The sequence below is a fragment of the Oncorhynchus kisutch genome, linkage group LG14 (assembly GCF_002021735.2).
Source record: "Oncorhynchus kisutch isolate 150728-3 linkage group LG14, Okis_V2, whole genome shotgun sequence".
Lineage (NCBI taxonomy): Eukaryota > Metazoa > Chordata > Actinopteri > Salmoniformes > Salmonidae > Oncorhynchus > Oncorhynchus kisutch.
In genome coordinates, this window is record NC_034187.2 from 51,601,488 (window position 1) to 51,714,329 (window position 112,842).

Consider the following 112,842-nt stretch of genomic DNA (forward strand, 5'->3'; position numbering starts at 1 on the left):
TGTGTGACTTGCTTCAGCTTTTTGAAAGTACTGTTGTGGTAATGTAAGACGTTTAAAACGTTTCACTTAATTGAAGCGGTGAAATATAGTCAAAGTAAAAAAATATGAAAATATCTGTCTGGTCTGATTACTTCGACAGACTACTATATCAACCTTATTACTTTGGAGTGTGGAGCAGTTGGATCGCATATTTCAACACAAATAAGACTACTACACTTTTATACACTCTTCTACTAGACTACCGTAATATATATAATATTTACTCATAAGGAATTAGAAAAGTTTTAGGCTATCATTTGGAGAGAAATATGATGGTGCCTCTAGTGGAAGAAGTTTGGAAGGTTGTTTTACAGTAGCTACAGTAACCTACCCTCAACCATACATTGACAGTGCATTCGGAAAGTATTCAGACCCCTTCCCTTTTTCCACATTTTGTTACATTACAGCCTTATTCTAAAATGGGATTGAATATTTTTTCCCCTCATCAATCTACACACAATACCTCATAGTGACAAAGCAAAAACAGTTTTTTATACATTTATTCTAATGTATAAATAAACAAAAACAGAAATACCTTATTTACATAACTATTCAGACCCCTTGCTATGAGACTCGAAATTGAGCTCAGGTGCATCCTGTTTCCATTGATCATTCTTGAGATGTTTTTACAACTTGACTGGAGTCCACCTGTGGTAAATTCAATTGATTGGACATGATTTGGAAAGGCACACACCTGTCTATATAAGGTCCCACAGTTGATAGTGCATGTCAGAGCAAAAACAAAACCAGGAGGTCGAAGGAATTGTCCGTAGAGCTCCAAGACAGGATCGTGTGCAGGCACAGATCTGGGGAAGGATACAGTATCTACTGTAGATATTTGATTGGACTGATCATGTCAACATCATACTTTCAAAATCTTAGCTAGCAGTCATCATCATGAATCAAGTCGACAATCTACGGGCAAATCCTTTTCTATCCTTGTCATGTGAAGAGAAATGACGAAGAGAAATTAGAAATAAAACGTATCGGTGCTCATCGACCATTGGACATGAACATTACACAACAAGTTGGAAATCGCAAATTCAACAATGAGTGGTTTGGAAGGAATCAGTGGCTAACAGCAAGCATTGCAAAGCAATCACCAGCCTGCTATTCAATGGAGTGGGAGTGTGGTCCAAGTCTGGGTTTAAGGGTCTCTTTCCAAGCTTAAAAGGATAGACATTCAATTATGGCCATGCTGTCAATCCACGTACAAAACAACTGGAAACTCGTAACTGGGAAATCTCAGACCTCAGTGAGTTCAAGACAATAGGGAACAACCTACGACTGGGAAAATATGTTTTGAACGGTTATCCAACTAGGAATTCCAAGTCGGGAACTCGGGCCTAAAGATCACTGATGTCATGATTCAACCTTGTTTTTTTCCGATATCCCAGTTGTTTTGAAAGCACTATAAATCCAGAGAATGACCGAATTTAATGACAATGTTTGATGACAAGATTCACCCATGAAGGACTGCCGAGCCACCTTCCTGTTCAAGTGAGCACAGCACAATAAGATGTGTCCAAAAATGCATTGTATGCTGCTGTATAAATGATGTAATATGCCAGGGAGATATGTATACCGTAGCTAAGAAAGTAATACTGAGTGTGCGTTGTGTAGTAAGCTGTTAGTAGTGTAGTAAGCTGTGCCTCAACTTAATAATTTGGTCCCTTTTCACCTCATAACTTAACATACTGTTCTGACTTGGTGGTGCACATTTATCCTATAGCCTGTTTTAGAGAAATATCATCATTGAATATTGTAAGAGCTTTCATTGTCTCCTCATACGCCCCCTATTTATCCTATGGTTATGACTTGGTGTACAGGGAGAATACTGTAAGAACGGCCCATGTTCTGAACTCTGTCGCAGTACATTTAAAAATTGCTGGACAAATATTAATATTGACTTTGTCTGTCCTAGCTCGCTCATTAATTTCTTAATTGAAATTACAGATTACAGCCTCTTATCCTCTTGTCATCCCCTTATGCCATAGTTTGTACATCTCAATTATCAGTAGAAACCACATTTGCTTTAAGCAAGTCAGCCATATCAGCTATGTTTTTTTAAAGCATTAAATGAGGCTGAATGAACTGTTTCGATGCCAGGCAAGGCTCCGCTGATAGCAAGGTGTAGCAGTGGTTGGGACTGTTGAGACTGCTGTAGGCCCTAACAGTTTGTGGGCACCATTTGTCATCGTTATAGTGCAATTAATGTATTGTGTAGTGTTGTGTTGTGTAGTGGCTTTGCTGGCATGCATCTACAAAAAAGGGTTCACTTTGCCCCACCAAGATTTACAAGCTAAAATAGGCACTGGTTGCTTCACAATACTAACCTAAATGACAGAGTGAAAAGAAAGTAGCTTGTACAGAATACAAATATTCCAAAGCATGCATCCTGTTTGCAATAAGGCACTAAAGTAAAACTGCAAAACATTTGGCAAAGAAATTAACTTTAACAACTGAATACAAAGCATTATGTTTGGGGCAAATCCAACACCATACATCACTGAGTACCACTCTTCACATTTCCAAACATGGTCGTGGCTGCATCATGTTATGGATGTGCTTGTCATCAGCAAGGACTAGGGAGTTATTTAGGATAAAAAGACTCGGAATAGAGCTAAATCCTAGAGGAAAACCTGGTTCAGTCTGCTTCCAACAGACATTGGGAGACAAATGCATCTTTCAACATAAGTCCAAACATACACTGGAGTTGCTTACCATGACATTGAATGTTCCTGAGTTGCCTAGTTACAGTTTTGGCTTAAATTGGCATGAAAATCAATGACAAGACTTCAAAATGGCTGTCTAGCAATGATCAACAACCAACTTGACAGGGCTTGAATAATTTTTCAAAGAATAATGTGTAAATATTGTACAATCCAGGTGTGCAAAGCTCTTGTAGATGTACTCTCCCACTTTATTTGGAATGGAAAGACCGAGTCAAATTGAATGTTTTACACTTACCTTATAAAGCTGGAGGTGTCGGACAACCTCATATGAAAATGTCTTTCTGGGCCACACAACCTTGTTCACTTAAACAATGGACAGCAGACTATCCTTGTGCTTGGAGTAGTATTGAAGACATAAATGTGATGCCCTATGATTTCAAAATATATTCACTACTTTGGGTCCAAGGCTGTAAAGAAAACAAAATGACAATAAAATGGATTTTCAATTCAATTTGTACTTGGAAAAATGTACTTCAATTCATGAAATGGAAGAAACCCATAACGCCAGGCACCCTTGTGTGGAACAACCCCACATTACCTCCAGGATTTAATGACAACACCTAAGTCCTGGTTCTTAAGTGGCATTGTGAATTTTGAACATTATATACTATGAAGACTCTGTACTGTCATTCAATAAATTCAAAGAAGAAATTGGGTTAAGTTCTTACAACTAAGAAATCTTATTCAATCGCTTCAACAGAATCTGGATGAACCTAAAGCTTTTAAAAAGCACTGAATGAAGATGCAATGCCAAAGAAGTTGATTGCAAAGGTATATCAAGGGTTGATTTAATTTCTACCTGATAGCTCAGAACCTATAAGGAAAAAATGGTAAACAGATAGGTAGACAGGTATGATCTCATAGATATTCAGTAATTGGTTTAGGCCTATTGTTGATTTACAGAGCATAAACATGCATATGTTTCCCAAATGGTATCTGATTCACTATATCATGCACTACTTTTGACCAGAGCCCCATGGCCCTGGTCAAAAGTAGTGCACTATATAGGGAATAGGGTTCCATTTGGAACGTAGTTCCAGTCTCCCTGTGGAAGATGCAGTGGCATGCTGGCCTTCATACCTTTGATTTAGCATGGGTTCTTGACACAAGAGGACTGGGTACATTAATTGCTCAGTCTTTCTGTTCATCCCCTGCATTCATAAAACCCTTCATTCCTCTGCTAGCAGTCGTAATGTATAGTCATGGTTCCACCCTTCACCCGTATAGGCAAGCATACACAAATGCATACACACCTTGTCAGTATGCAGGGTCAGTACCCCCTCTAGTCCATTGAGTACTTACTGTGGACTGTGGTGGGCTTTGTGAATAATGCATGTGTAGAGCAAACATCCACAATCTTCGGCAGGCCTCACATGACCAGATGTCATGTCTTTCAGGGGGCTGCATGACCCAGAGAATAACAAAATGACACTTACCATCCATTTGCTACATTAAAATGAAAGTGATTATGACTACGTAAAGATTAAATCCCAATATTACGCAAATTGTTGTCTGGATTTCATGTTCTACTCCCCCAAAGATAGGAGAGAGAGAGAGAGTGTAACATAGACGCAGGGAGTCAGGAAGCAGGTGCAGTTAGTGAGTTTAATGATAACGAACATGGAACGATACAAAACAAGAGAAGCGTCTGACATGGAAACACAAACAATACTACCTGATGACTGACAAAACAGAGTGCTAGATAAATGGTAAGTAATGAAGGTAGTAAGGAAGTCCTGGTGTGACTGATGATAGGGCGCAGGTGTGCGTAATGATGGTTGCCAGGTGTGCGTAATGATGGTTGCCAGGACCGGTGGTTAGTAGACCGGTGACGTCGCACGTCGGAGCTGGATAGAGGGAGTAGACGTAAGAGAGAGAGAGATGAACCTGGAGAAGAGTCCCCTAAGCAAGCTGATCCTGGGGCTCTGTTCACAGACACAAACATACCCCACAGAGCCTCAGGACAGCAACACAATTAAACCCAAGCAAAATCATGAGAAAACAAAAAGATAATTCCCTGACACATTGGAAAGAATTAACAAAAGAACTCAGAGCAAACTCTAATTCTATTTGGCCCTAAACAGAGAGTACACAGTGGCAGAATACTTGACCACTGTGACTGACCCAAACTTAAGGAAAGCTTTGACTATGTACAGACTCAGTGAGCATAGCATTGCTATTGAAAAAGCCACCGTAGGCAGACCTGGCTCTCAAGAGAAGACAGGCTATATGCACACTGCCCACAAAATGAGGTGGAAACTGAGCTGCACTTCCTAAATTCCTGCCAAATATATGACCATATTAGAGATAAATACTTCCCTCAGAATACACAGACCCACAAAGAACTTGAAAACAAATCCAACATTTGATAAACACACCTATCTATTTGTGAAATAGCACAGTGTGCAGTCAGCAGCAAGATTTGTGACCTGTTGCCACAAGAAAAGGGCACCCAATGAAGAACAAGCACCATTGTAAATACAACCCATATTTATGTTGATTTATTTTCCCTTTTGTACTTTAACTATTTGCACATCGTTACAACACTATATATACACATAATATGACATTTGAAATGACTCTATTCCATTGGAGTGTAATGTTTACAGTTCATTTTTATTGTTAATTTCACTTTTGTTTATTATCTATTTCACTTGCTTTGACAATGTAAACACATGCTTCCCATGCCAATGAATTGAATTGAGAGAGAGAGATTCCTCAAGTCGCCAGACAAGGACAGGGATAGCATCAGACAAGGTGTCTGAAATGGGATCACGTTGACTGGGATTCTGTTCAATTTCAGCCACCTTCCTGGATATGTACGTAACTCTTACTGAGCCTTATATGCATGTTATCCTTGTTCCTTTTCTATTTGGCTGTTGTGTACAGAACATACATTGATGCTTGTAAGAAATGACTGTACAATGAAGAGTACTTACACGGCACTTCGGTTATCACTGCAGGTTTGCAAACCAACAGAGACCTTGAGGTTGTCTCAGTTGCTGCCCGTGTCAGGCACCATATAACTCCTTTACGAGCACAGACCTTGCCAACTTTGAGAACTGGCAGTCCCTGAAATGGAACATTCAGACAGTAGATGCTACTCTAGAATGGCCCATATAGTCCATGGCTAGAGGGCCAAATATCCCATATTTTTCCACTTTGGTGTGGTAAAGTCTATTAAGATTTTCATGAAGGTCCATGTCTGTGGGTTATATTTTGGTACGATAACCACTTATCGGAGGTAGCTGGCTAAATGTGGTTATCCCTGGCGTTAATGTTATGACCAATACGTGGTTAGTTGGGCCAACAGGAATGAGGGTATGACATTTTATTACCAGGGGACAATCTTTGAAAACGAAGGACGTTTAATAAGGTATAAACAAATGAAGGTATGAAACGATAGGAATGGTAATGCTATCTTCAAGGGCCCATCCTGGGAGGTCAAAGGTTATACATGGGGGTATATTTTTGGGGGTATATCAAGACAGAATGGGCAGTATTGGGATGTACTCTATTATCACATGGTACTCTAGATCACGGTTTCCCAAAGTCAGTTTGTGGATTTGGCTATTTCAGCCACAACCGTTGCTAACAGGTATATAAAATAGAGCACACATCCATCAAATCCCCATAGACAAACATTGGCAGTAGAATGGCCTTACTGAAGAGCTCAGTGACTTTCAACATGGCACCAACAAGTAATTTGGTCAAATTTCGGCCCTGCTATAGCTCCGGTCAACTGTAAGTACTATTATGGTGAGGTGGAAAACACTAGGACTCAGGCGCGAAGTGGTAGACCACACAAGCTTACAGAACAGGACCGCTGTGTGCTGAAACACGTAGCACATAAAAATTGTTTGTCCTCGGTTGCCACACTCACTACCGAAACACAACCCTGCCAAGGGGTCTACCGGTCGCGGTCGGCTGCGACAGCCTGGGATTGAACCCGGGTCTATAGTAATGCCTCTAGCACTGCGATGCAGTGCCTTAGACCGCTGCGCCACTCGGGAGACCCGCTCTGTCTTTGTATGGTCTCTTTGGCAGAGATAACTCACATCTGGAGAAAATTAGAATACATGTAAAAAAAAATGTAGAAGGCATTTTCAACTGAATCTCTACTCACCTTAAGTCTGCCTCTTTTTCACCGTATCAAATTATCTCATCTTTTAAGATCGCCCCATTTAGATTGGAAATTAGACAGACAATTACATTGACTAGTCAATTTAAATAATGCCTCTTTAATAATGTTTACATATCTTACATTACTCATCTCATATGTGTATACTGTATCTTATACCATCTATTGTATCTTGCCTATGCCACTCGGTCATCACTCATCCATATATTTATATGTACATATTATTATATATATATATTTTTTCACCTTTATTTAACAAGGTAGGCCAGTTGAGAACAAGTTCTCATTTACAACTGCGACCTGGCCAAGATAAAGCAAATCAGTGCGACAAAAATAACAACACAGAGTTACACATGGGATAAACAAATGTACAGTCAATAACACAATAGAAAAATCTGTATACAATGTGTGCAAATGAAGTAAGGAGGTAAGGCAATAAATAGGCCAATAGTGGCGAAGTAATTACAATTGAGCAATTTACACTGGAGTGATAGATGTGCAGATGCAGATGTGCAAGTAGAAATACTGGTGTGCAAAAGAGCAGAAAAACAAAAACAAATATGGGGATGAGGTAGGTAGTTGGTTGGATGGGCTATTTACAGATGGGCTGTGTAACGTTGTAGCGATCGGTAAGCTGCTCTGACAGCTAACGCTTAAAGTTAGTGAGGGAGATGTAAGTCTCCAACTTCATTCCAGTCATTGGCAGCAGAGAACTGGAAGGAAAGGCAGCCAAAGGAGGTATTGGCTTTGGGGATGACCAGTGAAATATACCTGCTGGAGCGCGTGCTACAGGTGGGTGTTGCTATGGTGACCAGTGAGCTGAGATAAGACGGAGCTTTACCTAGAAAAGACTTATAGATGACCTGGAGCCATGGGTTTGGCGACGAATATGTAGCGAGGACCAGCCAACGAGAGCATACAGGTCGCAGTGGTGGGTAGTATATGGTGCTTTGGTGACAAAACGGATGGCACTGTGATAGACTGCATCCAATTTGCTGAGTAGAGTATTGGAGGTTATTTTGTAAATGACATCGCCGAAGTCAAGGATCGTAGGATAGTCAGTTTTACGATGGTATGTTTGGCAGCATGAGTTTTGCTTTGTGGCGAAATAGGAAGCAGATTGTAGATTTACATTTGGATTGGAGATGCTCAATGTTAGTCTGGATAGAGAGTTTACAGTCTAGCCAGACACCGAGGTATTTATAGTCCACATATTCTAAGTCAGAACCGTCCAGAGTAGTGATGCTAGTCGGGCTGGCGGGTGCAGGCAGCGATTGTTTGAAGAGCATGCACTTCATTTTACTAGCATTTAAGAGCAGTTGGAGGCCACGGAAGGAGTGTTGTATGGCATTGAAGCTCGTTTGGAGGTTTGTTAACACAGCGTCCAAAGAAGGGCCAGATGTATACAGAATGGTGTCGTCTGTGTAGAGGTGGATCAAAGAATCACCCGCAGCAAGAGCGACATCATTGATATATACAGAGAAAAGAGTCGGCCTGAGAATTGAACCCTGTGAAACCCCCATAGAGACTGCCAGAGGTCCGGACAACAGGCCCTCCGATTTGACACACTGAACTCTATCTGAGTAGTTAATGAACCAGGCGAGGCAGTTATTAGAGAAACCAAGGCTGTTGAGTCTGCTGATAAGAATACAATGATTGACAGAGTCGAAAGCCTTGGCCAGGTCAATGAAGAAGGCTGCACAGTACTGTCTTTTATCAATGGTGGTTATGATATCGTTTAGGACCTTGAGCATGGCTGCTCGGAAACCAGATTACATTGCGAAGAAGGTACGGTGGGATTTGAAATGGTCAGTGATCTGTTTGTTTACTTTGCTTTCGAAGACTTTTGAAAGGCAGGGCAGGATGAATATAGGTCTGTAACAGTTTGACCCCCCCCATCTCCCCTTTCCAATCTTAAGGAATCTCAGACTATATGAAAGAGAGGTTGAACAGACTAGTAATAGGGGTTGCAACAATGGCGGTGGATAATTTTAGGAAGAGAGGGTCCAAATTGTCAGCCCAGCTGATTTGTAGGGCTCCAGATTTTGTAGCTCTTTCAGAACATCAGCTGTCTGGATTTAGGTGAAGGAGAAACCGGGGAGGGGGGGGGGGGTCTTGGGCCAGTTGCTGCGGGGGGTGCAGAGCTGTTGGGGTAGCCAGGTTGAAAGCATGGCCAGCCGTAGAGAAATGCTTATTGAAATTCTCTATTATCATGGATTTATCAGTGGTGACAGTGTTTCCTATTCTCAGAGCAGTGGGCAGCTGGGAGGGGGCACTCTTATTCTCCATGGACTTTACAGTGTCCCAAAACTTTTTGGAATTAGTGCTGCAGGATGCAACTTTTTGTTTGAAAAAGCTAGCCTTTGCTTTCCTAACTGACTGTGTGTATTGGTTCCTGACTTCCCTGAAAAGTTGCATTCCCATCCCTTATTATTCCATCCCTTTATATTTGTGTGTATTAAGTAGTTGTTGTGGAATTGTTTGATTACTTGTTAGATATTACTGCACTGTCGGAACTAGAAGCACAAGCATTTCGCTACACTCGCATAACATCTGCTAACCATGTGTATGTGACAAATAAAATTTGATTTGAAGAAAGCTACAATCTATCTGTAATATTAAAGCTGATCTACCCCCCTCTCCCAAAAATACAAAAATAAAAGATTGCCTCATTTATTATGTAATTTAAATTGGCCCCATATACTGAGGCAAAGGTTAAGGTCAAAGTTGTAGTTTACGAATGATCTTGGTCCCTTCACCTTGAAGTCAGTCTAGTTAGCCCGTCCTGTAAAGTTAGGATTGTAAAATGGAAAACATGGCTGCCTTTTCAGCTAATGGATATCGATAGGAAGCTCCATGACAGGTCCTCAGTTGTGAGTGTTAGTTTGTTCTCTGTGGACTCTTATCTCCCAATGAACAAGAACAGGTTCCCAATTAGAGCTTCCTCTCCACACCTCACTGAGTCATAATCTGTGTCCAAAATGGCACCCTATAACCTATACACTGAGTGTACAAAATATTAGGACCACGTTCCTAATATTGAGTTAAACTCCCTTTTGCCTTCAGAACAAGGACTCTACAAGTTGTCGAAAGCGTTCCACAGGGATGATGGCCCATGTTGACTCCAATGCTTCCCACAGTTGTGTCAAGTTGTCTGGATGTCCTTTGGGTGGTGGACCATTCTTGAGACACACAGAAAACTGTTGCAGTTCTTGACACGCTCAAACCGGTGCACCTGGCACCTACTACCATACCATGTTCAAAGGCACTTCAATATTTTGTCTTGCCCATTCACCCTCTGAATGGCACACAATCCATGTCTCAATTGTCTCGAGGCTTAAAAATCCTTCTTTAACCTATCTCCTCCACCTTTATCTACACTGATTGAAGTGGATTTAGCAGGTGAGATCAACAAGGGATCATACCTTTCACCTGGATTCCACTGGTCATGGAACGAGCAGGTGTTCCTAATGTTTTGTACACTCAGTGTATAGTCCACTACATTTGAACAGGGTCCATATATAGGGAATAAGGTGCCATTTGGTACACAGCCGTACACTCTCCACAAGCATGCACCTTCAAATGTGAAGATGACATTTAATTGGCCCCTTGATTTAAAATGTATTATTTTCTGAGGGTGGCGATGATGACCTGCTAATGACTGGCTGGTGAGACTTGTCTCTGTCAAGAGGCCCCAGTAAGTCATGATAATGGAGAATGAACGGTAGACAAATGGCCTAATGAGAGGAGAGCTTTGACGTGACTAGTTACGAATCACATAATGGTGAGATAATAGACATTACAGGTAAAATAGGGAAATATTTGAGGTAAAATACCTGAAGTAATCAAACCACCAGTAGTTTATAATCACATTTATTTGAGGTCATATTTTTAATGATACATGACTGACAATAACAACAGTCCATTTTATAATGGTTCCAGAAATATTTTCTGCGTGTTTTTCAGTTTATCCAAGCAGTCACTTTTGAAGTGCATCACATATTGGTTTACATGCTTACTTGTATACATTCGAGGAAGATGTCTGCATTCAACTTTTCTGCTCTTCTGCACACCAATATCTCTACCTGTACATGACCATCTGATCTTTTATCACTCCAGTGTTAATCTGCAAAATTGTAATTATTTGCCTACCTCCTCATGCCTTTTGCACACATTGTATATAGACCCCCCCTTCGTTTTCTACTGTGTTATTGACTTGTTAATTGTTTACTCCATGTGTAACTCTTTGTTGTATGCTCACACTGCTATGCTTTATCTTGGCCAGGTCGCAGTTGCAAATGAGAACTTGTTCTCAACTAGCCTACCTGGTTAAATAAAGGTGAAATAAAAAATTAAAAAATTAAAAACTCATTAACTGCTTGATTTCTGTAGACATGCTGTTGCTTGAAGAACATTAGAGACATCTACTGGCCAGAGGTAGGATCAGTTGAATAATGGGAATGGATGGATAAGGTTTGTTTCAGCTTGAGTCTTTAACAATTTGTGACCTTAGAATTATTAATTAAATAGGCACTGTGCAAAAATCCACATTAAAAGTAAACTACTTGACACAGCTGAGAAAAACAGTGGCCCAGTGTTACTCTGATGGTACTTGGAACGCATTTATAGTATTGTTAGGTTCATGTTTGGGCTCCCAAGTGGCGCAGAGGTCAAAGGCACTGCATCTCAGTGCTTGAGGCGTCACTACAGACACCCTGGTTCGATTCCAGGCTGTATCACATCCGGCCGTGATTGGGAGTCCCATAGGGCGGCGCAAAATTGGCCCACCGTTGTCCGGGTTTGGCCGGGGTAGGTCGTCAATGTAAATAAGAATTTGTTCTTATCTGACTTGTCTAGTTAAATAAAAAATAAAAAAATCAATGTTTCAGATGGGGTATCTTAGATCGATCTCATACAGTCTCAAGTCTGTAATACAGATAAGATTCTTCTTTGATAAGAAATGGGAGGAGCGGACACTTTATTCCCTTTCTGTCTGCACATAATGAGGATTTCATGTCTTGTCCCAGTTCCATCTGTGACAGCTCCATCAATCTGAAGGGCAGAGATGTGGCTGAACTAAGTGGCGACACTCTCCCCTCCACTTGTTGAGTCCTAAACGGCACCCTATTCCTATGGGGTGCACTTATTTTGACCAGAGCCTATAAGGATCTGGTAAAAAGAAGTGCACTATATTAGGAATAGGGTGCCATTTGGGACGGAATCAGGTGGAGTTTTTAGGTAATGAACCTCTATGATCCATGTCATCAGTATGCTGAAGGGGACATTTATTCTGAGGGCCCCACTGTCTGGATCAGGATTGGGCTGTGTGAGTGAGTGAGTGAGTGAGTGAGTGAGTGAGTGAGTGAGTGAGTGAGTGCATGCAATATAGGCTACTGGGCTGATTTACTGAGAGTAGCCCTGCCTTGCCCCACTCAAAGACATTACATTAGAATTGATCCTCCACTCTACCCAACATTAAAATCGAGTAGATTAAGAAAGTAGTAGGCTGTAAGGCTAACCTGCCTATTGCCTAATGCAGGGGTGGGCAATTCCAGTCCTCGAGGGCAGTGGCGGTTCTAGCTTGTAGGGCTCCCTGGGCGAACCCCACCTTCAGCGCCCCCCCATCATTCTGCACTAACTGTAATTTTTATTCAGACATTTGGAACAACACAAATAAATAATCATAACATTTAAAACGATATAAATATACAAATATATACAAAAATAAGACTCATAAATATCAAAAAGAAGTAACAAAGACAAATAGAAACAAATTTGGGTTGATTTGTCACTCGAGCATCAATACATTACCCATCCCCAAACACTGTCAACCAAGAGTCAAGACTAAACCAATTCACCTCGGTGGTGTAGCAGACTGGTTTTATATTATTCTTAACGATTTCGCACAAACCAGAAAAAAATTCAACAATATGTCTGTGAAACTATATATTCACAGTATTATGAATGAATTGTTTATTCAGTAGCATTTTATAGTGTGACTGACTTTAATAATTGCATTAATATTGTACAAAGTTACAGGTGAACTATTTGATAGGTTCCCCTGCTCCCACAACCTCGGGCTTCCAGTGGGGAGACCTGAGATCAACCTACCCCCGCTCCCCTCCCCATCTCGTACTTCTGAGTGGGAGACCTTCCCAGGCAGTGACCTGCCCAGCTCACAAACTAGAATCAGGGTGCCCACTCCGACAAGGTTAATTGACCCACAGTCCCACACGGTGACATGATATCATTGACGTGACGTGCAAATGAGCGATAGAAAACCGATCGCGCAAATGTCCCCATTCTGATTTTTTGGGTGTGGGTGCCCCGTGCCGCCCTGGGCGGCTGCCCATGTCACCTATACGTAAATCCGCCACTGCTCGACAGCCAGTGTGGTGTCACAGTTATGCCCCAGCCCCAGCTAACACACCTGACTCCTATAATCAACTAATCATGATCTTCAGTTTAGAATGCAATTTGATGAATCAGCTGTGTTTGCTAGGGATGGAGAAAAAGTGTGACACCAATCAGGCTCTGGAGGACTGGAGTTGCCCACCCCTGGCCTAATGTATGATTATTTTTGTGATTAAAATAGAATGTCTGCCTTTTAATTTGATTTAATATTCTGAATATTAATCACACTAATTAAAGGTATATTAAACGCCTCGGATGCTCACCGTTCAACAACATAGTGCCTTCAAAGCTCATCAATAAGCTAAGGACCCTGGGACTAAACACCTCCCTCTGCAACTGGATCCTGGACTTTCTGACGGGCCACCCCCAGGTGGTAAGGGTAGGTGACAACACATCCGCAACGCTGATCCTCAACACAGGGGCCCTTCATGGGTGCGTGCTCAGTCCCCTCCTGTACTCCCTGTTCACTCATGACTGCGCGGCCAGGGACGACTCCAACACCATCATTAAGTTTGTCGATGACACAACAGTGGCAGGCCTGATCACCGACAAAACAGTCTATAGGGAGGAGGTCAGAGACCTGGCTGTGTGGTGCCAGGACAACAACCTCCCCTCAACGTGATCAAGACAAAGGAGATGATTGTGGAAAAAGAGGACCGAGCATACCCCCATTCTCATCGACGGGGCTCTAGTGGAGCAGGTTGAGAGCTTCAAGTTCCTTGGTGTCCACATCACCAACAAACGAACATGGTCCAAGCACACCAAGACAGTCGTGAAGAGGGCACGACAAAACCTCTTCCCCCTCAAGAGACTGAAAAGATTTGGCATGGGTCCTCAGATCCTCAAAATGTTCTACAGCTGTACCACCGAGAGCATGGTTGCATCACTGCCTGGTATGGCAACTGCTCAGCCTCCGACCACAAGGCATTACAGAGGGTAGTGCGAACGGCCCAGTACATCACTGGGGCCAAGCTTCCAGCCATCCAGGACCTCTATACCAGGTGGTATCAGAGGAAGGCCCTAAAAATTGTCAAAGACTCCAGCTACCCTTTTATTTCTTATTCTTATCCATATTTTTTTAAACTGCATTATTGGTTATAGGCTCGTAAGTAAGCATTTCACTGTAAGGTGCATGTGACTAATACAATTTGATTTATATTATGATTAATTGGGGGGCATTTGATGGATGAGACCTCACTCACAGACCTAAAGAGTCCTAAAAGAAATACATTCTTATCCAATATCAACAGAATTCCCAAACACGTGATGCCGCTGAATAAACTACTCATCCCACAATGCTACACAGCTGTGGAGTTATTTTGTCCAACCACGTCGTGCACCTACCCGCTGACAAAGTATTTTGATTGGTGTGGCTGCCTCGGGACGGTTGTTGGTAGGAAGTAGCCTACAGATTCTGCCCGCACTCTCACTCAGCTCAATATCGCTGTAGAAATGTGATGGATTAGAGAAATATGTGCCTCGGTTGTCAATATGTTGTTCCCCGGCGTTTTCTATGCGCTTCTGGCGGGGTTTCTCGGGGCTGTCGCATCTTCATCTGCAAAGCTGTCACTTGGAGCCGATTACCTAAAAGGTGTATGTGAAACGGGGCTACGAACATGGGGAGAGCAGCGGAAATTTAGACAACCTGACGAAACTACCGCTTGTGACTGGGTGAGGAATCGCCGCCGTTTAAGTGCCTGAATTATTAACGCGATGGGATTTGGGTGGCTTCTGAATAATGTAGATGTCAATTTGTTAGCAAAGCAATTCGTCCGCGAGTAGGGAAGTTTGGGTTTTCCAGTGATGAGTTTAGGGGTCCAGATTCCAGCTCTTGCGCTCAGCATCTGCATCTCTCTCTGCTGGACAGGCGCGTGCTGTGTGTCAAGCTCGTGTCGTATACGCGTGATTGAACGACATACCTAGTGCAGTATTACGTCATATATGTTTGTTAAAGGAAGATATTTTCATATGTGTAGTCTATCATTTTATTTATTGCGGCCAAATGCGAGTCTGGTTTAACATATGGGCAATTTTCCATTCAATGTCAATATCATATTGTTATTTGGGCTGCTTGAAATGACCTTCATGACGTTGGGTACGTGGTGACATGATTTTAAGGTTGATTTATTAGCCATATTATTTATTTGTATAGCCGTTAGGTAAATGAATGTACAAAAAAAGATATATATATATATATATCTCAAGACAAATAACTAAAATAGGCCCCAAATCCATGGAATGCAGCTCAACTATTTGATGTGACTCTAGTCCCAAAAAACTTTGTTTTCATTCGTTGTTTGTGTGTGTTTGCTTCAGCTACACATCCCACTGAGGCTGATTTGTGGGGGGCTGCTCTTCACCTGTAATGCTGTGATGTGGACGTTCCTCGCTAAGGCGCTCCGGTACTCTTCCTCCTCCACCCGAACCACTGTGACCACTACCGCTTCCAACTTCGTATCATCCGTAAGTACATGTTTCCCTGTGGAAAAGACACTTAGAATTACTTGAAAATTAATGTATAATAGCCTACAAGTGTATGGTTTGAATTAATAAACGTAACACAGATTTTCCTTTTTAAGTGTTGTCAGAGAAGTGTAATGTATGAGAAGTAAGTGTAATGTATGGTGCACTAAATTGAAATGCCTGTATTGTGCCACAGGCCTTTTTGGGGCAGCTTATCTTTGGGGAGACCCAGATTGCGTTGTGGTGGGTGGGAATCTCCCTCACGTTCTCTGGCCTCCTGGTGCTTCAGAGGGCGGCCCCCAACGACCGAGCCAGGAAGGACGAATGACAACCTGTCGGAAGGCACAACTCATTAAGTGATCTAGAAAGAAACCAGTAATGCAACCTATAGCCTACTATCTGTGACAAACAATGGCATTTCTCGGGTGAACGGCAGCCAGGGCAACTTTGGAAGGGAAAGCACTGTCAAAACATACCATGTAAGGAACATAGAGGGATTTATCGTTTGAAACACTTTGACATCCTCAGCAATGTGTGCTTGCCATCGATTCTTCACCATGCTTACACTCTCTGCTTCAGATCACAAAAGCTTTCATTTTGCTCACCTATCCTAAGATGACACGCGCTGTGTAGACTTCCACAACAACATTGCGTCATCGCATGCTCAAGGTGATGCGTGAACCCGAAGTGATTTTAAGTCTCACAAATGCTGCTACTGCTAGACATGCGCAAATACAGCAAACACATAGATATTCTCATCGCTTACTACAGTATCACACATGACGTGGCTCAGAGAATACACTTCATGGCCTTGATAGGAACTTCTGTTGTGTCCTGTTTATAGCCGAATATATTGAGGGCTTGACCCTCACACATGTTTTGTGGATTCTGAGGAGGTTTGGCCTTGCCTGCCTTTTTTATAGCAAATGTCTAAAAGAAAGTTCCTAACAAGGTCTAAACCCAAGTAATTCGAACCAAAGTACACAAATATGTTGATCCTGCCTGGTATCCACTGTAACCACAGCCAGGCTCTGTCAATGCAATGTGAAGTCAAACTGCTAAAGTGGCCCGAAAAAATCCTAGTGACCTTCTCAGCTGCCTGTAAAGTGAAACGGTTTAGTTCACTCCAAAATCAAAATATGTAAGACATTTTCAAACCTCAAAAGTGGTCTAATGTTGAGATGAGACCAACTCCAATGAATGGAAAGGATAGGCACCGTCTAACTTAATAATGTTTAGAGGGTGCCTGTCTTTCCAATTCATTTGGAGTTGAGGTACAGAGCTGGATCTACACAGTAGACGGCCTGGACTTCTTGACATTAGCCCACGTCTGACCTCAACTTAAATGTTGGAGTGAACTATCACTTATTTCCTTTGGCAGAAGGGAATTAATTTGACTTAATTCTGACTTAATAGGGTGTCCAAACAACAGTTACTCCAATGTCTGGCCTTTTAATTGAGTGCCACCAGCTTTTGTGTTTCAGCTGTAGACCTGTGTCACGTATAATGTCCATCCTAGTTTTCCATTGCAATTAAACCCAGTTTGAGGTTATCCTCGGGGTAAGGGAACCATCCCGTAGCACAGTCCCTCCCTCTGCATCTTCCTAGACTTCCAAAAGGTCAAACGTTGCTGTGGGGTTTTCGAACCAAACTACAGAAAGTGGCGTTCTATAACTAGCATGTTTGTACTCCAACAGTGTACTTCCCTGACATTCCTTAACACTGTGATGTGCTATTGTGGAAATGGGATTTGTGCGTAATACCGACAACAAACGTTTACTGTAGACAGGAGTTTGACTTTACAACTTTACTATATGATCGAACTTTGCTGTTTTTTTTATACATATCAAATGCATGCAACAACTAATAGTAGCTACCTGTATTCTGACTGTATCTATTAGACGATGATGATGATGTGTCTGTATAAATGCAGAAGAACGCACACTATGAAATCGGTTCTCCTTCCAGTTGCAGTACATTACAGACTGCAGGTTGTGTGTGTAATGTAATCTACTTCCCTGGCAATGTGACTATCTATGCTGTTGAATCAGGACGGGAGAAATTGGTGCCGAACATTTCTCCTGTGTTCTCAAGTCAGATAAACATTTACCTGTGACGCCACCGTCACCGAGGGCAAGAGGAATCAAATGCATTAGAATAGTGGTTACATGAAACTTATTTTGTTCGCCCGCCCTTGAATGGGTCACATTTGTTTGAACGAGTATACTGTATTATAAACTGTAGAGATTAGTTTGGGAGGTGCATATGACTGACCTGATAAACTCTGTGTTCCTGATTAGTGCAGCACGGGGGCCCTACAGGAGGAATAAAGAAAGGGAATGTATTATAAATGAAAATGTATTATTAAGAATCCTTGAAATGGTTACTTGGACAAGCCACCTCCCCATCCTGAATATGTTGCTCTTAGGAAATTGTGTATGATAAGTGAGGAAGTCTCAGAAAATGGCTGTTAGCCAATAGAATTAGATTGCACATACTGCTGCTGTGTCTGTGTGTGACAAACTGTCATAATTTCTTGGACAACAGATGCAGAGAGAAACAGGTGTTTGGGCAGACCGAAATCTTTTTTTTATTTTATAAACCATATCTAGTCTAACAACCTATTTTAAACTAACATTTGTAAGTGTCAATATTTTCTATTTGATGGTGCACAATGTTGAATAAACCTCATCTAGGAAAGTGAACTTATGTTGATCTAAAATTAAACAACCATCAATGGAAAGAGATCCACATCCAGGCAGCATTTTTAAGATTACAGTCCAGTAAACTTCTCAGATTAGCTAATAAATTGACTCTGACAAAGGCCAAGTAAAGCATACAATAAATTGAAACTGTACAGAGAAAATAGACCTATGAAAACATAAAAGGTCATTCAGAATGCAACACTACACTCCCGATTCCACAGATACAGTATAGTCTCTACCTGGATACAGTTTTAAAGGGGATAGTTCAAACTCTCACCTTATCTACTAAAAAACATTGAGTGAACAATCCCTTTAAGCCAAATTAATGTTGACAGACGGACAACCATTTTTGAAAAAACAATACATTTATTGTAAATAATTTCCATATGAAAGTAACTTCAACTTTTGCATTCAGATAAACATTTCAAAGAGATGCACATTGGGAATCATCTATTTACAGCAAGTGTGTGTGTTTAAAAAGTGTATAAATAGAGACATGAGAGAATACCAGTCCCTTTGTCAGAATAGGATAGATTTGACAACTTCCCAGCATATCCTGTGTTAATGAGTAGGACGCAGTCTTAGCGCTTCTGATCTGATTGATAGTAATTAAAAAGGTAGACTGAGCAAATTGACATTGCCACAAGCAGCACCACAGATATTGAGATGAGTGAGATGCAAAACTTCACTCTCACACAGTACCTGTGCATGGGTTCGCAGCAGTATGGAGTTTAGCCTCGCTCTTCCAACGAGCTTAGTTGCAGAAATTGACCCACCATGCGGTTTACTTTGTGCATCTGTGTGAAAGGGGCTAGGGTAACATGAGCTTTATAAACCAGCCTCTTCCTAAGGAACCTCGTATACCCTTATTACACCCGGCCCTCCTCAAAGAGACTCTGGCACAGACGGACATGAATCAGATTCAAGAACTTCCCACTCCAGTACACAGATCTACAAATTATTAATACATGCCTGTGATGCATACTGATATTGTACATGATCAGCTGATAATTAGTTGGAAAGGCAAACTGGAATGAGCTGAAAAAGCACATTTTAAATATAAAATAAATCAGTCTGGTTGGAGAAGCATTCATTCTGATAAGATAGTCAACTTTTAAAAACCACAGTATTTGATATTCACTACATAGAGATAATAAGGGTTCATCAGTTCAAGCAGGAGATGGCAGTATTGAGATGTAGTTTAGAGTGTACCACTTTAAAAGAACAAATGGGCATCAAATCAGAAAGAGACAGTAGTAGATTTGATTGAAGCATCTTAAACTTTAAAAAGTCACCCATTCGGTAAAAAAGAAACTACTTAGAAAAGTTGACTTTCACAATACAAGTCACTAAAAGTAGCATTACATTCAATCTTAATTGATTCTTTATAATATAGCACAAATCTCCAAACGTGGTCCATACACACTTCAAATGGCATCCATGCCTTGCCAATGCACTCTGTATTCTAAATTTAATTAGCAAACAATTTAGTTTGATGAATACATAACCATTGTGTTCATACAGTGTGGGTCGTAAAACCAGAGAATATGTCAGCAAATATATTCCACATAAATTAAGCTGTGTCTCAAATGGCACGCTATTCCCTACACAGTACATTACTTTTGACTACAGCCCTGTGGGCCTGGTCAAAAGTAGTGCACTATATTAGGGAACAGAGTGCCATTTGGGACACAACCCATAGCCGTTCTATTCGTCACCAACAGCCCATGTTCTTTCTACAGTAAGGCTCGTGAACACAATTGATTGTTATAATTTTCTCTTGATTGTTTGCAATCGATGCCTAATTGCCCCGAGGCAATCTACTTCGACTGCTATGTATCTAGGAGACCGGTCTGTGTCTAAGTTTGAATTAGCTAGCATTGTACACAATAGTGACTTTTAAAAAAAAGTCTCCTTCCAGGCGGTATGGTCTTTCAGTCTTCAATGCACATGTTCCACTGGCCTAAATTGCATCACCAATGTTTGCTCCACAAAGCTTAACTGTGCCAGATTCATAAACAGAATGTCAAGCCGATAACCTGTTTTTTTGACATGACATTTAAAAATTCCATTCAGTGAACACAGGGAATTACACTTAAGTGCATGCTTCTGTTAAAAAAATATGTACATTTCATTGACCAGTTTTCTAGTTATTGGGTGACCAATTTAAAAATCTCAGAAGGCATCGTGATCATTTTTCTATAGAAACGGTTGTCACATACACCAAACAGTAAGACATCATGCCACACAGTGAAACAACAGAACCATCCACGGCCACCAGCCGGTTCCACGGTTGGACTTTCAATCCATTGTTGTTCCCAATCTCATCTTCAGCCTGTCCTTTTGGAGGGGACCCGTCCTGCACATAGACATGACTGATAGCCAGTGACAGGAAGCAAATACCCTATTCAACTTAAACTTAAGGTTACAAAAATCTCTTTACCCAATTGCAATTGTCTTATAAGGCAAAGAATCTGCAGCTTGCAGGAAAAGATTTGGCTGTTCTAAACCGCAAACGTAATGCCTTGTGGGCCGTTAGTACTCCCAACAGTGTGGCGCTGGCACCAAAGCTATAGCTTACACCATTTAGGCTACATTATGGAAAGGCAGAGGTACGGCTACATTGGAAGACAAAATCTGCCTTTCGGAACTGATTGGCTTTTCAGCGGACGAAAACAATATGAATTCAGCTCATGCGTTTGCTTTGTTTAGGCCTAGTCCTTAAACAGGAAATGACAAAATACAGGAAATACTTGGGTTTAAGAGCATTTCCATTTCCGTTTCTATCCCAAAGGCAAAGCCCAGTTTTTAGCCAGCTCAGATACAGGCTCTGGCCAGGTTACATCAGTAAGTGCTTTCTTCAATGGTAAGACGTGAGAAAAGCAGAGGGGCATTTTTACAGTTCATGGTTTTGTAGGGCTTGGCAGTGATCGTAAACAGAAGGGAAATAGATATTACAGATATCCAAAAGTGTGGCAGGTATTCAAAACAAGCAGAAAAAAAACATTTCACAAAGAAGAAAAATGACCAAAAACAGAAAAGAAGAGAAAGGGTCATAAGAGTTCGTGCTCAGTGAAGCCAGGCGGTGGGAAGACTATCGCCCCGTACGCGTCATCAGTCCGCACCCTGAAAGACAAGCTGGTAGCACGGGTGCTGGAGCATGGCTTCCCGTCTCAGACAACGTACTGGTAATAGTCTGCCTTCCCGTGGTCAGGTGTTGCAAAGGGACTTAGCCAGGCTATAGAGAACGGATGGCCAAATACCACCCTCATGTTCATCCACTTTGTCCTTTTAGCCCATCTCCTCTCCTCCTTTTTCAACTGCTCTATGCCCTGTAGATAAGATCCAAAAACATGCAAAACGTCAGCAACATAATCCTGGCTATTTACCGTGTACTTCTTCGGGACAGTTGTCTTAAGACCCTCAAATAAATCCACAGGCAATATGAATCTAAGCACTAAGCAGCAGGGTTGGGGTCAATTCCATTTAAACTCAGGAAGTCAACTGAAATTCTAATTCCAGTTTACTTCCTGAATTGAAATTGACCCCCAACCCTGCTAAACAGCGACAGTTAAGAAGGTAGAGAGGAGCACTGAGTGAGGGAGTGAATGGGAGCAAAGGGATGCTGGTGGTGGTGTTCAGTTCACTTACTGTCTCATCGGCACAGATGGAATGGACCTGGGTCCCAAACATCACTGAGGTAAAAATGAGGAAGAGGAGTCCCTCAAAGCAGAGGAGGATGAGGAGGATGACGGTCGCTGGAGGAGAGAATGTACTGCACTCTTGGGAGGGCCGAGGGAGGGAGGAGAAGAGAAGGAAGAGAAAGGTTTAGGAGGACACTGATGGTCTGGAAGCTGAGGACAGGTGGGCTGGATTCCCTCTCATCAGGTAAGTATTATCTTAGGACTCGGGGGGGCAGGAAAGGTCAGCCAAAAGTTGAAATCTTGTATGTATCAGGTAAATTGACCAATTAAGTCATGCTCTAACAAAGTGAGCCAATCAAAGGATGTGAAAGGAGAACAACCTGGGTACTGGAGAGGAAGACAACATGACACTTGAAGAAATGGACATAAATAGTTACAAATGGAAACCACAACACCAAATCCATTAAATGTGTTTCTCTGTTGCATACTTGCCACGCAAAGTTAAAAACAGTATGGTGGATTTGGCATAGCATGCTAATACATAGCGGAAAACAGCATGGTACTCACTCGTCCAGTCCGACTCAAAGCAGAAGATAAAATGAAAGGCAACCATGACCAGGGCATGGAGGGATATCAGTGCAATGTACATCTGAAGGGAGACAAAGAATATCGTAGTAGCATTACATTATTTAAACCGTGCAGTACTCTTATTTCGAAAATGCAACTCTTATTTTGTCAAAATTTTGAATAATGTGATGTATTGGTGAATGTGAGGGAAAGTTTACAGGTTTTGTAGGAGGAGATGGATAGTTGAATTAGTCAGCGTTAACTAAAATGTTTGAATGCTTGGACACCAGAAACATCTCATGTGAGTGAGTGAGTGAATAACGTGTAGTGTGTAGTGAATGTAAGTCGGAATCGCTCGAGGCTACATCTCATGTGAGTGAGTGAACTACGGCGTGGAGTGAATGTATGTTTTGAGTAATAGCAGCATTTCAGAGTCGCTCGAGGCTACACACTCACTGTGAAAAGCACAAAGAATTTCTGGTTCTTCTCTCCTACGCAGTTGTTTACCCATGGGCAATGGTGGTCCATCTTCTTGATACAGCGTTTACACACACTGCGAGGAGCACGCACACGAGGAGATGACATGAAAGCAGGGTATAGCCACATACAGAAGAGGCCTGGAAATATGGTCCAAGCCGTGACCTACACATGCTGCTCCTTCTGGGTGCATGAAGACCAGCCAGAATGCATAGTTAATTATCAGTCAACTCAAAACACACACCAACGCAGCAGAGAGAGAGAGGGGAGAGACCCACACCACCCCTAGTTGCACGGTACACACTGTCTGCATCCCAAATGGCACTCTATTCCCTATATAGTGCTCTACTGTTGACCAGAGCCCTATATAGGGAATAGGGTTCCATTTGGGACAAACACCATGTATACGTTGGAGGTGAGAGATGGGAATAACCTCTAAGCTGGACTGTACTCTCCATCACACAGGGGAGTCAGAGGACGTATATTATCTGAGGGTAGCAGACTGACATCTCAACTAGGCCCCGAGACATCATCAATCGATCAATCATCTGCCCTATGGAGCTGCAAAGGCTGCAATATGCTTAAATAGAGGTGCTCTGATACCATGGCATTCTCCGAAGGTGGAACAAGTTTATAGTATAAATATCATGATAGCATCCTGTACGTCACATCAATTGACATTATTTTGATCAAATATAAATACCAAGTGTTGCTCCTTTTTCAACTTTGTTTTTAGCCAGTTCCGTCCCTTGAAACTAGGTTCAAAGCACTTCAAAGTCCGGGGAACTCCTTCTTAGCCATCTAGTAAGTACCAGTAGGTATAGGTAATGCAGGCTGACAACATTGGTGGGAAAGAACATTTGAAGAAAACAAGTGGAATAAGGACAGGGCTCTCTAGACCAGTCCTGTACAGAACCTGCAGTGGTGAGCTCTGTCGGGCTTGATACTGCAACACTTGGGACATTTGTAGACCACCTGACCGGGCTTGAGCTGCAGGCTCTCGATAAACTCCTTGGTCGCGTTCCCTTTAGGCACCGCACCCTGGGAGAGAGGCACGGGTTAGGACAGTGGCATTCAATCATATCTGAAAACCAATACACAGTTTCAAAGTTCTCTACAAGCAGGTTCTCTTGGGAAGACAACTTATTTCAAGATTGAAAGCTCAACATTTGACAGTTTTCGCCTGAGTCCCCACTCACTTGGGTGAGTCTCAATAACATCTCCTTTCTCCTGAAGTGTGCACTCGTTCACTACTGCCCACAAATCTAAAAGCATTGGATTGGTGGAGGCATGGGCTAGTGGGAATGTCCACCATATGTTTTTAATTCCAGTCATTTCCTTTTAAAATCAGTGAAGGGACGTGAACAAGTGCACACTTTTGGGGGAAGGAGAGAGAATTGGAACAAAGCTACAGAATCACTGACAGACAGAGACAGCCAGACTAACCGGGTCTGTGCACATGGCCCGGGTGTGTGAGGCCAGGGCGAGGAAGGCGAGGACACTGAACAGTGCACCGTTGATTAGACTATAGAGCAGGTTCTTGGCAGGCAGCAGCACGACGAAGAGCACCACGAACTCGGCATAGAACACCAGGCACCAGGTGATGACGCCGCATACGATGCCGCAGCAGTCGCGGATGAACCACATGGTGTCGGAGTGGGGGAGGGTTGGGGGAGGGGCGCAGTGCTCGGGCTGCAGGTAGCCGGCTTGCCTCTCGATGTCCCTGCAACGGTTTGCCGGACTCTTCCTCATTCTAGAGCGGCCGCAGCTCTCGCCGCATGCTGCGGGGAGAGAAGGGTTTGGGACGGTTAGGGATAGGCTACAGATACAGGTGTGTCAATGAAGTGATGTCTGACGTGCCAATGTTGCATCGCATTTCCTGTGTCGTTGGTATGAGCTGTCGTTGTAGTGTAAATATATAGAGGGGGAAGTGACAAACTACAGGTGTATAGAGAAGAGAGAAGGAAGTGAGGCGTCAATGTTTCATTGTCTGTGCAGACAGTATTGTTGGAATGTGGTCTCTTTTCTGTTGTTTGAACGTGGTGTTGTGGACTGTAAAAAAAAAAATGAAAAGGCTAGACACCTAGATAATGTGCCGTCTTTTAATCTAAACTTATCTGAACAGTGGCGACGTGTCAGCTTTGACATGCAAATCAATGGTCTGTGCAAACAGACGATAACGGACAAAGGGAGTGAAGGAAGAGACGGCGGGGGAGAGTTTATGAAGTCTGTTTAAATATTCTAAAGTCTTTAATTCAATTACCCTGGTCAAAATGTCCCTGTGGTCAGTTTTGGCCCACATTCACTAGAAACAGGAAGTCAGGGTAATAAAAATTGCCTATATGTCCAAACATTTTAAGAAACAGCCTTACAAGTTAAAAACAGCTGAGTATTCCTAAAATAAACACCACTGCCTTTCAAATGTATTAAAATCAATCAAATGTGTTTTATAATGCTCTTTTTTACATCAGCATTTGTCACAAAGTGCTCATACAGATACCAGCATAAAACCCCAAAGTGCAAGCAATGTAGAAGCACAGTGGCTTTCATCCATCCACATGGCCAATTCACTGGTATTTTCTGTGTAATCTCACTTTTATGATTAGCCATACTAGCTTAATTGAGTTTTAGCCAAATCGGCTTACGGGGAACCCTGATGCAACTGACATATTCCTGCCAAAACCGTTTTTAGATCATGTTTGTAAAAGCCCACTATTCGGGCATCCCTAACAGCGTCGTCTGCATTAGGGGAGCGTTTATCCGGGGTAGGCCGTCATTGTAAAATAAGAATTTGTTAACCTTTATTAGTCAGTTAAATCAACATTTTCAAAAACAATGAGGTACCAATGACATTAGTGTTGGGCGATGTCCAAACATTGTTGACATACGATTTATAAACTGGGTGGTTCGAGCCCTGAATGCTGATTGGCTGACAGCCGTGGTATATCAGACCGTATACCACATGTATGACAAAACATTTATTTTTTACAGCTCTAATTATTAGCAATGAGGTACCTCAGGGTTTGTGGTATATACTGTGGTGTGTCGTGCCTAAGAACAGCCCTTAGCCGTGGTATAGTGGCCATGAAACCACACATATTGTATCAGAACAACCCGTAGGTGAATCAATGTTGAGAGATGACGGAGGGTGTCACTCCCATAAAGTGAACAAACTGTTAATTGAAACCCAATAAGTCAGGAACCTCACAGAAAAGTTGTACTATAAACATCTCTGGCCGCTGCATAAATCCAGTGACAATCTGTTACCAAGGACGATGTTACATAATGAATTCACTTATAGCTGCTTCGGGATTTGTACACAAGCAAAAGCACTTTCAAGAAAAACACTGAGGCAAGCATCGATTAGCTATTATCTGCTTAATCAAAGCTCTTTTGTGGTTGACTAGAAGTGGGAGTGTATAAACTCCACCACTGAACGACATGCTGCTGTTATCCTGAAGAAACTAATTGACTATAGTATCGTCTTTGTCTTACAGCAGAAACTCCTTTCACAAAAAACTGCCATTCTATTTTGCCGTTCAAGACAGCAATAGTTGACAACAGTCACCCATTTAGCCCAAGTCTCTGAATTCTTCCGAGACTCCAGTATCAATAAACATAATGTCTAACAGATATGACACTAAACAACCTCAATGACCAATTAACCATTATGGAAGATTGGATTGTGAGCACTATACTGTATGAGCGCTATACAGCTGAATGTTTAATAAATGATTTATGGGGCTGCAGGACGCCCTGCTGCTTGGATGCCTCCAACAGTAATTAATACAACTGAGGAATGATGAGAGCACAGGAGAATGGGAGTGAAAGCTGGGAGTTGAGGAGGGATGTGGCTCAATAGGATGAAATAGCAGTTAATTAACAGGCTGGTGTGATTTACGTTAATAACCGCTGCTGGTGACTTACATAAGCATGTCTAGGGTCTTATCTAATAGTCTAGATTTAACGTAGTAAGCCTTTGCTATGTCGATCACAATGATCAGTCGTGTCCTTAGTTTAAATTGTTAAAATGTTGTATTTCGATGAACAATAAACAGCAAATGGTTGTATCAAGAACCTCGTATAAAGTTTTCAGTATGGAATTCCCAAAGCAGATAAGTACCGTTACTCTGGCGCACTAGAAATCCGAAAGATTTTCTGCAGCTGAAGAGATGCAATCCTAAACAAAAGGCCGGCAGATGGCGATATTGATCTGGTATTGACGGTATTGCAACCATATCTATTCATTTGGAGATTTTTCTAACAAAAAAATTCCACTGACAGTAATAGTAAAATGACCAAAATGGAATAAAAATTGTAAATTAACCCGTCAAGTCACAATCACCGTTATTGAGCTAGAATTGCAAAGTAACATGGATTCATTAGCTAGCTATACTCATGAAAATCATCTCGATTCTGTCAGATTCAGAATCTAATGCTAGCTAGCTAGGTAGTAGGCAGACACTAGGCTACTTTACTGTAGTGTATGTGGGAGACACCAGGGGATGGGATGGGATGGGGGGGGGGGGGGGGGGGGGGCACTGTGTAGTCTAGTGCATTTGTGTGTAGTTAGGTAGGTAGGTCCAAGGATTAGCGTTGTTTCACATATTTGGTGGCTTGATTTAGCTAGTAATAAGCTTGCTAATTTAGTTAGCTAGCGAGGTAACGTTTAGAAACAACCATGATAATTTCAACTCACCCCTTTCGTGGTCAAGGAAAGAATTTTCAGAGAACAGTCCTCTTTTTGATTGTCTGGCACGCTAACGTTAGCTAGGGCACACCATTCACAACAGCAAGTCGTAGTTGATTGTAGATAGTTAGGTAACTAGTTATCCTTGCTAGCGTGGGGTTAGTTGGCAGTACACCCCCTTGATGTGTCTCACGATTCACATTTAACGTGTCGAGTCCATCGTTAAACTACAAAACCATTTGGTTTCGATGTTCCGGGTATTCATATGGAAATTACCATACGTGCAGACCTCCTGGTTGGGTGGGTGCCCGTTTCCCTTATTACTTAATCTAGAAAGATCTTTGGCAAGCAAGGAACAAACGGAGGAAAAAACAGGAAGTGCCCTGCCTTCCGTGCACAAGATTTATATGAGCTCCAAAGGTTCTCTGGCGTTCCAAACACCTGAGGTTGCCACTTAGTTAACAGTATCTTTGTTGCCTCTGCTAGGAACATATATATCTACCAATCTACTAAAAACCGACCTAGGATATCAGTGTAACTAATAGTTTAAAGGCCGACAGGTGGCGATATGAGTCGTTTCATTTTACCGTCCAAAGCAAACGCATGCAGCTGTCTATATAGTGTATACATATCCCCCAGTGGAGGAGTTCGTACATCAAACATTCTCCAATCCGGATGTAAATGCATTGATTTCCTCCTTAACTCGATTTAATTGCAAGAAGGAATAAGGAATGTAAAAAAAACGTGGAAAATATACATACTTTCTTTATGAAATACTTTTTCACCACCATGCTAGTGGCTAATGCTACTTCCTGATGATCTGCCCTGTATTCAGGCAGGGGTAAACAACAGACTACTGCAACCTGATTGGCTGAATGCAATACACAACATCTAGGGGTGTATTCATTATAGAAACGATTACTGTTTAATAGCCAAACGGAAGCAGACGAAACGGGGAGGGACCTACCTGAATTTGTCCAATAGAAACTCTCGTTTGCGTTTTCCATTTGGAGTAAACCTTTTGCAACAGAATCAGCTTAATGATTACACACCAGGACTAGCATTCCTAGGCATTAGGCACTCTAGCACGGTTGTGGAAAGTGGTGTTTTACAAAGAAAGTATGCATATTTCCCCCGCTTTCTTACCATTAAATCGAGTTGAGGAATAAATGTTTTATGTATGAACCAGTCCATGGGGGATAGGAGTGTATAGCTGGCTGCATGTATTCCATTTGGACGGTAAAATGAAACTACTCAATATCGCCATCTGCCGGTCTTTGGGCTCTGTAGCTAAGTCAATTTAAACCCCCACTGCACGATAAAGTAGTCCTAGTAAATCTATTTTCCTCGCCTTTGAGAAATAGCTATTACTATTTTGTTCATAGAAATATGTCCAAATTAAACATAGCAGTAGTCGAAGAAAAATCTGCCCCCAAAAATTCTGAGTTTGAATGCGTAAGAAGCTAAATCATGTAACTGTGGATCATTTTGCCAATATCGCTCGTTTATTGATGGCGCTGGCAGCAACCCGTCTGAGATTTCTTTCTCTCTCTCTTTCTACTCTCAGGTCTGAACGGGTCTCTCGGATCTGAACTGACACGGGTCTGCTTGGGTCTACTTTCCCACAGGTCTTACTGTTCTCGGTTCCATTTGGAACTTTACCACAAAAAATTATATGTGTGGCATATCAAGAAGATGATTAAACAGCATTATCATTACACAGGTGCACTTTGTGCTGGGGACAATAAAAGGCCACTAAAATGTGCTGTTTTGTCACACAACACAATGCCACAGATGTCTCAAGTTTTGAGGGAACGTGCAATGGCATGCTGGACTGCTAGAATGTTTACCAACGTTTTTGCCAGATAATTCAATGTTCATTAATCTTCCATAAGCCGCCTCCGTTGTTTTAGAGAAGATGGCAGTACGTCCAACCAGCTTCACAACTGCAGAGGGGTCTGCTGATGTCAACGTTGTAAACAGAGTGCCCTATGGTGGCGGTGGGGTTATGGTATGGGCAGGCATAAACTATGGATAACTAACACAGTTGCATTTTATCAATGGCAATTTGAATGCACAGAGATACCGTGATGAGAACTTAAGGCCAATTGTCGTGCCATTCATCCGCCACCATCACCTCATGTTTCAGCATGATAATTCACAACCCCACATCGCAAGGTCTGTACACAATTCCTGGAAGCTAAAACTGTTCCCAGTTCTTCCATGGCCTGCATACTCACCAGATATGTCACCCATTGAGCATTTTTGGGATGTTCTGGATCAACATTTACGACAGCACGTTCCAGTTCCAGCCAATATCCAGCAACTTCGCACAGCCATTGAAGAGGAGCGGGACAACACTCCCCAGGCCACAATCAACAGCCTGATCAACTCTTTAATTATTATTTTTTTAATTTTACCTTTATTTAACTAGGCAAGTCAGTTAAGAACAGATTCTTATTTTCAATGACAGCCTAGGAACAGTGGGTTAACTGCCTGTTCAGGGGCAGAACAACAGAATTGTTCCTTGTCAGCTCGGGGGTTTGAACTTGCAACCTTCCGGTTACTAGTCCAACGCTCTAACCACTAGGAAGGAGATGTGTCTTGCTGCAGGAGGAAAACATTGGTCATATCAGATATTGCTGGTTTTCTGATCCATGCCCTTACCTTTTAATTTAAGGTGTCTGTGGCCAACAGATGCATATCTGTATTCCCAGTCATGTGAAATCCATAGATTAGGGCCTAATTTATTTATTTATATTAACTGATTTCCTTATATGAACTCTAACTCAGTAAAATCTTTGAAATGTTGCATTTATATTTTTTGTTCAATATAATTGGTACAGGCCTCGGGCATGTGCAATTAAAATTGATTTACCGACTGGACCCATCCTCTGTTAATTTAATGTGTACGGTGATGAGAACTGCGCGAGCTCGTTATCTATGTATTTCAACTAAATAAAACGTATAGCTGAAACTGGTTCCGGCTGCTCACCTCACGATGAGGCCTGCTGCTGAGGAGAGAGCGAGTGAAATGAACCTTGGCCTACCTAGGCTGCTGTTGATTGCGAATATATAGGCCTTTTTCATTTAAGTAAAACCAAAGTTACAGGTGAACGAGTATAGTGAAAAGAAGCAGACATGGGGAATGTCATCCGTGGGGACAAGTTTTAATATTGTAGTGGACAAAGATGAGAAGAACGTTGTCACGGCCAAATGGACTGTTTGCATCTCGCTATTCAGCATTGATGCAATTTTCAAACTTTAAAGTATGTATTTTCGTATTTTTTATAATTAGTTTTATCTTTATTATTATGATTCAGTTAGGGCTGACCCTAATTAGTCAACCGAGATTGTTTTAGTCGAGCTTTGCGCCCATCTCAGGAAACGAATCAATTCCGCAGGCCTAGACCAAAAGCCTATTTATGCTTAAACCAATGTATTCTTGATCCAAAAATGTGGTAGGAGGGAGGCTCCATGTGGAGGGTTTGACGCAATTTCTGAGCCTCCAGAGGCATTCAGAGGCCATCCTGTATGAACACAAACTCACTTACATGACAACAGCTCTGCGAAGCGCAAGAAATATGAATGCTCTGACTTCTGCGAAGGCCACATCATCATAAATGCTGCATGGCCAATGCAGACGTTGGATTGACAATGCGCCCAGCTGCACGTCTACAGTGCGCTCTTCTGCCAATTTGCGCTCATTAATTGTTTCGTAACTTCATTGAGTGAATTGTTTGCGTTTGATTGTTAGTGTATTTCAATACCCAATTACATATCACCAGTAGTACATTTACCGTTAATTCCTAGAATGTCTAATCTACAATGTTTGTTACTTTAGATAAAGTCATTTATTTGAAGGCATTCAGTATTATTATTCCAGTCTTCCGGTTCTCATTGTCGGAGTGGACACATTGTTTGCAGAGTACACAACCTATGCTAACCGTATGAGAAACACGTTTTCGTTTATTTCATTCCTTTTATGAGTTTTGTCAATTTAGTCATTGTCTTTTATTTGTGGTGTATGCCACACTGTAGGAGAAGGTGTGTTCAGTGGCCAGCCTGATCATCTCTGTCACACACAAGGGGACGGTCAACTGCGTCAGGAAGGTGGGAGGCAGCCTGGACCCAGAGAGCATCTTTGAGATGACAGAGGTGAGAAAGGACGCCTGCGCTCCTCTTCATATCATCTGTCCTCTCTCACCCCAACAAACGTATTAGCATTGAATGTTCAGCTGTATCAAGGTTTAACCTTATCAGCACATCACAAAGTTGTTTACACAATTACACCCTTTGGGGGAATTTTGTGCAGAGGAAATTCATGAAGTGTGTGTGAATGTACAGTTTATTTGGTTTATGTGAATGCAATGCAATGTATATGTATACAGGTGCTGTATACCGGAGAACGCTACACGCACACACCCACACCCACACACAGTCTTGTACAACTAACCTAGTGGGGGCACACAATTCAGTCCCATCCAAAATCATTTTTTCCCCGTAACCCCTAAACCTAACCCGTACCCTTACCCTAACCTTAACCTGAAAACGTAACCTTAACCAAACCCTAGCTGCTAACCCTCACCCTTAAACTAAGCCTAGCTCCTAACCCTATACCTAATTCTAACCTTAACCCCCTAGAAATAGTATTCAACCTTGTGGGGACATTTTTTGTTTGTTTCCTATTCTGGTCCCCACAAGTATAGTTACACTCACACACATATTTCTATGCTCTGTTGTATATCTCTACAGACAGGGAAACGGGTAGGGAAAGCCCTCATGGAGCTTCTCCAGAAGGAGAGTCTGGGAAAGAAGAGAGAAAGTAGGCTTTACATTTTTCTTTACTTTTAGGTTTATGCAACAGTGTTAAATGTGTCTGTCTTCCTTACACTTCAAAGCAGGGACATTTTGAATCACCGATATAAATGACCTGTATGAGTATTTTGATGAAAGGTTAATGATGTTTACTTGAGTGCTGAACTAAGGTGGAGGCGGCAGATGGCAAACATGTTTTTTACCACTACTGAGTTTACAAATAATGACCAAATTCAACACGTGTAACTTGAGCAGTGTGTTCTTGCCATGCAAATGGCTCCAATAAAAACTAAGCCTCTTACTTTTGTCTTCCAGATTGGTCAGGATTACACAAATGTTAAGCATTTAAGTGAAGTTAAAACCGTAGAGTACTTATACGGTATACCTCTATAACTGAATATCTTTTTCTGTAATTGAGTAGATACTCTTGACGGCGATAGTCACTGTGCCCTATTGTCCTTTAACACGTGTCAGATTCATCAGAGGAGCATAAAGTGCACATCCAAAAGAGCAGATGTGAGACAGGAGCATTTCCACTGCCTAAGAACCATGGCCTGGAGCATATGATCTACTTTGCCAAAGAGGAGACCGGTCCAAAGAAACATGTATGTTTACTACTTCACCATTTAAAAACCTGACCAAGATCCTGAGTAAAAATTTAAAATAAAAGCAAAGAAATTAAGTTTCATGGCAATAATACCAAAGACAATTGATTTTAGTTGACCATAATGTGAGTAAGAGATGCCATTTGACTCAAATTAGAACCACTACACCCTATTGTTCTTTTTCAAAGTACAGGGTGGGACCACTGGGACATCCAGAAATCAGATAAGGATGTCACAGTGCATGTGATGTCTGGGACTGAGAGAGTATCAGGTTCTGAGGTTGGACAGCTCCAGCTCCAGGCAGCAGTTTTCAATTACAGTTTTTTCCTTTTGTGGAGGACTTGAGGACATAAATTGCTAGGCTCCACATTGAAGCAGTCATTCAACAACAGACCTAACCATGGAGTTCAGAAGAACCTGTTTGGTTTTTGGAATACTCCTCTTGGTGAACTGCTCATTCCAGCAGGCTTTCCCTACGAAGAAAATGGTTAAAAAGGGTAGGTGGTGGGTGCCTCGCACTCTATATAATGGTCAGAATGATATGTATGTCCAGTGTTGAAATTGTTTTTAAATCAATAATTTTGAATCTGTGAGAAATTAAATGTTTGTTACACACAGCTCTCATTGTTCGGAAGATTAACTATTTTGAGTAAAATAGGATTTTATTAGTCTTGCCAGAACATTGCCTGCAATACACATCAATAATTTCAAGCAACACATCTGGCATTGCCACCTCACTGGAGCAGTAGCCTATTGCTCAAACTTTGAGTCATCTTTGAGTCCATCCTGTTCCCCTCCCCCGTTTCTGTTCTGTCATGCTCCAGATGAAGGCAAAGGCGCAGCCATAGAGGAGCTGCAGAAGCAGATCAATGACATTGTTCAGGATCTAAATATTATGAAGGAGCAACAGGCTTTGCAGTCAGGTGAGATTCACACACACTGGTATTGTTCAGGAACTTTTGGACATAAATAACAGTATCGGTTTCTGTTTTAACACTTCTAAAGATGCTCTGACACTACAATTTTCACTTGGCTCCTCAGTTTGTTTGAAAGGGGTCAAGGTTCATGGCAAGTGTTTCCTGGCTGAGCCGCTGAAGAAAAGCTACCACACAGCCTTTGACGACTGCATTGCCCTGGGGGGTGTACTTGGTACCCCCTTGTCCAAGGACCAGAACGACCAGCTCAGCGACTACGTCCACCAGAGCATCGGCCCAGGCGAGCAGATCTGGCTGGGCATCAGCGACATGGTGACTGAGGGCAACTGGATGGATCAGACGGGTAACAGCATCCTCTACAAGAACTGGGACTCTGGTTCCAGATCCCCAAAAACAGATCGTTCCCAGAACTGTGTCATCCTCTCGGAGGCCACTGGTGGGAAATGGTTAGACAAGAACTGTCGTGAGGAGAAGGCCTCTGTCTGCGAGTTCAACATAGTCTAAGGCACGCCATTTGTTAGTTGCATTTCCCATGCTTGAATTATATTTTTTGTTCGCTACCATGTATTCTTTTCTACAACGTACGCTTTGGTTTTAAATTCAACCCCTGAAAATGTATATTTTTTAACATTTGGAACAAGTTACTGACACTTTTCTAGAGCTGATAAGGTTATCAAAAATGTTGGAGAATTCTTTGTAAAAAAAAAACATGGTGGTTACTTGGACACAGATTAAGGATTATCCAGGACTAGGATTAATCTGTGTCTGGCAAAACTGTCCCAATGACAATGACACATTTTCATGTGAATTTGCACAAGTATGAGATCCTTACGTTACCATATAGATTGCTTTCCTATCTAATTTACAATTATTTCAGAGTGCTAGCTTTTGAATACTTGTTTGTTTTCATCACAAGATGTCTAGCCTGAACACATAAAATCTCAATAAAAGTTATGAAATTATAATTGTGGCTTGTCTAAGAAAATGTAAAGACATTGAAAACCCAACTATTACACATTACTGAACAAAGAAAACGTCTTAGGAAGACACATTTATTTGACATGTATCAAATCTTGTAGTGGGAAAAGTGACTTTAAAAAAGAAATATATATTTTTAAACCTTCGAACAGAGATGAGACAAAATTGTAAACACAGAGGTGTATTACCGCAAGAGGATTGTCATAATCTGTTGACCCTTGGCATCTTGCTAAAGGTTTGGTTGTTTCCCTTAAAGTCCCTCTTGGTAACTAATTCAATGAAAACCTGCCATACAATCATCCTGCCTTCCGTGGTTGAAGTTCCTGTGGTTATAACAAACTACAAGCCAGGACTTTAAAGGTCACAGGTTTTAGCCAAAGAATGAAAGTGTCACTTTTCCCACACAATAAGAAACCCTCTGAAGCAATATTGTTTTGGATTGATTCCCTTATCTATCCTAGATACAGTATTATTCACAATATCACACTGTACTAAGACCACTCAAAATGTCTAAGGAATTTATAAAAATAAAAAAAATTGGCAGAGAAATTTATAAAAACACATATTTACAGAGAAAAACCCTTGCCACAAGGCATAAACAACGCTAGGTACAAAACTAACAAACAAAACAAGCAGCCCGGCTCTTAAACCCATAACACAGTGTCCAGGGCAACATTCAAGATATAAAACTATTAAAATACTATCAAGAAATATACACAAAAACCAAGTAGACCAGTAATGTAAACACAGAAGAGCAGCACCGTGTGCAGTTTCAGAAATTACTCTAGGAGCTTGGAGGAAACAGACTCAGGCTCCAATGAAAGGCAGTAATAGTAGTTTGTCTGATGGTCTTGTGCAGTAGGCACAACACCACTAATACAGACTCCCTGAATGTTACGCAAAGGCACATTTACACCCCATTTCTCCACTGCAGTGAACCTGAAACACATTGAGCTATGTAAAATGAGTAACAGTAGTCCATCTCACAGTACCGCCTCACGCTAAATGGATTCCTCCCCCTTCGAGTCGATGGTCTCTGGATCTAAGATTTGGTTTGCCCCCGACAGTCTAATCGTATTAATGTCCCCAGTGCTCTTGAACGTGTAGAGCTCATTGTCTACCATCCTGCGGTCCATGAAGCCCATGCTGTCCTGGCGGTCAATGGGCGTGCGAGGTCTCGACGGGATGAAGGTTTCCGACGGGTCCAGGAAAGGTCTGTACTCGTCCATCTCAGGCACCAGTTCAGGCTCATGTTCTGCAGCTGTCTCTGTGATCTCTGGCACTCCATCCTGGAGCGCCATGAACGTCCGATAGGTGTCGACCGGCTGTCCTTGGAAGTGGTCCTGGATGGCGCCCACGTAGCTGGGCTCACGCAACAGGTGGCTGTACACCATGGTGTCTTCGATGGAGGCGTAAACGTGAGACTCGCTGTCCGACCGAGTTTTGGGGAACACATGATCGCCTGGGATGAAGATATTCCCTTTCCCTATGCAGATGGAAGCCTCTTTGACCATCGCTCTTTTCTTCTTCCTGCAAAGCACGAAAGAGGAATACAAATGGTTGAGTCAAGAAGACATCACACTCTGGGGGAGGGGGCAGGGGCAAGTCATAAAATGACCTCAACATCAAAGCTATATATGGAATGTTTTGGTGAGGCAGGTGTTCTCACCTGAACACCAAGAAGACTGTCAGCACAATAAGCATAAGGAGCAGCACTGCTCCCACAGCACCCAGGATGCCGCTCAGGAGCAGCTCTACAGAGAGACAGACACAAGAAGGAGAGAATCGTGATTACATATGGTAAGAATGAGACAAATATAGCTGCAAGTAGCAATGAAATTAGGTGCTAGCGTATGAGCACGTTGGAACACAGTTGCATAGATGCATTATAAACCCTTCCTTGTAACAATTCAAAACACTCATCTTTGATGTATTGCGTTGCTTTTCTCAAATGTACTCGAGACATACATGCTGAGAGTTAAGGTTCACATATGAATTGCATGCAGTTTCATTAAAATGTTATACATACACAGGACCTTCAGAAAGTATTCAGACCTCTTTTTGTTATAACCTTACTCTAAAATGGATTAAATTGTTTCAACCTACACACAGTACCCCATGACAAAGCAAAACAGATTTTTAGAAATGTTTGCTAATTTATTCAACATAAAAAAACTGAAATATCACAAGTATTTACACGCTTTACTTAGTACTTTGTTGGAGCACTTTTGGCAGCGATTACAGCCTAGAGTCTTCTTGGGTATGACGCTGCAAGCTTGGTACACCTGTATTGGGGAGTATCTCCCACTCTTCTATGCAGAGCCTCTCAAGCTCTGTCAGGTTGGATGGGGACCATTGTTGCACAGCTATTTCCATGTCTCTCCAGATGTTAGATCGGGCTCAAGTCCGGGCTCTGGCTGGGCCACTCAAGGACATTTAGAGACTTGTCACGAAGCCACTTCTGCATGTGTCTAAGCTATGTGCGTAGGGTCGTTGTCCTGTCCGGAAGGTGAACCTTCGCCCCCCAGTCCGAGGTCCTGAGCGCTCTGGAGCAGGTTATCATCACTAGACTCCCAGTTCGTGCAGCTGCTGCCACCATGCCTTACCGTAGGGATGGTGCCAGGTATCTTCCAGATGTGACGCTTGGAATTCAGGCCAAAGAGTTCAATCTTGGTTATCAGACCAAAATAAATGTTTCTCATGGTCTGAGAGTCTTTAGGTGCCTTTTGGCAAACTCCAAGCGGGCTGTCATGTGCCTTTTACTGAGGAGTGCCATCTATCTGGCCACTCTACCATAAAGGCCTGATTGCTAGAGTGCTGCAGAGATGGTTGTCCTTTTGGAAGTTTCTCTTATCTCCACAGAGGAACTCTAGAGCTCTGTCAGAGTGACCATCAGGTTCTTGGTTACCTCCCTGACCAAGACCCTTCTCCCCCGATTATGCAGTTTGGCCTAAATGGTCAACTCTAGGAAGAGTCCTGGTGGTTCCAAACATCTGCCATTTAAGAATGATGGAGGCCCCTGTGTTCTTGGGGACCTTCAATGCTGCAGAATGTTTTTGGTACCATTCCCCAGATCTGTGCATCGACACAATCCTGTCTCGACGCGCTACGGACAATTCCGTCGACCTCATGGCTTGGTTTTTGCTCTGACATGCACTGTCAACTGTGGGACCTTATATAGTCAGGTGTGTTCCAATAGACCTCAGGTGGACTCCAATCAAGTTGTAGAAACATCTCAAGGATGATCAATGGAAACAGGATGCACCTGAGCTCAATTTCAAATCTCATAGCAAAGGGGGTGAATACTTTAAATAAGGTAGTTCTGTTTTTTTATCAAATGTGCAAAAAGTATCAACATCTGTTTTTGCTTTTTCATTATGGGGTATTGTGTGTAGATTGCTGAGGGAAAAAAACTATTTAGAATAAGGCTGTAATGTAACAAAATGTGGAAAAATACAAGGGGTCTGAATACTTTCCGAAGGCACTGTGTGTGTGTAGAGATATATCTCAACACCTGCGTTGACACAAAGAGAAGTTGAGTTATTAGGGTTTAATTGAGAGCTCAATATTTATTTCCTAGAAAGTTGTGATTTTCTCTTCCATCTCTTGACATATCGCTGAGCTTTTCTCACACTTAGAGGGATGAACACATATTCTGAGTTGAGTCAAGCTGAGTCAATACTGTGTTGATGATTATGAGATCATCAAGTACCCCTAATAATTCCCATACGTGTGTATTGATGTAATTTACGATATAGACATCCAATTAAAACAACTATTATTGTTTTCTTTTTGCCCTCAAATTTTAGATCTCTTAAGAGTTGTTGAAATAACCAGAAAGGTCTTGTGAGACGAATGCTAGAATTATGCAGATATCTTAGCAAACATATTAGGTCACAACTCTATCGTAACATTACAAATAGGTCCCTTACGGCTAGTCTTCTGCAGGGTAACCTTGCTGAGCACACTGAAGTGTCCATTCTCCGGCATACAGTTGGACATGTTGAGGTAGAAGCTCTCAGGGACCATCAGCTTGTCCTCTGCCTCCTTATCCTCCTTTCGACTCAATAGCTCCTCTGGAGAGCCCAGGGTCTGCACCTTGATGAACGTGTGCCCCTTGCCACACTTGGGCTGGCTGATGTTGGTCAACAGCAGGTCGGCCTGGAGGTGGCCCGGCAGATTGATGATCCAGGACACGGTGGAGTATGGCTTCATGCCGCTGGGCCAGTTTGGGGTGGCCAGGAGGGCAGGGGAACCCATTCCGGGCTGGACTGTATATATGATGCTGTCTGAGGGACAAAAGGAAGTGACGAAGAACAATACATTTTCAATAGTTTGAACACAGTGGTTGAAGAGAGTGAGAATGTCATTTTCCATTCAAACCATTGTTAAAACAAATCCCCTCGTCATTGCTGTATGTCTGTGCCCTCTTGTGGATGTTACACATGGAACCATAAAAAGGTAAGTGAAGAGAGTATTAAAGTAACTGTCCAGTGTTTCCAGACATCTATGAAATATGACCTACAATTAACTACAAAATGAGTGAAATTGTTTTCCGTACAATTTTGTTTAATTAATTATGTTAAAAAGCAGCTTTTCTGTGTTGGAATGGTGGTGGTGTTCCCCCAACAACAGAATGGTGTGGGCTTATACCGGTGATTAAAAATATTAATTAGAAATAGGCCGCTGATTGGTCAGCTCATCCTCCTCATGCGTATGACATCATACTCTGAGGAAACGGAAAGCATTTTTGAAACGGTCTGTTTGAGATACAAGTTTGAAGTGAATTTATGCTTTGGCCACCAATAGAGGTACAGGATGAGTCAACAACATTATTTGGGTTTGAGTTAACAGAACTGTTAAGTGATATTTTAACTGAATAGTTACTTTAAAATATTTTTTTAAATGAAAAAAACAACAACTGCGAAACCAAGTCAGCATACCTGAGATTTTTTCACTGAAGGACACATTGAGGAAAGGCCCTTGAATCAGGCTAAGGTCCTTCGCTGTGGCAGTAATAGAGACGTTGGAGTGCACTTGGATTTTGCGAATGATGCCTTCGGAGCAGAAGTAGCCAATGGAGGACCCATCACCCTCTGCTACGTGAAGGGAGACACTGCCATTGCACTCCTGTCCTGGCAGGGACTGCCTGAGGTTTCCTGTGGGGGACAGTAAATCCACGGTGCCATATACTGGGATAATGAGGTGCCAGGTGAGGCTTTGAAGTAGCGTAGGGAGGCACGTCGGCATTTTAGGGACCGTGAGGAGAGTCCCAGTCACGGAGCACGAGTCTAAACTCCGGCATCCTGGAATAGATCCGCAGAGACTTGAGATATTATAATGGGTTTACATACATTCATATTCTTAGTCCATCACATCTTTAGATAAACAAAACACAAAGATCATTTGTTCTAGCTTTGTCACAAATATACTCTAATAAGAAGCTTAAGTGAGAATGGCATAGATACTGTCCATAGTGGTTTCTATGTTTTGGAGGCAATACATGCAACGCTAATGTATGTATTGTTACAGTACCTATGGTTTTAACAGCTGTCAGACGTAGGTCTTCACTTGGACAGTCCAGGAAAGAAAGCCTGGCTTTGGTCCCTGAGGGAACAGTGATCTTCTCCTGGAGCACAGAGTCCTTCCTCATCTCACAGTAGGGGTCAGATCCCCTCTTCTCAAAGTGGAGGACTAGCCCTTCATCCTCTGACAGATTTACAGTGCAGAGAACTGACCAGGGAATAAAAGACAAACAGGCACAATCATCTTCTGAGAAATAGGTCACCGATCACCACTCATTTGATTTGATTGAATGAATGAATGATCAGGCAAATTTTAGGCTACAATATGTTTTTTAAACATTTATAATGGAAATATTAGTATTATATTGGTTTGGAAAAGTCTAGGGTTGGTTTAACAGATTGCATGTATAGAATAAAGAAGCATTTTTGTATCTTACAACACAAATCATGTCATAACAATTTATGATTGCCAATAGCCTTTGTACCTGGATGGCCGCTCCTCATCACTGAGACTCTAAATTTGAGGGACAGGCCCGGTTTGGTCCTGTCTGTCTCACAGTTAAATAGGGTCATGGTGAAGCTGCCCTGCCTGTGTGTTGGCTGGGGGTCCGCCAGGGTCTTCTGGATGCCCACCTTCCCACGCGCCTTGTGGTACATCACCATCACTTCCTTCTTCTGGCAAAGAGACTCTGTGTGATTCAGGAAGTTAACCGTGTAGTTATGCATGCCGGGCACCGTGAAGTCCCACCTCATCAGGTCGTCATCAGGGAAACCTCTAGGGTAGTTGGCTGAGAGGAAGTCTGTATCTGACACCCCTCGAGGTAGGTTGACTTTTACCACAGCCAGCACTGGAAGGAAAGGGGTTAAATGAGGTATAATGACATGACAAATTCTGTAAAGGGAGGTCTACCGAATACATACAAGCTAATAGAGATTAACTCCGTGACCTCAACAGGCATGCATTTATTTTTTATGGCTCCTCCAACAACTGCCAGACACTCACTTTTAATTTCCGGTCCGACGGTGACCTTGAAGTCCAGCGGCTCCAGCTTCCTGTCCCCAGGGACCTGCAGGGACACCCGGCCCTTGTACAACACCTGAATCCTAGTGATGCTGCCGCCTGGGCAAAAAATGCCGATGGTGGCGAGCCCGGTACGCTGGTACGTGATGATGGTGTAGGTATGCTCGTCAGGACAGGTCTCAGAGGGTGGAATCTGTCTCATTCCCGGCGATGGGAAGTCCAGCTGGAAGGAAAGGCCAGGTGGAACTTTCAGGTCCCAGGTGAAGGTTCTGTTGAAGTCTGGGAAGAGGGAGGACTCCGTCTGGACGATGTTCCCGCTGCAGGTGATCTCTGTACAATCTGGAGGAGGAAAAACATTGTATTAGTGAAGCTAACAGATGAGCAGCTTTTGCACTGTCGAGACTATTTCATTGGGTCCATTGTGTTAGGCATGTTCAATCAAATGCTACTAGAAGTCAGGTCAGGGCCCCGTTGAGGCCAGGAAAATGGGTCTGAGGCGTCTTACCAATCTCCCTGTTGATCTCCACACTGAAGACATCTTGTGGCTGTGGGCAGGTGAACTTCACAGAGGTGTTGCGGGCAGCTCTCAGGACGAGTTCTTTGGGGTTGCAGGTAGGCCCCTCCCCAACACACACACTGCACTCTTTGGCTTTGGTGTTTCTGCTGATGGTGACGATAGTGTCTGGCTCTGGAGTCACGGAGATCATCCGGCTCTCTGAGGAAAATTTGAAACGTAAACACAAATTTATAGATCTGATTTCAACAAAAGATAATTCACTGTACATACACTTCTCACATTAGAGTTAGACATGAACAGAACAGTTGGAAGAGCTTACGTTTCTTTATTGGTTTGGCCGTAAATATAGAGGAATCCACCTCTCTGCCTTTTGGAACTTGCAAAGACACCGTGGCTTGGCTCGGTATATGAAGGTGAGCCACGAGGCCATTCTTGCAGTATGTCTGAGTTTTGACCTCTCGTTCAGTGTTGGTCCTGGTTACAGTGTACTGGTAGCCATCTTGACACAACTCTGATTCAGTCATCTCCTTCAGCCTGTCAACAGGGAAGTCCAAATTCATAACGGTCTTCTCCGGCACACTTAGATCCCAGACGAGTGTTCTAATGAACTCTGAGAAGAGGGAAGGCTGAGCCACACCTGTGGCAGGGCTGCAGGTGTCATTGGTGCATTCTGGGTAAAATAAAATCACATAACAGGTAAGACCGGAAGAAACCTAAACAAAACCTGCTTAACGGTTCACCCTTGGGGCCAGATCTAAAAGCTAGCCTTAGATGTTTTTATGCAGCATCTTCGCTGACAACTACCACCCCAGGATGTCAAATTCTGAAGCATCTGCCTGTGTTGTACATATTTTTGACTGTGTAAATACAGCAATACTGGTTTGATCTAATTGAGCTGGCAGTCTAAAATGAAATCCAATACTACAAAGTTTCTCTAGACTCACCGATTTTCCTGTGGATCTGGATGACGAAAGCACTTTGTGGTGGTTCAGTGCAGTTGAAGAGCAAGGTGACATCCTCATCGGGGACCAGGGCCAGCGATGAGTGACAGGTCGTCTGGGTGTCATTCTCAGTGCCATTGACCTTGCATACGGAGCACTGTTCCAATGGAAGGAGCAGTGAGGACGACACAGTCACAGTAGCATCTTTGTCAGGGCGGACGGTCATGCGCAGACATTCTGAGTGAACAGAACGAAGAAAAGGTTATTTTGAATATTTTGCAAAGTCCAAACTGAAAAGGCTAGTTCACTACTATGTCATTGTATTGAGTAGTAAAACTGTTGTTGGAGTCAATGAACAGGCTAAGAGTTGAGCTAAAGGTAACAAAAATACATGGAAAAAAAGATTATAAAACAGTGACATAGTAGTTAAGTTTCACTGAACATTGGGAGCAGGCTAGAACCTATTGTCATGTCTGGACTTAAGGCTGCACCAGTTATTTCACAAATACACATCCGTACAGAACACTAGATGTTCCTTCAAAGGAAAATATGAATGGAGGTTCTGGGCAATTCCACGATAACGCAATTACGCTTTCACTTAGTTTTTTTTCACTTAAAAAAATGTATACCAATCAAAAACCATTGATTTCAAAGTTTAACAAACCATACAACTATGCACAAGGCCTACTTTGAACAATTTCCACTGAAAAATTTACAAAAACTAATTTAGTGGAAGAACTATGCAGATGTAAACTTTGGTAACGGACATATGGTCAAATCTATTTTTATGTAAGCACATTTTCCAAAAACTCTTAAATATCTGCTCCGAATTAAGATTCAAAGATGTCTTCAGAAAGAATGGGGTGTCAAACGATGATTGAAAAAAATATATTTTTGTTATTGAACTACAGCAAGTGAATTGGATTTACACCTGGTAACGGAATTATGGTAATGGCTTCCTGGTTTGTACTACACAGAAACGCCAAATTATGGATATGAATGTCATTCTCCTCATGCTTCACAAGTTTGGGCATCACACAGCAGAGCACAGTAGAGTACAGTGCAATACAGCACAGTAGGGTAGAGTTCAGTAGAGTGCAGCAGAGTACAGTGAGCCCAGTACAACATACTGTACTCTACTTCTTTACTGTACTGTTCTGTATTGTACTCTACCGGTACACCATCCAAACTATGATAGACTGGTCCGTCTGTAGATGTTAACATCGGGGTCAGGAAGGGACCAAATTGCAACTACTATTCAACATCCATGGATGTTCGGTGCTCAGTGGTTGAGGATGCTGGTTACAGTAAATGGAAAGAGAAGGGGCTCTTGGGTAGGTGTCAGTAAGAGCTGGGAGAAGTGACATTAACTGGAGAGTGAGAAAGGCAGAGAGGGAGAGAGAGGGAGGGGTTGTCCAGACTTGACAATTTAAAAACTGTTGTGGTTTGACCACCAGACAACAGAAAATGCCAACTGTGGTTTGTGACTATTTTGATTTCCCATTTTAGCCAATTCAGTTGCAGTAATCATTTCCGTTTAGTAACGGAATTACGAGTTTTAATCACTTAATAATTCATAAACAAAATGTATATGAGTAAAATCACTAACTAATTGGTAGGTCTGGCATTACTTGTTACTTCTGTGAACTTACATTATCCTGCCTCTTCATGAAGGAGAGAAATGAGAAAATATCTTAGATGTGTGGGTTTTTGGTAACAGAATCACAAGGCAATATTTCTTAAACTTACAGAAAGTATATAAAAAAAATGTAAAAACTAAAATATAAGTGTTGATATTAGTTGGCAGAGGTCTTTACATCAACGTTAGTGTTTTGAAGTATTTCTGATACCTTTTAAGACCCCTTTTCCATCTGTTTATCCAGGAATCTTTCATTTTTAAGATGTAAAATGATTGAAAAATGCCTTAATTCCCTAAAAATATACTATTAGCTTCCATATGTCACCTAACTTGACATGTTCCAATCGACTTTGGTGCTCATGGGTCCTGTTAGTTTTTTTGACCCCCTTTTCCTCCCCAATTTTGTGGCATCTAACAGCGGCCGGCCTCGACAGAGCCTGGACTTGAACCCAGAAACTCTATTGGCACAGCTAGCACTGCCTTAGACCACTGCGTCACTCGTGCGCCACTTGAGGCCCTCATGGGTCATTTTTAATGGATATGCCCTTCTGTTACGTTCAAATTGACAGGAAGTACGCTGTATCAAGTCCTGTGTCAGATGACTGGTCTATGCACAAACTTACCATGATAGGATCTCTTTTGTCTTTGAATAGCATATCGACATATTAACAATTCAACATTAATAACATAACCAAACAATGAAATATACTCTCCTGGCATATCCAAGTTCCAGAGTGGGGATCTGATGCTTTTACAGTTATAATATAATTTGTAAGCATTACCTGGTAGAGTATCCTCTACCAGGCTTTCACCTTATATATGAAAGCCTGTAGAAGTTCTTGTCAGAAAGAGGCTTAAAAAGGGATAGCTCACCCAAATGACACATTGGCTTCCTTACTCTGTAAGCAGTCTATGGACAAAGTATGAAAGCAATCCATGCCTTGGTTTAAATTCCTTGGCACGGTTTCCACATGCTAACGTTTGAATATTTGTGGCACAAATCCAATTCAAGTTATGGGACTGATATTAGCCTTTTTGTCCATAGATTGATTACAGGGTGAGGAAACCAATATGTCATTCTATAATTTGGGTGAACTATATCTTTAAAAGAAGTTAGAGTATCTAGAGACGGAAGCAAAAGCGAGACATCCGGCTCCCTTTATCTAATAGGGGCGGGGCCGCTCTGGTCTGCTTATTTGGGGGCATTCAGTTTGCGGAACGGTTTGTACTGAACAACACGTTACCCCAAAACGTTATTGTACACTCTTGAACAGACAAAGGTACGTTTGCACAGTTCTGTGGGTGTGCCTTGAAGCAATGAGTGACATATTTAAAAGGCAGCGGTGCATTTCGGCCCACAACCCAAACCCTCTCCGTTTTTCAACTGGTGTTTCAGTACAGCACCATTTCCATTTAATTTAACGTTCCACTACGTTTTTCCCGTACTGGATACTGGAAGCCGAGGCTACCAACAGAGCGAATGAGAAAATAGATTAAAAATGTTCGCCCTCTGCGGGTGATTAGCAGAGGGCTGTGATTGACATAGTAGGCCATTTAACCAATTTCTCTGTAAAAAAAATGGACAACAACTTTAAAACTTTGATATACCTGTTAGAGTATATTATGTTATGGCTATTGAAGCTTCTGTTAGGCTAATTGACATCATTTGAGTCAATTGGAGGTGTACCTGTGGATGTATTTCAAGGCCTATCTTCAAACTCAGTGCCTCTTTGCTTGACATCATGGGACAATCAAAAGTAATCAGCCAAAACCTCAGAAAAGAAATTGGAGACCTCCACAAGTCTGGTTCATCCTTGGGAGCAATTTCCAAATGCCTGAAGGTACCACGTTCATCTGTAACAAACAATAGTACACAAGTATAAACACCATGGGACCACGTAGCCGCCATACCGCTCAAGAAGGAAACGCATTCTGTCTCCTAGAGATGAACGTACTTTGGGGGCGAAAAGTGCAAATCAATCCGAGAACAGCAACAAAGGATATTGTGAAGATGCTGGAGGAAACAGGTACAAAAGTATCTATATCCACAGTAAAACAAGTTCTATATCGACATAACCTGAAAGGCCGCTCAGCAAGGAAGAAGCCACAGCTCCAAAACCACCATAAAAAAAGACTACGGTTTGCAACTGCACATGGGGACAAAGATCCTACTTTTTGGAGAAATGTCCTCGGGTCTGATGAAACACAAATAGAACTGTTTGGCCATAATGACCATCATTATGTTTGGAGGAAAAAGGGGGAGGCTTGCAAGCCGAAGAACACAATCCCAACCGTGAAGCACGGGGTGGCAGCATCATGTTGTGGGGGTGCTTTGCTGCAGGAGGGACTGGTACACTTCACAAAATAGATGGCATCATGAGGAAGGAACATTATGTGGAGATATTGACGCAACATCTCAAGATATCAGTCAGGAAGTTAAAGCTCTTCCAAATGGACAATGACCCCAAGCATACTTCCAAAGTGGTGGCAAAATGGCTTAAGGACAACAAAGTCAAGGTATTGGAGTGGCCGTCACAAAGCCCTGACCTCAATCCCATAGAACATTTGTGGGCAGAACTGAAAAAGCGGGTGCAAGCAAGGAGGCCTTCAAACCTGACTCAGTTACACTAGCTCTGTCAGGAGGAATGAGCCAAAATTCACCCAACTTATTGTGGGAAGCTTGTGGAAGGCTACCCGAAATGTTTGACCCAGGTTAAACAATTTAAAGACAATGCTACCAAATACTCACAGAGTGCATGTAAACTTCTGACCAACTGGGAATGTGATAAAAGAAAAGCTGAAATCAATCTCTACTATTATTCTGACATTTCACATTCTTAAAATAGTGGTGATCCTAACTGACCCAAGACAGGGAATTGTTACTAGGATTAAATGTCAGGAATTGTGAAAAACAGTTTAAAATGTATTAAATGTAAAATCAAGTCAGTATCTGGTGTGGCCACCAGCTGCATTAAGTACTGCAGTGCATCTCCTCCTCATGGACTGCACCACATTTGCCAGTTCTGTGCTGTGAGATGTTACCCTATTCTTCCACCAAGGCACCTGCAAGTTCCCGCAAATCCGACCATCACCCCTGGTGAGACAAAACCGTGATTCGTCAGTGAAGAGCACTTTTTGCCAGTCCTGTCTGGTACAGTGACAGTGGGTTTGTGCCCATAGGTGAAGTTGTTGCCGGTGATGTCTGGTGAGGACCTGCCTTAAAACAGGCCTACAAGCCCTCAGTCCAGCCTCTCTCAGCCTATTGCAGACAGTCTGAGCACTGATGGAGGGATTGTGCGTTCCTAGTGTAACTCGGGCAGTTGTTGCCATCCTGTACCTGTCCCGCAGGTGTGATGTTCGGATGTACCGATCCTGTGCAGGTGTTGTTACACGTGGTCTGCCACTGCGAGGAAGATCAGCTGTCCGTCCTGTCTCCCTGTAGTGCGGTTTTAGGTGTCTCACAGTTTAGACATTGCAATATATTGCCCTGGCCACATCTGCAGTCCTCATGCCTCCTTGCAGCATGCCTAAGGCTTGTTCACACAGATGAGCAGGGACATCTTTCTTTTGGTGTTTTTCAGAGTCAGTGGAAAGGCCTCGTAGTTTTCATAACTGTGACCTTAATTGCCTACCGTCTGTAAGCTGTTAGTGTCTTAACGACTGTTCCACAGGTGCATGTTCATTAATTGATGTTTCATTGAAAAAGCATGGGGAAAAGCGTTTAAACCCTTTACGATGAAGGTCTGTGAAGTTATTTGGATTTTTACGAATTATCTTTGAAAGACAGGGTCCTGTCCAGTGTTTGTTATTTTTATCTTTTCTTTTTATTGGCCAGTCTGAGATATGGCTTTTTCTTTGAAACTCGGAATTCCGGAGTCGCCTCTTCACTGATGACGTTGAGACTTGTATTTTGTGGGTGCTGTTTAATGTACCCGCAACATTAAATATCTACAATATATTTCTTATCTAATATTATTTTAAAATGGACAAAAACAAGGCCATTTTTATTAAGTGACCAAACGTTTGAACGGTAGTTTATATCAAACTAAAAACTAGTGACCACTTTAGTATATAATTCTTCAGTTTATCGACATATTTTGCAACATTGAGAATGGGAAGGCCACACTCAATACATAATTAGCAACTTAACGCCTGCTTGCTAAGTTTGAAAGAATGTTTTGAACGTTCTCTCACCTGACAGGTTGAGGAGTAAAGTCACAATTCCCAGGAGCGCTCGAGCGCATTTTTTTGTGAGCCGCATGTCCACTGATAAAACAAAGAGATGTGCCTAAATGATTCCGGATAAATGTTATCAAACCCACGATATTTGCATTTTGTAAAATCTCAGGTTAAAACATTTTCGATGGCGGTGACAGAGCAGTAACTTCCTGATGTACATTACCTGTTACACGCAGAGGGCGTGTACGCTACCATAAATGGGTAACCTGTTGAAACTTGACCGAATAGTGTAGTTGACAGGCTGGTCTCATAGACGAGACGTAACATAGTAAATGAAAATCCAGGACACTCAAATTAGTATGATACAGTATGTTGAGTATTGGTGTGGTTACATAACACAGAGATTACTTAAGGCAAAAACAAAAGCAGGGTGGTTGATCTGGTGCATAATGTGAACATATAGCAATTGTTTTAGTTTTTTACATTTTAGTCATTTAGAACACGATATCATCCAGAGTGATTTACAATAGTGAGTGCATACATTTTCATACTTTTTTGTCATACTGGTCCACCCCCCATTCGTGTTCCAATCTCATCATGGACAATTTTAGCTAATTAGTAACTCTGCATCTACTTAATCATTTTAAGCTACAGTACCAGTCAAAAGTTTGGACATACCTACTCATTCAAGGGTTTTTCTTAATTTTAATATGTTCTACATTGTAAAATAATAAAACTATGAAATAACAGATATGGAATTATGTAATAATCAAAAAAGTGTTTGAGATTCTTCAAAGTAGCCACCCTTTGCCTTGATGACAGCATTGCACACTCTTGGCATTTTCTAAACCAGCTTCATGAGGTATTCACCTGGAATGCATTTAACAGGTGTGCCTTGTTAAAAGTTAATTTGTGGACTGAGCCAATCAGTTGTGTTGTGACAAGGTAGGGGTGGTATGCAGAAAATAGCCCTATTTGGTAAAATACCAAGTCCATATTATGTCAAGAACATCACAAATAAGCAAAGAGAAACAACAGTACATTATTGCATTAAGACATAAAGGTCAGTCAATCCAGAACATTTCAAGAACTTTTAAAGTTTCTTCAAGTGCAGTTGCAAAAACCATCAAGTGGGGGCGGAGCTTGCATGTTGGAGTGAACGGCTATGTGTGAGAGAGGCTCCTGCAACTTTTTTGCGAAACACCAAAATCGAGAGCACTATTCGAGCATTGGCTCCGCAGCAGGGGCGTAGCCAGAATGTTTTGGGGGGATAGGCCTAGAAAAATTTGGATAGGCATTTTTTCTACTTGTTTATTACATTTATTTTGCGATGTGCACCGTATATTATTTAGCAATACAATTGTTTTATACTAGTGCTTAGTACTTGGAGCAACCTCGTTACATATACAAATAGTTACCCATCTCAGCATATTAAAACAAGACAGTAACTTTAGACCAGTTGCCAACTTGCCAACAACATAAAACTTATCTTCAGGTGCACTTTAATCTCGATGGGCAAACAAGCCTATATTCGATGTTACCATTTATACCATGGCGGGCAGTAGTACTATAATAGTAGTACCTTATCTTTAGTAGACATATCATGAGGCGTGACCTACATCACAAGGCACAGACGGTGAGGCTTTGAGTTGAATATGGTGATGATTTCATCATAATCCAGTGTATCTGTCAATTTCCACTCAAAAGACAGCAAACTGAAGTGGTTCAGCCAGCCGCTTGTCATTGATGTGCGAAGATGATTTCTTATCCTAGTTGTTGTTGAGAAAAGTCTCTCCACACTGCATGATGTCATTGGAAGGGTGACAATGAGCCTGAACAGAGTTTATATTAGGGAAAATATCATCAGGGCAGCTGTCAAGTACACTCATAATGGAGGAAAAGTAATTCTTTCCCATGTTCATTTTGCGACTCAACTGCTGAATAAAAACAGTGAATTCAGCATCCTCAATTGATATTAATGATGATCGTATGTGGTCTTCAGCTGCACTTTAAGGCCGCAGGTTTGAGATTCTTTGGAAAAGGAGGCTGCCGATTGCATAATCCCATACAGTGAGGGAAAAAAGTATTTGATCCCCTGCTGATTTTGTACGTTTGCCCACTGACAAAGAAATGATCAGTCTATCATTTTAATGGTAGGTTTATTTGAACAGTGACACAGAATAACAACAAAAAAATACAGAAAAACGCATGTCAAAAATTTTATAAATTGATTTGCATTTTAATGAGGGAAATAAGTATTTGACCCCCTCTCAATCAGAAAGATTTCTGGCTCCCAGGTGTCTTTTATACAGGTAGCGAGCTGAGATTAGGAGCACACTCTTACAGGGAGTGCTCCTAATATCAGCTTGTTACCTGTATAAAAGACACCTGTCCACAGAAGCAATCAATCAGATTCTAAACTCTCCACCATGGCCAAGACCAAAGAGCTCTCCAAGGATGTCAGGGTAAAGATTGTAGACCTACACAAGGCTGGAATGGGCTGCAAGACCATCACCAAGCAGCTTGATGAGAAGGTGACAACATTTGGTGTGATTATTCGCAAATGGAAGAAACACAAAAGAACTGTCAATCTCCCTCAGCCTGGGGCTCCATGCAAGATCTCACCTCGTGGAGTTGCAATGATCATGAGAACGGTGAGGAATCAGCCCAGAACTACACGGGAGGATCTTGTCAATGATCTCAAGGCAGCTGGGACCATAGTCACCAAGAAAACAATTGGTAACACACTACACCGTGAAGGACTGAAATCCTGCAGCGCCCGCAAGGTCCCCCTGCTCAAGAAAACACATATACATGCCTGCCTGAAGTTTGCCAATGAACATCTGAATGATTCAGAGGACAACTGGGTGAAAGTGTTGTGGTCAGATGAGACCAAAATGGAGCTCTTTGGCATCAACTCAACTCGGCGTGTTTGGAGGAGGAGGAATGGAGGAGGAATGCTGCCTATGACCCCAAGATCACCATCCCCACCGTCAAACATGGAGGTGGAAACATTATGCTTTGGGGGTGTTTTTCTGCTAAGGGGACAACTTCACCGCATCAAAGGGACGATGGACGGGGCCATGTATCGTCAAATCTTGGGTGAGAACCTCATTCCCTCAGCTAGGGCATTGAACATGTGTCGTGGATGGGTATTCAAGCATGACAATGACCCAAAACACACGGCCAAGGCAACAAAGGAATGGCTCAAGAAGAAGCACATTAAGGTCCTGGAGTGGCCTAGCCAGTCTCCAGACCTTAATCACATAGAAAACATGAGGAGGGAGCTGAAGGTTCGAGTTGCCAAACGTCAGCCTCGAAACATTAATAACTTGGAGAAGATCTGCAAAGAGGAGTGGGACAAAATCCCTCCTGAGATGTGTGCAAACCTGGTGGCCAACTACAAGAAATGTCTGACCTCTCTGATTGCCAACAAGGGTTTTGCCACCAAGAACTAAGTCATGTTTTGCAGGGGGGTCAAATACTTATTTTCCTCATCAAAATGCAATTCAATTTATAACATTTTTGACATGTGTTTTTCTGGATTTTTTTGTTGTTATTCTGTCTCTCACTGTTCAAATAAACCTACCATTAAAATTATAGACTGATCATTTCTTTGTCACTGGGCAAACATACAAAATCAGTAGAGGATCAAATACTTTTTTCCCTCACTGTATGTGTCTTCTTGAAATCTTGAGTTAAACTCAGTAATCTGTCTGTCTAGAATATTGTTCCAAAATTGCCTCAGGTCACTGTTACTCTAGATGCTGGATGTTTTCCCTAATGGAGTTGTGACTAAACTGTCTGCCAATTTCACGGGCAGTTTTCGCTGCCGTGATGAGCTCACATCCCAATTACTAATACTGTATTATGCTTAATCACCATCTCTTCAGTTAGCTTGAGAACTTTATCAAAGTCTCCCCCTGAGTTATCTCTGAATGTAGAAAAGCTGCTTTTGAGGATTTCAATTAAACCAATACAGTCCGTCACAGATAATGTAGAGCTTTGTAATCCCTTCGTAGCAAAATCACTAGTGTCAAAGAATTTACTAAACGTGACTAACAGGAATAAAAACGGATTGTTCTGGATTTGTAAGAGGGCACCTGCTTCTAATGTGGTTTGTCCACAAGCCTCTGAAAAATCTGCAAGAACCTCTAAAATGACATCTAGCAGTAACAGCACTTTTACTCACAGACCCTGATTTTGAATTCCAAGTACATCCGTGGATCTTTCTAGCTCGATACATGGTCTATTGGGATGCAACTCTTTCTGTACTTCTATGGATCCAGCATGTCTGTGGGATCCACTCATAAATGTGTGTAGCTGGTTTACTGTGTCAAAAAAAAGTACTGACATGTCCCGACACTTGCCGTCGTGCACAGAACCAAATTCAAAAGGTGGGAGTTGCAATGCACATATGCTGCTTGCTTAAATGTTTGCTTTAGTAGGACATGTACCCCTCTTCTGTTCCCTGACATGACTGAAGTGCCATCGAAACAAAAACCCACACACAGAGTGGGATCCAACTCCAGGGGTTGCAACACTTAATGTATTTTCTGAGAACTTCCTTGTGCAGACTAATCAGTGGTTTCCATAAACCCAACACTTCTTTCTTTAATCATTGCAGCATGAATGTATCGGATGCACACAGCAATAAGTTCTCGTTTCGATTGATCTTTATATTCATCTGCTGATCTTTATATTCATCTGCTAGTATGGCAAAATACGTGGAAGGTGCAGAATGAACTTCATCTTTTATCCTGCACAGTAACAATGATGCTGCACACTGCACATTTCAGGGCTCATAAGCGTGGCATTGTGAGGTAGCTCATTAAGCCTGTTTTGTATTTCTGAGTCATACTTTGAGATGGAATGTAATATTTCTAAAAAGTTAGCTTTGTTCGGTTTCTCTATGTCCTCTGAGTGGAATATCCTGCTTTGCACACATTAGGACAAAATCTATGACCGCTTTAACATGTGCATGGTTTCTTTCTATAAAATCCATGTTTACATCACCATGTATTTGATTCAACACAGTCCCACAACTTCTAGGCTCATGGGTCGCCTTGTAGGATTCAAATTTTGCAAGGGCACTAGCATGTAATTTGCTATTCTCGTGTTTGCAGCAAGGATTTCTTGTGATTTACCAGTTTTTAAATCTATCTCCTACGAATTCGTACAAATTTGAATTCGACATGTTCCCCAGGAAAGTGCCTACAAAAATTACAATAAATTGCATCTTTTGCTTTACTATACTCAATCCACAGGAACTGGTCATACCACCTTGAAGCGAAGCAGCGTGATATGCCACTTATCATACTTGAAGGGAACGTTGCCAACTTTGGTTGACAGGCTGGTTCATCAACTGCAGACAAATCTGTCGGTGGACCTATTGCAGGTTCACCCCCGCCCGCAGCATCAAGAACGAGAGGAGATGGTGGGGTAGGCAACATGCCTGGCTCAACGTGGCATTCGCGGTTGTGATAGCGATTGCGGTTGCGGTTGTTTCTATCCATCTGTTAATGCCTCATTCTGGAAGCTATCGGTAGATTGATCCAAATTATTTTCTGGCACACACTTTTTCCTCCAGACGTCTTTATTTTTTTTTAAACCTAGCGATCGTCATTTGGTTAACCATTGCTAGAACTACTAAATTACATTAGCTGGTGAGGCAATTCGAGTAAGATAGCGTGGTAAAGCTTGCTAGCTTATGCGCTACAAAGTTTATCCACATTACATTGTTCAGGTAAACCACAGTATGATTCTTTTTTTTTAAATGTAGCCAATAGTCGGAAGCCAACTTGTTTGTTGCAGACTATTTCTTTGTTATATTATATTAAAATTTCCCATAGAAAATAAATCTCACAAACATTTATTTTAAACATGTAATAAAATAAATACAAATAAAAATGTACACTGCTCAAAAAAATAAAGGGAACACTAAAATAACACATCCTAGATCTGAATGAATGAAATATTCTTATTAAATACTTTTTTCTTTACATAGTTGAATGTGCTGACAACAAAATCACACAAAAATTATCAATGGAAATCCAATTGATCAACCCATGGAAGTATGGATTTGGAATCACACTCAAAATTAAAGTGGAAAACCACACTACAGGCTGATCCAACTTTGATGTAATGTCTTTCAAACAAGTCAAAATGAGGCTCAGTAGTGTGTGTGGCCTCCACGTGCCTGTATGACCTCCCTACAACGCCTGGGCATGTTCCTGATGAGGTGGCGGAAGGTCTCCTGAGGGATCTTGTCATGTATTGTCATATTATGTCTTGTTCCTGTTCTTTCTCTTCACTCCGTTTCCCTCTGCTGGTCGTATTAGGTTACCTTCTCTTCCTCTCCTTCCCCCAGCTGTTCCTCATCTTCTCTAACTACCTCGTTCACCCTTTTCCCACCTGTTCCCTTTTTCCCTCTGATTAGGTCTCTATTTCTCTCTCTGTTCCTGCTTCTTTCTTTGTCAGATTCTCGTTTGAGTTTCTCATGCCAGAACCAAACTATCGTCTCGTTTGCTTCACCCTTGTCCCATCCTGTCGGAATCTGCCTGTTCTTCTGATGCTACGTGTGATCAGGTACCTCTGTCCGCTACGACCCGCGCCTACCCAGAGAGACCAGCAGTCTGTCGCCGCAACCCAGCTATTCTCCTCTGCTGCTAAGAAGGGGACTCTTTTGTAAATATCAGAAGGACTTTCTGTTTCATTTGTCGCCCTCTCTGAGGGTTGTCTATTTTTGCCATTTTCTACATCTGAAGAGGATCTATGTCTTCCCTGTGTTTTTACATTAAAGGACTCTGTTTTTGCTAAAACGCTTTTGGGTCCTCACTCAAGTGCACAACAGATCTCCTCCCAGTCCTGGACTAAAGCATCCGCCAACTCCTGGACAGTCTGTGGTGCAACGTGGCTTGGTGGATGGAGCGAGACATGATGTCCCAGATGTGCTCAATTGGATTCAGGTCTGGGGAACAGGCGGGCCAGTCCATAGCCACAATGCCTTCCTCTTGCAGGAACTGCTGACACACTCCAGCCACATGAGGTCTAGCATTGTCTTGCATTAGGAGGAACCCAGGGCCAACCGCACCAGCATATGGTCTCACAAGGGGTCTGAGAATCTCATCTCGGTACCTAATGGCAGTCAGGCTACCTCTGGCGAGCACATGGAGGGCTGTGCGGCCCCCCAAAGAAATGCCACCCCACACCATGACTGACCCACCGCCAAACCGGTCATGCTGGAGGATGTTGCAGGCAGCAGAACGTTCTCCACGATGTCTCCAGACTCTGTCACATCTGTCACATGTGCTCAGTGTGAACCTGCTTTCATCTGTGAAGAGCACAGGGCGCCAGTGGCGAATTTGCCAATCTTGGTGTTCTCTGGCAAATGCCAAACGTCCTGCACAGTGTTGGGCTGTAAGCACAAGCCCCACCTGTGGACGTCGGGCCCTCATACCACCCTCATGGAGTCTGTTTCTGACCGTTTGAGCAGACACATGCACATTTGTGGCCTGCTGGAGGTAATTTTGCAGGGCTCTGGCAGTGCTCCTCCTGCTCCTCCTTGCACAAAGGCGGAGGTAGCAGTCCTGCTGCTGGGTTGTTGCCCTTCAACGGCCTCCTCCACATGTTGCTGCTGCTCCAGTTTCAACTGTTCTGCCTTATTATTATTCGACCATGCTGGTCATTTATGAACATTTGAACATCTTGGCCATGTTCTGTTATAATCTCCACCCGGCACAGCCAGAAGAGGACTGGCCACCCCACATAGCCTGGTTCCTCTCTAGGTTTCTTCCTAGGTATTGGCCTTTCTAGGGAGTTTTTCCTAGCCACCGTGCTTCTACACCTGCATTGCTTGCTGTTTGGGGTTTTAGGCTGGGTTTCTGTACAGCACTTTGAGATATCAGCTGATGTACGAAGGGCTATATCAATAAATTTGATTTGATTTGATGTACCTGTCTCCTGGTAGCGCCTCCATGATCTGGACACTACGCTGACAGTCACAGCAAACCTTGCCACAGCTTGCATTGATGTGCCATCCTGGATGAGCTGCACTACCTGCACTACGTCTCATGCTACCACTAGAGTGAAAGCACCGCCAGCATTCAAAAGTGACCAAAACATCAGCCAGGAAGCATAGGAACTGAGAAGTGCTCTGTGGTCACCACCTGCAGAACCACTCCTTTATTGGGGGTGTCTTGCTAATTGCCTATAATTTCCACCTGTTGTCTATTCCATTTGCACAACAGCATGTGAAATTGATTGTCAATCAGTGTTGCTTCCTAAGTGGACAGTTTGATTTCACAGAAGTGTGATTGACTTGGAGTTACATTGTGTTCCCTTTATTTTTTGAGCAGTGTATTTTGAATAATAATAATAATAACTTTTTGGGAGTAGGCCTGAGATCAAACTGGGTAGGCCGTGGCTACGCCGCTGATTCGCAGGGCCAGAGTATTGTGGACCTTGAGAAGGCTACTGAATTCAACGCTGGTAGGATCGACGAGTTAGAGAAGCTATAAACATCCTTGCAGGATAGTGTACAGAGGCTTTCTGTGAAAGTGGTCGACGGCAGAGGGGGTGGAGGCTAGCTCTCGCCCCACCGACTTCTTCGCCAAGCTATTGAGGGATACAATGGGATCGGATGTTTTGGCTTCGGATCTGCAGTTGGACTGTGCACATCACGCTCTTGTCCCAGTACCTGGACCGGGCCAACGTCCTCGCCCAGTAATCACCTGTTGTCACAGTTTCAAGACCAAGGATCTTATCCTCCGTGTGGCTCGAATGAGGGGTAACCTGTTACATAAAGGACATCCATTCTGTGTGATATAGCGCCCGATGTGGCAAAGCATTGCGCCGGCTACAGAGATGTCATGAACAAACTCTACGAACTCCATCTTCGCCCAGCCTTGCTCTTCCCTGCCAGACTCAGAATTACCCCTCTTTCCGGTGAGAAGATTTGTCTCTCCTCGGTTTTGGACTCCGAGAAGTTTATCCGGGAATATACACCAATCCCCCCGTATGAGTTAGAGCGCCTTGTCATTGTGTGTTAGTCTGCTCATGGACTCGAATCCATACTATGCCAGAACGGGTGAAACCTTATTAAACTGGGCTGCCGCGTGAAGCTTTATTCTCGCTACCGAATATGTAAAACGCTGAGCCGACCAATGGAGGATTAAGGTCAGGGCTTTGTGATGGCCGTTCCAATACCTTGACTTTGTTGTCCTAAAGCCATTTTGCCACCACTTTTGAAGTATGCTTGGGGTCATTGTCCATTTTGCGACCATGCTTTAACTTCCTGATTGTTGTCCTGAGATGTTGCTTCAATATATCCACATAATTTTACTTCCTCATGATGCCATTTATTTTGTGAAGTTCACCAGTCCCTCCTGCAGTAAAGCACCCCCACAACCCCCGTGCTTCATGGTTGGGATGGTGTTCTTCGGCTTGCAAGCATCCCCCTTTTTCCTCCAAACATAACGATGGTCATTACGGCCAAATAGTTTTATATTTATGTTTCATCAGACCAGAGAACATTTCTCCAAAAAGTATGATCTTAGTCCCCATGTGCAGTTGCAAACCGTAGTCTGGCTTTTTTATGGCGGTTTTGGAGCAGTGGCTTCTTCCTTGCTGAGAGGCCTTTCAGGTTATGTTATGATGAACGTGGTACTTTCAGGCGTTTGGAAATTGCTTCCAAGGATGAGCCAGACTTGTGGAGGTCTACAATTGTTTTCTGAGGTCTTGGCTTACTACTTTTGATTTTCCCATGACATCAAGCAAAGAGGCACTGAGTTTGAAGGAACACCTTGAAATACATCCACAGGTACACCTACAATTGACTCAAATTATGTCAATTAGCCTATCAGAAGCTTCTAAAGGCATGACATTATTTTCTGGAATTTTCTAAGCTGTTTAAAGGCACAGTCAACTTAGTGTATGTAAACTTCTGACCCACTGGAATTGTGATACAGTGAATTTTAAGTGAAATCATCTGTCTGTAAATAATTGTTGGAAAAATTACTTGTGTCATTGCCAAACTGACTTGCCAAAACTATAGTTTGTTAACAAGAAATTTGTGAAGTGATTGAAAAACTAGTTTTAATGACTCCAACCTAAGTGTATGTAAACTTCCGACTTCAACTGTATATTCTGAACAATAAATTATCAACATTTCATAAAATCTGTCAGCCTTTCTAACGCGCTCTCAATTGTAATATTTGAATCTACCTTCTTTCTTTCTGCCTGTCCTTGTTCTGTATGTCATTTTGTATTATTTACTTTGTACCTAGATCTCTGGGTCTTTCTGTTTCTGTCTGTTCTTTTATGTTTAGATAGGAATTGCACACATCTTTTATACCTATACACCATTCTTGTGGGTGTTCAATAAAGAATATTTGAACATAAAAACCATCAAGCGCTATGATGACAATGGCTCTCATGAGGACCACCACATGAGAGGAAGACCCAGAGTTACCTTTGATGCAGAGGATAAGTTCATCAGAGTTACCAGCCTCAGAAATTGCAGCCCAAAAAATGCTTCACAGAGTTCAGGTAACATACACATCTCTACATCAACTGTATAAAGGAGACTGTGCGAATCAGGCCTTCATGGTCAAATTGCTGCAAAGAAACCACTATTAAAGGACACCAGTAATAAGAAGAGACTTGCTTGGGCCAAGAAACATGAGTAATGGACATTAGATGACCGGTGGAAATCTGTCCTTTGGCCTGATGAGTCCAAATTTGAGATTTTTGGTTCAAACCGCAGTGTCTTTGTGAGATGCAAAGTAGGTGAATGGATCATCTCTGCATGTGTGGTTCCCTCCATGAAGCATGGAGAAGGTGTGGGGGTGCTTTGCTACTGACACTGATTTATTTAGAATTCAAGGAACACTTAACCAGTGTGGCTTCCACAACATTCTGCAGCTATATGCCATCCCATGTCTGTCATAGTTGAAGTGTACATATGATGAAAATTACAGGCCTCTCTCATCTTTTTAAGTGGGAGAACTTGCACAATTGGTGGCTGACTAAATACTTTTTTGCCCCAATGTATGTGTATTTTCATAATGTTGATGTCTTCACTATTACTCTACAATGTAGAAAATAGTCAAATTAAAGAAAAACCCTTGAATGAGTAGGTGTTTCCAAACTTTTGACTGGTTGTGTACTTTTCAACCAGTGGAGGCTGCTGATGGGAGGACGGCTCATAATAATGCAATGGCATCAAACCATGTGTTTGATGTATTTGATACCATTCCACGTATTAAACTCCGGCAATTACCACGAGCCCGTCCTCCCCAATTAAGATGCCACCAACCTCAGGTGTTTGCAAATACTTAGCATGTTAGCTAACCCTTCCCGTATCCCTTCAACCTAACCCTAACCTTAAGCCCTAGTCTAGCAAACTTTCATCACGTAGCTGACTTTAGCCACTACAAATTGGAATTCATAACATATTATACGTATTGCAAATTCGTATCATTAACCAGTAACATATCATACGAAATGGATGATGGACATCCACAAATTAATACATACCGTGCTAAACGTAACATATCGTACTACACTGAACAAAAATATAAACGCAACATGTAAAGTGTCCCATGTTTCATGAGCTGAAATGAAATATCCCGAAATGGTCCATATGCACAAAAAGCTTTTTTCTCTCAATTTTTGTGGACACATTTGTTTACATTCCTGTTTGTGAGCATTATCTTTGCCAATATAATCCATCCACCTGACAGGTGTGGCATACGAGGAAGCTGATTAAACAGCATGATCATTATACAGATGCGCCTTGTGCTGGGGACAATAAAAGGCCACTCTAAAATGTGCAGTTTTGTCACACAACACAATGCCACAGATGTCTCAAGTTTTGAGGGAACATGCAATTGGCATGCTGACTGCAGGAATGTCCATCAAAGCTGTTGCCAGAGAATGCAATGTTAATTTCTGTACCATAAGCCACCTACAACGTCATTTTTGAGAATTTGGCAGTACATCCAACCTGTTTTACAACCGTATGGCGTTGTGTGAGCGAGGGGTTTGCTGATGTTCACATTGTGAACAGAGTGCCCCATGGTGGCGGTGGGGTTACGGTATGAGCAGGCATAAACTACGGACAATGAACAGAATTGCATTTTATTGATGGCAATTTGAATGCACAGAGATACCATGACGAGATCCTGAGGCCCATTGTCGTGCCATTCATCCGCCACCATCACCTGATGTTTCAGCATGATAATGCAAGGCCCTATGTCACAAGGATCTGTGTACACAATTCCTGCAAGCTGAAACAGTCCCAGCTCTTCCATGCCCTGCATACTCACCAGACATGTCACCCATTGAGCATGTTTGGGATGCTCTGGATCAACGTGTACGGCAGCGTGTTCCAGTTCCCACCAATATCCAATACCTTCGCACAGCCATTGAAGAGGAGTGGGACAACATTCCACAGGCCACAATCAACAGCCTGATGAACTCTATGCAAAGGGAATGTGTCACGCTGCATGAGTCAAATGGTGGTCACATCAGACACTAACTGGTTTTATGATCCACGTCCCAACTTTTTAAAATTTAAGATCTATATTCCTAGTCGTAAAAAATCCATAGATTAGAGCCTCATGCATTTATTTCACTTGACTGAAAAATCTTTGAAATTGTTGCATGTTGCGTTTATATTTTTGTTCAGTCTAATTTGAGTGTACCATCATTTTGTTTACAATGTAAGTCCAGGTTGTTGTTGAAGCCTTGAACTGATACGTCGATGGAACCTCATCTGACGTGACACCCCTCTCTTTGTTTCGGGCTTTACTGATGCCCTACATTAATTATAGTATTTCATTAGTTGTGACAAGACTGCATTTTTAAAGTACGTCTGTGTGGCTGTGTCAGTTAAATTATATTCTGAAGCATTACGGTAATAATGTGAAGATAGAAACCCTAGAAAGACCACACGAGGGCAGCAACACACAAGTAATCGTCACTAATTAAAGTGTTTCCAGATTTCTGTTAAATATGACTTACAATATGAGTGAAATTGTTTTCTTTCCAAAAAAGTGTAATTAAGAATGTTAAAAAGCAGCTTGTCTGTGTTGGAATGGCGTGTGCGTATACCGGTCATTAAAAATATGAATGCGGGTAGTAGACTGCTGTTTGGCCAGCTCTTTCTTCCTCTAGACTGCTGATTGGCCAGCTCTTCTTCCTCTAGACTGCTGTTTGGCCAGTTCTTCTTCCTCTAGACTGCTGTTTGGCCAGCTCTTCTTCCTCTAGACTGCTGTTTGGCCAGCTCTTCTTCCTCTAGACTGCTGATTGGCCAGCTCTTCTTCCTCTAGACTGATGTTTGGCCAGCTCTTCTTCCTCTAGACTGCTGTTTGGCCAGCTCTTCTTCCTCTAGACTGCTGTTTGGCCAGCTCTTCTTCCTCTAGACTGCTGATTGGCCAGCTCTTCTTCCTCTAGACTGCTGATTGGCCAGCTCTTCTTCCTCTAGACTGCTGATTAGAGGAAGAAGAGCTGGCCAGACTGTTGATTGGCCAGATCATCCTCCTCTGGAGTATTACATCATAGTCTATGAGGAAATAGCAATACTTCTTTTAACTGTCTGTTTGAGATACAAGTTTGAGGTAGAGTTTTTTTTCTCAAATGTATGCTTTGGCCACAAGTACAAGTATAGCACGAGTCAACAACACTATATGGGTATGAGTTAACAGAAAATTATCTTTTTAAAGTGTGATTTTCACTGAAAAGTTACTTTAAATGAACAGACTGTCAAAACTTCACACGTGTTAAAGCATGAAACACACTGAGAATCTCACAGCCAATAGACTGCCAATAGGTACTTATCACAGTGGGAGGCTGTTCCTTCTCTTGCTAGAACAAAAGTGGTACCTGCTGCGTGAGGTGTGCCAACCCGGTAGCAACAAACCTACCGATTAGGGACAAGAACTGTGACTTGCTTTACTCTCCGGAGAAGGGTGCCTTTGAAAGGAGTGAACTGGAGTGGTGTTACGTGTTGAGGATGGCCAACTGTAGTTGTGTGATACCCGTCGTTTGGTGCAACGCAGACCCAGTGGAGAGCGTGGTGAAACAGAGAAGACACTGTCTGTACTACTGAGTTTTGATGTAGCGTTTTTACCAGATAAAGTCAAGTTAGGATATGTCAGTTATCCCGTGACATCTTTTGTCCTGAACCCATTACGGTGTTTTAGGTGTCAAGCTTATGGTCATGTGGCAGTAGTGTGTAGGAGGCAGATTCCTAGATGTGAGAAGTGTGCAGGAGGACATGAGACCAAGGAATATGTAGCATCTGTGTAAAAAGTTGTTTGTAAACTGTAGGGGCACCCATGGTGCTGGAGATCAGAGGTGTCCAGTGAGAGAAACGCATCATTCGTGGCCACGGTTGTCAACTGTACTGCAGGAATGAAACGTAAATCACAGAGGATAGATGTTGTGGTGGCAGCTGCAGAGAAGTACTTAGGTGTATGAGATTTTACTGCAGAAGAGTTACAAGGTGTTTTGAACGATAGTGTCCTGTCCTCTCAGGCTGCTAGCCTGGTGTAGGATCTGATAGGACCAAAGTAGTGGAATAGTGATGAGTTTTTAATGGGTGTAGTGTTAGTTGGTAGGGCATTTTTTCCCCCCATACTACAGAATAGTAAACTAACACACAGCCAATACAGTAGGTGGCGGCATGCACCTGTAACATTTGTTTGCGGACCGCCATATTACCAAATAAGAATTCATCCACGGATGAGCCAGTCACACTTAATATGGAATGTAGGCTATGGGATGGTGGATAGCTAATTACTTCCTCCAAAATAAGTGTCCACTGTGTAGCTAGTATTGTCATTGTAATTAAATTAAACCAATGGATTAGCTAGTTTCCATGAAATAGAAGTTAGAGTAGAGTTAGAGTAGAGTAGAGTAGAGTAGCAATGGTCGAGAACACTACCAGATCTTGTAGCGCATTCGATATGCTGGTAAATTTTAGGTAGCCTTGTTTTCAGATTAGCTTTGTTAAAATCCCAAGATACAATAAATGCAGCCTCAGGATATATGGCTTCCAGTTTACATAGAGTCCAGTGAAGTTCTTTCAGGGCCGATGAGGTATCTGCTTGGGGTGGGTGACTATAATCGAAGAGAATTCTCTTGGGGGATAATGCGGTTCGGCATTTGATTGTAAGGAATTCTAGGTCAGGTGAACAAAAGGACTTGAGTTCCTATATGTTATGATTGCACCATGAGTTGTTAATCATAAGGCATACACCCCCGCTCTTCTTACCAGAGAGATGTTTGTTTCTGTCGACGCAATGCGTGAAGAACCCAAGTGACTGCACCGACTCTGACAACATATCTCGAGTGAGCCATGTTTCCGTGAAACAGAGAATGTTACAATCTCTGATGTCTCTCTGGAAGGCAACTCATGCCCTAATTTCGTCCACCTTGTCTAGAGATTGGACATTGGCGAGTAATATGCTCAGAAGCGGTGGATGGTGTGCTCTCCTTCTAAGTCTGACCAGTAGTCCGCTCTGTCTGCCTCTCCTGCGGTGACGATGTTTTGGGTCGGCCTCTGGGATTAGATCCCATGTCCAGGGTGGTCCGAACAAAGGATCCGCTTCGGGAAAGTTGTATTACTGGTCGTAATGTTGGTAAGTTGACGTAGCATTTATATCTAATAGTTCTTCCCGGCTGTCTGTACTACTGAGTTTTGATGTAGCGTTTTTACCAGATAAAGTCAAGTTAGGATATGTCAGTTATCCCGTGACATCTTTTGTCCTGAACCCATTACGGTGTTTTAGGTGTCAAGCTTATGGTCATGTGGCAGTAGTGTGTAGGAGGCAGATTCCTAGATGTGAGAAGTGTGCAGGAGGACATGAGACCAAGGAATATGTAGCATCTGTGTAAAAAGTTGTTTGTAAACTGTAGGGGCACCCATGGTGCTGGAGATCAGAGGTGTCCAGTGAGAGAAACGCATCATTCGTGGCCACGGTTGTCAACTGTACTGCAGGAATGAAACGTAAATCACAGAGGATAGATGTTGTGGTGGCAGCTGCAGAGAAGTACTTAGGTGTATGAGATTTTACTGCAGAAGAGTTACAAGGTGTTTTGAACGATAGTGTCCTGTCCTCTCAGGCTGCTAGCCTGGTGTAGGATCTGATAGGACCAAAGTAGTGGAATAGTGATGAGTTTTTAATGGGTGTAGTGTTAGTTGGTAGGGCATTTTTTCCCCCCATACTACAGAATAGTAAACTAACACACAGCCAATACAGTAGGTGGCGGCATGCACCTGTAACATTTGTTTGCGGACCGCCATATTACCAAATAAGAATTCATCCACGGATGAGCCAGTCACACTTAATATGGAATGTAGGCTATGGGATGGTGGATAGCTAATTACTTCCTCCAAAATAAGTGTCCACTGTGTAGCTAGTATTGTCATTGTAATTAAATTAAACCAATGGATTAGCTAGTTTCCATGAAATAGAAGTTAGAGTAGAGTTAGAGTAGAGTAGAGTAGAGTAGCAATGGTCGAGAACACTACCAGATCTTGTAGCGCATTCGATATGCTGGTAAATTTTAGGTAGCCTTGTTTTCAGATTAGCTTTGTTAAAATCCCAAGATACAATAAATGCAGCCTCAGGATATATGGCTTCCAGTTTACATAGAGTCCAGTGAAGTTCTTTCAGGGCCGATGAGGTATCTGCTTGGGGTGGGTGACTATAATCGAAGAGAATTCTCTTGGGGGATAATGCGGTTCGGCATTTGATTGTAAGGAATTCTAGGTCAGGTGAACAAATTGACTTGAGTTCCTATATGTTATGATTGCACCATGAGTTGTTAATCATAAGGCATACACCCCCGCTCTTCTTACCAGAGAGATGTTTGTTTCTGTCGACGCAATGCGTGAAGAACCCAAGTGACTGCACCGACTCTGACAACATATCTCGAGTGAGCCATGTTTCCGTGAAACAGAGAATGTTACAATCTCTGATGTCTCTCTGGAAGGCAACTCATGCCCTAATTTCGTCCACCTTGTCTAGAGATTGGACATTGGCGAGTAATATGCTCAGAAGCGGTGGATGGTGTGCTCTCCTTCTAAGTCTGACCAGTAGTCCGCTCTGTCTGCCTCTCCTGCGGTGACGATGTTTTGGGTCGGCCTCTGGGATTAGATCCCATGTCCAGGGTGGTCCGAACAAAGGATCCGCTTCGGGAAAGTTGTATTACTGGTCGTAATGTTGGTAAGTTGACGTAGCATTTATATCTAATAGTTCTTCCCGGCTGTATGTAATAACACTTGAGATTTTCTGGGCTAACAATGTAATAAATACATTAAAAAAAGAATTACTGCATAGTTTCCTAAGGACCTGAAGAGAGGCGACCATCTCTGTCAGCGCCATCTTGTTCATTTTATTTGTAATGGAAGTGAGAGTCATGATCAACAGCTATCTCAGGAGAATCAAAGAGTTGGAATACAAACTAAATATACAAGGAGCTTCAAAAGTATTGGGATAGTCAAAATGTTTGGTTGTTGTTTTGGCTCTGTACTCCACTTTGGATTTGAAATGATACAATGACTATGAGGTTAAAGTGCAGACTGTCAGCTTAATTTGAGGGTATTTTCATACATATCGGGTCAACCGTTTAGAAAGTACATCACTTTTTGTACATTGTCCCCCCCCCCCCCATTTTAGTGGATTTAAAAAAAATGTATTTATCCAAGAGTATATTTTATATCGCCTATGAACATAATGTGACATTTTACATTCCACCAACAAGTGCAAACTGCTGTTCCACGCGGTATTTTTGTGTCAGAATTTGATTACCAGTGCTGCATTCTGCTGTTGTCTTTCGTTTTGTTGTTTTTGTCCAATTCTTTTGCTATGCCCCCCCCCCCCCCCCCCCCCCCCCCCACACACACACAGTCACATTTTGAATGTCTTTGTTTTATCCTTTTCTCTCCATAATCCTTGTTTTATTGCGCTGTGCACTTGATATATCCTTTGTGTTGCAGTAATTGCTGCTGTAAATCAATGTAAGAGAACTTGAATAGCTGAATTCATTCCAGGGGATTCGTTGTATTGTCAACATGGATGATCGAAAGGAGAAGTTATTCATTGTTTCGTTATTTTATATAGATTGAATTACAATAACAAAACAAACATGGATACATTTAAGATATTGCACTGGAACAAATGATAAGCAACTACAACAAAATGTCAATAAATGCAAGCAGTAATACATTACAAATCAAATGTTAGTCGTGAAACGCTTACTTACAAGCCCTTAAACCAACAATGCAGTTATGAAAAATCCCCCCAAAATTAAGAAATGAAGTAACAAATAATTAAAGAGCAGCAGTAAAATAACAATAGCGAGGCTATATACAGGGGGTACCGGTACAGAGTCAGTGTGCGGGAGCGTTGTACATGTATTTTTTAGAGTTACTTTAACTTTGATTTAGGCTCTTACCATTGATGTAGTCTAGGCTATTCTCTTATGCATGATTCCTCAACTGTCTGATCTGGGCTAACTACTGTAGCTGAGCCTGCAGATTATTTTACATAACAGACTGATTGATTTCCTGAGCATGTATCCTAGTGTAGGCCACTTTGATGTTATCCAGAATTTACGATGAATTCCACCCGGGACGACGGGTTGAAGCTTTTCACATCACATCGGGTAACTCTCATCACCTCACTCCTGACTGTCAGCATCATGGTCTGACTGCGGTGACCCCCTTCTCTCCTTTATTTCCTCTCTCTCTCTTCCAATTAGTGGGACGTAGGGATGAGGGGTGGGTGACCGGCAGACGGGAGTCTTCTTTAAACGCCTTTTATTTGGTCGGCCAATATGGTGTGTGCCACTAACTCCCCTGACGGGATTTAATGTAATTATAGGATTACAGTTGTCGGACAGCACTGCAGCCGGGGAATATTTTCTACCAATGGAGGTGTTTTAAGTGTATATACACTTATTCACTGCGAGGTCATCTTTAAATAACGGAACCATATAAACATTATTAATCCTGACTTTTTGACGTCGATTAATCAACTACATCGGAAGCTAGATACAGAACAACCTTCGAGGTAGTATCTCGAGCGCATTACGCACGACGGGAGGTACACAGTCGCTCTTCATTCAGAAGATGAAAACTCTCAAACCGACACAGAGGGGGATATAAAGCATTACTGCGGAATACCAAGGATTTGGTAAGTTTGGAGGACGATTTTTTAACATCCTTTGCACCCAGGTTTAAAACAAGGAGTGCGAAATTGTGGGGAACGTTTGGAGTGCAAACGTACAGCTATGTGCAGAGGCATAGTGTGCATGTTACAAACCTGTTAAGGATGTGACCCTTTTTTTCAATTTTCGCCTAAAATGGCATACCGAAATCTAACTGCCTGTAGCTCAGGACCTGAAGCAAGGATATGCATATTCTTGATATCATTTGAAATGAAACACTTTGCAGTTTTTGGAAATGTGAAATTAATGTAGGAGAATATAACATATTAGGTCTGGTAAAATATAATACAAAGAAAAAACATAATTTTTTTGTACCATCATCTTTAAAATCCAAGAGAATGGCCATAATGTATTATTCCAGCACAGGCTCAATTTCGATTTTGCACACTAGATGGCAGCAGTGTATGTTACAGGTTTCAGACTGATCCAATGAACCATTGCATATCAGTTCAAAATATTGTATCAAGACTGCTCAAATGTACCTAATTGGTTTATTAATACATTTTCAAATTTCATAATTGTGCGCTCTCCTCAAACAATAGCATGGCATTATTTCACTGTAATAGCTACTGTAAATTGAACAGTGCAGTTAGATTAACAATAATTTAAGCTCTAGCATTTTAACCCCATTCCTGAAAGCTAAGACTCTCTGGAACATGGACATGCCTTCTGTTTTCCTCTATGATCAATTTGTCGCACATAAGAATGTAGTTGAATAGCCCGGTCATGGCCCTTCTAAGGACAGCCGTTCCATTCCCTGTTTTAATTAAATGATTCAATTTGTGCAAAATGATGGAATTCACATGCCATTTCTGTTGGCACTGAAATCTCTCCATAATAACTATGCATCGATGGTATGTTAACTTTTTACGATTAGGGAAAGTAACCATGAGGGGAGGACGAAGCCTGTGTAAAATGTAATCCAGTAAATAGGCTACGTGGTTGAGTTACATAGCCTCTATACATGATGTCATAGAAATATACAAAGTAGACCTGTTAGTAAGCTACATTTCAATAAAAACATCTATTCGGATTTGAAAGCAAAGTGAGTCACAAGGAATATGCTATACAAATTAAATCACAACATATGGTTATTATATTTTTTATGAACATCTTGCTATGTCCTTTTTGACAGAACTGTTGCCAGAGCATCAAACGAGAGGACGATTAGGAATCTTGCCAAAAGCAAAAGCTCTTCTCTGTTATGTCTGTCTCCTCTTTACCGGAATGGAAACAACTCCTGCTGGAGCGAAAGAGGAGGGAGGAGGAGGAGCGAGAGAAGAGAGAAAAAGAGGAGGAGGCCAAACTCGCCAGCATGCCTGTTTGGAAGCGAGGGATCATCCAGAGGAGAAGAATGAAACAGGAGAGTTTCGGGGACAAGGAAAGAGAGGGCCCCCTCCAAGTCAAGGAGGGCAGGTCCCCTTCTGATGCTGTGAGTGACCCAGACAGCGCTACACTGGTGCAGCTGGGAAGTGAATCACCACTCAGCCCAGACATCACAGGGCCTTGGCTGGATGAAGAGTCTAAACCGCAGAGTCAGGTGTTAAGGGAGACCATCACCACTGTCCAACAAAATCCATTCGTTCGCACGCATGGCGTGTTGAGAAGGGGAAGAGAAGAAGATATGGCAGGGGAGATGGGCCACGAGAAAGGGAATGAGCAGGAAATAGAAGTAGGGAGAGAGAGGGAAAAGGAGAAGGAAAGAGGCCATGTCAAAGGTCATGATGGGGAGTCTGGGAGGGGAAGAGATATAGAATTAAAACTACAGCGATACAGGGAACGGAGTAGGGGCAGAGAAAGGGACAGAAGTGCCGGAAGAGAGACGAGCCGGGACACTGTGAGAGACAGGGAAAGGGAATGCCTGAGAGGGAGAAAGGAGGAGGAGAGGGAGGAGGGAGACTCAGATCCTCAAAACCCCAAGTACCCCCATCCACTAGTCCCAGGCCTTCGTACCATCAGAGCAGACAACATCATCATTATTGAACAGGACAGAAAGGGCAGTGATGAAAGGAGGGGTAGAAGGAGAGAGTGGGAGAGGGAGGTGATGGAAGAGGAGCAGGAAAAGAGAGACATAAAGATGGACCTCAAGGAGTTTCTTTCTGGTGGAGGGAGTGTCACGGAGATCCGAGCATCAGTGGGATTGGTAATTAAACCCTTAGCTGGCACTGAGGACTGCAGGAGTGGAAGTCTAAAAGGGGCAGGCAGGGAAGGAGATGGCAAAGAGAAGGGAGAGAGAGAGGCAAAGTGCAATAAAGATGGAAGAAAGGACTGTGAGAGGGGGCTGGAGAGAGAGGTGGCGTGGTTGATGATGAAAGATAAAGAGAGGGAGAACTTGAGGGAGAAAGACCGACCACGAACACACGCAGCTTCAGAACAAGAGAATAGGAGATGTGGTGACACAGATGACAGTATCCACAATGAGAGAAGAGTTAGGGTGAGTGAGCTGCTGAGTAAATTTGGGGAACATACAAAGAAATTCAGGGAACATCCAAAGCCCCCGTCCCGGTCTAAAAGCTCAGATTGTTTCAGCCGGCCTGGCAGGTACAGAGACAATTTTGGTCTGGACGAGGACAATGATGGAGACAGGAGAGGGGAGGAGAAACGTGCAGGATTCAGGGGTGTGCCCAAGCGGTCATTCAGCTTCTCTGACCAGGTGATATGCACAAAGGAGAATGGCATGCAGGATGAGGGGAACCATGATAGGAAGATGGTGGAGAGGACATGTTCAGACAGGAGGGTGGCACCTCGGGGAGATGTAGTGGAGGGGGAATGGTCAGAGAGGGGAGGCAAGCAGGGGGGCTGGACCCGGTTTTCAGATAAAGAGCGGGTGGGGAAGCATAGAGAGGGATTCATAAAAACATACAGGGAGGAAGAGGGGCAGCCTGAGAGACAGCCTGCGTTGGAAAGTAACACAGGGAAAGAGACTGACCATGGGGTCGAGATTGTAACACAAGTGGAGTTAGAATATCGGAACACGGGGACAGAGAAACTAACACAGAATATGTGTGAGGAGGCAGGGTTTACAAGGGCCTCAGTTAAAAACACAGAGGCCTCATTTGTGCAAGGAGTGCCCATTAAACACGATGGGCGAGAGAGAGCAGTGGAAAGAGAGGTAAAGCGAATGACAGAAGAAAGAGAGAGAGGGATGGAGAGGGCGAGGAGCACAGAGAGAGAGGTGGTGGTTGGAAGACAGGCAGAACCTCAAGTGAGGGACAGAAGGGGGTCAGCCATTAGAAGAGGATCAGACGCAAGGGATGCCAAGAGGATGTCAGAAGTAAGGGACTGCACAATGTCAGTTGAAACAACTCAGCAAAACTGTGTGATCACCCTCTCTGTAGACAGAGCCAGTCCTCCTCAGTCTGTCGAAAGCCATTACAGACGTGTCTCAGCATTGACAGAGTGTTCAACCACCTTGCTCAGCGCTGTGGCACACAGAGGAACAGATTGGCGTAGTAGTCAAGGAGCGCCGGGGAACCATTCAACCCAGTCAGCACTATCACAGCACACGGGGGATCTTATCAACAAGACAGGGAGAGTCGGAGAGACAGCCAACGAACTTGACAATCACACAGGGACCCAAGATCGCAAACGTGTGACGAGGGAGGACACAGAGAATGTGAGAGGGAGCAAAGCTTACAGGGTGCCAAGTGAGGTGAGCAAGGAGAGCGCACACTCACCTGGCACACACGTGCACAGTCACGTCTGCCCCGAAATGTCCGTCCAGGAAGTGACCCCTGAGTCTCCCAAGTCTCCAAAGCACGTTGCCTCAGTTGGAATCCCCCCAACGCCACTTGAGCGACACATACCCAGGACAGTGTTCTACGGTGTGGAGGAGGTATTAGAGAACAAAAGGCCAAGCCTCCAAAGCGATGACGACCAGAGCTGCGAAGAAGAGGGAGGGAAAGGTGTGGAGAGGAGGGATAGTTGGAGGATCGGCAAGCCTTTGTCTCGTATCGAATCCCTGCGAGAGAAAATCCGGCAGAGGGAGAAGGAGAGGCTGAGGAACACGGAGGGAGCGGTAGCAACGGGGGATGATGGAGATGCGACTGAGGGAATGAAAAGGGCTGGGACTAGAAGGGTTAGAAGAGCTTCAAGTTCAGATATGTGTGATGAAGGAGAGAGGGGGAACGAAATGGGGCGAGAGAGACAGAGACAGGAAGGCTCTGCACAGCAGACAACATCCACTCAGTTTTACGTCACACAGGAAGCGAGCGTGTCAAAAGCCGACCCTGAGCTTCCTGTTCCTCTTTCATTCTCGCAATCTGTCAAAGGAGAGGAAGAAAGCGATCACACGATCGAGAGAGAGGAAGATCCAATAAAACATGTAGTAGATGAGTTACGGTGTGACAGGGGTCGGCAGAGAAAACAGGACACCAGAGGCAGAGGAGGAGAAGTAGCAGAGGATAAACTCTCGGAGGAAGAGGACAGGTTGCATTATCTGCCTCCTTCACCCTCTCCTTCACCCTCAGACTCTTTCTCCCCCTCTCTTGCTGAGATGAGCCGGATCTATAACCTGAAAACAGTGGGGTCCAGGACGGCGGTGTGCATGAGTGAGAGGACCGTGGATAGGCCTATCCCTATACATACACCCAACGTACAGTCCCGCATATCAGCAGAACAACAGGAGCCAAGCAGTCTGGAGAGATCCGTTGGGATGCTGACACAGAAGCAGCTGTGGGGTGGTAGTGGGGCATCTGGAAATAAGGCCTCTTGTGATGAGAATTCCGGACTTCAGAAAATACAGCGTCAGGTGGAACAGCTTCAGTTGCGAGAACAACAGGAAGTACAGAGACTATCACACGACGACAACGCAGAACAGTCGACTTTTAGTAAAAAAACTAATTTGAAAGCTAAAGCGTCTGAAGCTCAGCAAAGCACAAGGATATCACACAACCAGCCTAATAAGGAACCTCAACAGATGCATCCGAGGCAAAAGGACCAGCAAACACCTCTAAATCCCAGAAAATGTCAGTCTAATCCGCAGTTGCACTCTGAAAGGCCTCCTCAATCCAATCGTGCCCAATCCATTACCATCAACTCCAGATCTCTCCTGACCCCCTCTCCTGAGAACTCATTACACCCAGACCAGGGAGTCCCACCCAGCACATCATCCTCCCCATGTTCACCCTCCCCACCCCAGTCGCCCTCCGTCTCTCCCTCTCCTTCGCCTTCTCCGATCCATTTCACCATCAGAACAGGCTCTAGAGGCCAGCAGGCCAAGAGGGGCACCACCATCACCATCACCCCAAGGAAGCCTGTTGGAGGGGCAGCCGTAGAATCGGTTTCAGTATCCTCAGGACCCTCAGTCAAGACGTCTACTAAGTCCCAGATGCCTGTCCTAACCGAGATAGTAGAGAGAGGCAAGAAGAGATACCCCACTACAGAGGAGATCGAAGTGATCGGCGGATATCAGAACCTGGATAAGTCTTGCCTGGTCAAGACTCCCAAAGGGACTCCCAAAGGGGTGAGTGCAGTGGAGTCATATGCCTGCAAATTGTATTGATGATGTATCAAATCAAATCAAATGTATGTATAAAGCCCTTCTTGCATCAGCTGATGTCACAAAGTGCTGTACAGAAACCCAGCCTAAAACCCCAAACAGCAAGCAATGCAGGTGTAGAAGCACAGTGGCTAGGAAAAACTCCCTAGAAAGGCCTCTTGTAGTGATGATCATATCTTGTAGTGATGATCATGGATCCTCTCCCCTAAGGTTGGATTTAATAAAGACCAAAAAACAAACAAACAAAAAAAATTGCCGAAAATGGCTTCAATAGACTATCAATATGTTATGGGTGTACTGTGACTATCAGAAAACTTCACCTCCTCCCTGCCTGCCTCCATTTGAACACCCCCCCCCCCCATCATCATGTAGAATCCCCTTTCGCTAGCATTAGGACATCCCATTTGATTGCACTGAGGAGTTAGAACACGTCGACTGAGCTAAGCCTGTTAAAGCCTTATCAAGCACGACATCATGATTCTCAGCTGTAAAGTAGCCTACTAGTAGCGGTGGCTCTGGTCTCGTTTAGTAATAAACTAATTATAAACCCTGTATAAATAATTTGTTAGGGTAACTGTAATGTCTAGTGCTAACAATCTATTTCAAATGAGCATTCATGTAACACTTGAGAGAGCAGAAAAAGTGGAGAGGAAACCACAATGATAGAGCCACTCAGCCAGAGCACTCCTCCTCCCTATCTCTTTCTGTCTGTCTAACTTGAAGTTTTGCAGAGATGAGCTATGTGGGTTGTGAATCAATCGTCACTTCTTTCTGTTTCATCTAGAAAGACAAGTTATCCCACAATAGATGAATTGCCCCCCCCCCCCCCCCTCTCCCCATTGCAACATCCTTTTTGTGCAATGGAATGAAAACAGTCGGAGCAATAGCCTGTTAGAGAGAGGTTGCTTCTGAAATGGCTCCCTATCCCCTACAATGGCACCCTATCCCCCACGGGCCCTGGCCAAAAGTAGTGCACTACATATGGAATGGGGCACCATTTCAGACACGGACAGAGTCTTTTGGAGTACTTTAATTAGGACACCTCCATAACAAAGTGGCTCATCAGAGCAGAACTAAAGACCAGGCTTGGCAGTCTCCCCACACGAATGGAGCTTTAGAATGGGAAGAACGGGAAAGTTAAAATGGGATACCTAAACAGTTGTACAGCTGAATACCTTCAACTGAAATGTGTCTTCCGCATTTAACCCAACCCCTCTGAATAAGAGAAGTGCGGGAGTCTGGTGTAATCTGTTTATATAGCGAGGTAGACGAGAATATGCATATGTAGAGCAATTACGGTATACAGTATACACTGAGTATACAAAACATTAAGGACACCTGCTCTTTCCATGACATAGACTGACCAGGTGAATCCAGGTGAAAGCTATGATTCCTTATTGAAGTCACTTGATAAATCCACTTCAATCGTTGTAAATGAAGGGTAAGAGACAGGGTAAAGAACCATTTTAAAGCCTTGAGACAATTAAGACATGCCATTTAAAAGGAGAAAGGGAAAGACAAAATAGTTAAGTGTCTTTGAACAGGGTATGGTAGTAGGTACCAGGCGCACCGTTTTTGTGTCAAGAACTGCAATGCTGCTGGGTTTTTCACGCTCAACAGTTTCCCGTGTGTATCAAGAATGGTCCATCACCCAAAGGAAGTCCAGCCAACTTGACAGAACTGTGGGAAGCATTGGATTCAACTTGGGCCAGCATCCCTGTGGAATGCTTTCGACACCTTGTAGAGTCCATGCCACGTCAAATTGAGGCTGTTCTGAGGGCAAAAGGGGTGGTTCCTAATGTTTGGTATACTCAGTGTATATCTATTGTTAAATACTTAAACCTTTATGGCTTATGTACTGTACTTTACTCAGACAGCATGACTTTTAATATAAAACACTTTGCTATTGTATAGGCATTTAGCTTATCAGCCTCTTTTTTTCATCTAATTTTCTGTACATAATGCAAGATGCTACACAGATCCTTGGCCTGAGTCACACCATTGCATTACAGGTTACTTCCTCTGACAGATCCTGTCTTTCAATGAGTCTGCCCTTGTTGCCTTTCCGACAAGTCTTCCTTTGTATTTTCCTGTTTCTGCTGAGTTTGTTTTGCTGCATTGGAATTTTGGCAAACACTTTTGACAACGTTGACCTCTTGGCATATGACAGCAGCATTTGCCAATGTCATCCTTCCAAGTCTTGTTGGAAATCTAGGCTAAGGAATTAATGATTGACTTGTTCATTTAGCCATGGCAGTAAAGTTGAGGAAGCTCTCACCATGTTTATTGTATAGTTTTCGCAACATCGACTATTGATACTGTCCTACTGTAACCTAATTTCCCATTTAAAAATTGTCATCGGGCCCAAATTTGGTGCGATTGAAGAGGAACAGTCTCTCATTTGTCAGTGAAACAGGAGGGTGGGGTTAAAGAGAAGTGGAGTGAGGGGAAACTCAACAACCTTGTGACTCCCTAGCCGAGACACAGCATGACCGAGTCCCAAATGGCATCCAATTCCTTACATAGTGCACTACTTTTCACCAGGGCCCTACGGGCCCTTGGTCAAAAGTAGTGCACTATACAGAGAAAAAAAGGGTGACATTTTGGACCCATCACTGGATATTTCCTCTTTCAGGCCTGTTCACTTCCTCTGAACGATAAGAGACAGAGAAATAGCAAATATAGAGTCTAAGATGTCTATTTCACCAGCCACATTGGCGGGTGGTCAGGGCTACATAGTGCGAGCATTTCACTTGCATTTGTGAATAAAAATAGTCAAGTATGATCACATTTATAGTAAAATAAGTACACTGAACAAAAATATAAATGCAACATGTAAAGTGTTGGTTCCATGTTTCATGAGCTGAAATAAAAGATCCCAGACATATTCCATATGCACAAAAAGCTTATTCCTCAAAAATCCGTTAGTGAGCAATTCTCCTTTGCCAAGATAATCCATCCACCTGATGGGTGTGGAATATCAAGAAGCTGATTAAACAGCATGATCATTACACAGGTGCAGCTTGTGCTGGGGACAATAAAAGTCTAAAATGTACAGTTTTGTCACACAACACAATGCCACAGATGTCTCAAGTTTTGAGGGAGTGTGTAATTGGCATGCTGACTTCAGGAATGTCCACCAGAGCTGTTGTCAGAAAATGCAATGTTAATTTCTGTACCATAGGCCTCCTCCAACGTCATTTTTGAGAATTTGGCAGTATGTCCAACCGGCCTCACAACTGCCGACCATGTGTATGGCGTTGTGTTGGCGAGGGGTTTACTTATGTCAACATTGTGAACAGAGTGCCCCATGGTGGCTGTGAGGTTATGGTATGGGCAGGCATAAACTATAGACAACGAACACAATTGCAATTTATCGACTGCAATTTGAATTGCAGGTAGGTTGTGCCAAGAGACCACTTTTTTTGGATAAGCCATGTTTTCAAAACTATTATGTTTACATGAATTCTGATTATTTCCAGGGATACACAACATCCTGAAATATACAGTGCCTTGCGAAAGTATTCGGCCCCCTTGAACTTTGCGACCTTTTGCCACATTTCAGGCTTCAAACATAAAGATATAAAACTGTATTTTTTTGTGAAGAATCAACAACAAGTGGGACACAATCATGAAGTGGAACGACATTTATTGGATATTTCAAACTTTTTTAACAAATCAAATCAAAAACTGAAAAATTGGGCGTGCAAAATTATTCAGCCCCCTTAAGTTAATACTTTGTAGCGCCACCTTTTGCTGCGATTACAGCTGTAAGTCGCTTGGGGTATGTCTCTATCAGTTTTGCACATTGAGAGACTGACATTTTTTCCCATTCCTCCTTGCAAAACAGCTCGAGCTCAGTGAGGTTGGATGGAGAGCATTTGTGAACAGCAGTTTTCAGTTCTTTCCACAGATTCTCGATTGGATTCAGGTCTGGACTTTGACTTGGCCATTCTAACACCTGGATATGTTTATTTTTGAACCATTCCATTGTAGATTTTGCTTTATGTTTTGGATCATTGTCTTGTTGGAAGACAAATCTCCGTCCCAGTCTCAGGTCTTTTGCAGACTCCATCAGGTTTTCTTCCAGAATGGTCCTGTATTTGGCTCCATCCATCTTCCCATCAATTTTAACCATCTTCCCTGTCCCTGCTGAAGAAAAGCAGGCCCAAACCATGATGCTGCCACCACCATGTTTGACAGTGGGGATGGTGTGTTCAGGGTGATGAGCTGTGTTGCTTTTACGCCAAACATAACGTTTTGCATTGTTGCCAAAAAGTTCAATTTTGGTTTCATCTGACCAGAGCACCTTCTTCCACATGTTTGGTGTGTCTCCCAGGTGGCTTGTGGCAAACTTTAAACGACACTTTTTATGGATATCTTTAAGAAATGGCTTTCTTCTTGCCACTCTTCCATAAAGGCCAGATTTGTGCAATATACGACTGATTGTTGTCCTATGGACAGAGTCTCCCACCTCAGCTGTAGATCTCTGCAGTTCATCCAGAGTGATCATGGGCCTCTTGGCTGCATCTCTGATCAGTCTTCTCCTTGTATGAGCTGAAAGTTTAGAGGGACGGCCAGGTCTTGGTAGATTTGCAGTGGTCTGATACTCCTTCCATTTCAATATTATCGCTTGCACAGTGCTCCTTGGGATGTTTAAAGCTTGGGAAATCTTTTTGTATCCAAATCCGGCTTTAAACTTCTTCACAACAGTATCTCGGACCTGCCTGGTGTGTTCCTTGTTCTTCATGATGCTCTCTGCGCTTTTAACGGACCTCTGAGACTATCACAGTGCAGGTGCATTTATACGGAGACTTGATTACACACAGGTGGATTGTATTTATCATCATTAGTCATTTAGGTCAACATTGGATCATTCAGAGATCCTCACTGAACTTCTGGAGAGAGTTTGCTGCACTGAAAGTAAAGTGGCTGAATAATTTTGCACGCCCAATCTTTCAGTTTTTGATTTGTTAAAAAAGTTTGAAATATCCAATAAATGTCGTTCCACTTCATGATTGTGTCCCACTTGTTGTTGATTCTTCACAAAAAAATACAGTTTTATATCTTTATGTTTGAAGCCTGAAATGTGGCAAAAGGTCGCAAAGTTCAAGGGGGCCGAATACTTTCGCAAGGCACTGTATGTAGATACAGTTGAAGCCCGAAGTTTACATGCACCTTAGCTAAATACATTTAAACTAAACCATTTCTTACATTTAATCCTAGTAAAAATTCCCTGTATTAGGTCAGTTAGGATCACCACTTTATTTTAAGAAAGTAAAATGTCAGAATAATAGTAGAGACAATTATTTATTTCACCGTGTATTTCTTTCATCACATTTCCAGTGGGTCAAAAGTTTACATACACTCAATTAGTATTTGGTAGCATTGCCTTTAAATTGTTTAACTTGTGTCAAACATTTCGGGTAGCCTTCCACAAACTTCCCACAATAAGTTGAGTGAATTTTGGCCCATTCCTCCTGACAGAGCTGGTGAAACTGAGCCAGGTTTGTAGGCCTCCTTGCTCGCACAAGCTTTTTCAGTTCAGCCGACACATTTTCTATAGGATTGAGGTCAGGGCTTTGTGATGGCCACTCCAAATACCTTGACTTGTTGTCCTTAAACCAATTTGCCACAACTTTGGAAGTATGCATGGGGTCATTGTCCATTTGGAAGACCCATTTGCGACCAAGCTTTGAATATGTCTGGGATCCTGACTGATGTCTTGAGATGTTGCTTCAATATATCCACATAATTTTACTTCCTCATGAACCCATCTATTTTCTGAAGTGCACCAGCCCCTCCTGCAGCAAAGCACCCCCACAACATGATGCTGCCACCCTTGTGCTTCACGGGTGGGATGGTGTTCTTCGGCTTGCAAGCCTCCCCCTTTTTCCTCCAAACATAACAAGGGTCATTATGGCCAAATAGTTATATTTTTGTTTCATCAGACCAGAGAACATTTCTCGAAAAAGTATGATCTTTGTCCCCATGTGCAGTTGCAATCCGTAGTCTGGCTTTTTTATGCTGGTTTTGGAGCTGTGGCTTCATCCTTGCTGAGCGGCCTTTCAGGTTATGTCGACATAGGACTCGTTTTACTGTGGATATAGATACTTTGTACCTGTTTCCTCCAGCATCTTCACAAGGTCCTTTGCTGTTGTTCTGCGATTGATTTGCACTTTTCACCCCAAAGTACGTTCATCTCTAGGAGACAGAACGCGTCTCCTTCCTGAGCGGTATGACGGCTGTGTGGGCCCATGGTGTTAATACTTGCGTAGTATTGTTTGTACAGATTAATGTGGTAACTTCAGGTGTTTGGAAATTGCTCCCAAGGATGAACCAGGCTTGTGGAGGTCCACAATTATTTTTCTGAGGTCTTGGCTTATTTCTTTTGAGTTTCCCATGATGTCAAGCAAAGAGGCACTGAGTTTGAAGGTAGCCCTTGAAATACATCTACAGCTACACTTCCAATTGACTCCAATGATGTCAATTAGCCTATCAGAAGCTTCTAAAGCCATGACATAATTTTCTGGAATTTTCCAAGCTGTTCAAAGGCACAGTTAATTTAGTGTATGTAAACTTCTGACCCACTGGAATTGTGATACAGTGAAATAATCTGTCTGTAAACAATTGTTTGAAAAAGGACTGTCATGCACAAAGTAGATGTTCTGACCGACTTGCCAAAACTATAGTTTGTTAACAAGGAATTTGTGGTTGAGGGGTCGAAAAACAATTTTTAATGACTCCAACCTAAGTGTATGTAAACTTCTGACTGTATATTTTTTAGAAAGAATATTATATTTCCCTTGATGTAGTGATGCTGAAAGTAAAAAATTGCTCGACATACCCCACTCTGCCCAAAATACATTTTGTGTTTGAAAGAATAAATTATGCAGTGTTGTTTATTGAACGACTATGCTGTAGGATGTGGATTATTCCTCATCATGACTCCATTTCATGATAATCAGTGCTGTAACTGAATGGACAGATACTACGACCGATCTTCCAAGTACATCCAAACCTAATTGTATGCATTATTATACTTACTTCCCATTTACAAAATAGCCCCCAACACTCTACTCAACAAATTGGATGCAGTCTATCACAGTGCCATCCGTTTTGTCACCAAAGCCCCATATACTACCCACCACTGCGACCTGTATGCTCTCGTTGGCTGGCCCTCGCTTCATACTCACCGCCAAACCCACTGGCTCCAGGTCATCTACAAGTCTCTGCTAGGTAAAGCCCCGCCTTATCTCAGCTCACTGGTCACCTTAGCAGCACCCACCCGTGGCACGCACTCCAGCAGGTATATCTCACTGGTCATCCCCAAAGCCAATTCTTCCTTTTGCCGCCTTCCTTCCAGTTCTCTTCTGCCAATGACTGGAACGAACTGCAAAAATTACTGAAGCTGGAGACTCATATCTCCCTCACTAGCTTTAAGCACCAGCTGTCAGAGCAGCTCACAGATCACTGCACCTGTACATAGCCCATCTGTAAATAGCCCATCCAACTACCTCATCCCATACTGTATTTATTTATTTATCTTGCTCCTTTGCACCCCAGTATCTCTACTTACACATTCATCTTCTGCACATCTACCATTCCAGTGTTAAATTGCTATATTGTAATTATTTTGCCACCATGGCCTATTTATTGCCTTTACCTCCCTTATCCTACCTCATTTGCACACACTGTATATAGACTTTTTCTACAGTATTATTGACTGTATGTTTGTTTACTCCATGTGTAACTCTGTGTTGTTGTAAGTGTCAAACTGCTTTGCTTTATCTTGGCCAGGTCGCAGTTGTAAATGAGAACTTACTCTCAACTAGCCTACCTGGTTAAATAAAAATGATTTTTAAAAATTCACCTGAATCAATCTCACCCACTCAGTCCACACTGAGTAATGAGAAAACCCCCCAAAATTGTTTCCTTTGTGTCAGTTCGGGACCTAATCCTGTAATATACTCATAGCGGTTAAGCACAGCTCTCCTTTACTATAGTTGTCCTGCTGTAACCCTTTCGTAGCCTATTGGTGCTTCCTGGCCACCTGTTGCTGAGACTGTTTGACGTCAGCTCCACCGAGCACCAGCATCATCTTACAGGGGGGGTGACTTACGCTCTCCTCATCATCCTTGTACAGATCCTTTGTCTCCCCCCTCTTCAATCCCAAGGCTCCCTTGTCATACAGTATCTCTTTCTCTCAAACTAGACCGAGGTACCATTCTCATAGACAGTGGCTGCCCCACATCCTGTGTAAGACATTTTTACGAGTATTTGTAAAGGTTCCGATGTGACTGTGGTGATTAGCGATTGGCACAGTGTGCTTCCTTTCTTCCTCTCTCTCTCTCTCTCTCTCTCTCTGGTTCTCTGTCTCTCCTCCATGTTCTCCCCTGCTGTGTTAGCCTGGGTCAATCAGTTCAGTCAGGGATTAACCTTCTGGGCCTGAGCTTGATTCGTCCAACGTCTCTCACACCAGGTTATTATCAGGAGTGTATGGTCAGTCAGTTTGTGGTGAATATAAATGCACTACGGTATAGATGTACTACACCAACCTGTAATATAATGTACTATAACAACCTATAATATAATGTACGAGGCAGGGGCCAGGTTTTCCTACTGTTCGGTGCAGGCAGCAATGTTGTTTACACCAAAATAATCTCTCATATCCGTGCTAAGTAAACAAATTGTAGGTTACATACATTTTTGTCAGGAAGGGTCTGACTCAGTGCAACTTAATCATGCCGTTTTAATGGGTGCCTTCCACATCACCCTTTCATACTAAATAAGGAAAACACTGGGAAAGTACAGGTTATTTTTTGCTATTAATTGTTCTTGAAGCATGTCCATCCTGATTAAGTAACACTGCAATGTGGTCAGGCTGTCTGTAAGGGTGTGTCTCTATTGGGTGCACTGTACTAAGCCTCTCTCCTGTGTCTGTCTTGTCCGCCCCCTCCAGGTGAAGGTGTGTTTCGACGAGACCCAGCTGGAGCAGGTTTTTGAATACCCATCAGAGGCCTCTATGATAGCCTTTACCCCCTACCCCATACCAGGTCAGGAGAAAGGGAAGGAGGATGAGGTGCAGGAGGAAGAGGAGGAGGAGGAGAGAGGAGTGTTTGTGTCCGGGAGCAGCAGGAACGTGGGAGCAGCGGCTGGCCTGAGAGTACTGAGAATAGGTCAGTATATGTCACTCCCTTCCATTTAGCTGTGTATTCATTAGTAGCAAAACATTCTGCAATGGAAAACTTTTTGCAACAAACCAAACGTTTCTTATTGGACAAGTTCAGCTTAGTCCCTCTCCGTTTTCTTCCTTTTGCATCCGTTTGGTTCCTAGTGAATACACCTCTCAGTTAGTCATGAAATGTGGTTGTCCATTCCATACCTGTCTCTGAATTGTGTCTCATAACTCCTCTTTATCTCTCCATTTTACAGATGAGTCTAGCCATCGGTAGATGTCAGCTCGCCAAATAGCCCAAGTGATGTTTCATATTAGATTTTTGTTTCCTGTATTTTGTTTATTTAAAATGATATAATTAATGTTGGTAATCTTTTTTGATGTTCAATGTTTTATTTTACTTAGGGTCAGGGACTATTGGTTTTGAATTAAAAAAATGATGGTTTTGAGCAGTTTATGAGTTGAATGATGGCGCATGTAGCGGAACTGGACTTTTTATTTTACTTCTATTTCAAGGTAGAAGTGCAAAGGAAATATGAAAGCACAGTACATATTGTAGCCTATAAGTTTGAATATATAAAAGTGTATTTTTACCATCAGGTGTGTACTGTTGGGTGATGATCACATGTCAATGCAAGTTAGTGGATTACTACAAAAGTAGTAATCCACTAACTTGCATTGACATGTGATCATCACATGTGAACATGTGAGTCTTGTGAACATCCCTCATCTGTACAGTGCCTTCAGAAACTATTCATACACCTGGACTTATGCCACATTCTGTTGTGCTAAAGCATGAATTCAAAATTTATTAAATATATTTTATTTCTCACACATCTACACACAATAGCCCATAATGACAAAGTGAAAACATTTTTTAAAAAATAAAATTTTACATCACACCCCAGAGCCAATACATCCAGCTCTTTCAAGTTGGTTGTTAATCATTGCTAGAAAGTCATTTTCAAGTCCTGCCATAGATCTTCAACCCTATTTAAGTCAAAACTGTATCTAGGCCATTCAGGAACATTCAATGCCGTCTTGGTAAGCAACTCCAGTGTATATTTGGCCTTTGTTGATTCAGAGGGAATGGGTTAAATGCAGAAGACGCATTTCGGTTGAATGCATTCAGTTATGTAGATATCCCCTTTCCCTTATTGTCCTGCTGAAAGGTGAATTTGTCTCCCAGTGTCTGTTTGAAAGCAGACTGAACCAGGTTTTCTTCTAGGATGTTGGTTGTGCTTAGGTCTATTCCGTTTAATTATTCTTATTTGTTTTAAACTCCTTAGTCCTTGCCAATGACAACCATGTCCATAATATGATGCAGCCACCACCATGCTTGAAAATATGAAGAGTGGTACTCAGTGATGTGTTGTGCCTTATGGCAAACAGGATTGCATGTTTTGGGATATCTTTATTCTGTATAGGCTTCCTTCTTTTAACCTTTATTTAACTAGGCAACAGTTCACTCTGTCATTTAGGTTAGTATTGTGGAGTAACTACAATGTTGTTGATCCATTCTCCGTTTTCTCTTATCACAGCCATTCAACTCTGTAACTGTTTTAAAGTCAGCATTGGTCTCATGGTGAAATCCCTGAGCAGTATTTTCTATTAAATTGTAAAAATAAAAAAATAAAAATTACAAACATAATTCCAATTTGACATGAAATGGGGTATTTTGTGTAGGCCAGTGACACAAAATGTGGAAAAAGTCGAGGGGTGTAAATACTTTCTGAAGGCATAGTAGTTTCTGGCAAACCATGGCTATATGTAACATGATGACAATTCACTTTTGTTCAATTACGGTTTCTGTTTCAATCACAAACTGGATTTAAGTGAGACTTAATGCACATGATTGAAAAACCTGATGATACATTATGTAATGATCACCATTACAAGTTTTGATTTTTAACCACTAGTGGAATTAATGTGGTAGGATGAAAAACAGTAGTCTATGTACTGTATCTATAGTACTTTGACTGTATAGTTTTGAATGGAAAAGGTATTATGTTTGGGTCTCTGGTGTTATTATGTAAGACTACAGCACATGTGTGATGTGGGTGAAAAACAAAGACCATGATTTTCAGACATTTAATATATAGAATGGTCCTTTGGAGTATGGATTGTTAATGTATATTTGACATTTGTATATAAAAGCATAATTGACCAATAATTAATCAAAGTTGACGGTTTGGCCTTACCCAGGTCTCCTTTAAGACTCCCTAATGTTTTATCTGTAGGTGCTACAAAGAAAACATTGGTGTCATAGGAAGCTTCACCGATTGCTTTGTAATATGAGAAGCATTTTGTTTTCAATAACAATATTCTTATTAATTTATGAATATTGAAAAACAAAAAATGATTTAGCAAAATGTTTAATATATTGTCGAACGTAATATACTCTACGGACATATCAAAGTTCCAGAGTGGGATCTCTGCTATTTTTAGAGTTATGATCCAATTTGTAACAGAGTGAATGTGAAAATGGATTCAAAATGGTCACCCTCTTCTGGTGATTTGCCGGATGTACAATACATTAAAATATTAGCCAAATTCAAATTGTATATTTCAATATTTATGTTTATATTTTTCAATATTCATTAATTAATAGGAAAATTGTTATTGAAATCAAAATGCATCTCATGTTGCAGAGCAAGCGGCAACGCTTCATATTACACCAAGTTTTGCTTTATGGAGTCTTAAAGGAGGGTTATATGGCAACTTGTATTATTTCTCAATTAAGCTTTTAGATACAAATGTCAACAATACTTCCTCCAAAAGGACCATTCTATGGATTAAATGAAGTGAAAATCCCCCAAATCATGGTCTTTTTTTTGGTCCTAGTTCGTGACGAATCACCCACATCCAAAATAAGGGCACAAATGTTATCATGGTTCCATGAGATGCTGTAATCTCAATTTTAGGTGCTCTTTTTTACGTGAAAGAATCTATCTGAAGAATATCATATATATGGTATATCTGATTTATGCTCCCATGTTTACAATTTTGATACTTTGATTTATTCTTTCTGTTTTCAATTGCGGTCGAAGAAGCTGGCTTCAAGAGAGAAAACACATCTAATAAATGATTTGAAATTAAAAGTGTCATGATGGGTTGTGTAGATGTGACTATGCATACATTTATGTTTCAATGATATTTTGTGAGTATGACATGTTATTATTTATTTATTTATTTAATTTATTTTACCTTTATTTAACCAGGTAGGCAAGTTGAGAACAAGTTCTCATTTACAATTGCGACCTGGCCAAGATAAAGCAAAGCAGTTCGACAGATACAACGACACAGAGTTACACATGGAGTAAAACAAACATACAGTCAATAATACAGTATAAACAAGTCTATATACAATGTGAGCAAATGAGGTGAGAAGGGAGGTAAAGGCAAAAAAAGGCCATGATGGCAAAGTAAATACAATATAGCAAAAACATATATAGTAAAAACACTGGAATGGTAATGTCAGGGCCAACATTGTTCCTGTTCCCAAGAAAGCTACGGTAACTGAGCTAAACGACTACCGCCCGTAGCACTCACTTCCGTCATCATGAAGTGCTTTGAGAGACTAGTCAAGGACCATATCACCTCCACCCTACCTGACAACCTAGACCCACTCGAATTTGCTTACCGCCCCAATAGGTCCACAGACGACGCAATCGCAACCACACTGCACACGGCCCTAACCCATCTGGACAAGAGGAATACCTATGTGAGAATGCTGTTCATCGACTACAGCTCATCATTTAACACCATAGTACCCTCCAAACTCGTCATCAAGCTCGAGACCCTGGATCTCGACCCCGCCCTGTGCAACTGGATACTGGACTTCCTGACGGGCCGCCCCCAGGTGGTAAGGGTAGGTAACAACATCTCCACCCCGCTGATCCTCATCACTGGGGCCCAAAAGGGTGCGTTCTGAGCCCTCTCCTGTACTCCCTGTTCACCCACGACTGCGTGGCCATGCACGCCTCCAACTCAATCATCAAGTTTGCAGACGACACTACAGTGGTAGGCTTGATTACCAACAACGACGAGACGGCCTACAGGGAGGAGGTGAGGGCCCTCGGAGTGTGGTGTCAGGAAAATAACCTCACACTAAACGTCAACAAAACAAAGGAGATGATCGTGGACTTCAGGAAACAGCAGAGGGAGCACCCCCTTATCCACATCGACAGAACAGTAGTGGAGAGGGTAGAAAGTTTAAAGTTCCTCGGCGTACACATCACGGACAAACTGAAATGGTCCACCCACACAGACAGCGTGGTGAAGAGGCCTCAGGAGGCTGAAGAAATTTGGCTTGTCACCTAAAACCCTCAAACCTTTACAGATGCACAATCGAGAGCATCCTGTCGGGCTGTATCACCGCCTGGTACGGCAGCTGCTCCGCCCACAACCGTAAGGCTCTCCAGAGGGTAGTGAAGTCTGCACAACGCATCACCGGGGGCAAACTACCTGCCCTCCAGGACACCTACACCACCCGATGTCACAGGAAGGCCATAAAGATCATCAAGGACAACAACCACCCGAGCCACTGCCTGTTCACCCCGCTATCATCCAGAAGGCGAGGTCAGTACAGGTGCATTAAAGCAGAGAGCGAGAGACTGAAAAACAGCTTCTATCTCAAGGCCATCAGACTGTTAAACAGCCACCACTAACATTAAGTGGCTGCTGCCATACATGTAAAAAAAAATGTATCACTAGCCACTTTAAACAATGCCACTTAATATAATGTTTACATACCCTACATTACTCATCTCATATGTCAATACGGTACTCGATACCATCTACTGCATCTTGCCTATGCCGTTCTGTAGCGTCACTCATTCATATATCTTTATGTACATATTCTTCATCCCTTTACACTTGTGTGTATAAGGTAGCTGTTGTGAAATTGTTAGGTTAGATTACTCGTTGGTTATTACTGCGGAATCAAAAATCCAGGAAATCACATTGTATGATTTTTAAGTAATTCATTTGCATTTTATTGCATGACATAAGTATTTGATACATCAGAAAAGCAGAACTTAATATTTGGTACAGAAACCTTTGTTTGCAATTACAGAGATCTTTTTATGCTGCTGCTACTCTCTGTTATTATCTATGCATAAGTCACTTTAATAACTCTACCTACATGTACAGTGGGGAGAACAAGTATTTGATAACCTGCAAAATCGGCAGTGTTTCCTACTTACAAAGCATGTAGAGGTCTGTAATTTTAATCATAGGTACGCTTCAACTGTGAGAGACGGAATCTAAAACAAAAATCCAGAAAATCACATTGTATGATTTTTAAGTAATTAATTTGCATTTTATTGCATGACATAAGTATTTGATCACCTACCAACCAGTAAGAATTCACAGGTCTGTGAGAGCCTGAATTCTTACTGGTTGGTAGGTGATCAAAGAGTTAGAGTTAGAGGTAGAGTTATTAAAGTGACTTATGCATAGATAATAACAGAGAGTAGCAGCAGCATAAAAAGAGGGGGCAATGCAAATAGTCTGGGCAGCCATTTGATTAGATATTCGGTAGTCTTATTTTTATTTTTTTCACCTTTATTTAACCAGGTAGGCTAGTTAACTGAACACTGATGTGTCATCGGCAAAACTTAATGGTGGTGTTGGAGTCGTGCATTTGTAGTTCATTGTGGTATTTGTAGTTCTTTATGATAGCCATAATAGTAGTTAGCATTTCATTTTTGGGGGTAAATATAGGCAAATATATTGATAAAAGTCACCTTGTCCTAATGAGATTTACACAGTTATCAAAACGTCACGCCAGGATAAGCTTACTATTAATGTTAAAAGTCATAGGTGTCACCCTATACAGTTGGGAGCGTCAATACACCATAGTTGGGTGTAGTTATTCCTATAACACCACCGAATAAGAAGAACGTTCTCTGAGCCACACTACAGTCCAGTTGGAGGCGGTAATGCACCTTAAAGTTGGTTGCCAACCGCCATATAAAATCCACAGAAGAAGAAGAAGCAGTAAGACGTGTGAGTAGCTTCAAAGATTTTGTAAGTAAAGCAAGATAGACCACAGCCTGTCATTTCCAATGGGAACAAATGAGTCATAGCGGGCAGAACAAGCAAGGAGGTGGGCAGAGCAAAGCACGAGCTAGCGTGATCCTATATTGCCGTGTTCTAGCAGGAAACGTTAGGAAACGCCTATCCTGAAGTGCGCGTGTGCAATAACTCAATTCACCTTTGTGCAACAACGCGATTTAAAAAAAACTTTTGCAAAGGGTGAAGTCTACAAATCGTAGTCCACTCTTTTCATAGCATATTTTAGTTTTGGGAACAGAACTGTATTGAAATCAAATATTGAAATCAACATTTGCAGAATGTCAGCCAAAATCCATCTCGTTCCAATCCTCTTACTACCATATTTGGTATCGAGTGGAAACGCCAAGCGGATGCTTCACATTTATACATCCGCTGAAATATCTGTCTCATTGTTCTGTAGGAGCTCTTTGGGTTTGGCTTACGGAAACATTGGACACGTGTCGATTTAGCTGTGTTATTTTTGCTACAGAAATTAATCTGAATTCTTTGCGAAAGTCCCAAGATTTCTCACCACTGCTCTGTAGGGACCGTGACTGCTGGCGTTTGCCATTTTCTGCCATGTCAAAGCCCGTCAAAGTTTCCAAACCTGGAACGATAACTTTTTACCAGTTGGACAATAACAAAGTCTTTGACACCCCAACATTTATGCAAGGACTCGAAGAAAACTCACCTGGCATTTGTCGTTAGCAAGTTAGATAGCTGGCTACATTTGAGCAGGTTATCTACTTAGGAAAAGTGTACACTAGATATTTTTCCAAAACACTTTCTCGGTCACTTGTTCAAGAAATTTCGCGCCTTTGATCCGGTAAAGGAGTGGCTCGTGAGTTGAGATGATTTTGAGAAAAATAACTGCGAGAACATGCAGAGTTTGGCTGTCTAGGGTGAGTCGTAAGCTATCTGAATAGTTAAACCCTTTTAAATTGTAATACTGTGGCATTTGGAAGTTGTTTTGGTTTGGGGAACCTCCCCCATACATACTTACAAACTTCCTATTTAGGTATGTTCTGGCTGGTCATGTTTTGATTGGCACATCACTCGAACGCCCTTATTTTTCTGCATCTTACCAGAGATACTTTAAACTGTCCAGATGTCTATGGAAAATTACCTATAATTAATTACAAAATGAGTTAGTTTTCCTTCCCATAAAAATGTATTTATTCTGTGTTCATGACCAAGTGGGAAGGTGGTATTTACCACATAACGAAAAACATAAACGAAAAATCCACATGAACGCTCTTCTCCCATATGCTGACCAGACGTCATCTACTAAGGAAATTTTCTGCAGTTAAATGCAACAATTTGTTAATTAATTTGTTTACAAGCATGATAGCTGTACTTTTAGTTTCTCAACTAGTTCAAAGCATGTGAATGCTTCCAACTGGTATTTCAAATCAAACAGGTGTAGACCTAACCGTGAAATGCTTTCTTACAACCCCTTAAGCCCTTAACCAACAATGCAGTTCAAGAAAGAGTCAAGAAAATATTCACCAAATAAACTAAAGTAAGAAGTAACTACACTGCTCAAAAAAATTAAGGGAACACTAAAATAACACATCCTAGATCTGAATAAATGACATTCTTATTAAATACTTTTTTCTTTACATAACTGAATGTGCTGACAACAAAATCACATGAAAATGATCAATGGAAATCAAATTTATCAACCCATGGAGGTCTGGATTTGGAGACACACTCAAAATTAAAGTGGAAAACCACACTAGCTCACAGGCTGATCCAACTTTGATGTAATGTCCTTAAAACAAGTCAAAATGAGGCTCAGTAGTGTGTGTGTGGCCTCCACGTGCCTGTATGACCTCCCTACAACGCCTGTGCATGCTCCTGATGAGCTGGCGGATGGTCTCCTGAGGGATCTCCTCCCAGACCTGGACTAAAGCATCCGCCAACTCCTGGACAGTCTGTGGTGCTTGGTGGATGGAGCGAGACATGATGTTCCAGATGTGCTCAATTGGATTCAGGCCTGGGGAACGGGCGGGCCAGTCCATAGCATCAATGCCTTCCTCTTGCAGGAACTGCTGACACACTCCAGCCACATGAGGTCAAGCATCGTCTTGCATTAGGAGGAACCCAGGGCCAACCACACCAGCACATGGTCTCACAAGGGGTCTGAGGATCTCATCTCAGTACCTAATGGCAGTCAGGTTACCTCTGGCGAGCACATGGAGGGCTGTGCACCCCCCCAAAGAAATGCCACCCCACACCATGACTGACCCACCGCCAAACCGGTCATGCTGGAGGATGTTGCATGCAGCAGAACGTTCTCCACGGCGTCTCCAGACTCTGTCACGTGCTCAGTGTGAACCTGCTTTCATCTGTGAAGAGCACAGGGCGCCAGTGGCGAATTTGCCAATCTTGGTGTTCTCTGGCAAATGCCAAACGTCATGCACGGTGTTGGGCTGTAAGCACAACCCCCACCTGTGGACGTCGGGCCCTCATACCACCCACTCTGTTTCTGACCGTTTGAGCAGACACATGCACATTTGTGGCCTGCTGGAGGTCATTTTGCAGGGCTCTGGCAGTGCTCCTCCTCGCACAAAGGCGGAGGTAGTGGTCCTGCTGCTGGGTTGTTGCCCTCCTACGGCCTCCTCCACGTCTCCTGATGTACTGGCCTGTCTCCTGGTAGCGACTCCATGCTCTGGACACTACGCTGACAGACACAGCAAACCTTCTTGCCACAGCTCGCATTGATGTGCCATCCTGGATGAGCTGCACTACCTGAGCCACTTGTGTGGGTTGTAGACTCCGTCTCATGCTGCCACTAGAGTGAAAGCACCGCCAGAATTCAAAAGTGACCAAAACATCAGCCAGGAAGCATCGGAACTGAGAAGTGGTCTGGTCACCACCTGCAGAACCACTCCTTTATTGGGAGTGTCTTGCTAAATGCCTATAATTTCCACCTGTTGTCTATTCCATTTGCACAACAGCATGTGACATTTATTGTCAATCAGTGTTGCTTCCTAAGTGGACAGTTTGATTTCACAAAAGTGTGATTGACTTGGAGTTACATTGTGTTGTTTAAGTGTTCCCTTTATTTTTTTGAGCAGTGTATAACAAGGCTATATACAGGTGGTACCGGTACCAAGTCAATGTGCGGGGCTACAGGTTATCCTAGGTCATTTGAACATGTAGTTAGGTTGGTAGTGCGTACTGGGCTGTACGCACTACCCTCTGTAGCGCCTTACGGTCAGATGCTGAGCAGTTGCCTTACAAGGCGGGGATGCAACCGGTCAGGATGCTCTCGATGGTGCAGCTGTGTAACCCTTTGAGGATCTGGGGACCCATGCCAAATCTCCTGAGGGGGAAAAGGTGTTGTCGTGCCCTGTTCATGACTGTTGGTGTGTTTGGACCATGATAGTTTGTTGGTGTGGCAAGCATTTTTGAGGTGTTTTTTTAAGTGTTTTTATTTTTGTATTTTTTATTCCTTCTCTCCAATTTATGCTTTGGCCACTGATACGAGTATAGGATAAATCAATAACAATATTTGGGTAGGAGTTAAAACAGAATATGATTTTCACTGACAGGACACTCCAATTACTTTAAGAAATTACGAGATGGGGAAAATCAATGAGGAGATTCCATTGAACTGTCCAGGGTGGACTTTGCACTGGACGCCTTCTGGGCTTGAGTCAAGTGCCCCGTTCTGGCTGACATAGGTTAATAAGCATGTAAAGTAATGAGTAGGATTTCTGTGTTTTCAAATCAAATGTATTTGTCACATACAGTTTACAGCAGGGGTAAAAGGAAGGTGCAGTGAAACGCTTGCATGCTAGCTCCCTCAACATTGCAGTACAATAATCAATATCAATAATAAGAGTAGGGCTGTCCCCGACAAAAAATCTTGGTCGACCAAAAATCGTCCTCTTTTGACCAATCGATTGTTCAAAATTATAAAAATAAAAAAATCAATAATAAACACACTGTGTTTGAATAAAATCAACTGTTTGATGAAAGACACAAATGACTCGAAGGAGCCAGAGAGAACCTTAACGTTACTCTCCTGAAGTTGCTGGTAGGAGTTGGCAAACTTGCTAATGTGGAATGCCCATTTATCTTACCATTTCTACCAATCTGCGTGCCATTTATGGTTTTCATGTGCACATTTTCATGGAACAGTTTCATTTCATTAATATTGTCTTTTCTCAAAATCAATGTCTTGTGGTTAATCAAAATTCTATCCAAATGAAAATGATACTTTTTAGGTTTAATCTCTATTGCCAACTATGTAAAAATGGCCTATAAAGCAAACAAATAAAAACACTGCAACCTGCAGGTAGAAAATATCCTGATAAATCACATTGGCTACTTAACCCTGTCTGCAATGAACTTGAAACAATTATATAAACTATTAACTTGGGTCTGGCCAGAAGCTGGTGCTACCAAACTTGCCACATTGAATAAAATATTCTGGACCCACAGATCTTCCTGTGCCAGTGAGCTCAGGACAGACACAGCTCTAGGCTATTTGCTCAAGGGATAAGAAGTCATCCGGTAGGCCTATTTTTATGGCGTTTCTACTGGATCAGAGTATGACTTTTTCCCCTTTCACACTGAGTGGTTATCTAAGGGGAGAGAGCTGGAAAGACATTTACAGGAGCACTCCAAACAAAAGACAATGACTAACTAAGTTGACAAAACTTGTAAATATAATGAAATAAACAAACTTGGTTCTCACAAGTGTAGCATAGGTTGTGCGCTCTGCAAACACTGTGCCTACTCCTACAATGAGAACAATAAAAGACTGGAATAATAACATTTTGAGTTCATTAACAGACATTACCATAACCAAACAAACATTGTAGATTTAGACCATAGGAATTAATGGTAAATGTACTACTGGTGATATATGGAATGGGGAATTGATAGATTCAAATGGATTATTAGGGTCTATCTAATCGATTGGAATCCACAGACTGCGAGTTGAAGATAATTACTAATACTCTTAGTAAAAGTATTTGACTGACCAGGTCTCTCCAGATCTCCCAAAAATTATATTTCTAGGGTCAATCTAATATTAACTTTATGTTAACCCTACTTGAGGGCAATACCAGAACAAATGGTCTATTGATTCTGTATCTTCACAACAAAATCTGCAGAGCTGCGATGGTTGTATGCCCCAATTATCAACATTTTGTTGGTGGCAAGAATTCTGTACAATGATTTTAGCTGAAAAGCACGAGTCTTGAGTCTTGCTGCGTTTTACTCATACACCCTGTGCCATGGAATCGGCACATCATAAATATCTTCCCAGCTATTTTGCAATCTGTATGGCACAGCTGTCAACGTCCTGGTCCTTAACTGAAACTGGTATACTTTCATATTTGTTAGTTTTGTTCCTCAGACAGTTTTGATCCTTTATATTGGGCAGACAAACCAGTACCTCTCACTGCCACATGCTGCCTCCATTTTTTGGGGTTATGCTGTAATCCATCTTGGATTGAGCAGACCTTCCCATACAATTCCGATAGCTCCATGAAAGACACAACTCTACCGTTCCAATTTACAATATCATTTTAAAAACAAAATACCCCTTTCAAACATGTTTTCCATAAGTACAGGTAATTTATCAACCAACACATTTCAGTTCGACCATAATATTTGTTGTAATATTTGTTCCATCTTTTCTGGGGGATGAAATTGAAATCAGCTCTGCAACGCTTGTTTAAAAAAAAAAGAGAGACACTTTGGAAAATAAGTATAATTTTCAATTAATTGAAAATGAGACTAGGCAATCGGCAAAAAGGTCATTTTTAAACAATGGATGAGCTTTTCTTAGTAATCTACTTGAGAACCATTTTGGGTTCAAGTAAAGCTTTTAGAGTGGTTTAGTGCTTTTATATTTAATAATCTCAACCCAACCAGACGAAGGAGTTAATCAGTGTAATTTCCCATAAATAGATAGGTATTTACCTCCCCATGGTTATAGGATCTTGTCTATTTTTACTAGTTTTCTATTGAAATTCATTGTGGAGAGCTCATTTTGTGTGCGTATGTATGTACAGTTGAAGTTGGAAGTTTACATACACCTTAGCCAAATGCATTTAAACTGTCTTTTTTTCCACAATTCCTGACATTTAATCCTAGTTTGCGACCCATTTGCGACCAAGCTTTGAATATGTCTGGGATCCTGACTGATGTCTTGAGATGTTGCTTCAATATATCCACATAATTTTACTTCCTCATGAACCCATCTATTTTCTGAAGTGCACCAGCCCCTCCTGCGTCAAAGCACTCCCACAACATGATGCTGCCACCCTCGAGCTTCGCGGTTGGGATGGTGTTCTTCGGCTTGCAAGCCTCCCCCTTTTTCCTCCAAAACATAACGATGGTCATTATGGCCAAACAGTTCTATTTTTGTTTCATCAGACCAGAGGACAATTCTCCAAAAAGTACGATCTTTGTCCCCGTGTGCAGTTGCAAACCGTAGTCTGGCTTTGTTATGGCGGTTTTGGAGCAGTGGCTTCTTCTTTGCTGAGTGGCCTTTCGGGTTATGTCGATATAGGACTCGTTTTACTGTGGATATAGATACTCTTGTACCTGTTTTCTCCAGCATCTTCACAAGGTCCTTTGCTGATCTGTGATTGATTTGCACATTTCGCACCAAAGTACGTTCATCTCTAGGAGACAGAATGCCACAATTGTTGGAAAACTTACTTGTCATGCACCAAGTAGATGTCTTAACCAACTTGCCAAAACTATAGTTTTGTTAACAAGAAATTTGCGCAGTGATTGAAAAAGACTAGTTTTAATGACTCCAACCTAAGTGTATGTAAACTTTCGACTTCAACTGTATGTGTTATGAGTACCAAGTATGTCTACTTCACAGTCATCCCATTTTATAGGTAAACTGCAGGGTAATGTAAAAGTTTTTTAATAAAAAAAAAAAGATCCGATACATAATATGGTCCAGCGAGGCCAGAAAAGCTATCTAGATTTTCCTTGAGACATTGCAGGGTTCTAGCTTGCAGACTTAATATAAAGCTTGAGTCATCGGCATACATGGACACCTTTGTTTTTAAATCTTGGATTCTAATCCTCTGTTATTTGATCTGATTTTAATAGCTATCATTTTGATGGCCATAACGAAAAGATATGGTGACATCGGACACCCGTGTTTATCGCCTCTTGAAAGTTCAAAACTCTTTGAAGTATTTACTATTCACACCTGGGGTTTCTATACATTACTTTTACCATTGAATAAGAGACTAACCGAAATGTAAAAAATCCAGGCATTTATATATGAAATCCAGTCTTATTTTAACCAAGGCCTTTTCAAAATCTGCTATGAATACCAGGCTTGGCTTCTTAGATGTTTCATATTATTGTATTTCTCGTAGTTATCGTAGATTATCTCCAATGTATCGTCCATGTTAAAAACCTGTCTAATCAGGATGAACAATACCTGGTAGAAACTTTTTTAATTCTGAGTGCTATGCATTTTGCTAGTATTTTTGCATCACAACATTGAAGTGTAAGAGGCCTCCAGTTTTTTGCCATCAAGGTCTTGTTTTAATAATAGTTCAATCAGACCTTCCTGCTGAGTACCTGACAGACTCCCATAGTAGTTAAATAAGCTACTAATGGAGCTTTGAGTATATAAATAAAAGGCTTGATATACCTTGGAGCACGGTGAGGATAGACGAGTTTCCTTCTAGTAATTACAGTTGGAGGAGCGTTCAAGTGGATATTTCCCAGTCGTATGCTGGTATTTACCAAATTACAAGATGTTGTGAACGCAGCATTAGTCGAGAAACCTGCCTATTTCCCTCGAAAGGATGTAATGTCACGATTTCATAGATATACGATATTACAGAGAACAAGTTTATTTCACATCTTGGAAAATATTTGTCATGTGCTTCTTATTCATGTAATTCATGCTAATGTTGGGTTTTTGAGCTAGCGCCTAGAATGCAACGTAGGGTAACGTACACAATGACCGTTAATACGAATCAAATGGAGTTTTTCAGATCCTACGGTCCCTAGGTGGGTGACCCCGAAATAGCCCTGGGTGACCCAAATAACAAATGTTCAAACTTAACTGTTGTTCAAATATCAACTCATCGTATTACTCAACATTGTTTATCTGGACATACATGTAGGTTGTGTCTGGATCCAGCCAGGAGAGATACTTCTCCTCCTTGGTGCCCGCCCAGCCGGTGCCCCCGCTGGCCCAGACTCTGCAGGGGTACCTACGAGCCCTGGAGCCCCTGATACCCGAAGAAGAGCTTGTCCACACCCGCAAGAATATCCAAAAGTTTTGCGGAGAGGGGGGACTCGGTCCGCAACTTCAAGAGGGACTGGAGAGACGAGCTAGACACTCCAACAATTGGGTATGCAAACAATGTGGGAAATTATGCACAATTTGTAATCAACATAAATAGACTGAGATAAGAAAATATCAGTGGAGTGTGTGATTTTGGATGACACTTTATAGTACACACAATGCATGGTGCTAATTTGAGTTTCACTCTGATGGCTCAAAGTGTCTTTCCACAGCTGCCCTCCTTTCTGAACTGTACTGCATGATTGATAGTTGTTTTGCTGTTGTCCTTTCCCCTGTCCTCTACTGTAGATATCTGACTGGTGGGTGCAGTGGGCGTACCTGGAGAGCAGACAGCCCCTGCCCGTGCATTCTAACCCGGCCATCTCCCTGCCCAAGCGGGACTTCTCAGACTGGAGGGGCCAGCTTGTGTGAGTGCCAGTCAGCAACATACTGGCATACCTGTATGCACTATGTGCCTGTGAGATACTAGAGGAGTAGGCTGGTTTGCTGAATGTACACAGTCACCAGTGTTGACATGATCTGGTTGGATGATGTTGTACACTCACTCAGCATTTGTACCTGTGGATTTGCTGAGTACAGAGTGAGAATAACTTAGTCAGTCCAACTGCAGACAGGTGGTTTAAAAAAAAAAAAATTAAAAAACGATTTTATTTACATACGTTTTCAGACCCTTTGCTATGAGACTCAATATTGAGCTCAGGTGCACCCTGTTGATTGGAGTCCACCTGTGGTAAATTCAATTGATTGGACATGATTTGGAAAGGCGCACACCTGTCTATATAAGGTCCCAGAGTTGACCGTGCATGTCAGAGCAAAAAGTAAGCCATGAGGTCGAAGGAATTGTCCGTAGAGCTCCGAGACAGGATTGTGTGGAGGCACAGATCTGGAGAAGGGCACCAAAACATTTCTGTAGCATTGAAGGTCCCCAAGAACACGGTGGCCTCCATCATTCTTAAATGGAAGATGTTTGGAAAAACCAAGACTCTTCCTAGAGCTGGCCACCCAGCCAAACTGAGCAATCAGGGGAGAAGGGCCTTGATCAAGGAGGTGACCAAGAACCCGAGGGTCACTCTGACAGAGCTCCAGAGTTCCTCTGTGGAGATGGGAGAACCTTCCAGAAGGACAACCATCTCTGCAGCAATCTACCAATCAGGCCTTTATGCTAGAGTGGCTAGACGTAAGCCACTCCTCAGTAAAAGGCACATGACAGCCCGCTTGGAGTTTCCCAAAAGGCACCTAAAGGACTCTCAGACCATGAAACAGGATTCTCCTGTCTAATGAAACAAAGATTGAACACTTTGGCCTGAATGCCAAGCGTAATGTCTGGAAGAAACCTGGCACCATCCATACGGTGAAGCATGGCGGTGGCAGTACCATGCTGTAGGGATGTTTTTCAGTGGCAGGGACTTGTAGACTTGGCAGGATCGAGGGAAAGAGGAATGGAGCAAAGTACAGCGAGATCCTTGATGAAAACCTGCTTAGGACCTCAGACTGCAGAATACAAGTTAGTGTGGTTGCCTATCCCTGCAGACTCACCATCCAACAGGACAACAACACTAAACAAACAGCCAAGACAACGCAGGAGTGACTTCGGGACAATGTCCTTGAGTGGCCTAGCCAGAGCCCGGATTTGAACCTGATCGAACATCTCTGGAGAGACCTGAAAATAGCTGTGCAGCAACACTCCTCATCCAACCTGACCGAGCTCGAAAGGATCTGCAGAGAAGAATGGGAGATCCTCCCCAAATACAGGTGTGCCATGCTTGTAGCGTCATACCCAAGAAGACTCGAGGCTGTAATTGCTGCCAAAGGTGCTTCAACAAAGTACTGAGTAAATATAAATTTGCAAAAATGTCTAAACCTGTTTTTTGCATGGTCACTAAGGGATATTGTGTGTAGATTGATAAAGTGAAAAGAAACTATTGAATCCATTTTAGAACAAGGCTGTAACGTAACAAAATGTGGGAAAAGTCAAGGGGTCTGAATACTTTCCGAATGTTATTTCATACATCTATATCCTATCTATAGCTGTAGGAAATATGAGGAACAGTTCCACCCCCATTTTATGATAATGCACAAAGTAGTATGTTGCAAGGTGAAGTTTGATTTGCATTGAACCAACAGTACTCTGTCTGGGCCGTTCTCTAACATATTTTGTGTCGACCCAGGTTTGCATCCAAGCTGATTGCTGCTGCACTCGATTTCAAAAATGTAGTAGACAAGTAAGTGCCATTTCACGATTGTACTGTACATATACGGCGTCTTAGACCTGAAGCCTTAATATTAGCTACATATTACTGACCAGTTTTTCCAAGTCATGTTTCACCAAATGGTGAACCATATCAATATTTGTATCCTAGCTTGCAGAAACTCTCTCACAGCTATTTTAGCGTTTTAACCTTTTATCTCTGTGTTGGCCTGTATGCTTTGGTTTATATACCCAGTCTAAATTTATTACGGCATACTGTCAGTAACTGTATCTGTATGCTCTCTCTCTCTCTGTATCTCAGTGGCCTGTATCTGTATGCTCTCTCTCTCTCTGTATCTCAGTGGCCGTTTGCCAGTGGAGTACATGCGGGGCCAGCCACTCTGTATGGAGCTCTTTCCCCTCCTCTTCTCATCCTGTCGGATCCCAGGCCGCAAACACGACACTATCACCCATCACAGCCGTGCCCGCCACATCACAGTGGTGAGGAACTACCAGGTGAGCTTGACCCACAGTATGCATCACTGACTATATGGCTGTGGTCAGAAGAGGATTTAACGTTTTTTTTCTTCAAGATGAGAGCGGCTACGCAGAGCGAAGGGGACAGCTCCAATTGATCATATATTACAGACTAATAAACATGGCAATGATACCCAATCAAATGTATTTTATAAAGCCCTTTTTACAACAGCAGTTGTCAAAGTGCTTTACAGATACCCAGCCTCAAACCCCTTAGAGCAAGCAATGCAGACTCACAAGCAAAATGGCTAGGAAAAACTCCCTAGAAGGCAGGAACTTAGGAAGAAACCTAAAGAGGAACCGGGCTCAGAGCGGTGGGTGGCCTGTCCTCTTCTGGCTGTGCTGGGTGTAGATTTAAGAGTGCATTTAAGAGTAAGTTAACGTTTAAAAGTAATTCAAGACATTGAAACGTTCATAGATGACCAGCAGGGTCAAATAATATTCATGGTGGCAATAGAGGGCAGAGCTTTTTCTGCATAGAAAAAGCCCTAGGGGTTTTTTCGGGCCTCCTAAGTCCAAACTAAAAATATATAATAAATTGGGACAGGGACAGCTATAAATCGTCAAGCTAGGTAGTCCTGAGGCACGGTCCTACGGGAGGGGAGTTAGTGAGAGCATGCCTAAAGACAGGGTTTTAGGAAAATGTGGCATTGGACATTTTGAATGATGATCAGCTATTATTCACGTAAGTGTAGCTATGCGCAAATGTTTGTTTCATAATGCAATTAGCTGGAAAACACTGTCAAAAGTGCACCGCGTATGCACGCAGGTTTCATGTCAGATGAAAATATCCATTAGACATTTAGAAAGGGAGATCTAAAGATGCAACAACTAGCATGGTTTGCTAGTATGACTATTGTGCCTTTGGCCACTGGAAAATGAGAGGAAGTTGATTTGAAAATCAATAGAACATGACAAATGGGCAACTGGTTTAAATGGCATGTGGAAGTCTAAAATAATTGCCTCCACGTTTCTATGGTCAGATTTTGTCTAGGCTACTTTGAATCAAAGCAGGGGGGTTGCGAGGCCCTGTCTGAAGTTACCCCTGGACGGGGCAAACATGACAAGATATCACCCCACCCACTTTGCCAAAGCACAGCCCACACACCACTTAAGGAATATCAACAAGCCACTCTTACTACCCTGAAAACAAAGGCAGAGTATAGTCCATGAAGATCTCCCCACCTCACAAGCCAGAGGAATAATGTGAAGGAATTATTTGGTTCTTGTCAATATTCTAGCAGCTGTATTCTGCACTTACTGAAGTTTATTTAGGCCTAGTGCCATATCCGGGCAGCTTGAAAGTAGGGCATTGCAGTAATCTAACCTTGAAGTGACAAAAGCATGGATTAGCTTTTCCACATCACAGTTCAATTCTCTACTCTGTCCCATCCAGTTCTTTCAGATGGACGTATACAACAGTGATGGCTCTCGGATGACAGAGAGCCAGATCCACGCCCAGCTTCTGCGAATCAGGGCTGAGTCCTGGAAGACTGACAAGGAGCCAATGGGCATCCTGACCAGCGAGCACCGCCAGACCTGGGGCCAGGCCTACAGCCGCCTGCTTAAAGGTAGACATGATAGACACAGCATTATACTATACATACCCAGAGTATGGGACGTTCCAGGGTGTGTGATTCAGAGGATCACACTGTTTTCAAATACATGTTGCTAGCTAATGTCCGCACGGGCGCGCAGTAACCCCGAGACTGCCACGCAGCTCCCAGTGACTGCCGTGCAGAGCACAGATGAAATATCAGCCCACGGAGAGACGCACGAGATTGAACTTCACTCAACTTCCTAGAGTTTCCCCTGTTAACACCACCAATGTTTCCCTTTACTGTGACAATTGTGATAGAATCAATGCAATATTAGTCACTTTCAATGCAACTTAGTGAAACAAAACTTAACTATGCAAGATATTTTGCTGGATGCAGAATGCTTCGGAGTAGGATTACATTGCGCACTACTCAGTCCTTATTAATCTACAGAGACCGGTGGGCGTAACTGATCAGAGCTGCAGTAGGCCCGTGTGGATCTGTGCCATTTATTTTGAACTGGACTGTGTTTACAGCTGGGTTTGTGAGTAGATGTGCTTGTTTTGAGATCACGTGCACATTTTGTTCATATCTTTTGCTAGTTAGTGAGTTATTAGCTCAGTTATACATCATTTGTAGTCAGCAGTAGGGGAGTGATTGCTTCCTATAAGAGCACAAAACGTGTACATTTCTAGACATCTGAAAAGAAAGTCTGGTAAAGAGCTTTTTTTTTTGTCTTAAACTGTTGTATTTTAAGACAGGCTTGAATAAGCTTTGTAGCCAATAGGCAGAGGGTATCATAATGATATGGGAATAATAATACATTGTATTTTGTAAAGTGGTTTCTTGCATCAAATAACGCAACAATTTTCAGTCACCTCCTTGTCTGTAGGACAAGTGGATAAACAGGTTAATGTTAAACCCTGCATGTTTTTTCAAAAGTCTCATGGAATGTAAGGCTGAATGATAGAACAGCTATTTCCATGTTAAAATGTTATGGGATGCATTTTCTCTGTTTTTGATGGTAGGCCCACATTATGATCAAATGGCAACAGTAGCCAACTTGGCCACTGTTAAAACTGTAACTAAAAGCAGGTACAGCCTCAGTGTTCACAGTAAACACGCGCTGGAAGTTGCAAAGAATTTTCACTACGTTCACGCTCAGCAGACCTGAAATTTGCTCAGTGGTGAAAAAGATTAGAGGGAACATTGGTCGCTACGTCTCTGAAGTCATAATCTATTGTTATCTTCAGTAAGGAGTGCTTTACCTCGTAACCTTTTTTTTCATGCTCTCCCTCTTTTCCTTACCCAGATAAATTGAACAAGGAGTCAGTGCGAGCAATTGAGAAGGGACTTTTCACCTTGTGTCTGGACTCTCCAGTCATGAGGGTCTCAGATGATAAGTATGAGCCACAATATTTTTTCTCTCAGCCTGTCTGTTACTATTTTTTTCAAATTGAATGCAAGTTGCTGTACAGTCTGAATACTTTTTGCTCAGTTATGTTTGACACACCAGGGACTTCATGACTAATTATATCTAATAATCCAAAACGCATCCGTAATCAATTAAATTCTGTGTTACTTTGACTGACAGGTACTCCAGTCGTATGGCAGCTCAAATCCTGCATGGGGGCGGGACACACTCGAACAGCGGCAATCGTTGGTTTGACAAAACACTGCAGGTGAGTGGAGCAGTAGAATTATCCAAATGACCCAACCAGTCATACATCCCATACTTGATGAAAAGTGTATTGAAAAGTCCATATGGGCTGGGCACCAAATGCTGTGAAACACTGAAATAAAATAAATCAATAAACAAAAATGATAATGGACTGAGCAACAATTGTTGGTAAACTAATTAGTTACCTTTCTCTTCCACTATTCCTCTTGTAGTTTGTGGTGGGTGAGGATGGCTCATGGGGGCTTCTGTATGAGCAGGCCACGGCTGAAGGTCCACCAATAGCCACTCTTCTGGATCACATTCTACAATACTGGTGAGATGAGACAGGGGAGGGTCTTATCTACTTTTGCTGCATTACTTGCGCAATTACATACTGTATGTATACGGTATTCATGTCAGTTTCTTATGATTTCAAAATACTTGAATTTGAGGTTTTATCGGAAGAAAAACAGTCAAAACACACAATGCCAATTAACATTTACCCTTGTTCTTCTCTATGCAGTAAGAAACCGGACCCAAAGAAAACCCCTTTGATCCCACTTCAGATGCCCAAGAAGCTTTACTTCAACATTGACCGTGAGATCAAGAGAGATATCGAGCATGCCAAGCAAAACCTTGATATGTGAGTTTGCATACCCTATGCATTTGTCATGCATTGTTTCATTACTCTTGTGTTATTATATATCATAGTCTTTATTTGGTCTAAATATGTGACTCGTTTCAGGAAACCAGGCATTTGTCTTGCGTCACTACACAGGAGAGGCATTTGAACGTACTTTTATTTTTATCTAAATGCCTTTTTAATAACAAACTTGTATGCCATCTGTAAATACAATTGGGAAATTACAAGCCTTGTTGGTGTAGCCACGGAAAATGTCAGGAACCTTCCCGCTAGCAATGATGGGCTGGACATGCAGAGAGATGAATTCGGATTGGTCTGCCATGTAGCACGCTTCTGTCTATAACATGAGCTGCTCAGTATGTGTAGGTAATCCTTTCTAATGCTTTCTTTTTTGAAAGATATCACAAAGAACTGCGAAAGTTTTGCTAATGCTCTACACTTTCTGGAGGACCGAGTTTTGAAATCCGTAGCATGTCCGTTGGAAACCGAGTTAAGAAAATTCTGGCATTTGATTGCAAATATGCGGAAGGAGCCGAAAGGGGAACACACAAGGCTTTTATTTATGCTTTTATTTTACATATTAGTTAGTAGGCCAAACTGTTTTCCGCGAAGACCGATTTTCGGGATGTCTTCTGGTCTGAAAAACAGCTCTGTAGCTCTGCCACTTTCCACCTCAGATGTTGAAGGGCGAGATGGTGCTGGATTGACACGCAGCCCATACAAAAAAAAAACGATCAATAGCTTAAACTGACAGATTTTGATGGGGATTTTTTTCATGTTCATTAGATTGACGCACAGGATTTTAATATGGTGCGCATACTGACTGGTTCAACCCACCTCCGACTACAGTCCTAACACTGAGTGCATAAGTGTAGTTGGTGATCAGTACTACAATGACAAAGATAAGAAGCACCCGACCTCTGTGTAGTCGATGTTTGCTTTGCTATGAACTTCAACACGACTCAGCTGAAATGAAAGTGACATGGACCAAAGCAAATGGAGGAGTGTAAACACGATTAGCTGCCCTAAGTGTTGATGTAACCATGACAAAACACGGTCAGCGGCGTAAGGCTTTGGTGCCTTCTGACCTACTCATTCTATTTTAAGTAATTGTTTGTGATCTGAGCTGGCTGTGTTTTCCTGGGTTCAGCACATTTGCTGCCATCCTGTGGCTAAACTGACAACTGTCGATACATTTCTATCCCAACGGAGTGAAGAGTCATCTTTATAATTTGAATTCAACAACTAACCTGGGCCCGTATTCATAAATTGTCTGAACAAGAGAGCTGATCAGTTCCATTCATTGTAATCTGATGCTTTATTAACGGAGTATGAATTTGTCCCCCCCCCCACCTCCAGACTGATCAACGACCTGGATATCCGCTGCTTCAACTTCCAGAGGTTTGGGAAGGAGTTACCCAAACAGCACAACCTGAGTCCCAACGCCTTCATCCAGGTGGCACTGCAGCTGGCCTACTACAAGTGAGCTCATAGGAATCACTTGCAAAGGGCATTCAGCCTCAAACTAGGATACCGTATGCAATAATAAGGAAATTATGTGTGCAGTTCATGTTTTCAAACTGTGGTACTGATTTTCATAGACATGCTAGTACATTTTCACACAAGAAGCATTATATTCTCGTGGGTTAATAAATGGGACAATAAATATTCTTGGTAGCCAATTCTGTCTGGAATATCTGCATTTTCAATTTTGTAAATGAGTTTTGATTAACAACAATCACTGTGTCCAAATTCAATACTTGCGTTGCGTTCAGTACAACAGAACTGTTTGCAATGTTGAATTCAACTGAAATGGTACTGTACTGAATGACCAGTTGAAAAAAACATTGTGATTATGGTGGCCCAGAGGGCAGTTACCATACATATGGTGTGCTGCACGAGTTTTGCTATTTCAGATGGTCACACCCAGATTGATAAGGCCGCACCCACGAAAAGGGAGCAAGCATACTTTAAAGGTTATTGATGAACGGTGCACACCATTTTGGGGAAACGTGTCATTCAGTTCAAAACGTCACGCAACACAGCAAATGTTAAAGCAAACTGAACGCACCCCTGCTCTCCCATTTCTCCTTTTCTCCATCAGAGTTCACAATGAGGTTTGTGCCTCCTGTGACATTGCCTCCCAGAGGATGTTTCGAGGGGGGCGCACAGACTACATCCGCTCTCCCACCAATCAAATGCTCAAGTTTGTGCTTAACTTTGATGACCCCTCTATCTCGGTGAGAAGCATTTTACTAAATAAAATGTATTATTATTACCATAGAGAATCAGACCAAAGTGTAGGCTACCCTCTGCCTGTTGGCTTCTTTGCATATTCAAGCCTGTCTCAAAATACAACACGAACCCTTTAAGGCTCTCCTGAAGGATGGTTGGCCACCCTTAGTAGCCTATATAAAATATTCAATGAATTAGGGATCAAATGACTAAGGTAGGCTACTTCAAAGCAAGGTAACTAAGAGATGTTTATCTATAATCTTGTAAGGCTAAAATATTCCAGAGATCTAATTGACAGAAGGTGAGTTGTCTTTTTGGCTCATTTGAAGAATATTTTTAACAATGTTGATTACAGGGGAATCACAGCTTTTCAACCGTGTCAGGTTTATTTCTCAAGTCCCAATATCGAGCGCTTGAGAGATGGTTTTACAACATGAGTATGTAGCATTGATAACGCACCCGTTTGTCAATTGCGTGCCTGTGAAATGTTTTTTTTAGGACATGACAATGACATTAATTACTGACAACTTTCCAGGCAACACAATATCTAGTTAGCCTGTTATTATCATTATTATGTTGCTATGTCTCTCTCCTCCGGCCCACTCGCACCAGCATACGCAGGTGACAAATGTGCACTGACAATGATCTCAAAAGCTCATTTCGCCACCACAGGTGATTAGAGAAGTTTTTGTTTGTAGTAAGTCCGTTGTATTATCCCAAATGGACACGGTGATTTACAAATCGTTACGGATTCTAGCTTTAATGGGTGTTTGTGTTGTGCCTTCGCCCTTATCAATCTCTTGTTTCGTGGGTGGCTGAGAAAAGCAACCTACTTGCAGTTATTAACAAAGCCAACAATACATGGCAGCTTTACAGGGGGTTTCTATTAATTGACATTGTTGATGCGTCTTGACGCTCTATTTGTGTGTTGCAGAGAGAGGCAAAGCTTGAATTACTCAGAGAGGCCATAGAGACCTACGTCACTCTAACTGATCAGGTGACTACACCCAATGCTTCTGCTGCCATCGTCTCAGCAATTTGTTTAACTTTTCTGTCATCTAATTACTTCTGACCTTTTTCTAAATTAGGCGCTCAAAGGACAATCCATCGACCGCCACCTGCTGGGCTTGAAGCTTCAGGCCATCGAGGAGGGACTGAGCGTGCCCAGACTGTTCATGGACACCGCTTATGGGCTGGCTACCCACTGGAAACTGAGAACAGGACAGGTAAAGTACAACTCCATTGGAAGTGGGCAAGATTGCAACATTCATTCCAATGACAGGATATAATTATGTAATCTAAAGGTGAGTGTCGGATAATGCAATATTATATCGGGTCTGTGTCCCTCTCTCTTTACATGTAGTTTAGTATGGTGTTTTTGTGCGCACTTGTAGTTTATCAAAGTCAACAGGTAATCCTGCCAGGTAATCCTGTTTACATCAGGGATTTGTCATTGTATTCAAGTCATTCATGTAATAAATTAATTTGAATGAATGGGCTATGCATAGTCAGTTGTACAACTGAAATGTGTCTTCCCCATTTAACCCAACCCCTCCTGAATCAGAGAGGTGTGGCGTGCTGCCTTAATCGTCATCCACGTCTTCGGGGGGGGGGGGGGGGGAACAGTGGATTAACTGCCTTGCTCAGGGGCAGAACAACAGATTTTTACCTTGTCAGCTCGGGGATTCAATCCAGAAACCTTTTGGTTACTGGCCCAACGCTCTAGCCACTAGGCTACCGGCCTCCATAGCGAAGGAGCCAACCCCTCCCTCCCGGAGACCCATGCCTGTTCCCCCAGAATGGTGTGGGCGTATATCTCTAAATTAAAAAATATTAGCGCAAGTAGACTGCTGTTTGGCCAGTTCATTCTCCTCAGGAGCATGACATCATCTCTGAAGAAAGAGCAAGCATCTGTTTGAGGTACAAGTTTGAGTATAGGATGAGTCAACAGCATTATTTGGGTTTGATTTAACAGAATATGAAATGTTTATTTTAACACAATCATCTCCTACGTCAGTAATGTTTGAATTGGACTCGGGCGTGGCCGCTCAATTCCCTCTCTGGAGTTGCGCTCCCAGCACATGCCCTCCCCCTCAACTCCCGAACCCAGACATTGAAGATGTTGATAAATATCTTTGTTTGCAGGTGAACTAGGTCACGACCAGTGCAGAGAGCTGCATGAATAAGGGTCCCCTGGAAGAGGGCCAAGCAGTCCTGGCCTCCAAACAAATTCCCAGCAAAATGTTTGCTTGAAAAAATATATATATAAATATAAATAAAATACCAGTCCAAAGTTTGGACACCTAGAATGCCTAGTGTGAAAAGCTGTCGTCAAGGCAAAGGGTGGCTACTTTGAAGAATCTCAAATATAGAACATATTTTGATTGGTTGAATGCTATGATTTTTGGTTACTGCATGATTCCGTATGTATTATTTCATAGTTGTGATGTCTTCACTATTATTCTACAATGTAGAAAATAGCAAAAATAAAGAGCACCCATTCAAATGAGTGGATTCGGCTATTTTAGCCACACCCATTGCTGACGGGTATATAAACTCGAGCACAAAGCCATGCAATCTCCATAGACAAATGTTGGCAGTAGAATGGCCTTACTGTTGAAGAGCTCAGTGATGTTCAACGTGGCACCATCATAGGATGCCACTTTTCCAACAAGTCAGTTTGTCAAATTTCTGCCCCGCTAGAGCGGGCCTGGTCAACTGCAAGTGCTGTTATTTTGAACTGGAAACGTCTAGGAGCAACAACGGCTCAGCCGCGAAGTGGTATGCCACACAAGCTCACAGAAAGGGACGGCCGAGTGCTAAAGCACACAGCGCGTACAAATAGTTGGTCCTCAGTTGCAACACTCACTACAGAGCTTCATGAAATGGGTTTCCATTTCCGAGCAGCTACACACAAGCACAAGATCACCATGCGCGATGCCAAGCATCAGCTGGAGTGGTGTAAAGCTTTGTGATTGAGCCCTTTTACCAGAATAGTGTCCACAGTACTGGAGTAGGGCTGAGTTATAAAGTTGCTAAACAAGTTGCAGATCTGCAAGTGTATGTGTCATATATATATATATATATATATATATATTTTTTTTTTAAGGCTTTTACCTGATGTTTGGCAATTTATTTATTGGTTAACACCTATCGTCTTGTGGGTACCATGTTCAGAAATGTTTGCAAGACACACATTTAGGGAACTATTGTTTGTGCAAACCAATTTAAAGTAAATGGTTTGATCTGTAAAAAATGCATTTATTTTGCCACATATGTGAAAGTAACTTTATACCCTGTCTTCCTTCTCTTCTCCCCAACTTCTCAACTATATTAAACCCCTTACACTAGGTGCCTGCAAACACGGACAGTGTAATGTGTTTCGGACCTCTCGTCCCAGACGGATACGCTGTGTGCTACAACCCCCAGTCGGACCATGTCCACTTCTCCGTAACAGCCTTCAACTGCTGTGAGGAAACCCAGGCTGAGACACTGGCCGCCACACTGCATAGCACCCTCTGCCAGCTCCAGGAGCTACTGCAGCCTACTGTATAGTGCTGTGCTATCTGACACAACAGGAGTGTGTATTCATTAGGCAACAAATATAAGAAAACCAGCTATTGTCCGATAAGAAATGCTCATGTTTCTTAACTTTTTCAGTTGTGTGCCCTAATGAATATAATCCAGGACTTAAATGAAAAACGTCTGAGGTGCTAATGCTTTGATTAAAAAGAAATATTTGGCCTTTGTTGTATGTGCTAGCATTAGCTTGATTTGCTGCTAGGTTTATGTTACATGTTTGTACTTAAGGGCAATTGAATACTATTGTTAGAACTGTTTTATGCCCCTACTTTTTAAGGCCATAGCAGACTACTTAATAAGCTAGGTTTGTCTGGCTAGAGGTTTGTAAATGCTTTATTGACCGGCGACGAAATAGATTTCACTGTATGTTATCTAATACCATCTGTGTTTTGTATGCAATTTGGAATCTTGTTTGCTGCAATGCTTTGGCAGTCCAATGAGAATGTCAGTCAACCATCCAGTCTGTCTATTACTTTTCATTTTGTGGGCAGATTCCTGAAAAAATACCAAATGTTAACAAACCATGCCTGTATCTGCATAAAGCTGGAGCTCTGAGTACTGTTGCGCTCTCCCTGGATGCACATCAGTTCTGTGTTTCTTCCTGTGCTTTTGTAATGCAGTTGAAAGGAATGAAATCCTGCTATTTGGTTCAGCCGAGCTCTATTCATGACCAAGCTTGTCCAGTTTTGTTAGTAAACTCATGTAGGTTCAGCCCTAATTTATGTGCTCTCTATCACCTGGACCTGCATGGCAAATTGTCCAGGAACACAAGGAAAGGACAATAACCAAGGACTAGTCAGCCATACCCCCTCTGAGGGGAGAAAATGTACATCTCTCTGAGTATTCAGAGGACTCACTATTGAATGTGTGATTAATACCAAACATGGATACTATAGTATTATTATTTTATCAAACTCCTCTGAGGATAACTGGTGCTTTCTATACTGAGCAAAAATATAAACGCAACATGTAAAGTGTTGGTCCCATGAGCTGAAATTAAAGATCCCAGAAATGTTCCATATGCACGAAAAGCTTATTTCGCTCAAATTTTGGCCACAAATTTAATTACATCCCTATTTGTGAGCATTTCTCCTTTGCCAAGATAATCTATCCACCTGACAGGTGTGGCATATCAAGAAGCTAATTAAACAGCATGCTCATTACACAGGTGCACCTTGTGCTTGGAACAATAAAAGGCCACTAATGTGTGCAGTTTTGTCACACAACACAATGCCACAGATGTCTCAAGTTTTGAGGGAGCGTGCAATTGGCATGCTGACTGCAGGACTGTCCACAAGAGCTGTTGCCAGAGAATGTAATGTTAATTTCTCTACCATAAGCCACCTCAAATTTTTTTTCAAGAATTTGGCAGTAAGTCCAACTGGCCTCACAACTGCAAACCACGCATAACCTCGCCAGCCCAGGACCTCCACATCTGGCTTCTTCACTTGCAGGATCGTCTAAGACCAGCCACCCGGACTGCTGATGAAACTCAAGTATTTCTGTCTTCAATAAAGCCCTTTTGTGGGGAAAAACTCCTTCTGATTGGCAGGTCTTGGTTCCCCAGTGGGTGGCCCCCGATGGCTGTACCCCTGCCCAGTCATTAGGGCCTAATGAATTAATCAAATTGTCTGATTTCCTTATGTGAACTGTTAACTCAGTAAATTCATTGTTACATGTTCCATTTAAATTTTTGTTCAGTATATATGCTTTGTTAATGTCAGTATTGCCTTGTAACTTAAGCTTTATGCCTTGTGTGTGAATTCATTCATTTTACAAAGTAATTAAATACACTTGTATTTAGAATTCCTTTCTCAGACATTTCTTGATTGCCTATTACTGTAACTCAACTATAGTGTTCTTGCATATTGCTATCTTCTGGAGTCAGTTCATTTAGTGGTCTATTTTGCTTAGTCGTATGTGGGTTAGATATAATATGCATACAGTACCAGTCAAAAGTTTGGACTCGTTCAAGGGTTTTTTCTTTATTTTACTATTTTCTACATGAAATAACACATGGAATCATGTAGTAACCAAAACTGTGTTCAACAAATCAAAATATATTTACTGTCTATTTATTTAATATATACTGTCCATTGCTCGCGTTTCTTGACCCAAGGAAGTCTCTTCTTATTGGTGTCCTTTTGTAGTGGTTTCCAGTGGTGTAAAGTACTTAAGTAAAAAATACTTTTAAGTACTACTTAAGTCGGTTTTTTCGGTATCTGTACTTTGCTATTTATATTTTTGACTACTTTTACTCCTAAAGAAAATCATGTATTTTTTACTCCTTACATTATCTCTGACACCCAAAAGTACATTTGGAATGCTTAGCAGGACAGGAAAATTGTCTAATTCATGCACTTATCAAGAGAACATCCCTGGTCATCCCTCCTGCCTCTGATCTGGTGGATTTTATTGGGCGACTTTTACTTTTACTTGAGTCATTTTCTTTTAATTAAGGTATCTTTACTTTTACTCAAGTATGAAAATTGGGTACTTTTTTCACCACTGGTGGTTTCTTTGCAGCAATTCGACCAGGAAATAGTAAAAATAAAGAAAACCCTTGAATAAGTAGGTGTGTCATTCTCATATGTATACGTATATACTGTACTCTATATCATCTACTGCATCTTTATGTAATACATGTATCACTAGCCACTTTAAACTATGCCACTTTGTTTACATACTCATCTCATATGTATATACTGTACTCGATACCATCTACTGCATCTTGCCTATGCCGCTCTGTACCATCACTCATTCATATATCTTTATGTACATATTCTTTATCCCTTTACACTTGTGTGTATAAAGTAGTAGTTTTTGAATTTTTAGTTAGATTACTCGTTGGTTATTACTGCATTGTCGGAACTAGAAGCACAAGCATTTCGCTACACTTGCATGAACATCTGCTAACCACGTGTATGTGACAAATAAAATTTGATTTGATTTGATTTGTGTCCAAACTTTTGACTGGTACTGTATATGATAATTATTACTCCACTACAGAAATGCCCATTGTAAATGTAAATACTGTGTGAAGATGTAATGTTGTGGGTGAGCAAAATAGTAACTGAGCTACACATTCAATAGTTGTATTTTAGTATGATGACCAGGCCGTATGCA

The 112,842-nt window shown here is 42.2% G+C and overlaps 6 protein-coding genes across 9 annotated transcripts; 4 read left to right on the forward strand and 2 right to left on the reverse strand.

Moving 5' to 3' along the window:
* Positions 1-14,649: 14,649 nt before the first annotated feature.
* LOC109903738 (transmembrane protein 42) lies at positions 14,650-17,823 on the forward strand. Its single transcript, XM_020500636.2, has 3 exons — positions 14,650-15,000; positions 15,646-15,792; positions 15,989-17,823. Exons 1-3 carry the CDS (start codon positions 14,821-14,823, stop codon positions 16,118-16,120), a joined length of 459 nt encoding a protein of 152 aa, XP_020356225.1. The 5' UTR covers positions 14,650-14,820; the 3' UTR covers positions 16,121-17,823.
* Positions 17,824-18,841: 1,018 nt separating this feature from the next.
* On the reverse strand, positions 18,842-28,462 carry LOC109903737 (palmitoyltransferase ZDHHC3). Of its 3 annotated transcripts, none has more exons than XR_004202829.1 (7): positions 27,885-28,462; positions 24,632-24,966; positions 24,102-24,226; positions 23,165-23,368; positions 22,709-22,790; positions 22,149-22,279; positions 18,842-21,829 (listed from the first exon to the last, which is right to left on the reverse strand). XR_004202829.1 is itself a non-coding variant. In XM_020500635.2 (7 exons), exons 2-7 carry the CDS (start codon positions 24,935-24,937, stop codon positions 21,671-21,673), a joined length of 900 nt encoding a protein of 299 aa, XP_020356224.1. In that variant the 5' UTR covers positions 24,938-24,966; positions 27,885-28,447; the 3' UTR covers positions 18,842-21,670. The 3 variants fall into 3 exon arrangements, 1 of the variants encoding a protein (XP_020356224.1); XR_004202830.1 differs by having other exon boundaries at positions 23,165-23,261; positions 23,889-24,226; positions 27,885-28,447; XM_020500635.2 differs by having other exon boundaries at positions 23,165-23,261; positions 27,885-28,447.
* Positions 28,463-30,869: 2,407 nt separating this feature from the next.
* LOC109903736 (tetranectin) lies at positions 30,870-35,198 on the forward strand. The gene is made up of 7 exons (XM_020500634.2): positions 30,870-31,144; positions 31,917-32,033; positions 32,631-32,700; positions 33,168-33,298; positions 33,487-33,795; positions 34,123-34,221; positions 34,340-35,198. Exons 5-7 carry the CDS (start codon positions 33,699-33,701, stop codon positions 34,735-34,737), a joined length of 594 nt encoding a protein of 197 aa, XP_020356223.1. The 5' UTR covers positions 30,870-31,144; positions 31,917-32,033; positions 32,631-32,700; positions 33,168-33,298; positions 33,487-33,698; the 3' UTR covers positions 34,738-35,198.
* Positions 35,199-35,265: 67 nt separating this feature from the next.
* LOC109903735 (CUB domain-containing protein 1) lies at positions 35,266-49,301 on the reverse strand. 2 transcript variants are annotated; one of them, XM_020500633.2, is made up of 12 exons: positions 49,257-49,301; positions 49,049-49,120; positions 43,219-43,452; positions 42,594-42,944; positions 42,263-42,472; positions 41,740-42,096; positions 41,222-41,584; positions 40,747-40,944; positions 40,155-40,517; positions 39,144-39,500; positions 36,881-36,965; positions 35,266-36,741 (listed from the first exon to the last, which is right to left on the reverse strand). In XM_020500633.2, exons 2-12 carry the CDS (start codon positions 49,113-49,115, stop codon positions 36,213-36,215), a joined length of 3,114 nt encoding a protein of 1,037 aa, XP_020356222.1. In that variant the 5' UTR covers positions 49,116-49,120; positions 49,257-49,301; the 3' UTR covers positions 35,266-36,212. The 2 variants fall into 2 exon arrangements, with proteins under 2 accessions (XP_020356222.1, XP_020356221.1); XM_020500632.2 differs by having other exon boundaries at positions 49,049-49,258.
* An 18,602-nt stretch (positions 49,302-67,903) lies between these two features.
* Positions 67,904-86,060, forward strand: LOC109904474 (uncharacterized). The gene is made up of 4 exons (XM_031788535.1): positions 67,904-68,241; positions 69,411-73,739; positions 82,738-82,954; positions 83,211-86,060. The coding sequence occupies exons 2-4, from the start codon at positions 69,480-69,482 to the stop codon at positions 83,228-83,230; spliced, it is 4,497 nt and encodes a 1,498-aa protein (XP_031644395.1). The 5' UTR covers positions 67,904-68,241; positions 69,411-69,479; the 3' UTR covers positions 83,231-86,060.
* A 3,350-nt stretch (positions 86,061-89,410) lies between these two features.
* Positions 89,411-111,522, forward strand: cratb (carnitine O-acetyltransferase b). The gene is made up of 15 exons (XM_020500630.2): positions 89,411-89,915; positions 97,149-97,379; positions 97,622-97,740; positions 99,502-99,555; positions 99,884-100,037; positions 101,455-101,629; positions 102,909-102,999; positions 103,191-103,278; positions 103,490-103,590; positions 103,780-103,899; positions 105,259-105,381; positions 106,004-106,139; positions 107,069-107,131; positions 107,223-107,360; positions 109,486-111,522. Exons 1-15 carry the CDS (start codon positions 89,865-89,867, stop codon positions 109,687-109,689), a joined length of 1,848 nt encoding a protein of 615 aa, XP_020356219.1. The 5' UTR covers positions 89,411-89,864; the 3' UTR covers positions 109,690-111,522.
* Positions 111,523-112,842: the final 1,320 nt, after the last annotated feature.

Bases quoted from the DNA above. Each gene is read 5' to 3' on its own strand.
- LOC109903738 (XM_020500636.2), top strand. From the start codon at position 14,821: ATGTTGTTCCCCGGCGTTTTCTATGCGCTTCTGGCGGGGTTTCTCGGG. The intron at 15,001-15,645 runs GTGAGGAATCGC...TGTTTGCTTCAG, and splicing joins AAACTACCGCTTGTGACTGG to CTACACATCCCACTGAGGCT. The intron at 15,793-15,988 runs GTAAGTACATGT...ATTGTGCCACAG, and splicing joins CTTCCAACTTCGTATCATCC to GCCTTTTTGGGGCAGCTTAT.
- LOC109903735 (XM_020500633.2), bottom strand. From the start codon at position 49,115: ATGCGGCTCACAAAAAAATGCGCTCGAGCGCTCCTGGGAATTGTGACT. The intron at 40,945-41,221 runs GTACAAAGGCTA...TTCCCTGGTCAG, and splicing joins GATGAGGAGCGGCCATCCAG to TTCTCTGCACTGTAAATCTG. The intron at 40,518-40,746 runs GTACTGTAACAA...GATCTATTCCAG, and splicing joins GACAGCTGTTAAAACCATAG to GATGCCGGAGTTTAGACTCG.
- cratb (XM_020500630.2), top strand. From the start codon at position 89,865: ATGATTTTGAGAAAAATAACTGCGAGAACATGCAGAGTTTGGCTGTCT. The intron at 103,000-103,190 runs GTATGAGCCACA...TTTGACTGACAG, and splicing joins ATGAGGGTCTCAGATGATAA to GTACTCCAGTCGTATGGCAG. The intron at 105,382-106,003 runs GTGAGCTCATAG...TTTCTCCATCAG, and splicing joins CTGCAGCTGGCCTACTACAA to AGTTCACAATGAGGTTTGTG.
- LOC109903737 (XM_020500635.2), bottom strand. From the start codon at position 24,937: ATGAGGAAGAGTCCGGCAAACCGTTGCAGGGACATCGAGAGGCAAGCC. The intron at 24,227-24,631 runs GTTAGTCTGGCT...CCTCTCTCCCAG, and splicing joins GGGCCATGTGCACAGACCCG to GGTGCGGTGCCTAAAGGGAA. The intron at 23,262-24,101 runs GTTCTGTACAGG...TGCTCCTCGCAG, and splicing joins GACAGAGCTCACCACTGCAG to TGTGTGTAAACGCTGTATCA.
- LOC109903736 (XM_020500634.2), top strand. From the start codon at position 33,699: ATGGAGTTCAGAAGAACCTGTTTGGTTTTTGGAATACTCCTCTTGGTG. The intron at 33,796-34,122 runs GTAGGTGGTGGG...GTCATGCTCCAG, and splicing joins GAAGAAAATGGTTAAAAAGG to ATGAAGGCAAAGGCGCAGCC. The intron at 34,222-34,339 runs GTGAGATTCACA...TTGGCTCCTCAG, and splicing joins GCAACAGGCTTTGCAGTCAG to TTTGTTTGAAAGGGGTCAAG.
- LOC109904474 (XM_031788535.1), top strand. From the start codon at position 69,480: ATGTCTGTCTCCTCTTTACCGGAATGGAAACAACTCCTGCTGGAGCGA. The intron at 73,740-82,737 runs GTGAGTGCAGTG...CGCCCCCTCCAG, and splicing joins CCAAAGGGACTCCCAAAGGG to GTGAAGGTGTGTTTCGACGA. The intron at 82,955-83,210 runs GTCAGTATATGT...TCCATTTTACAG, and splicing joins CCTGAGAGTACTGAGAATAG to ATGAGTCTAGCCATCGGTAG.